The sequence below is a fragment of the Notolabrus celidotus genome, chromosome 1, assembly GCF_009762535.1.
Source record: "Notolabrus celidotus isolate fNotCel1 chromosome 1, fNotCel1.pri, whole genome shotgun sequence".
Taxonomy (NCBI): domain Eukaryota; kingdom Metazoa; phylum Chordata; class Actinopteri; order Labriformes; family Labridae; genus Notolabrus; species Notolabrus celidotus.
In genome coordinates, this window is record NC_048272.1 from 19347568 (window position 1) to 19484415 (window position 136848).

The 136848-nt window shown below is 39.9% G+C and overlaps 3 protein-coding genes and 1 non-coding gene across 5 annotated transcripts; 1 reads left to right on the forward strand and 3 right to left on the reverse strand.

The window, feature by feature from the left end:
* Positions 1 to 11670: 11670 nt before the first annotated feature.
* alpl (alkaline phosphatase, biomineralization associated) lies at positions 11671 to 36699 on the forward strand. Of its 2 annotated transcripts, XM_034685134.1 has the most exons (12): positions 11671 to 11855; positions 19283 to 19432; positions 21009 to 21128; positions 22147 to 22262; positions 24174 to 24348; positions 26714 to 26889; positions 27193 to 27333; positions 27484 to 27553; positions 27691 to 27825; positions 33010 to 33201; positions 33330 to 33449; positions 35775 to 36699. In XM_034685134.1, exons 2-12 carry the CDS (start codon positions 19360 to 19362, stop codon positions 36056 to 36058), a joined length of 1602 nt encoding a protein of 533 aa, XP_034541025.1. In that variant the 5' UTR covers positions 11671 to 11855; positions 19283 to 19359; the 3' UTR covers positions 36059 to 36699. The 2 variants fall into 2 exon arrangements, with proteins under 2 accessions (XP_034541025.1, XP_034541018.1); XM_034685127.1 differs by having other exon boundaries at positions 11674 to 11855; positions 27193 to 27553.
* A 33856-nt stretch (positions 36700 to 70555) lies between these two features.
* On the reverse strand, positions 70556 to 70627 carry trnap-agg. The gene has a single exon. It is a non-coding gene; the product is annotated as a tRNA-Pro (tRNA).
* Positions 70628 to 73771: 3144 nt separating this feature from the next.
* On the reverse strand, positions 73772 to 86158 carry LOC117816184 (guanylin-like). The gene is made up of 3 exons (XM_034688354.1): positions 85982 to 86158; positions 82816 to 83005; positions 73772 to 74090 (listed from the first exon to the last, which is right to left on the reverse strand). The coding sequence occupies exons 1-3, from the start codon at positions 86012 to 86014 to the stop codon at positions 74005 to 74007; spliced, it is 309 nt and encodes a 102-aa protein (XP_034544245.1). The 5' UTR covers positions 86015 to 86158; the 3' UTR covers positions 73772 to 74004.
* Positions 86159 to 96070: 9912 nt separating this feature from the next.
* si:ch211-220m17.5 (guanylin family protein) lies at positions 96071 to 97617 on the reverse strand. The gene is made up of 3 exons (XM_034688343.1): positions 97088 to 97617; positions 96656 to 96848; positions 96071 to 96524 (listed from the first exon to the last, which is right to left on the reverse strand). Exons 1-3 carry the CDS (start codon positions 97160 to 97162, stop codon positions 96466 to 96468), a joined length of 327 nt encoding a protein of 108 aa, XP_034544234.1. The 5' UTR covers positions 97163 to 97617; the 3' UTR covers positions 96071 to 96465.
* Between the last annotated feature and the right edge of the window lie 39231 nt (positions 97618 to 136848).

The following is a 136848-nucleotide window of genomic DNA, read 5'->3' on the forward strand; positions in this document are numbered from 1 at the left end:
AACTGCTGTGGAAACAACAAATAAGAGCGTACAAATGACCTCTCTGTGCTGCTCAGCCCCCAGCACCCAAAGAACAGACAGCTAACATCATGGGCTTAAAAAAAAGGCAGCCGGGACAAAACACGGAGGACAAAAGTGATGAGAGATTAAGAGAGAGAGAGAGAGAGAGAGAGAGAGGGAGGGGAGAGGGTAAGAGGACACCAATTGTTTTTAGGGCACTTTCAATTATATAAATGGCTCCGGTTGACCTATGGCTGAAGGCAGAATGCTCTGAGAGTGACTTCTTACACTCACACACTGCATACAGTCAATAAGATTACAGTTGTTCCAGTTAACAAAGCAAAAAGGAATCACTAACTGAATTTAACTCACAGAGGCTTCATATTTTGTTCAATTTAAACACAAACACAGCCTGTAACTTTACATAGAGAGGCTGAAAAATGTGAACGGTTAGTTTTTATGGCTCAGAATGAGTCCACATTGCTATCTTCGCTTCATGAAGGGGAATAAAGTGCAAACGTTGCTGTTTATTAACAATTAGGGATGAAAAAAGTGATGCAATTATTGTCCTCCTGGTGCCAAATATCAATTTTCTTATTAGAAATAACTATGACTGTACTTCCCGACTCCTCACGGTGACTTTAATCCTTCTTTAGGGGTATTTTGTGTTCTTCAGATACCCTAATGAACCGTTTAAGATTCTACTGCCATTCATCAATTATGAGAGGATCACTGTATCATGATCTGATTATGTCTGGCAGTATATCGGTTAACATATTGCATCCAATCACATTGTATTGTACCATCTGTATCTAACCGTACCCATAATTTTGGATCGTGTGTTACCCTGCGATTCCCACCCCTACTAGTAACATCTCATATGATGATCTGAGCTTCTAAAATGTCTAATAACAACAATCAAACCCTGTTTAGAGCAGGAGATAGTATAGGAACCATTATTTGTCTATTTAGAGGATGCACTGAACCCCAAAACTGACAGTTTTCTACTATTCAGGAGCCACTAATGAAGAATGAGACTTTGGAATTGGCCTCTCAATCATGTCACTAGTTTGCACAACCCTGTCATGTGTTTGTGATCTGAGAAAGTCGATGGTATGTTTGAAGATTTTAACATATTTTATTTATTTACTGCAGTTTCAAATCCAGCAGATGTGGAAATCGCAGGAAGATGTGAAGAATTTGAAATAACATTTTTAGAATTACATACCAGGCGAGCAGAAGTTAAAGTAATTTGCAAAAATGTGTTTGCGGTCTATTTCTCAGCAGATTAAAGAGAGAAAAGGATGCCAATACATTTTAGAATAATCTGCATGCTCAGCATGTTAATCAATCAATCTTATTTATATCGTACCAAATCACAACAAACTTATCTCAAGACTCTTTACAAACAGAACCGGTCTAGACTGTACTCTATGTAATATTATTAAGAAAGACCCAACATCAAGACAGGATAAGATCCAGTCCCATCTTACAGACAGGACTCAGTCTGATCTCATCTTAATCCACCATGAGCAGAGCACTTTGCAGCATTTAGCAAGTTACAGTGGCAAGGACAAACTTCCTTTAACAGGCAGAAAACTCCAACAGGACCAGACTCATGTTAAACACACATCTGCTGAGACCGAGTTGTGTTGCTATGTAAGGGATAATGTAGGGTTAGCAGGTAGTTATAGGAAATAGAATCCCAACAGGGTGGAAAGACCCCAACGTGAATCAGAGGTGGCAAAAAAACTTGATTAAAAGATCATTCAAATTGATTTAAAGTTGCTCCGACTTGCTCCGCTCATTGCTAGGAATGTTGGACAGGATCCAAGATGTAAATATCCGCATTGTTTATCCAACTGCATTAGCAAGCTAACTGAAACGTGCGTTTTAGCCACATTGTTTTGATGCTAAATGGAAGCCAACAGTTTTACCTCATCTTACGGTCTATGGTGTCAACAAGCAGAAGCAAAATGTCCAGGAACTCTTTTCCGCGAATTGATTTGACATGATGTGTGATCAGTTTGCCTCTGGTGTGTTCCTATTAGTGAAAGTTAATAACTGTATTCAAGGGTTTTGACCAATCAAAATCAAGCATCTTACACAGCCAGAAGATGAGTAAAGAAGCTGGGTAATAGTAATATATAATCAGTGAATTTACCCACCGTATGATCAGAAACTCTAAACCATCTGACGTAACTCAAAGGAACTTAATCACAAACAATTTGAAAGAAACAGATTTCACACGACCCTATCTGGTGCAACAAAAAAGGACAATGCTCAAACTGGAAGTTATGTTTAGCCTCTTTAGCATTTACACAAAGTTTACAACAAAAGTAAACAATAAAAAACCCTGTTTGTTTTGATCCTGAGTAATCCGAGAATCCCCCTGAATGAAGCGTGTGGTCTATTTTGGCTCCAGCTCAGACCAACACATTCTGTTTTTGCTGGCACACGCTGTGTTGTCGTCACACACACAAATTCTTCTTTCCCCGTTTTTGAACATTTTCCTGGAACATGGTCTCTCCAGATGTACTCACGCGTTTAATGCCCCACAGATTCAACCACCGGATCCTCATCCAAGCTAAGTGACACAGCTCTGCCTTCCCTTTCCTGTTAATGATATTTGGTGACTAATATCATCCGTTTCTGCCTGTGAGGTTCTGAATGTGATGCAATAAGCCCTGATTTCCGCCTCTGTTGCCTCCGTCACATAACAATGAGCACATGTAAACATTAAGATTTTTAGTCAGCATGGAATAAGTTCCTGCAGATTCAAAGCTGCTGAATAACATCTGTGAAACATGTAACCTACAGAGGAGTTCCTGTTGATGACCTAAAGCTCTCAGAGTCACGCTACACGCGGCCATTGGGACCCATTTGAAATACAAAGTGATGCATAATAATAGTCTGTGGTCAAGGTCAGCTGTGGACACTTTGCAGCAAATTTCCCATTGTGTCCCAGAGTGCATGAAGATGTCTTTCCAAGGCAGAGCGGACAGTGCGAGGGGTCAGAATCCCACGGTTCTTGGAAACCGACCCGAGGCCACGGCCCTCGAGTGAGGCTGTAAAACCACAAACATGCGTCAGTAATTCGTCACTGATCCTGCAAACCAGACAATTATTTGTGGCATGGGGGGCATTCCTCCAAGAATAACTGGAGCATGTTTGTGTTTGGGATTGGATGCAGTGTTGGTTTTTGCATCAGCTTGTGTCTGAGAGTTTGTTTTCTGAGGAGAAGATGAGAGCGGGCAGAGGAAAAGGAGAGGTATTGTGTTGGAGAATGAAGCTGACAGGCCTAAATGGAAGGAAGGAGGTTGCAGGTGATTTACTGGCGTGTTTGACGTAGGCTGGCAGTAAACACATTTTGCATCTGAAGGAAGGCGGCTCTGTAAACCACCATGTGAGGCCACTGAGATGCAGGGTCTAGATGTGGTTTCAGACCGCAGAGGAACAGTAATTAAAGACTACATGCTAAAACCAATCTCAGTGACAATCTAAGCCTCAGTGTCTGTGAAGAGCAACTACTGCTCTGCGTCCCCAACTTCTGCAACTTTATGCTCTAAACCTTTACATCTCATCCAGATAACCCACAAACAGCTACTACAGCAGAACACAACTTCCTCTTCAGAGCGTGTGAATCACAATCGAGAACGCTGAGGTTGGGAAAACATTCCTGAAATGCCACAAGGCCCAAATCAAACATGACTACACTTATTCTTACAACGAGATTAAGCAAGTACAAACAGTTTCTTCTGACGGAACATTGTCTCACCTGAAGATTTCACACATTGCTTCTGTGTTTGTTTTGAACTTCAGTGACACAAGCTGCTGTGTACTGTTACTCCGGATGATCCTTGCTGTGGATGTTCTAGACTCCAGTGGCAACAGCTACATCTCATCACCATCATCTCTCTCTCTTATTCTCCTCTATCCCTCTTTCCAACCCCAACTCAGTCTCTAACATGAGTCTGGTTCTGCTGGAGGTTTCTGCCTGTTAAAGGAAGTTTTTCCTTGCTTAATACTGGGAGTTGCGATGCTCATGGTCGATTAAGATGAGGTCAGAGTGAGTCCTATTTGTAAGATGGGACTGGATCTTATTCTGTCTTGATGTTAGGTCTTTATTAATGATATAACATAGAGTATGGTCTAGACCTGCTATGTTTGTAAAGAGTCTTGAGATAACGTTTGTTGTGATTTGGCGTGTTATAAATAAAGATTGATTGATTGATTGATTGATAGATTGTATGGAGGCTGAGGTAGAGGCCTAGAAACAACAGACTTTATATCTGAGTGTATATTTTAGGAATAGAAACTGTGTTAGGTTCAAAACTGGCAGGAAAAATCCCAAGATACATCACTTACCCTGCAGCTCGACTGAAGAAAATGTTTATAAACTCAAGTGTTTGCAGTCTTGTTTTTGATACTTCCAATTAGATTTTTTTTAAGTGTAAAATTTCATATGAATATTTCACATGCAAACATTTTACTTTAATGGATGTCAGCCCCTTTGCTGGACTGAAATACAGTACTTCATGGATATTAGTTGACATAAGGACTGAGATAAAGAAATCAAATGTTGTAGTCTTTTCTGAAAGCATAAACAAACAATTGATTACGAAATATCTGCAATATATTCCTTTGTTTATAATGATGCAATTTATACCAATATATGAAATTGTTACCCTTATGGGCGTGGATTTAGCCTAGTGGTTAAATTACAGCGGGCGGCCCAGGTTTGATTCCAGCCTGCGGCCCCTTTCCTGCGTGTCATTCTCTCACTCAGGTTCCTGCTCTATCCACTGTCCTATCCTCTCTAAATAAAGGTGTAAAAGCCTTTAACCTTTATCTTGTTACCAATGGCCAGATTTTAGTCAACACATCCCCTCGCTAGTGGTCCAAAACAGAGACATTTGATGTACTCCTCCCAATTTTGCATATTCCCTCCTCTGATTAGCTTCTGTCCTCTTGGGTTAGATTGAAAGCTGAATTTTTCCCAAGCTTGCGTTGTTACTTTTGGTTTTATAACCCCGCACCCGCTATTATTACCTCTGAAAAACAAAACTGAGACCCAGCAGCGTCAGGGGAGACTTTGGCTGTGAAATTACACTCCCAACTCATTTACATGAAGAACATGTTTGACATTCACGACACATTCTGAAGTGCTAAACCAAAAGAAACCTACTGGTTTCTGAAGAGGTGTTTTCAGGCCCAAAGACGGTGGCTGCCACATTACTGAAGCCTGATTTCTACTTCTGCATTTAATCCACACTGTAGCATGTGCTGTAGAATCATGCAGCCTTGTACCCACGCAGAAGCCTTCGTACGTCGCCTTGACAGCTGTGATTAACTGCTGCTCAACATTTATCAGACGGAGTTTGAGCCTCCTGGCCAACAGCTACAGTATTCCCGCAGTCAGTTGTGCCTCTCATTGGAAGACTTGTAATCTCAATATCTTCAAAATTGCTGCGTTAGAAAAAAATTCACCCCCCTCACAGTGCAAGCCGATCGAGAAATGAGCTATCCAGACTACACTCGTCTTTTGTACCAGGCTGTTAACATGTTTATTTCTGCTGTAAAGATCGTCTTTTTCCCATTCATGTGTATGTGACTTCCGGTACTTCCAGACCCAGCCTCAAGCGGATCCTCGATGAACTGCAGCTTTTAAAACTTCCGCATTGGACTCATATTTTTAGACAAGAGGTTGGCTCTTGATGCAGACGTTTGAACCAGGCTTTACTTTCAAGCTACATAAACACAGGCACAGAGGTGGAGTGGCAAACATCTACAACACATCCACCTGTCTGTCTACTCACTGTGTTCCTGATTATGCAAATACATGCATAAATCTAAGCCTTAATTATAATTAAGAAGGGTGAGTTATAAAAGATATCATCTGCCCAGTCTGTTTGATTAGAGAAGAGATTATAAAGTAGAGCCCTGAGTAAAAGCATTTCTCGACTGTTTACATCACTCTATCCTTCACCAGCGTCACAACTCAGAGGCCGTACAGAGTAATACCACAGAGAAACTTCTTCTGTTTCTGAACAGGCAGCTTATTGTGCACAAGGCTTTTAAGTGAGCACTTACACTACAGGTCCTGACCCTGTGCTATGTACACTATGCACCTAAGTGTGTTTGTACGTGAATGCATGTCCTTGGGTCAAATGAACAAACAAACAAATCAGGATAACGACTCAACACGCAGAAATTCATAAATCCAGCCCAAAGCAGCTTCTGCTCCTTAACTTTATCTATCACGTTCAGCCCCCTTTGTTTCTGCCTGAAGGCCACAGATAAGACAAAGTTGTCTCAGGCTGCAGCTCCTGATCCCTGATGTAAGAACAACACTGGAAAACTTCTTTCTTGTTGCAGCCCAGAGACATTTCCTCTGGAGAAAACACCCTGATAATAAAGTTTTAAAAAAAGCCACTTTCCCAGGCAATCGGTTTCCCCCTGCTCTGGAGCCAGATTGTCAAGTAAGCCGAGGGCCGTTCACCAGAATTGTTACACTTTTGGTTTATTTTTAGTTGTGCATGTGCTGGGTTGCAGGCTGCAGCTCTGAAATTCTTCAGATTCCTGGTTGCCAGCAGACTCCAAGTCATTCTACTGCGCACGTTTCAGGTACTCTGACGTATGTGCAATGATCAAATATCAACCAGGAGAGTCTTGCGCCGCCACTGTCATGCTTTACATGCAGCCTTAGTTTTGCAGTTTGCATTCTCAACATTGTAAAACACGCCCTGATAATCTATAATATTTACATAAATGTTTATATTTAATGATATGTTTAAAAACAGCAGCAGATTATGGGATTACAATGTCATTTAAAAGCTCTCACTTTGACTTTTTTCCTATTGAAAGGTCAGGATTAAATGTAAGTCTGAGTCCAAGCACAGACAGATAACACCAGATTACCTGTTCCTACTGTTGTTGTGGCAGCACACTCACCATCACAGCTAGGTAATGAATAACTGTAGAGTAAACGGAGCGCCACGGGGACAACACACACACACACACACATACAGACAGACAGAGACAGACAGAGAGAGACCTCTAACATGATTAAACCAATCAATCACAGGGGCATCAGCTTGTACGACTTGTTACTGAAGTGAAAGCTCACTGAAGAAAGATGTCTGATAAAAACAGACAACATATTTATTAGTTTGAATATATAGCACAAGATTTCAGCATTTAAACTGCTTCATGAGACACACAAGAAAGCAGAACTAGTGCGCAGTTAGAGGAGAGAAAGCAATGACGCACAAAATGTCAGCTTGTGAAACTTCACTGGAAATGTCTCAATGAAGTCAATATCTGGACAATAGTTGCATCATCTAAGTCTGCATGTACATCTTAATTTTTCTATCTAAAAATGAAAACACAAATACAGTTTGCTGGTTATTTAACTGCTGAGTAAGATGATCCCTTTGGGTGTGTTTCTGGTGGAATAAGCATGAGTAAAACAACAGGAGGTGGAATTTCACCCCAGCAGTTGATACTTTGAGGCGGTTTATGTGTTCATTTTCTCTTTCATGTCACAATCCGCCTCACAAAAACCTCACATGATGAATGCACTCATGACAAACCCAAGCTATCATTTAGACACTGAAAGTAAATATGAATTTGATGCCATTACTATGATTACATTAAGCAAAACAAACACGCAGCTGTATTGTGGCTGTGCACTGTCATTTGGGCTACACTGTGGTTTTGGTTGCAGCAGCAAGGAGATTTAAATTGTTATACAAGCCACTTACAGTAATTGAAAGTTGACTTGAACTTGTCAGTATGACTCACTGAAAGTACCCTGAGTGCATGTGGAGCTCTGACGGGGAAACTGTATGTGTCACAGTTCCTGTGAAGTTGAAGGGGAAGTTGTGAAATGAAGATGGAATAAAAAAAAAAGAGTGATGTTAAAACTGGGGTACCAATATCTCAATATATGTCTGCATTATCTTTAATTATTTGTTAGGTATACCAACAAGTGCATGTTGTGGAGAAAGAAGATTAAAACACTTACCCACCAGGATAAGGTTATTAAACTACATGCATGGGTTACATACAGTCAAAGTCATCTATTCTGTATTTGTACGAGTAATATTACAAACAATGCAAGTCCGATGGGGTAGGAGTCTATCAGCAGCCTCTTCAGTGACTAATGGGGTCAGAAAAGGTGGAATTCTGTCACCCCTCCTTTTTAACTTGTACATGGACAATCTTTCTGAACAGCTTAAAGCTTGTAAGACTGGGTGTATGATGGGGAATAGACTTGTTAATCATCTGATGTATGCTCATGACTTAGTGCAGCATGACATCAAGTTCAACAGCAAAAAGAGTGTTATATTGATTATGAAAGCCAAGGATGCTCAGAAGCAAAACTTTCCTTCTGTCTGTATCTCAGATCAAGTGCTTAGTGTAGTGGACAAAGTCAAATATCTGGGGCACATTATCAGAAATGACTTGTGTGATGATGATGATCTGCAGCGACAGTGCTTTAAACTTTATGCACAGGAATATGCTGGCACATAAATTTCCAATGTGCACAGATAATGTTAAAACAGAGCTTTTTAGAGCTTCCTCTTTATACTGCCAATTTGTGGTGCAGTTACAGTAGAGCTAAAATGAAAAAGCTTCATGTAGCATATAATGGTGCATGGAGAATCTTCCTTAAACTACCAAGATGTACCAGTGCAAGTTTTATGTTTGTATTTAAACAATCTCCCTACGTGTCATGCTGTACTGAGAAATGTGATGTATAAATGTGTGTGTCGCTTAGCTGATTAAGAAAATGAAATTTTAAGGGAGCTCACTCAGCCCACATTAAGTGACACAAGGTATTTTTCTTGCTTTTGGAAATAGTGGAACAAATGCCTTTTGATGCTTTAATTCAAAATGAATGTGTAAACTGTAGTTATGTGATCTTTTCATTTCTTGCTGGACATGTATTTTTCTTATTTTTAGTCTTTTATATTACTCTTGGGCTAATATAGACCTATGGGTCTAAAATAAAGTACATCTATCTATAAAATAAAAAGATAGTTTCACAAGGAAAACACTTGCTTCTCGTCAACAACCTCACACACGCCTGGAATAATCAACCCCCGCGTGGAATAAACACGTGTGCTGTTTTGGCACACTGAAGAAACATTAAAACAACTCACTGAAAGTTCACTTGTTTTCACACAAACACAGTTAAAAACTCTCTTACCGTGCAGTCAGATGGTCCGCCTGCGCCGTGACTCCGGGTCCGGGTTCTGCTTCTGACCGGGGACAGTCAGGGAGCCTCAGTTGAATCCACCAAAGAGACGAGAGTGCGCTTCACTGTCAAGATAGTTCACGTCACTCTGAAACGTGACGTGCGACGTTACCCCGGAAATCATCTCGCTTTTCTTTTCTTATAATCCAGCATGTCCATTTTTACTGTAAAAAACCTGCCAAGTGTGAGAGAATGAGCCTCGTTTCAGGACAAACTGAGTCAATTAAATTTACTGGTTGACCTGAGGTGATGGATGAAATGCCTGTTTGCAAAGCTAATGGGCCTAAATGGAGGGAATTTCGGCTTTTTTGAGTGAGTCGGATCAATTGGCTCTGTAACCGACTCTTTCAGCTCCTGGCTTTTTTGTGGTCCTCTGATTTTCACAACAGTGTAATTTGATTGGACAAGAGGCATGCTATTAGTGCTAATGTTTTAAGAACACGATGTATCACTCCACGAGACAGTTGTTTTGAATAAATCTTACTGTATTAATTATCTAGTTCATATACTTTTTAAGTCATGTACTTTCTTATCTAAAATGATTAGAGACATAATATTTATTCGGTTAATTTTTTTCTTTAATTTATTATTTCATTTTTATTTAGGTATTAATTATATCTTATAAATGTATGGTTTTCACAGATTACCTCTCAGCATTTTAATATTTTATTCTGTTTTACTTTGCTGTATTTTTCTTTTAGTTTAGTATCTTAGTTAATTTTACTAGTTTAATCTTTCAGTGTTTCTTTATCTTGGTAATTTATTTTAGTTTGGTGAGTTTTAACATCTTTTTTTTTATCACGATTACTTTTTTGCATATATCATGTTCTTTACCTTACATATGGATTGTCAGATGGGTTTGAGGGTCGGACCGGCGTTGGGATTGGGTTCGGGGATCTTCTTATTTTTTTTGTATTTTAAATGTATTCTATTTTTCTCTTTTTTTATGTCCAGCACTTTGTCTTACAATATCATTGTATGAAAAGCACCTTACAAATAAAGTCTAATAGATTGATTGATTGTTTTCCTGAGTTACATGCAAATAGGCCAACTCTGGAAAAAGATTAGATTAAAAAAATTGATATACAGGTGTGCATGCTATTTGACTATTTGTCCTACAAGCCTGTTAATTCAACAGTTTTTCCACATTCATATTGTGATATGCAGAAACAGGTCCAGCAGTGACATCACCAGGAGGCCAAAAGAACAGCAGGATCATTTTATATCACCATTTAAACAGACTTAAATCACAACTGTACATTTAAAAATAGTTTAACTCTGCAAAATCAAGCCAGACATAATAATTTTCACAGCAATAATATGTATTTAAATTCATTTATTTATTTCAGCTATTCAAATGTATTTAACCAAAAATAAAACTACATTTATCAGCCCAACCCTAGTTTTTTAACTCATAAAAATATATGTTTCATAATTAGAAGCACTTTATTTATCCTGGGAGAAAATACAGTCATTACAGTATGTAAGGAAAGTCGAAATATTAATAGAAAAAATGAATAAAATAATATATAAATATGAAAATAAAATAAAATAATAATAAAGTATATACAGAAGCGCAGAATAGTTTGAATTAGCTATGTACAAAAGCACTGGGAGTGAAGGTGATATAGACAAGAGTTATGCTTATTTGTCAATAATGGAATGTAACATTAACAAGAATGTTTTAAATGAGTTTATGTCCAGTTTGTACACCTTTTTATGATTATTCTTAATTTGTATTGTTATTGTTATGTGTACCCTTACTTGTTGAGTTTTGTATTGTTTTGCACATTTTACATTTAGTCTATCTGTTTTGTATCTATAGTTATGTGTAGTTTCTTTTTAATGTATGATTTCCCCTTGAGTTTTTATGAGTTATTTTCTTGTTTTGTATTCATTTTCTTGTTGAGTGAAGTGTGTTCTAAAAGGCTATATATAGAAAAGGACAGTGCAAGCTACCTTAGGAAATAAATGTTGTGGCATAAGATGTTGGTACGTATGTGTTCCTGATGTAAATATTGAATAAAAAAGATGCAGAAATAAAAACATTACTGAATAAGAAGTGACAAAGAGGATTAGCATCAACTAAATCACAACATTAATTAAGTAATCAGTTTAAATGCATTCAAAACAACAATCCAGTCTTACATTTTGATACAGTTCAACACTTTCAACAAGCCTTTATTGTATTAGTACTCAATAAAGTATATTAATGTAAACACTGCAGTTTTTTTAATGATTGAATACCTGTAAATTTGCTTAAAGTCCCTGACCTCTTCAACCACCTGTCACTTTGATTGATTTCATGCTGCCCTGTCATTGAAGCAGTACCTCGGTCGTCCGACAGGGGGAGCTCTCGGTCCGTCTCCTCCCCCGGCATGGCATCATTATTTCTAAGGGTTTTTGTTTTTTCCTCTCCTCGTGGGATACAGACCGCTATTCTCAGACCCCCAGAGCCGGAGTCGAACAAGTGTGGCCTTATAAAAGGACCGAGAAACAGCGACAAGGACACATATTTCAAGGTGAAGGATTGAATGAGCTGCAGACACAGTTAGATGTGGATCTGTGTCCAGAGGAAACGCCGCTTTCAGTAAGTAAAGCTACACAACTTTTTCTTTTTTGGGGGGGATCGTTTTGCACAGATTGCACGCTGCTTTTTGAGAAATGTTGTTCCATGTCGGAGTCTGAGCTTTAATTCATGGTGACAGGTTGTGCACACTGTTTGCATCTTCCCTCTCAGCATCAGCTCGGATTAATGCCTGTATCCTTAAAGGAGATGATTAATGATCCACTGAGGGGGTAACAGAGTTTGGTCAACTGTTGCACCGACACCAGCCTTGTTAACATCCAGTCACACGGATTACCCATCCTTCATTGGGCTTTAGTATATTTCTAACTCATGCAGTACTAAGTTATACAACATTTTAACTTGAAATACTTTAAAGCTGCATGAAAGTGCCTGAAGCAGGAGGAAATTGTGGAGCAGCTTGCAGTGGTTTCCTGGGTTTCCCTGCACCTACTCCTATTCCCTTACCACTTCAGTGTACAGGAGGTTACAGCAAAATGCAATTTGGTTTCTATTTATAACATTTAGGGGCTTTTTGATAACAGACCTATTATCTGTGGAAGTTTTGTGGACATGAGCAAGTTTTAGAGACTCTTGGATTTACCCATTCTGCGCACATTCCTCCACAGTAGACTGTAGCTTTCTTATTACTGTCTCTATAGATTCAGCTATGGATTAGATCACAAGAAGGCAACTTATTCAAGTCAAACAATGTGAAAAATGTGAATTAATACTTCAAAATTCCAGAGTGAGATCCTTAAACTACATTTATTGTCACAAATGAAAGAGAAGCAGCATATTCCTTCTTTAACCTGCCAAAACCTGCAAATATGAAACAATTCTGCGTAAATAAATGACTGAAAAGATAATGTTATGATTAAAGTGATCCGTAATCAATCAGTTTTGCAGCTCAAGTTTTATTATCTTTTATTCAGCCAAAAGTTCACACACACAAATAGTGCAGAGTTCTCCTCAAACAGGGTAAGTGAGACACATCCCCTGCGGTGAGAAATTCAGTTGAAACCTTAGTTATTCCGTCTGCATCCAAGAGGTTGGAAGAGGCAGCCTGGTGCAAGAAGCAAACCAAGCTGCCTATCTAAAACCTGGCAACTGTGTTTAGAGTCCTAGCCAATCAGAGTGAACTGAGACAGAGAAGATAGCACAATCCCGCTTGTCTTGAAAACCAGGCTGAGAACAATAACTGTAAAGCCTTGAAAGAGTATTCTGAAGCCTTCGTCTATCAGCCCTGCATAATTAAAAGACTAATCCTCAATTCTGAGCTGCTACCTACCTGCTGGATTGACACATTCAGGTGTTAGTGTGACTCGCTTTAGGCTCCAGCAGCAGTTCAGGGAAGAAGAAAAGCTCAGGGGGGTGAAGTGATTTACTGCTGGGAATTTTCACCCCATTTGACACCAGCTGGGTGTTTCAAAACAACCGTGAAACCATGACGGAAGTTGGATCTAACGCTATTCTGACCACGGCCTTAACTGGACTCCTGCTGGTGGCAGCGGTGGTCCTGCTCTGCTACTTTATGTGCAGGCTGGCAGGTCCACTGCCCCTGGGTGGACCTGGCGCCTTTTAAAGGGCCATGACTAACCCTGCCCTGCTGCATCCTGGGAACGGTAAAATAACCTGAATTAATACCTTTTTCATCACAACCATGGACTTGTGCTGTCCTCCAACCGGTCCCTTTTTTTGAGTTCAGTGCAGACTTTCCTGCTTCTTATTACATGATGATGGATACTGATGCAGTTTCCAGTCTGAGAAAGCTTTGGGATGTGTTTACAAGGAGATGTATGCATGCTGTTTGGAGTTTGATTATGCAGAAAAGGTGCATTTCAAAGATGGTGCGTGCATATTAAGTGACATCAGGCCAAGACTTGATAGGAAACATAATTAGCTAAATTGAAAGCGTAGAGCTGCGTAACGCCAGATAAACTCTGTATCAATAACATGTTTTCCCTTTTACACATGAATCCCAAAAGCTAGACTTGTGTGTCTTCCTTTTCCAAGGACCCCAGTGGATACCAGAGCAATACACAATGCCCATGACATAAACACTGGCTGAACACCACTGCCATTTTTGGCTAATGTTACATTTAGCTGACACTTTTGTTTATCTTCGCATGATAAATATAATTGCTCAACACACTCTGGTGTCAGCTGGCAAAGCACAGGAACAAGTCTGTTTTTGACATGCTTTCTGATGCAGAATACTGCTTTTTGGCTCATGTTGCAGGCAGATATTGATTCTCATATCAGTATCAGAATTCTTTATTATGCTGTACTCATCATGCAATATGGTTGGTTTTATGGTTACCTGCACACAACCCGCTCTAAACTCAATGTATTGCACAAGTGCAACAAAGAAGGCCTTCTGTGGTACAAGTATTGGTGTCTTCAGTGTTTTTTTCTTCAAGGGTGGTCACATCCAGCGAGTCATTTAGTGTTAATCGGCTTTATTATGGCCCTTAAACCTCTCAGCACTATGGAGCTCAATCCCATTAAAATGACCTTGACTATAAGCACAGGGAAGAAAGGAAGGAGGGTGTGGATAATTACAGATGAAAGCTTGACTGGCCAGGACCCATAAGGACTCCTATTGTGACTGCTTACATTCACAGCAAGGCCTCCAGCTTAACTTGACCAAGCTCTGCCTTTTGTTTCTGCCGCAGAAGCCTGATTGTTGTGCTGAAAGACTGTTTTTAAACTTTGACACAGGGTTAAACAACACAAAAGAAATGTAATTCATCATCAATAAAGCTCTGATGGCATGGAAACAAAGTGTTGGTTGTGTACTCGGTGCTTTTCGCCTTCCCACATAGCCTCACATTGTTTCTTTATTTGGAGAATGTCAGAGAAGGTAGCAAATATTGTAATCACTGCAGATTACGTTTATATGTGTTGGTATGCACATGTAAACATCATATTATGGTGTCAGAAATCTAGATAAGCTCTTATCAGGAGGTCTGGGTTATAAAGCAGGATGTGTAATTACCAAAGTATCCTGCAGAGTAAGCCCTGGGGTTTCAGTACCTGGCTGTTTTCATTTCTTAGTCACGTCAACTTATTCTACTTTCCAGCAAAAAGTGATAAAGTGGTAAAAATGCATCGCCCACTGATCAATCAGTGTCCATAAACCTGGAGATGTAGCAGCAATGGTGGGAAGAGAGGAGGATTAGTGTTCAGAAACGAGAGCACAATTTGGCCTTTTGTGAATTTTGATACGACTGGTATTTATTGATTTTTCTTTACACTGAAGAGACTGACTAAATCTCTTAACCCCAGCACGTGCAGTTCTGACAAATGCAAGTGGTGTTTTGCTACTGTTTTAAATTATGTTATTAACATTACCTTTTATTTGCACAGAATTCTGTTTGATGCTGCAATACACACATATCTGTGTGACCCTTTCATTTAAAAATACACAGGTGTTGTTAAAGGTGACATATCACGCTCTTTTAATCAATATATATTGGTCTAAGAGTTCCCCAAAACATGTCTTTAAAGTTTATGCTCAAAAAAACACTTTGAAATCAGATTTTGGCATGCCTGAAAAGCCTTCTTCTTCAGCCCTCCTCAGAACAATCTGTTTTCTCTCTAACCATGCCCCCTCAGGAAGTGGATGTGCCCTCGGCTCTCCAGCACGTTGATCTAATGTTTACATGTTGGCTGAATATACACGGCTGCTCACAGACCGTGCTACTTCAACCCTCTGAATCTGTTTCAGAATCTGATCCTGACGGAGAGGCGCCTGCAGCAGGACCTTTCTGAACGATTGGTCACAGATTTTGTGTTTCTTGTTGTTTTATTTGTCAGTAGGTCAACGTGTGTCTTGGTACACAGCTACGAACATGTAGCTATGTGGCTATGCTAACTAGCGCTAGCACTTATCCATGAAAATTAAAAATCATCCACTAGATCTTCAAATCTGCAGATGTGGGGAGTAAACCCGACCTCTGCCAGAAAGGCAGCAGGACCTTTCTGAAGGATTGGTCACAGATTCTGTGTTTCTTTTTGTTTTATTTGTCAGTATGTCGACGTGTGTCTTGGTACACAGCTACAACATGTAGCTATGTGGCTATGCTAACTAGCGCTAGCACTTTTCCATGACAAATAAAAATCATCCACTAGATCTTCAAATCTACAGACGTGGGGAGTAAAACCGACCTTTGTGTTTATTAAGACAACCTACAACTAGCATGCCTCCCTCCTAAGCTCCTTGTTAGCATTCATTTGTGTCGGTAATGAAAAACAGAGGAGGGGTTGAGTTGTATTTTATACAGTCTATAGGCTGAACAAGCTCCGAGCTCTGACTCCGTGACAGACCGGATATTGTTGTAACGTAACAAAAACACGGAAGCCTACAGAAAGGTGTAGAAATGAAAACAGGGGCCGAATGGATTTTTTTCATTCTCAGGGGGTTTGTAGACATGCCAGGGAAACATATTTCAGGTAGAGAACTGTTAAAAAGTCAATTTTGCATATGTCACCTTTAATGCCAGACCTGCTGCTGCCTTAATAAGAGAAAGTGATAAAAACCGAGCTCACACTGCTTACACCATTTATTATTTGTCTTTTATTATAGTGTGCGCTTAGTTAGCTTAACATGCCGCTCTGTTGTCATTACATCTGTTCATTTTGTAGGTGGTCATTTTCTGCAAACAACCCTTTTATGTGAACACAGTCAGGATTTGAAAACCTAGGTTTGACATATGAAGTTGTTAATCACCGTCCTGTCACTGCTTCATCATTCAGGTTTGTTTGTTAGGATACGTGAAGCCAGATAAGTGAAAGATAGTCTTGTCTATGTTAAGTTCCCTTCACACATGCACACACATCCTGGAAAGTTCCCAACATTGTCCGGGTGGGGTTGTCTTGTCAGCCCCCCAAAATGCCTGTAGAAAAACTTGTGGAAACATATCTCTATATGTTTTAGAGATATTAACCAAGAAAGTCACCAACATGGAGGAAGATGACGAATCCATGTGCTACCATCACCCAAACCAAATGGAGTACTTTGAGTTGTGAAAGAGACTTTCAGAAAGTGTCAAGTCCTGAATGTCCCCAAATTATCAAGATAAGAAGACGTGTAGTTAGTAACATGCATTAATGGGACATCGAATACAGACAGACAAAGAAGGGGAGAGAAAAGAGCTTGGCAGCAAAACATGCTGATATAGGCTGAGCTGGTCCAAGCCTGAGTCAGTCCCAACTATGAGTTTTATCAAAAACAGAGTTTTAAGTTTCCTCTTAAAAGTAGAGAGGGGCTCTTGAGTGGCAGTTTAGCTCAGTTGATAGAGCAAGGACTCCACAGATGATTCCAAAGGAGAGGGGCCTGATAACTAAACAAACTACCTCCCATACTACTTTTTTTAGGGTTAGTTTAGTTTGTCAGGGACCAATCCACACAGACAGAGAAAGAAGGGGAGAGAAAAAAGCTTGGTGTGTCATGTTCTCCGTTCCACGACAGTCTAAGCCTATAGCAGGATACGTGCTGCTATAGGCTGAGCTCGTCCAAGCCTGAGCCAGTCCTAACTATGAGTTTTATCAAAACGAAGAGTTTTAAGTTTCCCCTTTTAAGTAGAGAGGGGGTCTTGAGTGGCAGTTTAGCTCAATTGGTTAAGCAAGTGCTTAATGTACAGAGGCTACACTCTTTGTCACGGTGGTTGCTGGATGGTGCAGGTCACCCCCCTCTCTCTAGAGTTGTCCTATCTAATGAAGGCAAAAAGCCCTAAAATAAAAAAAGTTAAGAGGGGTTCTTCCTCCTGTCTCTTGACTCGTAGAGGAGGCTAAAGGAGAGGGGTTGATAATGAAATGCTAGACCTCCCATATTACTTTTGGAGCTTTAAGGTTTATTTCAGTTTGTGTAGGATGTTTTATTACATACATTAATCTCTGTGCATTAATGGGACATCAATCCATACAGACGGAGAAAGAAGGGGAGAGAATTGAGCTTGGTGTGTCATTTTCCTCTTTCTTCGACAGTCTAAGCCTTTAGCAGGATACATGCTGCTATAGGCTGAGCTGGTCCAAGCCTGAGTCAGTCCTAACTATGAGTTTTATCCTAGCGGCAACCCCCGGTCTAAAAATATGAGTCCAATGGGGAAGTGCTAAAAACTGCAGTTCATCAAAGATCTGCTTGAGGCTGGCTCCGGAAGTACCGGAAGTCACATCCACATGAATGGGAAAAAGACGATCTTTACAGCAGAAATAAACATGTTTACAGCCTGGTACAAAAGAGAAGTGTAGTCTGGATAGTTTATTTCTTAATCGGCTCACACTGTGAGGGGGGTGAATTTTTTTCTAACGCGGCAATTTTGAAGATATTGAGATTACTAGTCTTCCAATGAGAGGCACAGCTGACTGCGGGAACTCTGTAGCTGTTGGCTGGGAGGCTCACACTCCGCCTCTTTACGTCACACTGGCTTCACAGCAGCAATATGGCTGCTGCCGCCGCCGATTTGCCTCAAACAGCTCCTCAGAAACAGATGGGTGACGTCACGGATACTACGTCCATGTTTTATACACTCCATGGTTTTATCAAAAACGGAGAGTTTTAAGTTTCCTATTAAAAGTAGGGATCTTGAGTGGCAGTTTAGCTCAGTTGGTAAAGCAAGCGCTTCATGTACAGATGATTCCAAAAGAGAGGGGCCTAATAATGAAATGCTCCCATACTACTTTGGGAAATTTTAGTTCAGTTTGTCAGAGATGTTGTATAACATACATTAATCTTCATGAATGGGAGGAGAAGCATTCCACCAGATTTAGTCTGTGGGCAAGATGACATATAAGCAATACAGAAAACAATATATACAACTGAGCAATACCAACTATGACTAAGAGACCAAGACATAATAAAATCCGACAAGAACCTCATAACTGCAAGCTAATGTGGGAGAGACATGCAAACACATCATTTGAGGTTTCTGGACATCCAGTTGAAAACAAGGATCTGGCTCTAAATAGGGAAACAGGTTTGGTTGGTGGTTAACCGAGTGGCTTAAGAATGTCCCCTACAGAGTCCTTGTTGTGGAGGTCGCTGGTTCGGCTCCTGGCCACGACCCTTGCATGTCATGCCCCGCTCTCTACTCCCAACATTTCCCAGCTGTCTTATCTAGTAAAGGCAAAAAAACAACAGGGAAACAGGTGTTCAAATAAACACACTTTGTAATTTCTGTTAAGGTGACTAAAAGCAAAGAGCCTAAAAAAACTTGAGCTGATTTGCAGATTCATCATGATCAGCCTGGGATTATATCTGTAACCTAAAGATAAAGTTGATATTTAAAGAAGTGACGCACAGTAAATGGTCTAATGTTTACCTTAAACACGTGTGCTTAGTGAAATCATCACGGAGTAAACACATATTAAGCCAGTTTGTCAGTGTGTGACAGAGTAACTTAACGAGCGGCGTGTGTGTGTGTGTTTTCTTGTTTCTTCTCCTGAAGCTGTGAGGCGACTGCAGACAGGCTCTCTCAGCTCCTTTAAGTGGCGTGTTACGAGTCTGCTGAACGGAGACGACAACATGAAGGTGACAGCTCTGCTCATCATCTGCTTCTGTCTGGTCCTGGAGAGTCTGGGGAAGCCGAAATTCCCGGGTGAGTTCATGTGTTTTCAGTCACACACAAGAAACAGAGACAGTGAGGATGTGCTCATCAAACACTGGAGCTTTCTGGCTGAGGGGGGCAATGTTTGGATCTCTGAAGGAAGTTTAATTGACCTGTTTATTGAAAAGCACATTTTTGCTTCTATATCTGGGTTGTTGGCACCAAGGAAAATAACAGGAATTCCTTGTTTTATTTACTTTCCTAAAAAAGAAACCCCCTGCTGCTCTGTGGGTAAGAGACCTGTTTGTTCTTTTGTGTCACATTTAATTACTGAAGGTGAATCCAGTTAACCTCATTGGATGGCTGCCTGCGCAATGTGTACAATTCTTTGCCTGACTTGGTGATAGTTACAGTTGCACTGAATAAATATCAATAATTATATCACATTTAGTGTAATTTTTATGAGCAAGAAAGACACTTTTTGTCATTGATTTCACCTTTCTGACACAAGGATCTGACCCTTTTCTTCTTGTTTAATGATATCAAACCTGGTGGCTCCCTGGAGTTTAATTTACCTCCCACTGGGCCCAGACATCAGGGATTCATTTAAATGCAATGCTATAAGATGGTCCTTTTGAACTACAGTTACTGAACATCAGCTGGAAACATGTTTAGCACATTGTGGTTAGTGAGATCACCAACCACTGAAGGTTTAAACTGGAACACCCCAAAGGAAAACAGCAGGTGTGAGATCAGTGTCGTTTACCATTATCGTGTAGACTGACAACTGACAGCTCTTTTCACATTACCAGTTTAAGCCGCGATATTTATGCCGCTGTGACATTTCACCTTTACATGAATGTCTCAGACGCGCACTGCAGGATAATTAAGAAAGCAAAACGGGGTGATGATCGCGGGACTGTGTTACGGCGCTGCCGCAGATTGCATAAAGGGCTTATGGCCAAATTCCACCAGATTCGTGTCCGGTCCGTCTCCGATCCGTCACGGCACCGGATCTGATAGGTTTCTATTCTAGTCAATCTGTTAACCCCCTCTGGATCCGTTCCGTTGTGTTCTGGCTGCGTCTCTGATCCGGCAGGTTGGAACGCAACGGATCAGATATGCAAGACTTCTATTTTTGCTGGATGCCGGAGCATGACACATCAATCAGAACAGAGCAGATGGAGTGGGACAGGAAGTCAGGCACCAAAATAAAATGAAAACATCTGGTTAATTTTCAGAAAAAAACGTCTGTGCTATCGTTAGATCATTTTTAACTTAACCATGACAACAAAATGCCATTTTGAGCGGAGGCAGGCCTGGAGTCAACAGGTCAGAGGTTTTCAGAGGACCATAAGGACAACATGGATGAGGAGAGGAGCAGGATAATCCTTGACTCATCCATGTTGCCGTGGTCACATGACCCTGGCTGTCTAGCGGTCCTGCTCCGTGCTGAGAGAGAGCATGGAGCTGGACCGGACACAGATCTGGTGGAAGTCCTGTGTTACGCTTGCCTTGAAACTTTGGTTATGAATCGTATTTATGTGCACTGTAAGAACCCTACTTCACAACAACACAGTTATTATTTAAATTACTCAAACCAAGATGTCTTTCTTTCTATTCACAGAACAGGAGAAGGAGCCAAAGTTTTGGAACACATGGGCCCAGAAGACCCTGAAGAACGCTCTGACGTTGCAAACTCTCAATCAAAACCAAGCAAAGAATCTGATCCTCTTCCTCGGTGATGGTATGCAAGGACCCTTTGATATTCTCCTTCTGATGTGTGATAAGACATTTTGAAATTTCCCCAAAGGCTTTGCCAATTCGCTTAAAGGTGGAAGTTAATCTTGCTGCAGAAGGATGTTAATTGCAATAAAACCCTCAGTTTCCCCTTTGTCAATTTTAGACAATCCAGTTATCTTGCAGAAAGTGAATGAGACTCTTTGACATGTTTTCTTACATGCAACATGAACGAATAGTATCAAACAAGAAAGCTGAGCTCCCACCAGATCACTGAGCTTCTGTTTGTGTTGGGTCGCTCATCGGTCGCACAATAACCCTGTCCTCCAGCGGGCCTCTGCACTCTCTGTTTGGACTAACGGCACAACATGACATTCTTGCCCACTGCTGCGTGCACAGTCATGTTAGTGTAGATAGAGAAAACTGGCAGCATCTTCATGGATTTTTAAACAGTATATAAGACACTACAGGTAATGATTGTCTGACTGGAAATGTTTCCCAGACATTGTCTACATTCTGCCAGGAAAATCAGAGGAATAGGTTCAAATAACACGCAGCTGCACAGAGAGCAAACATTCCCTCAGTTTACCTGTAGGAGGGAAACTCTGCTTTAGGGAAACTCTGCGGCTCTACTTTTGAAAGGCAGGTTTGAACATTGCTGTAAATGATCAGCCTGCACCTTGGGCAAATAATTTCCTGTGTTGGCTTTTCTTTTTGTTAACAATGCAAACTGTTAACTATGAGCACACTTTCTCCCATTTCCCTGTATTCACCTTGTTTGTTTCCAGCTTTTACTCTACAAAACAAACCACAAAAAGGAAAGTCAAACAAATTGTTTTTAAATATGTATGTGAGACGGTGTTTCGCCTTGCAGCGGTCGTCTTTGTTCTGAAGTACCAAAGAAAACAAAACGTCTTGTGCAACCTGGGCACAGCATGGATATAAGGAATAAATGTTTGTTAAGTGTGGTCTCTTTTTTCTGCCCCGAGGGAAACTAACACAGAGGATGTGATTTTGGTGTTTAGGGATGGGCGTCCCCACAGTGACGGCTGCTCGCATACTGAAGGGTCAGCTGAACGGGCAGAGCGGAGAAGAGACGCAGCTGGAGATGGACAAGTTCCCTTTTGTCTCTCTGGCTAAGGTCAGACACCATTAATGTATACATTTATATATATAGAGTACACCATGAAATGATGTATAGATATCTCTGTGGCCTTGAATACTGGCTCTCTATGTTACTGAAAGACGGACGGGTATTTTAAAATAGTTAGCGTACTCAGACCTCAAGTGAAGCTTTTACATTGAGATCCTATGTCTACATTTGTCTTACTGACGACAAGTCACATGAAAAGACAGAAATAAAAGTTTACTGATCCTACTAGAGTCTTTTATTCATGTAGCCAAGCCAGATATACAATAGTTCAGTCTGTGCCTAAACTATTAATCAATCCATCTTTCTTTATATAGCACCAAATCACAACAAATGTTATCTGAAGACTCTTTCCAAACAGAGCAGGTCTAGACCGTACTCTATTTTCTATTATTAACAAAGACCCAACATCAAGACAGGATAAGATCCAGTCCCATCTTACAGACAGGACTCAGTCTGATCTCATCTTAATCCACCATGAGCAGAGCACTTTGAAGCATTTAGCAAGTTACATTGACAAGGACAAACTTCCTTTAACAGGCAGAAACCTCCAGCAGGACCAGACTCATGTTAGATAGACATCTGCCTGAGTTGGGGTTGAGGTTTAAAACAAGTTTATCCTTGGCTTTACTCTCAAACTTCATCTTCAGGTCAGAGTGGCAAAGAAAAACAACTTTAACAGGCAGAAAGTTTGAGCAAAACCAGACTCATGGTGGATAGCCATCTGCCAAAACTGGAGAAAGTCAGAAAGAGAGAGATGCAGAGATAAACAAAGAGAACAAATTAACAACAGATAAAGCAGACAGATGGCTCAAATGCAAAAAAAAAAAAAAAAAACGCCCTGCAACCACAATCCACAGGAAGCTCAAAAACATATTTCTCTTTTCTGGTTTTGTCACTTCTTCATTTCTCTGGTTTCACTCTGACTCCAGCTCCCTCTACAACTGTTTCACTATCGCTGCACTTCTCCACCTGCACGTGTAGCCCAGACTGTCTGGTACAAGTTCACCCACATCCTGTTGTTGTTGTCATGTTCTTTCTAGGAAGCAAGGTGACTGATTAAAGCAGACAAGGTGTGACACATTGGGAAAAAAAGTCTCCACACAGACTGATGTTATCTAATAATGTCAGAAAACATAAGGGGGCATTTTTCTTATACCCACTGTAACGCACACACAATGTGACCAGTAGATTATCCTACTGTCTCATTCCACTACTTTTCCTTGTACTTTACTTTTATGAGCAGAGCACTTTGCAGCATTTAGCAAGTTACAGCGGCAAAGACAAACTTTCTTCAATAGGCAGAAACCTTGAGCAGGACCAGACTCATGTTAGACAGACATCTGCTGAGACCGGGTTGGGGTTGGAAAGAAGAATAGAGGAGATGAAAACAGAGAGAGATGATAGTGGTGAGATGGACAGTAGTAGGCAGAGACCTCAAGCAGAACCAGACTCATGTTAGACAGCCATCTGCCTCGACTGAGTTGAGGTTGGAAAGAGGGATAGAGGGAGATGAAGAGAGAGAGATGATAGTGGTGAGATGGATAGTAGTAGTTGTAGAAGCTGGAGTCTATGACAGCAACTCAAAGGAACCTACGAGACAAGGGAGCTCAGGGACTCCAGACTGGTCTTTGGTTAGTCACTTTAATAGGACAGGGAGAGTTACAGTGAAACTAGGAGGGGATTTAGACTGTTCAAAATAGTGACACCACCGTTATGAAGCCCAAAAATGGTCACCAAGCTGACTCCAACTAACTTCAGATTACTCTAGAAACAGGCGAAGAGTTGGAACCTTGCCCCTAAACAAGCAACAGCTACTAAACCAACCTCAGCAAATACCAATCAGAACAACTTCATGCTATCTGTTGCTCTAATTCTGACCATATTTCTGTTCTTCTGCAGACTTACAATACGAACGCACAGGTGCCAGACAGCGCTGGCACAGCTACAGCTTACCTCTGCGGGGTCAAAGCCAACGAGGGCACGGTGGGAGTGAGCGCGGCAGCTGTTCGATCCCAGTGTAACACCACACAGGGCAACGAGGTCACCTCCATCCTCAAATGGGCAAAAGACGCAGGTAAGGTGATATTAATTAAAGGTGACATAACATGAACCTCTTTCGTAGATGTTTTGTTATGTACGGGAGGGCAGAGTTGTCAGCTGTTTCACGTCTGAGGGAACCAAACTGTGGTTGTGGCTGCTGCTGTGTTAATGTGAGCACACCGGATACAAACAGAGAACCTCGCTCGGAGCAATGACTTTGAAGTGTGGTTAAAAAAATTATGTTTTTAATGAAGCCTCTTTCGCTCTGCTCATTCCTGTTTTCAGCTGTTCACACTCTGAACCAGAGTCATCCGTAGAGCAGATAGGTAGTGACTTTGACCTGACCTAAATAGTTATTTCTGGATGTACTTTCACTTCAACACCCATTTTTCACAAACGATCTCTCTGGTGGTTATTGCAGTGAAGTTTTGTCTGCGTTTTAGTTTCACGTGGGTGTGACTGCAGAGTAACAGCTCTGATTAAAAGCCTCAAAAATCCCCTTGTTTCCTGTGACTTTTCCCCCTTCAAGGATACGTCAGTGTTATGCAATCTGTGTGAGCACATGTGTCACAGCCCTTAACTTTAAAGGAAAAAAAGGCTCCTCAAATTAAAAGACAGATGCTTGAAAGGACTGTCCACCTGGGATTTTCCGAGGGAGGAGTTTCGGGTCATGGTGGAGACGTATGTGAGTTCAGGGTTCACAGATGATAAGAAATTCAATCATTCCTTCTGGGACATAGCAGGCAGCCACTGACCTCCAGAACAATGCATACATAAATAGAAACGTTTTTTATCATCAGGTCATTTTAGAGCACCGTCCTCTGCTGGTTTTTGTCTTTAATGTTTTACCTCTTCGATCAAAAAGATTTATAAGTGGAACATTTCTCACTGCTTACATCTTAATTTCCTGATCCTGCAGGACTTTGACTCAGGCCACTTTTAATTCTTTTTTTTCTCTCCATTTGAACATTTCTCTGTCTACACAACAACGGTTGCAAACGCCTGCCTAAGCATGCCAAGCCAGTCTGTCATGTCTAACACTATAGAAGAACATTGTGTGCATGGTGTCTACTTGAACAAGCGGTCATTGTAACCAGCGTTCTTTAAACTGTGCACTGAGTGGCGAATTAAACTATATAGAGAGCCATATAGGCCTATTTATCCACCCACGCACCACAGTATAAGAATGAAGAACAGCAAGGTTTCCTCCAAAGCATACAATTAACATCACATTGTGCAGTATGATGTTTTGTTGGACAGAATTTCTCCATGTTACAACGTCACTAGATCAAGCGCTTTTGAAGTTAACTTTCAACAGTGTTTTTCAGGTTTCTGTACAATGTTGACGTACCCATACACTGAATTAGTTTATCACTTGCAAGCACGTATGGATCTAGCTCAAGTTCTGTGCTCAAGTTATATATTCTTTAATTATAACATACAGTATTTTTGTATTGCTGTTGGAAATAGGACCCAAGGAAATAAGTGACCCTTGAAAGTTAACACAGGAGCCTTAAAAATGTACATTGGACAGCTAAAAGCCCCAAAAATTAACAAAAATTAACAAAGGTGAACATATGACACCATGAAATGGACATAAGGACCCTACAAAGTGAACACAGGACCCTTAGAAGAACACTGGTGAACATGTACCCTAAAAAAACGTGTAAGACCCTAAAAAATAAATATAAAGGACCCTTAGAAGTGAACACAGGAGCCTTAAAATTAACATTGGAAAGTTAAAAGCCCAGAAAATTAACCAAGGACCCTCAAAAGTGGACATATGATACTATGAAATGGACATAGGACGCTAAAAAGTTAACACAACGGTGTTAGAAAGTGAACAAAGGACTCTTAGAAGAACACTGGATCTGTTGAAGTGAGCAAGTACCCCACAAAAAAAAAACGTAGGACCCTAAAAAGGGAACATATGACACTATGAAATGGACATAGGACCCTAAAAAGTTAACACAACACTGTTGACAGTAAACACTGGACCCTTAGAAAAATGCTGGATCTGTTGAAGTGAACAAGTACATTACAAAAAGAAATGTGGGACCCTATGAACATATGACACTATGGAATAGACATAGGACCCTATAAAGTTAACACAACACTGTTGACAGTAAACACTGGACCCTTGGCAGTGAACAAGGACCCAGGAGATAAACTAAGGACTCTTAAAATTGAACTAATGATAATATGAAACAGACATAGGACCCTAAAAGGTCAAGGTAAAAGGACACTGGAAAATAAACTTAGCACCCTGGGAAGTCTGTTATTCTATCCCTCTGTAGAAATCACTGCCAAAGGATACTTAACCTGTTTCAAACACATTATGTAAAAATGACTCACTCTGAGTTTAAAGTATAATCTGTATGTTGGTCCGTCCTCTGCAGGAAAGTCAGTGGGAATAGTGACAACGACTCGTGTCAACCATGCAACTCCCAGTGCTGCCTACGCCCACAGCGTGGACAGAGACTGGTACTCCGACAATGAAATGCCACCTGAAGCACTGCAGGCCGGCTGCAAGGACATCGCCAGACAACTCTTTGAAAACATTCCCAACATTGATGTGAGTCAGAAGTATTTATTCTTTATAAACGTATCAATTATAATAATAACCAAAAAAAACCTGACAAATAAAAGAGTAAACAACCCATGTGATCAAAGAACCATTTTTGAAAAAATAAGTAAGATCCCTTGTTGGTCTGTAAACCATACTGTACCCTCTGAAAAAATGTCCCTAGTAGTGAAGGTAGCAAATCAGAAATGTGACTTCTGGCTTTCTTGAACAGGGTATGATGTCGTTGAGGAAGTCCTGAAAAACTTCAAACTACAATTGTAACTTTTTGAATTCTGCCCTGGGGCGTTGCAGGTGATTATGGGTGGCGGCAGGAAGTACATGTTCCCGAAAAACACGTCAGATGTGGAGTACCCTGGGGTTGCGAAGCACAGCGGCACGCGAAAAGACGGAAGAAACCTGGTGCAGGAGTGGACTGACAGAACGAAGGATAAAGTACATTTCCCCTCCTCTTCCCCTCTCTTTGCTCGTTCTCTGCTCCCTCTTTTATCTTCCCAATTACATTTACATATTTGGGAGTTCAAAGTGAATGCTGTGTTTCACTCTGCAGTACGTTTGTCACTTTTTTTTCCTTTTACCGTGCAGAAAGGCCATTATGTATGGAACAAAAAGCAGCTCTTATCACTGAACCCTAACAACGTGGATTACTTATTGGGTAAGTTTTCGCTCTCGGTGTCATTATAAAACTCATTGAAGTGTAAATGAAGAGCTATATGTGTATGCGTGTGCTGTAGGCTTATTTAGGCGCGTATTATCCTTTTTCTCCTTGAACCATGCCTCGTGTTTTTCCAGGTCTCTTTGAACCTGCGGATCTGACTTATGACTTGGAGAGGAACACCGAGACTGATCCCTCACTGACGGAGATGACGGACGTGGCCATCAAGATCCTAAGGAAGAACCCCAAAGGATTTTACCTGCTTGTAGAAGGTGAGTTTGAAGCCTCATTTTAAAACTTGCTTGTTGGCTTTAGCTTTGCATTTTCATAAAGATCTGTTGGACTGGCCTTCTGCGTAAGCCTGATACAAGCTGTGTTAGTTGGGTCAATTATAGTAATTTACTGTATATGATTTCACCAGCTCCCCAGAAGTGAAGGCCAGTTAGTGTGTACAATTTAGAGAACGAATGATAAGGTGCATAGTTTTTCGTGAGGTAGTTGCTAAACATTGTCATTGAGTCGTGTAATGTCAAGTGTGGTCGGCTCAGTACTGTTGAATCAGTATTTGCTTAAGGTTGGGCATTTCACAACTTCCCCTATAACAGCAGGGCGTCTTTAAACGTCAAGGCTGCAGGGTACAGCTGTCCAAGCATAAGAGTCTGTTTTTTTTAATCACACGGTGAGCACAAATGTCAGACTCGCTGTAGACATCTATAGAGACACAATGGTAATGTGAAGCTGCCTCCAAGCAGTGTGCCTGTTTTATTTGTCATTAGATTAAACAGTCTGAATAAAGCCGTGTCGGTCAGTGACCTTAACTCAAACTCTAATGGATGGTCTAAATCTTCAGGCCCTCAGGCAACACTGCATTATATACAGACATGACTCCGAAGTGGAAATCACTGCATTGGTTCAACACAGTTTGTCGCTGCATCCACAAATGCAGGTTAAAACTGTACCAAGGCCATTTAAGATGGACTGAGTCAGAGTAAAAACAGCCCTGTGCTCTGACAAATAAAAGTTTGATGGTTTTTTGAAATCATGGACGCCGCATCCTCCGCCCTAAAGCGGAGAGGGACCACCTACCTTGTTATCAGCTGACCCCATGATATGTCAATGCATAGGTGCCCATGGTATGGGTCGCTCACACATCTGGGAATTAGGGATGGGCATTTCAAGCCAAAATGCTATTCGATAATCATTGGTATCGATGAGACGATTATTCGAATAATCATCCCCCCCAAACACACACACACACACCTGCCCCGTTTACAGCCCGTTTGTGTGGGCACTGACAGCATCTGTCTCAACCTTTATGTTGGTGTTTCTGTGATGCTCTGTGGCGTGTGTGTTTACTTTTTACAGCCACTCTCAGTCTCTGGAAAGATGTGTGTTGTAGTGTGAGATTCAGAAACCCAAAAAATCGCTACAATTGTCACAAATGTTTTCTCCTTCTTTTGCTAATTAATGCAGTGAGCATCTTCTTCTTTATTCGTTACTTTATGCAGTTAGCAAACATCTTTAAGACACCCTATCGCCACCGTCTGGCGGGAATACCATATTACAACCAGGGACCGGTAAAAATGAAAAATTGTACTTTTGAAACGAGAAAATATTCTAAGTATTCAATTTTTACAAAGTGAATGAATATTAGAATATTCGAAAATCATTGCCCATCCCTACTGGTAATGCACCATAAGTGATGAAAAATATATAGAGGTGTCAGAGCAACATACGCTGCCATACAGAGAATGCCTCTTTCAGGGAAGACCATTCATATATCAGCAAGAAAATGCCAAACCACATTCTGCATGTATTACATCAGCATGGCTCTGTAGTAGAGGAGTCCAGGTGCTTAACAGGCCTGTCTTTAGTCCTGACTTGTCACCTATTAAAAAGATTTGGTACATCATGAAATGAAAAATAAAAGAAAGGAGACTCCAGAAACTCCAGAAACTGGTTTCCTAAGTTCCCACATGTTCACAGAGTTTTGTTATAAGAAGAGAGGATGAATCACTATGGTAAACATCCTCCTGTCCTATCAAGGAATGGGTGTCAATGCAGGGGGGTGGCATAAAGTTAGCAAGTTTGCTCTTCAGCTAGAAGACCTGGCTTTCTCTCATATTGGCAATAAGCCTTATACCTTGTGTTCCCATCGAAAGAAACATCTCTCTATGTTCTAGCCATAAAATGGCTCAAGACCATTTTCACACCAATAAAAAACACAGAAAACACAGTTATGATTCACAGGGTGGCACTTAGTTTCAATAAAACATCAGCTCTTACATTCAGTTCAAAAGAAACTCTTTTCCAAGTCTTCTAACTTTCTGCCAACTTCACGCAATTACCCCTGCAAGAGAAGCAGTTTGCTGTAGCTTATAGAATTTCAACGGCAAACATACAACATTCAGTACAGTGAAGTTGGAAAAACATAAGAAGTATCAAATGTAAAAACTTAAAAAGCTTGGGGTACAAAGGATTGTTTTGTGTTGCTGTTCAGTTTGAATAGTGGTTGAAGAAAAAAGTGACCTATTACAAAAAAAGAATCTTATCATCATCCTTGTCAGTGGAATAAGTACTGAGAGATCCATGAATGGACGATGTCACCACAATCCTGGATACAGCAGACACAGGAAGGGTGGTGTTGATAACTTTGAGTCCTTGGCCAACTCTGTTGAAAGAAGTCTGATAACAGACAACGATAACAGCTGCCGAGGAAAAGCACCTGCAAGTATGATGGCGATTGTTCAGCCAGACTGAGCGAGAATAGAGGAGGCCATGGTGTTTTCAGACAGAGTGTTTGTCGGATCATTGAGCAGCAGAAGGTGAAGGAAGGGCCAATCTCCTTTTTGATGATGACATTGTGTGGGCGGTTGTGACAAGTTTTATAACTTGTCAGATTCTGAGCATGACCACTTCACATGGCGATAGGCCATTTTAGTGGAGGAAAGAAAGTAAGCAGGGTCTAATCTTTTTTCTCCAGCTGTCTCTTTTCCTGTTTTTCACTGAGCTATGCGTCTCTCTTTCTGTGTGTAGAAATGACTGGAGCACAGTTATTGCCCTTGGATAAAGACTGTCTAAAAGTGCCAATTAGAACAATTATAGTGTGTTCCCATTCGTTTTGCCTTGCCTACAAATTTAGTTTGCCTAAGACATGACTGAATGTCATGACATACTACGTAGTTTGTTCAAAGTGTACCCTGACATTAGACCGGTAGTGAAATTGCAGTCAGGGGGTCTTAAAATTCTGTTTTGTCACATGTTTACTAAGGGGTGGGAATTGGGGAACGATTTCAAAGACAGTGAACATTTAATGCCTTTTATTTAACACAGCAAAACGCAGGATCACAGAGTCTGCAGGTTAACAATGTCCAATTAGTTTACTAAGTGTGGCTTAAGTTAGAAGAGTTAGCACCACCAGCTCTCAGTCTTTTCAGGTTTATGTCTATTTGCCTGTGCTAGTTGAGTGGTTTCATGCCAGTTGAACCAGCTCACACACAACTTTATCTCCATTTTTGCCACCTGTATCTGAGTGTGTTTATATCCGGGTCGTAGAGCAGTTTTAATGTCAACAGCGTCACTGTGAGGAGTCATGAGGACATGACACAGTGAGTCAAGCTTGTAGGGCAATCTATCTAGAGAGACGTTTTAGTTTAAAATTTAAATATCAATGCTTATCACAAGCAATATGATAATTATATCGATATTCTGCCCTTGTTTTCCATGTTGAACCCATAGACCGTCTAAAATATGGACGTAGTATCCTTGACGTCACCCATCTGTTTCTGAATAGCTGTTTTGAGGCCAATTGTCAGCGGCAGCCATATTGCTGCTGTGGAGCCAGTGTGACGTAAAGAGGCAGAGTTTGAGCCTCCTAGCCAACAGCTACAGTGTTCCTGTAGTCAGCGGTGCCTCTCATTGGAATACTCGTAATCTGAATATCTTCGAAATTGCCACGTTAGAAAATGAGAAAATCACAGTGTGAGCACATCGAGAAATGAGCTATCCAGACTACACTCGTCTTTTGTACCAGGCTGTAAACATGTTTATTTCTGCTGTAAAGATCGTCTTTTTCCCATTCATGTGGATGTGGTTTCCGGTACTTCCGGAGCCAGCCTCAAGCGGATTCTCGATGAACTGCAGCTTTTAGCACTTCAACATTGGACTCATATTTTTAGACCGTAGGTTGCTGCTTGGTTGAACCATAACATGTTGGCAGGGTTGAGTTATCGGATGCATTTCAATTAAGTTTTTGAAATCTAGCTGTATTTTATTTCATAGTGCTACGAGTTACCGTAAGGTCATAGAGCATATATTTTTTCTGTAGTGTGTCTGGCGGTGCACACGAGAGTTCTATAATAAAATGTTACTCATGGCTTGAGTTCTACATCAATGTCACATTTATTATTTTCTCATTATGTAAACACGGTTAAGCAAACTCAGAACGCTCAATTACACTTGCGCCTTCAGCTGCAAATTGTGTTCAGTGACAGCGGACGTAAATGATGGAATGAGACTATTGGCTCACATGTTGATCACCAATCAGTTAAAAAATGCCTAGATTGGCCCTGATCTGATAGTTGAGATCGGGATCGGGACATCCCTAGTATTTGGGGTATTATTTTATGTTTGGGTATTTTAACTCTTGGTGGGAAATAAAAAGAAAGAGAAATAAATAAGTGGAATTTAGGAGTAAGAAAGCAACTCTGGAAAGCGTTCCTGTTCTCCTCCCAAATATGCAGATTGTAACAATAACATGTTAACAGGAGATCAATTATATGGAAATTAGTGGCAGCTAGGGTAACAGTTCATGTGCTTTGAAGAGGAAGATAATTCTGCTGATTATTTGGTTTCAGTTTAAAAGTTTATAAAAGATAAAAACTGGAGGAATCCAAAACAAGCTGAGTGAATGGAAATATGTTTAAAAGTGGAAAAAAAGGCGATTTTGACAAAAGAAATATGATATTTTATGCATATTTAGGGAGAAATGAGAGATAAATGAACTGTAAACATAAGTTCATTTAACTTCTCCAGAGTGAATGTGGTCATTGTTTTTTGACCATTCGCGGTGGTCTCTTCAAACTCCTCGTTCAGCTTAAACTTGATCTCTGTGGTCTTGAAAGTTGTCTCAGACTTCAATGAAATCACGCCGGAATCTTCCACGCTGATCACCAGGTTCGGCTTTGCCATGTTGCCCATTTGTCGAGTGGCGAAGCCCACACCAATTGCCTTCATGTATTCATCAAAGTTCTCGCTGGAGGCTAGAGTCCAGTTTCCTACAAACTGTTCAACCATGATGAAGAAGAAGAAGAAACTCAGTCCACTACACAAAGTCAAGATATCAAAAGTTATTCACTCTCACTGGCGGAGTGCTGCGAACTTGAATCAGAACTTGAAAATGTCTATATGTAACAATGACTTTAACGCCTAACTGGAGATATTTGTGCTTATCTCAGGAGGACGGATTGATCACGGACACCATGAAGGAAAGGCCAAACAGGCTCTGCATGAAGCTGTGGAGATGGACAGAGCTATCACCCGGGCGGATCTTTTAACCAGCATCCACGACACAATGACAGTAGTGACCGCTGACCATTCTCACATGTTCAACTTCGGAGGCTACACGCACAGAGGAAACACGATATTTGGTGTGTGATAATAATGATGCACATCCATCACTGAATATGCCTTAGTTATATCATCAATGGTGTTGTGTTTAAAGTGTTCAGTCTGATTCTGTTGTTGTAATGGGATTCAATATTGTTTCCCCCCTTAGGTCTGGCCCCATTTATTAGTGATGTGGACCAGAAACCCTTCACCTCCATCTTATACGGAAACGGGCCGGGTTACAAACTTGTTAATGGTGTGAGGGAAAATGTCTCCACTATTGACTTCGGTAAGTCCACTTCAAACCTTTTTGACTTTCCAAAATTGTTTCCATTTTTGTCCAAAATGAGATATTTTCATCATTCTCCAAAAGAGTAGTTATTCAAATTGCACAAGTATTCATCAATGGATTCCAGAAGGTAAGACAACACTAATTTCTCCACCTGAAGTTGCTGTCACACGGGCTCTCTGGAAATAAACAAGGCCAAATTCCACCAGATCCGTGTATGGTCCGTCTCCGGTTCGCCAAAGCACCGGAGTTGATATGTTTCTATTCTAGACAATGTGTTAACTTCCACTGGATCCGCTCCGTTGTGAGAGACACAAGACTTCTATTTTTGCTGGATGCTGTAGCACAAGGCACAAATCTCAACAGAGCAGATGGAGCGGGACAGGAAGTCAGGCACCAAAATAAAATGAAAGCATCCGTTTAATTTTCATAATTAAACAATCTGTGTTATCACCAGATCGTATTTCACTTAACCACAACAACAAACTGTCATGATGAGCGGAGGACCATAAAGACAACATGGATGAGGAGAGGAGTCCTGTATTTATTAATTATGTAGTTACCGCGTGAAAACCTCAGTCACATGACTCCAGCTGTCCGGCAGTCCTGCTCCGCGCTGAGTTCTGGAAACACAACCGGACTGCATCAGCTTGGAGATGGACCGGATACAGATCTGGTGGAAGTCCTGGGTTATAGAGCAATAAAACAAAAAAATTACAGTATTATATAGCAAAATAATTTATACTGGAGTCGCAAGATCATGAGTGGTAACTAATTTGCAGTCATATGCCCATCTAAAAAACAAAAGCAACAAACTTTGGCAGATTGTATCTGAAAAAAAAAGTCAACATTTTCTGCGACTGTGATGTTGCTTCATAAAAAGGGAATGTATTTATGTAAGTGCCAAACATTTCTAAAACAAACCAGGGTAATGGTCTTTCAAACAAGTAACAGGGTTACTGCACACTTTCTAAAATCAAACGTAAGACTTTGTAAGACCTAGGCAAAGAAAAATGAACATCATATTTGCGCAGGAAAGCCAACACCAGTCGAAACAGGTGTGTTTCATATATACTGTATATATATTCATTTTTCACTGTAACCCAGGTTTTTATCAGCTTTTTTTGCTTATCTTGGAAGCTCCCACAGAATCCTTATTTGGCCCTGTCAAAATGTTGAAGTAGAATTTTTTCGCACTAGTGTTTTCTCCTCTTCCTCGTGAATTGTCAGGTCAACAACCAATACTCATAAAAGAATAACAAAAACTCATATAACTCTAACGAGACAGTGTCGATTTGATAGAGTTGCCAGACATGTCTCAGTAAGTGTGCTACCTTAAAATTGAAGACACGTCTCAAGTAAAAACACCCTTTAACACTCTTTTTATGTTCGTTTCTCTGGAACAGCAATAATGTTCCTGGGTCAATTTACAATTACCTAAAAGTGTCAGAACCCCCAAAAAATCCCAATACACATTTTTTTTAAATCTAATTTTTTAACTCCATTGCTAACCATTCAAATCAAGATTTGGTCCATTGGTGTTCTTTAATTCTCACAGATCATGTTTTAATGAGGATAACTCACTTGATTTTCATTAAAATTAATGTTAAAACTTGTTTTAATGTACATTTGAAAGCCCTAAATATATATAAAATAGTTTTACATGACATTGGTTTTTGTTTATTTCATTTTACATTTTGAATTTTTTTTTTTTTTTATTAAGTGATGTTGATAAATTAACACAACACCTCTTCTGTCACATGCTGCCCAGATTTTTATGCTTCATTTAGCTGGTTTGGAAGCCATATATTGCCTAAAATAGACTTTAAAAAAGGTCAATTTGACCCGCAACAGAACAGGAGGGTTAAGACATTTAATTTTACCTTCAGATCAAAAAATCTAATTGAAGACTTGTGAAGATTTTTGGAGAAGCTGCAGGAACCCTGAGTGACACAAAGCTTAGCCTGATCACTGACACGGTGTACAGGGGCTAAAACTGAATACATACACTGTTTAAGTGTTTACATTTCAGCATTGTTAACAGATTTGTGTACTTGCCAGCAGTCTTCTTTGCTGCTTTCGTTGGTGCATTGCTGTATATATTGATGTTTTGCTTCTATGCCATTGGTGGAATATTGTGAGACCTTTGCAGGACTCTTTTATCACATTACCCAGGTGCAAAGAAGAAAAAAACAGGAACCTATTCAGGAAAAAACAGCTCCATGGTGCTACTAAAGTCCAGTAACTCAGCAGTGAACTTTGAACTCTTCTGCATTTCTGAGGACTAAAGAACAATGATATCTTTTCCGTGTTTCTGCCCTTCAGAGGAAAACAACTACCAGGCTCAGGCAGCCATTCCTCTGAGCATGGAGACTCACGGAGGAGAGGATGTAGCTGTGTTCGCCAAAGGTCCACTGGCTCACCTGCTGCACGGGGTCCATGAGCAGAACTACATCCCTCACGTGATGGCGTACGCAGGCTGTATCGGCCAGAACAGGGAACACTGTTTGACTCGCGGTGGGGCTGTTTCACACAGAGGGACCGCTACTTTGGGCACAGTCCTCTCCAGCATTGCAGCCTTTTTTACAGTCACCCAGCTACTGTGCTGACATTACCCCACAACACTTTTTAACCTCTTAAACCCTTGTTTTAACCAGTCACGCATTTTAAATTTTAAATCTGTTGTTATATTTTAAATGTTTGAATTTAACCACAATCATGCCACTTTTGTGTGATAATCAAAGCAGAAGAAGTCAGAATATGTCTATTGGGTAAAATGTCCAAATACAAAATAATAAACCACCCTGGTACACAGAAATGAAGTGTGGTGCAGAAGTCCCCACAAAGTTAGAGATCACTTTGGTTTTTTGTCAGTAGAATAGATGAATGAAGATTTTAACGACCCCTTTGTTAAGTGTAAGCCCTCTAGGTTTGAGTTTATAGATTGGATTCAGAAATGTCTCAATGTTTTCATACCATAAATGTTCAGATAACAGAATCTACCTCATTTGCTGGAAAAATCCATCATGAAACAATGGTGTGTTCAGAAGGTCATGTTTGGATGGATAAAATGTATGCCGAAACCCGAGGCAAATGAATGTACAAAAGCATAAAAAATAAACGTATGTCATGTCACACACCTCATGCATCATTGCGAAAGCACTGAAAAGCCTGCCCCCTGTTGTTGTGTCCAATAATAGAAGCTGTAAGAGCCCTCAAACAATAAAGAAATATGTTTGTTTTCTGATAATCTGTTGTCGTTTTTACCTTATTTTAATTGATTGATTTGTAAAGTCAGTATGCAATGCCTATCCCTGAATGCAGACTTTCCATTTCTGTTTCGAATCAGTCCTTGTTTGATGACCTACTCTCTTAATTTCCCACTTTTGTTGCAACATTAAAGTTGAGTCCACTAATGCAGTCTCTTTAGTGCTGGTAGCGCCTATTTTCTACTCAAAACAAATGCAGTAAAGTGTTTTCAGAGCTCAGGGTCCTCAGCATCAGGATCAGCATCATTAGTTGCTGTGCTCTTAGTTGAAAATAGTTCGATTTCTGGAACACCACTACTCAATCAATCAACCAGTCTTTATTTGTATTGTGCCAAATCACAACAAACGTTTTCTCAAGACGCTTTCCAAACAGAGCAGGTCTAGACCGTACTCTATGTTAGATTATTAACAAAGACCCAACACCAAGACAGGACAAGATCCAGTCCCATCTTACAGACAGGACTCAGTCTGATCTCATCTTAATCCACCATGAGCAGAGCACTTTGCAGTATTTAGCAAGTTACAGTGGCAAGGACAAACTTCCTTTAACAGGCAGAAACCTCCAGCAAGACCAGACTCATGTTAGACACACATCTGCTGAGACCCTGTTAGGGTTGGAGAGAGGGACAGAGGAGATGAAGAGAGAGAGAGAGAGAGAGAGAGAGAGAGAGAGAGAGAGATGAAAGGGGTGAGATGGATAGTAGTAGCTGTTCAGCTAGAGTCCGGCACATCCATAGCAGCTGGCCATCTACAGCAGGGAGTCAGAGGAACCTACGAGACAAGGGAGCTCAGGGACTCCAGAAAGGTCACTCATCAGTGTCACTTGTTGATCATTGACCAATCAGATTCAAGAAGCAGCAGGACTTCTGGTTTCAACCTTGTATACAGCAATGGTAGAGGTCCATACAGGAAAAACTAACAACACTTGGTTTTTCGAGTTACAATTTACAGGTATAGAGCTGCTGCTAATGTTACTACATGATTTCAAATTGAATTAAAGCAAATATAAAGCAGAGCATTTTGAAACTGACTTAATGCTACCAAGGGAAGTGCTGGTGAGGAGCGCTCTGAAATTAACAGCCTTGAATGTAACATTTAACCTCTGCTAAGTGTTGTTTATATCAAATTCTCAACACAAAATTGCCACCTTGAGTTATATTAAAGTGTTTTGGGAGTTCAAAAATGAAAACTAGTGTTAAATTGACTTAGCCATCAAAAGTTGTAATATTTTTATTCATGTGAGTCCAGATTGTGTGTATTGTATTGTATTGTAAGTGCAGCTAAAGCTGACAAGCATCCCAAATGGTATCATATTTCAGTCTGAACTAAAACACAGATGGCATTTGAACATGAGGTCAAAAACAGTTTAGTGGTTTCCACCATTTGAAACAACTTCACGGATCTGCCCAGAAAAACCTTCATCTGTGAACATCCTTTTTTTCCTTAGGATGTCACATACGATTTATGTTGTACTTTTCCATCTGCCTGACTGTGGCTTATATGGAATGTGATGGACTGAAGCCTCTCATTTCCTGGCATCATGTGCTTACTGGAAAAACAGAGGAGGACTCATGTTGGCTGAAGCATGAAAAGGGGAGGTTGGGCTTAAAGGGGGATGAAATGAAGTCCTCACGCTGTCAGTGTAGGGCATTGTGGGCATTAGCGCACACAGCGGCTGCTGGGAGTCTACAGAGGGCCTCGAGGACTACTTCATGCTTTTGTGTAATCTTGCTGTGCTGATTAGGATTTTCCTTCTGTTCCTCTTGGCAGCTTAAAATCAGCCTGTAATCCTGTTTCATCTTTTCTATTCCATATTTAGAGATGCACGACGATGGGTATCTGATTGTATGAAATGAATATTCAAGTGGGCTTTCAACCTCACTTACCCTCGCTTTCACATATATTTTTACACGCTTCAAAAAGTGCTTTTATTTCTTAAAATGGTGATAAAAGAAAAGGACTTGGTGGAGCTGCGTGGTTTTTTTAGTGTTCACCCTGCCAAAGCTTTGCTATTCATCAATCAATGACAAGGCAAGCTTTTAAGATGAAGAACAATAGCCACTGAAGTCCTTTAACGTCACTACCGTCTCGACTAAAAGCAAGTCAGCTCTATAGAAACCCTCAAGGTGGCCTAACCTGACACAGTTATTTCAAACAAGCCATGATACTTGTTGAGCATCACAAAGCCTTTTATAAGGCAGCATGACAGAAACACTGTATTGTCTTAAGCCTCTTCTCATCCAGCTATAAGGTACAATCTTCAATCCTTGTATTCTTAATATTATTCATGTCATTTCCTGGTATTCAAATCGTTTTCTTTCAGCTTTCTTTAAGTGATATAACATTTGTTGTACATATTTTCCCCTTTTACAACCATCCATGTCTTCTTTACATTACAAGGTAACATTTTGCACATCAGGCTGCTGTGTTTTAAAGGGTAGGAGTAGACTAATCCAGGTACTGACTACATCTCTGTTCAGAGCAATGTGGTGTTGTTCGTCCAAATGAGTATGATATTAAACTTTAATGCCATAAAAGGTGGATGTAACATTTAATCCAAAACAGATGAATGGGCACTACTCCCGGGGATGTAATGAACCAAATATGATGGTGTTTACGTCTCAGACATAATCACTGCAAGGAAAAGGAAGCCTTGGCTGAATGCTAACCACTGCATGTGCTGAAAAGCTGAAATCTGCTCTCAGGGTCATACTGTATCGCATGGCGTGATCAGACGATGATAGGCAATGACTGAAATAAAAACATGGATGCAAGCTAACTTCCTCCAGTTTGGCAAAACAGATGTAATAAACATCTGCCTCGAAGGACTCACCAAACGTTCAAACGTGGAATGGTATTCATCAGCAACGTATCAATTGAACAGTTCAGTCACATCACCAGAGCTGACTTCTTCCACCTCAAAAACAAAGTTCGTCTCCACCCATCACGCTGCTGATACTCTGATCCACACACATCACCAGAATTGACTCATCCAAAGTCTTCATTAAACTCCAGTACATCCAGAACTCTACTGCTCGCCTACTCACGCTCGCACTCCTGTCCTCCAGAACCGTTCAAGGTCCATCCCCCCCCCCACACACACACTCCTGTCCGAAGTCTCTTCTATTGTCAACCCCCCTCTTCCCAGCACTGACCTGAGGCTTTTCAGTTCTTACCTCCTCCCCTGTGGAACTCTCTCCCCAAACACTTCAGAGAATTGCTGATGTTGCTGTTTTAACACTTGTTTACATGCTATGTCTCTTTGAATGCGTTTTTTCTCTCTTTCTATTAAGTGATATTTGTAAAGTGTCTTTGGAAAGCACTATATAAAAACCCACGCTATCATTAGCTTTAGCATTAGTTGCAATTTGAGGACCAGCATCTTCTTCCCCAAGGACGTTTCAACATGTGTGGACAGGAAGCACCACGAATAAAACAATCCTGCTTTAAGTGGACAGTTTCTCTATCTCCTGAGCCCCAGCTGCCAATACCTAGAATAGAGAAACAATTTACCAACACAGTGAAGCAGACCTGATAGAAACTCCTGCAAAAGAAATACCAACAGCTCAGATGAGATCCAGCATCCAGCCAGCAGAACAAGTTGTTTTCAGTCCATTTATAGACTATGACAGCACTCAGAGGCCCCGCACACACACTCACTGTTTTCTGTTTGTGTTAGCTGATAAGACGCCTGCTGGTAGGTAGAGTTTCATCTAGAGTATCATAATGTCACCAGGCTTCATTGGAAGAATAACAAAGGTGATATCTCTGCTGTGGGAATTGTCAGTCAGGTGGACAATGCACGGTTGAAACTTATCAGCAACATTAATTAAAATCACCTTTATAAGTGTACCCATGTTTTAAATGCAAGCGGCAACCTCCGGTCTAAAAATATGAGTCCAATGTGGAAGTGCTAAAAACTGCAGTTCATCGAGGATCTGCTTGAGGCTGGCTCCGGAAGTACGGGAAACCACATACACACCAATTGAAAAAAGCCGATCTTTACAGCAGAAATAAACATGTTTACAGCCTGGTACAAAAGACAAGTGTAGTCTGGATAGCTCATTTCTGAGAGGCACACACTGTATGGGGGGTGAATTTTTTTCTAACGCAATTTTGAAGATATTGAGATTACGAGTCTTTCAATGAGAGGCACAGCTGACTTGATTGACAGGCGGGAACACTGTAGCTGTTGGCTAGGAGGCTCAAAGGCTGCCTCTTTATGTCACAATCACTCGACAGCAGCAATATGGCTGCCGCCGATTGGCCTCAAAACAGTGCTTCAGAAAATGTCGATACTACGTCCATATTTTAGAAAGTCTATGGTTAAATAAGACATTTCATTTTAATCCAAGAGAAAAACTGAAAGCATAGCCAGCATGGGTACCACAGCTTGTAGAACCCTTCTGCTGTGAGGCAGGTTAGGACATGAACGAAATGTAGTTATGGATTTTCCTTAACGCCCTGACAGTGGGAATTAAATTCACCGTAAAACAAGCTTGACTTGTGAAATTCATTGGAGTTTACATAAAGTCAGTTCTCAAGTACATAAGTTTGAAAGGTGTAGCTAAACTGAGTGAAAATAAAATATGTTAATGTTCATACAAACAGCATTATTTTAGTGAGTGTCTTGTCATGAGTTGCTTTGTGTTACGATTTTTATTTTGTTCCCTCTGTGTTAAATGTGGTCTTTCTCCCTGTGTTTCATGTCTTCTTTTTTTTATTCCTTGTGTGTGTTTTCTCTTGTGTTTCTTAGTTTGGTCTCCTGTGTTTCCTGTTTTTATTTTGTAGTTAGTGTCTGGTTTAGTTTTACGTCCTGTGTTTTCCCTCCTTTGTGATTGTCTACACCTGTGCCTTGTTGGTCTCCCCTGTGCCTCGTTATCCAGTGTGTGCATAGTCTCTGGCTGTTTTCGCAAACCGCCTACTACATACTACCCACAAACGTATGCAGTACTTAATGCATACTGTGTTTGAAGGTAGTGTGACTGCTCTGTTGGATCTGTTCTGCAGTATGCTGGGTCAGGCGTCGCTGGATTTCCGGTTTCTGGAAGCAGAAGTAAACAACGGCCAAGCTGATCGTGAAACTGCATCCACTTATAATTTAAAAAGTCAAGAAGGGGTTTGAATTGGATTTAATAATTGTCACAGCACCTAAAAATGAGTGCCCCCAGTTAAAATAGAATAAATAAGAAAAGTAGCGCTGTGCATTGTGGGAAACAGTACGCAAGGGACAATTATCCGCTGCATACTGAGAAATGTTCCCGAATCAGCAGATTTTGCTATTGTTCACATACTCCTTACTGAATTTTGGCAAAATCAGTGCGTACTACTAGTGAAGCAGGCGGTTTCGAAAACAGCCTCTGTGTTTCCTCCCTTCTGTGTCAGTTCATTGTGTGATGTGTCGTGGCAAGGTCACGGGTAAACCTCAGTCTGACTCTGATGTGCCGCTCTTTGAGTAAAGGGGTTCTTCTGGGACGATGGTCCTGAGGCCCACTACGATGAAGATCCCTCACAACTGTGTTCCTTCAAACATCAACTCCAGAGGTCAGGTCAGCAATCATCTTGGCAGATGACCTTTGACTACTTTCCTCTCCAAAGTTCTTGAAATGTTGCGTTTTCTACCACGCCCAGGTTTGTTTCTGACAGAGTGTGTCTCCTTGTTCTTTGTAATGATGCAACGTACAGCTGTTCTAGAAACTGTAAAACGCCTGGAAGTGACAGTATAGCCTTCCCCCTTATTATGAGCCTCCATTATCTTCTTTCTGAGCTGAAGACTGATTTCCTTTGTCTTTGGTATGGTAAGAGCAGTCTCTCTCAATAATGTGTTCAAGTGCCCTGTTTGGAGTCCCTTAAGTAAATCTCAATGCTGTTTGAATGCTCAGGTGTTGTTAGGAAACCAGCTGACTGCACAGGTGTGTTTTGAAAGCAAAAATTAACATGAGGGCTAATATTTTTGACCACCCCATTTTTCACTATATTTGATATAAAGCTATCCTAAAAAGGTATTTCACATTCCAAAATGTCCCAAAGCTACTAAAGAACACTGGTGAATGTTTGATCATTCTTCATTTCAAAAACCTCTAGCATGTGCTGAAGATAAGGTCATGGTTGGAGATTTATAATCATCATTACCACCTCTAAATGAACTGCCTGATCTGAGTGAAATTTGCTCTGTTTGCTCTACGTTCAGTAATAAGTATCCCCAAAAAATAATACTCAAGTAAAGTACAGATACTCAAAAAATTTACTTAAGTACTGTGGTGGGTTGAAGATCAAAAAAGCCTTGGAATTACTCGTGTACGTTCACTTGAAGAGGAAAAAACTCCCACAGGACTACAAAGTAAAACTGATAAAACAAATTCCTTTAATCCATAGTTTTGTTAAACAATTTTACTGGATGTTTCAAAGTTTTCCTAAAAAAAAGAATTATAATACGACGATAAAGAAACCATGTGGCTCGGTCCATGATTGATCCTCAACTGTCTGCCCCAGTCTCACCCTATGGACACACCCAAGAGCAACAGTGATATACAGCTCCCTCACAGAGAGAAACATCACCAGGCGCCACGTTTCCTGAGTCCAGATGAGTCCTGATGAGTGTTTAGGTACAGAGTGGAAATTGGACTCAGCGGCTCTGCATTAAGAGTTTTACATAAGACACCAAAGTTCCCTCTAAACTCCTCCTTATGTCTTTATTCTATTTTAAGGTAGCATTATCTGAATACACGATCTGTACATGATCAAATGTCTACACAAGAAGAGTCAAGATAATGTAATAATAACTGCAGGATCAAAAATCTGTTGTCCTGAACGGAGATTTGGGATCGAGTCAGATGAAAGGGATTTTGAAAATGCAGTATAAGCCAGGCAGCAGGGCCGCCCCTCTCCAGAGTAGGGACCTATGCATATTCTGGTATGGCTTGTGCAAACATGACAGAGTTCTACGTGCTGCATGTGTTCTGCATATAGGGGAGGTGCAAAACCTTTGCATATGACCATCAGTTAATAAAACAGCAGGCAAATGAATTATGAAAGTAAAGAAAAGTATGGAGAATGACTCAGGTGGAGTCATGGTCACAAATGCTCTTTATAAAATATGTATAAAGAATATCAGTATATATGTATGTATAAATGAATATTCATAAATAACATCATTATCATACTAAATGTCACCCATGTTCCTTCGCTTTCTCAAACATCAACTCGTCAGATGTACATCAGAGCCTCAGTTTGAGCTTTCACTGAGCCTGGATGTAATGAAAAAACTGCAGCTGCTCAGTAGGTACAGATCTTGATTGACCCTGAAAAGTTCTGACTGTCATCAAATCGTCACTTGCCCCAACACCGCTGAAATCAAACCCATCACCTCAACCTTTTCCAGCAGCATGCTGTGACAGCTCGATGCTTTCCATTTCACACTCAGTCCTCTTATCTCTCCCCCTCCCCCTTTTGATTCGGCCAGTTTTACTTTGAGTGATGATGTTTCATATCAATCAGTCTCTGTCTCCATATCAGCTACCCTCTCTTCAATCTGAGTCATGATTTTCAGCCTTTTGATTCGCAGTGGGTATGGTTGAATAATGGGGGGGGGGGGGGGGGGGGGGTTGAGATTCAGAGCCTCAGATCAAACTAAGAAAGCAGGGCAAGGCTGACAGCTTGGGGCTGCTGTATAAAGGGAGCAGTGAGGCTGCAAGAAGATGCTAATTCTTCCCTTCTCAAAGCAGAGATCCTTCTCTGAGCACAAATGGAGTCAATGACCCTCTCATGGGTAATCTAGTTCAGCTGAGCACTTTTAATAAAGCATATAATGATCCACAACCTGATGCAATATGCAAAAAAACATTGTGGAGAGGACAGTGCACCTAATTGTGATTAATTTGGATCATGTGTTTTGCCAAGGTTGTGACTATTACACTGTCTGCTGTTGTTGTATCCTCTTTGCACATTTCTCGATTGTTTATAATCTCATGGTCTCTTATCATTCCCTGCTGGGAAGAGGTGAACATGTTCTAATCGCCTTTTCTTCTTCACCCCCCGGCTCTCAGCACCCCTCTGAGGGCAGCCAGCATGATTGCTAATCCCTCTGCAGCTAATGAGGGCAGAAAGAATCAGGCCTGGGCCCTGACTTCTGCACACATTTCCATTTGGCTTCTCCAATTCTCAGCCTCACTGTCATGAATGTAATAACCTAAAATGCCCCTGAAGTGCACAGGGACTGAAGGCCAGAGTAAATAAATGGAGTGGAGATTAAGACCAGTCATAGCGGTCAACTTAGCAGAGGGAAAACTTGCAATAAAATCAGGGATGGAGATTTACATACTAATCAGAAGCATGTGAAACCAAGCTTTAACTTAATGCAGAGCGATCAAACATTATTTACATCACAACAAGAAAACCGTCTGAAGCCTTACTGGAATTATCCGTAATGACTACCATTAACAATCAGAGGCATAGTGTTTTGCTTGGTGGCTTGCTTCCTCTGCTGCCTTCAGTGAAACAAAGCTGTCTCTTACTGTACTGTTACAGTGCACACCAAGCCACTCTCCAATGCATGGTCAATAGAGCAGCTTTCAGAGAGAGACGATCAATGGCGTCCACATTTCCTGTCCACAACTCTGAGATGGGTTTCTGTCTACACATAATCACCAGAACTGAAGACAAGTCCATCCTGTTACATCCTCCCTAACATACATGAACAGCTGAGGTTCTCAGGGATAGATGTGTGGATTTTTCTTCTTTCTTTTATGTGGTTAGCTGATTACTAAAACAACATATTGGTCCTTCGGGTCAGGAACTCAGACATCCAGGAGAAGCTCAAAGTAGAGCCAGATGAGGTGGTTCGGGCATCTAGTAAGGATGACTCCCGGGCCTCTCTCTGGGGAGGTGTTTCGGGCATGTTACGTGGGACTTCCACCAGATCCGTGTCCGGTCCGTCTCTGATTCGCTGCAGTCCAGCTCCGTGTGCTCTCATCCATCAACACCCACCGGTTGCGTTTTCGGAACGCAGCTCGAAGCAGGACCGTCGGACAGCTGGAGTCATGTGACCGGGGTTTTCCCACGGCAACCACTAAATCAAGGATTCTCATCCTCCTCTCCTCATCCATGTTGTCTTTATCGTCCTCTGAAAACCTCTTACCTGAAGACTCCAGGCCTGCCTCTGCTCTCAATATTTTTTTTTTGTCATAGTTCAGTTAAAAACGATCTGACGATAACAGAGTGTTTTATTCTGAAAATTAACTGGGTTTTTATTTTGTTTTGGTGCCTGATTTCCTGTCCCACTCCATCTGCTCAGTGCTAAATTGATGTGTGGTGCTCCGGCATCCGGCAAAAATAGATGTCTTGCGTATCTGATCCGTTGCGTTCCGACCTGCCGGATCAGAGACGCAGCCGGAACGCTACGGAGCGGATCCAGTGGGGGTTAACACATTGACTGGAAGAGAAACCTATCAGATCCGGCGCTGTGACGGATTGGAGACGGACCGGACACGGATCTGGTGGAATTTGGCCTTCAGTCTTGGAGGAGGCCACGCGGCAGAACCAGGACACGCTGGTGAGACACTCTCTCTCAGCTGGCCTGGATGCGCCTTGGTATCCTCCCGGAGAAGCTGGTGGAAGTGGACGGGGAGAGGCTGCCCCCGCGCTCCGGACTTGGATAAGCGAAAGAAGATGGATGGATCGATCATATTGGTCATTATATATTTTTACTACTAACACACTAGTTTTTGCACTGTTTTAAACTGTATTTTATTATTTTCATTAGCTAACTTCTTATCTTTTTTTAGCTTTCCTATGTTTATCTGTTGTTGTCGATGCTAGGGTCTGAGAGAGAAACCCAATTTCAAATCCTCATTATGTCTAGTGCATACTGCAGTTTATTTGACAATAAAGAAGACTTTGACTTTTGACTTTGACTAGCCTACGTGGTGGAGATCATTGATACTAACTGGTGTTGGGGTTAATCCAGGGAGCTGGTAGTGTTACAGGACTGATTGAGTGAGAAGAAAATGCCAACAAAGAACCAACGGGGAAGAGGATCTAAAACGGGTGCTGCTGCTACTTTCTGCATCTGTTAAAAATGCTAAGAGAGCGGACCCATCGCTTTATGTGCTACTTGGAAAATACTCATAAGATATTTGGTTGTTTCATGTGTTTTTGCTTGGTTTGCAGTAGTCGCCATTCAGTTGTCAGTTGTAGTAGTGGTCAAAGCACTGGCTCAAACTGCTTGAGGTTCATGCCCTCCGACCAATAAGAACAGAACCTGTAGCTACATTTTGCACTAGCAGAAGTGTGAGATTGCATTTCCTGTCAATCTTGTATACAAGGAATCACAGTAATCTATCCGATGATACACAAGCCAGTGTGACCTTTCCAAGATCATACCGAGCAAACATGATTACAGCTCTTGTCACTTGTCAAAAAAAAGGTCACTGTCAGAAAATAATCAGACGTTTCAGGCTACTGCTTTGATATTCACACCGTCAGAACCGGTCCGTAAATAAGGGATGTACTTCAAGGACAAGATACATATCAGGGCACTTTACCTGTCCATACTTTTCACAGGCTTTAACTGGAAATCTGTGTCTAGAATCTGCAAAACAATAACATCAAACATTTTCAAAGCTGCTGCGAGGATCTTTCTGTTGGTGTTGGTGTTGGTTTTGGCGCCCCCTGTGGTCAAATTTGTTAATTTATTTCTGTTGATTTTGTCCTGTGCACGCCAAGGCAGTATTTTCTTACAAAAGCTCCATCTTACTTTCTTTAAACTGTTAACTGTAAACATATAACTCTTTGGATATATATTTTTTAAATTGTAAAGACATGCCGTTTCTTCAGTGGGCTGTCAATCATAGTGGTCTGATACCTACCCCCTTGTAGAGTTATCAGGTGTCAAAATCTAGGATATGTAGGTCGTAGGGCATCAGTATCAAAACACTCAATCTGTTTCACAACCGGTTATAAACTCTCACAGGGGCTTTTAGAGAACATTTAAAGGAACAAGAGTATCCATGGGTGGAGCCTCTTGGGGAACCACAAGTTGACAGATTTATCAGAAGTATAACAAAACATAAATAAAAAAAAGCTTCAATAATACTGTTCTTCAAGACTTGGGCTGTTTACCTGATGTTAACCGAAGTTCATGTGATGAGTTTTTGGCTAGTTGTGAAACAGACTTAGATTAATGCTGTTTCTTCTAGACCAGGGGATCCCAAACTTTTCAGCCAATGACTCCCAAAATATAGGTGCCAAATACTTGCGACCCCCACTGTCCCTCAAATTGACTTAATGTGCCTTAATTTAGCTAGTCTGCAGAAAATAAGCCTTCCTATATGAGCATGTGGCGGTTATTCCTGTGCTTTTATGAATTGACCGCTGCGACTGATGCCTTTGGTAACTAACTGTTCATGAAGCATAAACTTAGGAGTCATCTACTAAAAAGAAAGGCAGTAAACTCATTACAAACTCAAGCAAATAAGACCATCAGCATGGTGACTATTTCTAAGGTTGTTTTTGAATTGATTATCTGCACACTGCTGAAACATGCCAATTTTAACATTTTCCATCCATGATAAGTGAAGCATTTGTTTGTTTAAAGAAGCAGGATAAGATATTTGATATACACGACTCACACATGTACAGGAAAAAATAAACAGTTACCTCTTTGTCCACAGGGGGCGTCCAAACTGACACAAACTGAACGGTTCTTACTGTTTTTTGTTTTTTTCTTTGTTTGGTTAAATGATTATCCTACCTGGTGATTTAATAAGATTCTATGATGTGGGATCAGTTGTCTCAAAAGATCCCATAAGGGGGTGCTGGTTTAGCTCAGTTGGTAGAGCGGGCACCCATGTACGGAGGCTACAATCCTCATCACACTGGTCTTTTATTTTTTTATCAATTTCAAGTCCCGGGCATTTGATTTGGTGCATGTCATCCCTTCTCTCTTTCCCTAGTTTTCCAGTCTCTCTCAAGTCGTCCTATCAAAATAAAGGCAAATAGGCCAAACAATCATTTAAGAAAGGAGCAGAATAGGAAAAGGGACAATAGGTTATTCTTTGTTCTCTCTAAGACGTTCATATTTTGGCTCTGATTTTTTTCTCATCTGGCATTGAGAAGTATCTCTGTGTCTTTGTCATGACAATCTGTCTGCAGTGAGTCTCTGTGTTTTGGGTTCTGGAAATAGACTCAAGGCCGAGCCCAGAACAATAAGAAAAACATCAAGGGAAACTACTGTTTGCCAAACATGCCGAGTCGTGATTGTAATGGTCAACATAACCCGAAATGGATGAAGTGCAGCAGTTTGAAAGGAAACAGAACTTGACAGTGTATACCGTTTTGTCAACTGGCTCTTTTTCAGAGACTGGCGAGCATCCTGCACAAAAACAAAAGACTTGTACTTCCAACGAATTTCAAAAGACACTTACCTGAGTTTATTCAAAAGCTTCTTATCTACAGGTTACAGCACAGAGGCCAAACTTCAGCATAAGGAACTTAATTTACACCAAAGTGAAACAAGAACAAGAGATTTTTAATTTGGTGCAATCATGCTTAACTAGAAACACATGTTGAAGAAGAAGTCTTGTAGGAGACATTATTCAGCCTGTTTCACATCTGCTATTCCACAGCTTCAAAGAGCGTTGATTAATAAACATGCCATTTTTTTCATTTCAGTTGCATAATTCTGACTTTTTTTGTATCATTTGAAGGCTCCAGTGGATGTTGCAATCTAGAAAATGTAGAAATGTTGTAAGAGGAGGAACTTGTGACAGAAAGGACTGTTGTAACAAATGTTGCCTCACCTGGACAGTTACAAATCTAACTGAAAAGTAAATGTTTTATCCAAAATGAGATTTCAACGACAGCAGGGTTCAAAAAGAACATCCTGCTCCTCAAGCACTCACCCTCGTAAGCACTGACAAACCTTCTGACTCTGTGGAACATGAAAAACATTCGGATGACATTTCTATTTGACATTTTTTCTTCAGATACTGGTCTCCTGCAACATTTTGTTGAAATCAAAGTGTTTGGGTTGCTTGCCTCATTTCTGTGCAACAAATCTTTCCTTTTCACATTTCCTGAGAGCAGAGCTTTGAAAAGAGGCCGAGTTTATCTCTTTTGTAGTCTTCCTGACTCCCACATATTCTGCCCTCTCCTTTTGGCTGTCCCTAACCTCCCCCACCCAGTATCTTGACACTCCTACACAGCTGCATGCGTAAGATGGTCTTGAAAAGTTAGTGAATGTAGCTCCCTTCATGTCTTAAAAACCCAGTGGGTGAGAGGACAGAGTTATCCTTTAATGAGCTCTTTAGGATTAACCAGAACAGATATAAACCTAATGAGACTTTTGAGAGTCTGCACCAAGTATCTGTATCTGAGCTCATGGAACATTTACTATCTCAGATGCAAGGAGAAGGACTGCCTATCTGAGGGAGTTCACATTAATGGACAAAAACGGAAATTTCTTTCAAATTCAACCCGTTTACGATTAGAAATGTGTCGCTGCAACATTAGTATAATGGTACAATGCTATAACATATGGCTAAATGCCAAAAAGCAGCACAAAGATGAAAGCAAAAGACACATGCAGATCTAATAAAAGGCAAATGGTGGAGAGTCGAACCCTGTCTGCTGTATTGGTGGACCACTATTCTCCTCCATGACAGAACAGGCAGCGGTTAAGTCAACGTCTGCTGGCAAACAATACCCCTGTTTCCTTTTCTGGTCTTGTATGACTTAAAACCAATCAAGCAAACATACCCTAGGTTGTGGATTAGAGGTTTTATCTGGTGTGGATGAAGTGACCTCTTGGTCTCATCCAGCTTTACTGTAACAATCCTTTGGGGGTTTCTAGAGAGGATAAAGTAAAACAGGACAACATCTTTCTTTAATCCTGCACATGACATTTTGAAGGCGTTGATCAGATGGAAATCTCTGAATCTGTTTTAAACCAGAGTGTCGAGGTTGCTCCCTAGGGGCCTGGTGATTTTAACAGTTACTTGTTTTACCCATGACTCAACATTGATCTACTTGAAATCCCAAAAAGGCCAACAAAGCTAGAGCAACAATCATCCAGTGCTGTTCAGCGCCTCAGTTTTCGTCTCGAGTAATCACATGCCACAGTATAGATTGCCAGTTTTAACGCTGTTTCCAGCTTGACTTCATTCTGTGGCAAATATCCACAAGCTGCCATGTTCATCTGAAGATAGCTCAAGAGAATTACTTGTCAAGTACAGTTAATATCCAATTAACCTGACTGCTGAACCCAAATCTATTCCCCCAACAGGCTGCTGCTGTTGATAATGCCCCCAATTAAAACACAATATTTGAGGCCTTTGCTTCATTACATGGCAATTAACAGCAGGTCGGGTTACTCTTGGTTAGACAGATATCTCCCATTCACTAATTCAAGATGGCACCATGTGAATGGCCGCTTGTAATTCTGCTGAAACAGAGGACTCTTTCATGTGTGGTAATGAGTGACTGTTGGGGTCTGTTCAATCCTAAACCATCCTCGAAAGTTAATCATTTGATGTACATTCTGGACTTTAACTGGGTGAACCCACCAGTGAAAGCACACATACATTTTCTATACAGAAAACACTTTTCAAGCTGTGGTTGGGGTGTTGTATTTCATGCTGTGGACCACAGAGGTTTAACTTTGAGGACTCTGCGAGTGAATGGGGTTACAAGCTTCGGACTCCAATCTTTCATGAACCACATCTCCTAAAGAAACACAGCAAAAATTAAATCATTGGTTTCACACACACAGTTAGAAATGCTGATTTCATGCTTTTCATTTCCTCACGGCTCGATTACTGTAATTCTCTTTTCACCTGCCTCAATAAATCTTCTCTTGACCAACCACAATTAATCCAAAACACTGCTGCAAGACTGTTCACCAGGTATTGTAAGAAAACCCACATCCCCCCCATTTTATTCTCCTCACATTGGCTTCCAATCAAATTCAGAGTACACTTAAGATCCTCATATCAACATGTAAAGCTCTCCATGATCAAGCACCCTCATATATCTCTGACCTGCTCCATCCTTACATCCCTAGTAGACCCCTCAGATCTTCTTATCAGGGTCTGCTTGCTGTGTCTCGTGTTAGGCTAAAAACAAAAGGTGACCATGCCTCTTTGGAATAATCTTCCGGCCTACATTTGCTGTGCTTTTTCCACTGAAACCATCAAAAAGCAGCCAAAGATGCATTTATTTGTTGTAGCATTAGACCAACTGTTGTCATTTTGTATTTTGGTCTATTTTGTCTATCATTATTATTTCGTTTATTCCACATTTAATTGTCTTGTCCTATATTGATACTCTGTGAAGCACTTTGTGACTATGCTCTGTGACAGGTGCTATACTTAAAGGTGACATATCATGCAAAATCGACTTTTTAATGGTTCTCTACCTGAAATGTTTCCCTGGCATGTCTACAAACCCCCCGAAAATGAAAGAAAAAAAACAATCTCCAAGTTCTGATTTCTCCACATTTCTGTAAATGTGTGCTGAAATGAGCCGTTTCAGTTTTCCGTGTTTTTCATACGTCATAACGCCATCCGGTCTGTAATGGAAGTCAGAGCTCGAAGCTTGTTCAGCCCATAGACTGTATAAAATACAACTCAACCCCTCCTCCGTTTTTCATTACCTGCACACGTGTGTGCTAAAAAGGAGCTTAGGAGGGAGGCATGCTAGTTGTAGGCTGTCTTAATAAACACAAAGGTCGATTTTACTCCCCACGTCTGCAGATTTGTAGATCTAGTGGATGATTTTTATTTTTTATGGAAAAGTGCTAGCGCTAGTTAGCATAGCCACATAGCTACATGTTAGTAGCTGTGTACCAGGACACACGTCGACATACTGACAAATAAAACAACAAGAAACACAAAATCTTTGAAAGGTCCTGCTGCAGGCGCCTCTCTGTCAGGATCAGATTCTGGATCAAATACAGAGGGTTGAAGTAACGCGGGTCTGTGAGCAGCCGTGTATATTCAGCCAACATGTAAACATTTGATCAATGTGCTGGACAGCCGAGGCCAAATCCTCTTCCTGAGGGGGCGTGGTCAGAGAGCTCATTCTCATTTAAAGGCACAGACACAGAAAACAGCCTGTTCTGAGCAGGGCTGAAAAAGAGGGGTTTACAGGCATGCCAAAATCTGATTTCAAAGTGTTTTTTTGAGAAATAAACTTTAAAGACATGTTTTGGGGACCTCTTAGACCAATATACTTTGATGAAAAAGAGCATAATATGTCACCTTTAATAAAGTTTACTTACTTAAAGTGCGTTGTTTCTTTTTCTTTCTCAAGTCTTCTGGGTAGTAAAAGGCCATCACAAAGCATGTTTACCATCGGAAGGTTATCAGAAGTTTATCCCATAATGCTGACGCCAAGATCTCTATCTGTCCATCTGGCTATGAAATGAGATTAAGCATTGATTTTAGCAAAATGAAGTGGGGTGGGAAACAGAACAAAAAACAGAAAGATGATATCAACTACACAGAAAGCAGCCTTGAGAAGAATTGAGTTCTTGTCTTTGGGTTGTTGGTCCTCATTCTGGCATCAAAGCTGTTCTTTTTAAAATCTTAATTTGTGACGAGTGTATGAAAGGGAAAATTACTGGACAGGGCTAAAGCTGTGATCACAGGGGATTAACATCACAGGGAATGGCAGGGAATGAAATATTCACTGTGCTCTGTGATGTAACTCAACATTCCTGCAGGAATTATCACAGATACATGATCATCAGACATGCACAGTTTGTGCATTGTCCATTTGTTCCAAGAATGATTCATTAAGATAAAGAATGATTAGGTGCAATTTGATTTGATGCAAACTGATAACTGAATCCTAAGTTAGTTTTTATTTCATATAACTAAGATAAAAGATTAAAGATAATTTGTCTTTCAAGCTAGCGTGTCTTTAAGGTTATTACTTTCCCATACAAACTCAACGTATGTATACACACATATGCCCAGGTGTCTCACTATGACAGGTAGAAAGTTGGTATAACTAACCCTTAATTTTTTTTGTATTCTACCTTCATCGTCTTTGCAAAGCTCTGCTACCACTTACAGGGAAGTATTTATTTTTCTGCGGGACAAAATTAAAGCTAATCAAACAAAAGTAGACAGAAACACACACTGTATGACAAACTCATTAGTGTAACGCTAGATAGAAGAGCATCAAGGCATCGTTTTTCCCTCCAATTATTTTTTCTCTGATGGTCACATGAATAGCACAACATCTGAGTATTGTTGTTACTGCTTTCTTGTCTTTTAGAGGTTATTTGACTTTGTTCCTCACAGGAGACACATTTCTGTCACTCTTGTTTAATATTGTCTGCTTGGTATCTTGTCACGAGGATTTAACGTGTAAACCGTGTCACAAAGCCATCACAAACTTGAGTAAAAACAGGCTGTTTGTTGTGATAACCAAATACTTTACCACACTGTGGCTGGGTAAAAGGTTTGATATCATGGGCTGCTTGTGCTAATACTTGTTGATGGTAGCATCATCTCACAGGCTCCATCATAGGTTTTCAGGTTCAGGCAATTTTCAGGTGAAATTAGTCCTAATCTCTTTTCTACAATCTTTCTACAAAGTGTGCAGACTGGCAGACTTTTGGAAAGTTTTCTTTCTTCATATTAATTCCACATGACTTGATTTTAAAGTTAGAGACTAGGGATGTTAACAATTAATTGAGTATCGATTATTTGACTGTAAACAACTTACTCAAACACGTTTTTTGTTTTCGATTTTCTATGACATGGAACAAACGTCACGTGGTGATATATTTTGTTCAGCTATCAGGGAGGTGTTTTACGCTTAAAAAATAATAATTAATAATTCATTTTATTTATAGGCGCCTTTTTGGACAACCAAGGTCACCTTACAACATGGCAATAATAAAAGCAACACTCAACAGTAAATAAATACATACATTCGAATAATACTAGAAAACTGAAAGGGGGAGGGGAAGTCATTCCAGTCCCAAAGAGACGGATTAGAGTGAGTATGCTTGGTGGAAAATGTGAGTTTATAGGCGGAATTTGAAGGTGGTGGGAGAGGTGGAATTTTGTACTTCCAAAAGCATGTTTTGATGTGAATCAGCTGACAAAAAATGTTGCGCACAGCGGAGATGCTCAGCTGGGGGCTGTGTCTGTGGGACAGTTCCCGCAGGTGCTTTTTTTCTCTGCCGCTGGACTGGTTATGACCCAGTTGCGCTCCCGGCTGACACCTGACCGCATTCATATGCTTATTTTTCTTAATAAAAACAAGTTAACAGATAACTAGACACTGTGAGTCTGAAATATGTTTCTGTTCAGTTCTCTTGTTGCAGTTAATCCACATGTTGAAGATTGAGCCTTCACTTTTATGACTGTATGTCCACAGAGATTATTTCTATAAGCCTGCTCCACATGATATTCAGCATGTTTAACATTTAGTACACCTCAATATGACCCATAGCAATTCAGTTCCCTCAGTTATGTACATTATGTCGCTACGGAAAATTTGATTTGGGGAAAAAATGCATTTGGCATTGTTTTTGACATGGAAAACGTCTACTTTTCAAAAAACGATTAATAATCAATTGATCTTTAACATTTCCAAAGATCGATCACGGAGAGACTGTAAATCACTTTGCTGATCTTGGGCATTAAGGTTTTCTCACTGTGAGTTAACCTAAGCTAGTGCTACTCTTGTAAAAGGTAAAGGTAAACATCCGGGTCTCGCAAGATTGAAATGCTGAGGACAGTTTCCAGAAATAACACAGCAAACCTAAGTCAACCAAATCACAACTATAAAACTAGGTCACTGACCTTTTCGTATGACATTTTTACCAATCCAGGGTCTTACCAATCGTATGACTGGTACACTCGGATCTTTAATGTTAAGATCAATAACTGATTTGGATTGGTAAATCTTTACACCACTGTCACTTACCAAATTCTACACGCTATCTGAAACATAAGAAGGTCAACAAAGTAAATTCATCCTGATGGAATTATAAATGTCTGAACTCCATTTCAGCAGTCTATGCTATGCTGTTTGCTTAATTTAGTAACCAAAGTTAGCCATACATCAGTTACCAACCAACAGCTAATGTGGCTAAAAAGAAAGAAAAATGCATAAAGCAAGAGGTCAAGGGCAAGAGGACTGACCTCACTTTGCCCCAAAACTAGCGCCTGTTTGTTTTACTGGTGTCAAGCCAGGCTGAACAGAAAGCTCTCTCTTGCTCACTTTTTTGGGGAAGTGTGTGTTCTTATGTCATCTCAGTTTTCTTCCCGGCCACATTGTGTTCTGGGAAAATAGCTCTCAACTCTTCCTGAGAACTCTGCAGGAAAAGCTGTTTGGACAGGGGGAGTTTGGGTGTTCAAGCTCTGGTGTACGCAAATGCTTACGTGTCCCTTTATTGTATTATGGTTGTGATACGTCAAGTGCATGACGTCTCGCTTTGGCAGTCCAATATAAACAAAGGTTGAAAGGTGCCCAAGCATTGCATAACTGACATGGTTACACTTTGCTTGTCGTGCCAGGTACCCTGACACATTGTTTGGTTTAACTGGGTTGCATTTCAATTTACGAGTCAGCTGCTAACATCAGAAATTGTAATTTAGTGGCTCGGAACAATCTGGACCTTTTATGTACCCCCCTCTTTATTTGATCAAAAATACATAATTAAGAGCCGTAAGTTGTTTTGATCCAGTCATCTTAAAAGAATGGGAAACTTTTCCATTCAAAACAGATGGTTCATGTGTAAGATAAACAAATCACTAAAAAGCCTTTTTGTTTACTTTACTTCACAGAATACAACATTGTGTTTGATATTTCTCCTGATGTGATTGAGGTGAAGTAAGGAGGGGGATATTATGCAACAATGATCAGCAAATAAACTTGAAAAGAAACCCAAAATTTTGAAATGACTTTTAAATGCTTTCAGCTTTCCAATGTGTGTTTCATACAGAACTTCATGTTGATCTGAATGTCTTTAACGGTTATGTCATCCAGGTGATGTATTCTCAATATTGGTCCAAAAGGCATCATCTGCCAAGGGGCACTCCTCAAGAACTTCAAGTCCAGTTTCCTTTTGGATAAAGATTCAGATGTTCAGATATAAAGATTTAGATTTCTAGTTTGCCTGTCTGAAAAGAGCTTCTCAAATAAAGTGTTAAAGTATTTTGGTCGAGGCAGCTAGCTGTAACTTGCTAAATGATGCAAAGTTCTCTGCTCATGTTAGTAAGAGCGTGTTGTGATTTTTTGCTATACAAATAAAGATTGACTGATTGATTATTTATTTTTGTCTTTCTGAGGAATTGCTGAAGCTCAGCACAAAGCAACCTCTATGTCACTTAACATTTCCAACACAAAACAATACATATTCTTTTTTTTTTTACTTTATTTTTCAAGTGTGTTACACCAATGTGACATACAGCAAGGTAATCTCTTTGTACACAACAGTTACAAAGTAGACACCTAAACAGAACAAAACAAAAGGAACAACAAACGGAACAACAAAAAACAAACAGACAGACAGAGGCGGAGACCCCTGTCCGGGAGGTCTTCAACTCCCACTTCCGGAAGGATTTCTTGTGCATCCCGGGGGAGGTTGCGGACATGGAATCTGAATGGACCATGTTCAGGGCCTCCATTGTGAAAGCGGCTACTAGGAGTTGTGGCCTGAAGGCCATCTGTGCCTGTCGTGGCGGTAACCCTTGAACCCGGTGGTGGACACCAGCGGTGAGGGAAGCCGTCAGGCTGAAGAAGGAGGCCTTTCGGGTCTGGCTGGCCCAGGGGTCTCTGGAGGCGGCTGACGGGTACCGGGTGGCTAGGAGGGCTGCAGCATTGGTGGTCGTGGAAGCAAAAACCCGGGTTTGGGAGGAGTTCGGGGAGGCTATAGAGAAGGACTTTCGGTTAGCCCCAAGGAGGTTCTGGCAAACCGTCCGGCGGCTCAGGAAGGGAAAGCAGGGCTGGACCCAGGCTGTTTTCAGCAGGGGTGGGGAACTGCGGACGCAGACTGGGGATATCGTTGGGTGGTGGAAGGAACACTTTGAGGATCTCCTAAATCCAGCCATCACGTCCTTCGAGGAGGAGGCAGAGTCTGAAGACCCAGCGGAGGACTCGTCCATTTCCTTGGCAGAGGTCACTGAGGTAGTCAAAAAGCTCCCCAGTGGCAAGGCGCCGGGGGTGGATGAGACACGCCTCTTTAGTGTCACGTGGAGGTCTGGGACGGTGCCTGTGGATGGCAGACCGGGTTGGTGGTTCCCATTTTCAAAAAGGGGGACCGGAGAGTGTGCTCTAATTATCTAATTATATCTAATTTTTATCTACTTATTTTTTTAAATCATTTTACAATAATGAAGAAAAATAGATTTAATAAACAAGCTGAGGTGCGGAATCTTTATATCTTATGTTGTGTCTTTTTACCCCTACACTCTTTATAGCTCTCCCATTTGGTCCACATTGACTGGCTTATTAAAAGAGAGCCCCTGATTTTATATGTTAACTGTTCCATCACTTTCACATTCCCAATTAAGTCCCTCCATTTCTCTACACTTGGACTTATCTTCTGGAGCCAATTTCTAGTGAGGAGTTTAAGAGCCGTTATCCTTAAAATTCTAGCGAGATACTTGTCTTTAGTTGTGACTATTCCCTCTGGCATTCTTCCCAACAAAATAAAGTCACAATTGATTTTAGTGTCTTTTTTTTAGAACGTAAGTCATTTCTGTGCAGATATTCTCCCAGTACTCTTTTAAAACAGGACAAAACCAGAAGATATGGCTGAAGCTGACATGATCTTCTCCACAGTCCCTCCAGCATTTTGGTGTTACTGAGTTTTGAAATTTGGCTTGTTGAATGGGGGTTATGAAAAACCGCATCTGGAGTTGCCATGCAAATTCTCGCCAAAACTGTGATGCTGTTGTCTTATGTGTCGATAGACTTATATGTTCCCAGTCAGTATTTGGTAGGTTCACGTTAAGTTCCTCTTGCCACCTTGTTTTTTCTCTCAGTTCATCTGTGTTTTTATTAATTTCCAGAGTTTTATACAATGCTGAAATTCGATGCTTGACATTCCCACTTTTATAGTTTTTCACCAAATACTGTATCAGTGGATGAAAGTCTGTGATTGTTTTCTTTTGTATATTATTTTTCTCAATGTAACTTCTAACTTGTAGGTATCTGAAAAAATGAGAATGTGGCAAGCCATATTGTTTTTGTAAATATTCAAATTGCACCACTCCTTTGTCTTGTATAAACTGACCAAATATACTCAATCCTCTTTCATGCCACCCTTTAAAAATACCTTCCTCTTTGTTTGGGTTAAATTCAGGGTCGTCCCTTATTTCTCTAAGTGTCAGCAGATCATTATCAAGCTTGAGTTCCCTCCTAACTTTATACCAGACGTATTTTCAAACCATTTATTATCTATTTTTTGTTTGGATTATTCCCTGAGAAAAGGAAAGGATTTCCCCAGGCCTTTAAGTGAAGGCGCCTCAATATTCTTCCATTTTGCCTGTGTGTCATTATTTAGCCATGTTTGCAAGATCTGTATTTGGGCTGCGTAGAAATAACTTTGCAAGTTAGGGAGGGCCAGCCCTCCGTTCCTTTTGGCCATTTTTAAGGTTTTCATTTTTACTCTTGGCTTTTTATTATTCCATACAAATTTAAGTAGCATTCGGTCCCAGTACTTAAATCTCATTGGGCTAATATACAGAGGTAGTGCTTTAAACAGAAATAGGAATCGCGGTAGTATATTCATTCGAATTGAATCAATCCTTCCAAATAGTGACAGAGGGATTAAACTCCATCTATTCAGGTCTTGTCCGATTCTGTTCTCTAAGACATCATAGTTATATTTATACAGCTCTTCCATGTTTCTGGGAATTTCTATGCCCAAGTATTTTACCTTTTCTTTATCCCGCTTCCATTGGTATTCTTTTTTTAGCTCTATAGAAACGGGGTTTCCCAAAGTCATAGCTTCACATTTTTGCATGTTCAGTTTGTATCCTGAGACCAGACTATAGTCTTTAATATTCTCCATTAAAGCTGGAAGAGTGTTTTCTAAATTTGTTAAGTATAGTATGATATCGTCGGCATATAATGCTAATTTATGTTGTGATCCTGAGTTGTCTACTCCTTTAATTCCTACATTTTGCTGTATATGTGCAGCAAGTGGTTCAATACAGTGCAAATATTAATGGTGACAGAGGGTCACCCTGTCTTGTGCCTCTTCTCAGCTCAAAAGGACTGGATAATGTTCCATTGACTCTGACTTGGGCTTTTGAAGATGAGTACATAGTTTGTAGCCATGATATAAAAATATTACAAAAGCCAAAGGTCTGGCAGGTCTCAAAGATGAAAGGCCATGCCACCCTATCGAACGCTTTTTCAGCGTCAAGAGTAAGTATTAAAGCTTGTTCGTTTTTTTTCTTTACATGATGGATTATATTTAATGTCCGTCTAACATTATCTGATAATTGTCTATTTATAATAAAACCTGTTTGATCTAAATCTATAATGTCTGGCATAATTGGAGCTAGTCTTGCTGCTAGTATACTGCTAAGGAGCTTTTGATCAACATTTAGTAAGGTTATAGGCCTGTACCCCTCACATTGTGATGGATCTTTACACTCCTTGTGTATAACTGTTATTATGGAATTGCCCCATGTGTCTGGCCATATTTCATGTTCTAACGCCCAATTAAATACTTTATGTAAAAGAGGAGTGAGTTGTATTTTAAACTCCTTATAGAATTCTCCAGTAAAGCCATCGCTACCTGGGCTCTTGTCTAGTTTTACACTCTGGATCGTTTTTGATATTTCTTCGACCTTGATTGGCGCTGTAAGACTTTGATTTTGGGTCTCGGTCACTTGTGGCAGATTTAGTCTTTGCAAAAAGTTCCTTAGTTGAATTTGAGACTCTTCTTTGTCAGGACTATATAGCTGTTCATAGTAGTCGGCAAACTCTTTAGCGATTTCCTGTTTACTTGTTGACATATTATCGGTGGCCTTATTCTTAATAGAGGCGATATTTGATTTTGTCTGTTGTTTTCTCAGTCTATATGAAAGTATCTTAAGTGATTTTGCCCCTCCATCGTAATATTTTTGTTTAGTGAAAGCCAGTGCTCGTTCTACTCTCTCTGTGAGCAACCCGTCTAAATCCTTTCTTATTTTCTTTAGTTCAGCCAAGACTAAGGGGTCTCCACCTGCTTTATGTACTTCTTCAAAGTTCTTTATCTTATGTTCCATATTTTCAATTTTAGTCTCCCTTTCTTTTTTTTTCTGAGATGAGAAGCATATGATTTCCCCTCGAACAACAGCTTTTAATCCTTCCCAAATAATAATCGGGTTGATCTCTCCTGTATCATTATTAAGTAGATAGTCCTCGATTACGGTTTTTATCTTTGTTTTAAAGTCTTCCATTTGCAGTAATGAGTTGTTGAGTCTCCAAAAAGTTCTATTCTTTTCCCTTCCAATATTTATGGATAATGATATTAAGGCATGATCTGACACAGTAATCTGCTGTATGTTGCAATTTTGTACTCTAAACATTTCATTTTTTAATATAAAGAAGTAGTCTAATCTAGAGTACATGTCATGGGTCTTCGAATAAAAAGCGTAGTCCCTCTTTGTAGGGTTTAAAGTTCTCCAAACGTCTATTATTCCGATTTCTTCAGTAGCTCTTCTCAGTAGTCTAGCCGCTGTTTCTGAGTGGTGTTTTCTTTTACCCTGTGAGTCCAAATTGGCGTCCATGATAAGGTAAGTCTCCTGCCATTATTGTAATTCCTTGACTTTGGGAGGCTATTATGTCCACTATGTCTCTGATGAAATCCGGCCCTTCTTCAGGGGGGTTGTACACATTTATCAAGGAAATCATTATATTATCAAGTTTCCCAGATACCATAACATATCTCCCTTCTGTGTCTGATGACACTTTCTCTACTTGAAATGCGTAATGTGGCCATATTAAAATTGCTACACCTCTCCTTGCTGACTTATGTGATGAGTAAAACACTTGTGCTGATGTCAATTTGCCTAGCTTTTCATGCTCATGTTGATTTAGGTGTGTCTCTTGTAAAAAGGCTATATCCCTTCCTTCTTTTTTAAGTTGGTGTAGTATCTTTTTACGTTTTATAGGGTTTTTAATGCCATTTACATTATATGAGATTATTTTAAGAGGTTTCGTTGATAAATTTAAACAAAGGTTTCTGTTCCATGTTAGCACCATCAGCTTTCTTTAACTCTTTTATCAGTTTCCCAGTCTTTCTTATGACAGGGTGGGTCAACAACCATGTGTCAAAATAGAAAATCATATTCAACATAAAACTCATCGATGACTTCCATGAGTAGCAAGCTATACTTGCTTGCCAGAAAAGTGATTCCATTAAAAAAAATAGGAATCCTGGGCTTACCAGAGGTTTTGCCCTGCTTTGTGTGGAGAGCAGCATGCTGTTTTCTAACTCCATAAATGGTGTACTCTATTTGATCCCCCAACCCCCCCCACACCTTTTTTTAGTAGGGTAATTATTGGTTTTATATTGTGTCAATTTACTTCATACATATGCACATACACATATATATACACACACATATACATACATACAAACGCACACACCTAAATACATATACATTGATAATTTCATCTATATGCTCTTATGGTCAGCTAATCTAGGCAACTATATTTACCATCTCTGGAAAAAAAAAAAAAAAAAAGGTGTCACTAGTCCATTTTCCACTTTTTAATTCTAATCAAGAGTCTTCAGAAAATAAATTCATTCGGGTGTCATATCAGACGTTTATCTTGCCATTAGTTTATTTAAATCCAGAATATCTCCCAACTTCTTAAAGAAAGACTCATTTTTTGTGATTGCTCCTGAGCGCAGGTTCATTACATTCCGGAGAAAATAGTATATTAAGTCCGACACATCTTCCAATTTATCTGTAAAATTTTACAGCTTTCATTTAGGCTTTTTTGTGGGGTTGAGGGAGTCCGAAGTCAGGAGCGTGATTAAGTCGGGCATGCTGCCAACCGGAAAACAATACATATTCATCTGATAGCTGAGTTTGTCAGACTGGTTTGTTTCTTAATCAGGAGACAAACAATTCAGCAAGAGTCAGTGATGACTCTGGTGCAAAACTTTCTTCAAAACTTCCCCTGTGCAATATATTTAGTTTGTTTGAATACATAATGGAGCAAACATGTGTCTAAGTGCTGAGCATATAGACTATATAATAAATGGACATAGTATCTGTGACGTCACCCATGCGACCCTGAGCGCTGTTTTGAAGCCAATCGTTGGCGGGTGCCATATTGGAAATGCTGAACACAACGAAACTTCATCCAAGCTAGTATGAGGTAAAGAAGTGGGACTTTAGCCTTTTTACTAACAGCTACAGGGTGCCCGCCTGTACAGTGTGTGCCATTAGAAAAATGAGCTACTCAGACCTAAACTGTTTTTTGAACACGGCTGTAAACATGTTTATTTCTGCTGTGAAGATTGGTGGTGCAACAGATCATCGTTGATCAGTGATCCGTACGGATGCCTCTCCACGGTTCGGCACGTACGTGGTCCGCGGTTGATGAAAAAAAGAAAAAGTTGTGCGTGTTCACGTGATGACCGCATGTTCAATCCACACTCTCTCGTCAAGCGCAGTGGTAGTCATGGCAAGTGAAGGAGCAGAGGAACTTGAAAACCCTCCTACATCTTGTAAGTCACATATATGGGATCATTTTGGTTTCCCTGTGAAATACAGTGAATGCTGAATGTGCTTGAGCCACGTTATGAAATTCTGTCGCGCACCCACTAGACCAGAGGCCATCAATACGCGGCCCGCATCCGGCCGCCTATTTGTGGCCCCCGAACTGATATCCCTTCACTCTGTGTTTTGGTCGGGTCACCGCGTGTTTACTGGGACTTCTCTCCATGTCAACGATACGTAGACAGGCTGTTACTGGGTCACTTAGAGTCTACTGCAGCATGTACAATTTTTAACTTTCACTTTTGTTTATGGAGCAGTTCGCATATTGGCACTTTGCCAGCAGTAGGACCCTAGAATGCACTAAAACGGTGTGTTCCAAGTTTGCAGCTCAAAGAAAAGTGTAAAATGAAAATCCGCGATTGAAAGAAGAATGGAGCAAAACTTTTGAAGTTCCTCTGCTCCTTCAGTTGCCATGCCATGAAATGCAGTGAATGAGGCAGGACAGGGCCTGCAGAAAGGGTGCTTTGTACATGCAATACATTTTGAGTTGAATGTTGTTTTTATTTAATGGGCAAAGTGTTTTTTTACAAAATAAATGGAGGGACAAAGTTGTATTTGTCTTGTCTTCTTTCCTTTTTTTCTTTTTTTTTGCTGATCCGAAAAATGATCCGATCCGTGACTCAAATCCATGATACGATCCGAACCGTGAGTTTTTTTTATCCGTTGCACCCCTAGTAAAGATCGTATTTTTTGAATGGTGGTGTATGTGGTTTCCGGTGTTTCTGCAGCCAACCTCAAGTGGAACCTTGGTTGAGCATTAAGATGTAAATCTGTCTTAACCTTCAATAAAAAACAACTGCCTTTTGAAGATGTAAAATGAAGGATTATGTAGAAAAGGACATGGCCCCTATTATTCATATCTATAATTCACAAAGAAACTACCTAAATGTCAAATTTCCAGAACAGCCTTTGGGATTTCCAGTTTGGAAATCAGAAACCAAAACCAATGGGAGCACACTAAGCGGAGCAATCCACCAATCAGGTCATGAAATATCTGATTAAAGGAGAGCACTGTCTATCAGCTATTGCACAATCTAATTAAATGACACCTGTCAAGCTAATTCATTCATGACCACAATGAGTGGATAAGACGGGCTGTCAGGGAATGAGGCAGGGGGATAGACAACCAGGTCATTACAGCTTTAATTAGTCAAACTCACAGCCAAGGTGAGAGATGATCTGCAGTGGTTGTTCTCTGAATACAGAATGACCCTGAAAGGCAACAAATGCTTTCATTAAACTAGGTGATGGAAGTCCCTCCTCCGCAAAGGGATCATCCAATCATATCTTAGAAATCTTAGTAACCAGTGCTGACCAGTGATGCAAGGCTGGATTTCTAAATCAGGGTTTCAGACAGTTTAAAAAATAAATTTAGTCAAGATTTGTTCAGACTTAAGTTACAGCTAAGAGCTCACAGGGCGTAATTAAAATGGATCACAATTAGGGGTACAACCTGAGTCGAGTTAAGTCAAGTCCACTTTATTTATATAGCACATTTTTTAAAAAACTAGTGTTGGCCAAAGTGCTTTACATGGTAAAAATTAGCGTTTGGAGCAAGCTGTAGGCGCTGAATAGACGACATGTCTAACCCGGGAAGTCCATAGGATGCATGTGCGCCACGTTATTTGCAGCGGGAGGGCCGAGTGCTCCCATCAAACTGTTGGGGCTGTCCAAACACAATGACCTCAGTCTTTTTCTCATTTAGGTGCAGAAAGTTTAGGCTTAGCCAAAACTTGATGTTGTTCAAACAGATGAACAAGGACTACAGGTGGTGGTTAGGTTTAGGGAAAGATTGTGTGTAAGGCAATCAATTGCAAACATGTCAAAAGGTTAGGTTTAGGTTTAGTCCACTGACTAAGATCAAAGGTTAGGTTGGCCACAAACCCATAGACTGTACAATAAATGGACGTAGTATTCGTCACGTCACCCATTTCTTTCTGGGGTTTGAGGCCTGTGCCTCTCATTGGAAGACTCGTAATCTTAATATCTTCGAAATTGCTGCGTTACAAAAAAATTCACCCCCCTACCGTGTGTGCCAATTGAGAAATGAGCTATCCAGACTCCACTCGTCTTTTGTACCGGCTGTAAACATGTTTATTTCTGCTGTAAAGATCGGCTTTTTTGAATTGGTGTGTATGTGGTTTCCGGTACTTCCGGAGTCAGCCTCAAGCAGACCTTTGATGAACAACAGTTTTTAGCACGTCTGCATTGGACTCATATTTTTAGACCGGAGGTTGCCGGTTGCACAAACCCGGACGGTTAGGGTTAGGCATGATGTCCACTGACAAGGATCTCACAGATTAATCGTGATCACAATAAACATGTATCTCAAAAGTCTGAATGCAATGCAATAAATAGGAACAGTTATTATTTGTTAACATGAAATGCTGTCTTACCCGGTAGGTATACATTTTGCCTTGGGTGGAGGTCTAGCATAATGGCCATGCTTTCTCACCAATGTGATAAGGTTAGATAAAGTTCAGTTATTTGAGATTAATCAGTGGGGGAAAAAAACTGCTTCTTGGATTAGTCTTGCATTCAAGAGGGGCATGTTGCAAACACAGATAAGAGAGAGATAACAGATAATGTGCAGTCTTACAAATATATACATCGCACATCATCTTGTCATTGCAATGCTGAATGAAGTTCTGCACATATCCTGCAGGACTAGAAATCAATACAGGAGCAGAGCAGGTCTAACCTTTAGGGAAGAGATTGCTAACCTACTCAGCTCCTCTGAATCAACAACAGGAGCCCTTCTCAGCAACAACTAACCCCTGTGTCAGGGGTCCACCATAGCATGCTGGGCAGTCGGCCCCTCTCAACCGAGCTTGGAAACCTGAAACTTTTAAAATAGTTTATCTCCTAAACGCTTCAAAAAGTGTGCATCTGGTTATGTTCCTTGTACAGGGGGGTATCTCCATTTTGCCTCTGCCGGTAGCAAGCTGATCATCTGATAACTAAAAGTGTAAGTTTAGACAAATTGGCAACCCCCGGTGTTAAAATATGAAGCCCATGCAGAAGTGTTAAAAACCGCAGTGTATGGAGCAGCCGCTTGAGGCTGGCTGCAGAAACACTGGAAACCACATACACACCCATTCAAAGAAGACGATGTTTACAGCAGAAATAAACATGTTTACAGCCTGGTTCAAAAATGAGTTTAGTTCAGAGTAGCTCATTCTCTATCGGCGCTCTCTGTACAGGGGTGAATGTTTTTTATAACTTGGTAATTTCGAAGGTATTAAACAAAGAGTTTTGCTCAAATAAGGACATGGCTGACTTGATTGACAGGTGGGCTGGTGAGCAGTTTGCGTAAAAGCCCAACTCTTTACCTCACAATAGCCTGGACAAAGTTTAGTTGTTGGATACTACATCCATTTTTTATGCAGTCTATGTTTTAGACACCAAAATCAACAGATGCTGTAGCAGCAGTAAAATAAATGGCAATTCATCAAAATATCATTTATGTTTGGTAGTTTTTAAGTAGAATTTAAGCAGACTGTCCTAAATGTGATTTTGTTGTTTGCCATCTAAGAAACTTCCAATATTTGGACTCTGAGCTGTTCGTAAAACAAATGAAAGAGTCTGAGCATAACCAAGGGTTTCTCAGGAGTGCTGATTAAGATTTTATCACATAGTAGACTAGACTAGACTAAAATCAGTCTTATTTTGTGGAAACTAGAAGGACTTTCTGGAACCATTATCACTGTAGACATCAAACCTAACATGAGAGGGGAAGTGAAAGGTCCAAGTTTGTTGGACAGGTGTAGTAACAGTAAAGGTAACAAATGTGGGAGGGGTTTTGTGAAATAGTTATTGACTCATCTGCCTGGATCAGTTGAAATATCAGAAGATTGCTCTGAAGACTTTCAGGGTTTACAATGCACACTTTGAGTATTCAAGGTTTTTTGTCTGTATAGGGACAAGAATGCAGCAAGTAAACTGATGCCACACACTTAAGCACTTTTAGACTAATGGCCAAAGTCCGGATCCGTGTCCGGTCCACCTCCGATCCGTCACAGCACCGGATCTGATAGGTTTCTATTCTAGTCCATATGTTAACTTCCACTGGACCCACTCTGTTGTATTTTGGCTGCATCCCTGATTTGGCAGGTCGGAGCCCTCCGGATCAGGTACGCAAGACTACTATTTTTGCTGGATGCCGGAGCACGATGCATCAATCTCAACAGAGATCGCAAAACGAAATGAAAACATCCGGTTATTTTTCTGATGAAACTCTGTGTTATCACCAGATCATATTTCACTTCACTACAACAACAAACCGTCATGATGAGTGGAGCTAGGCCTGGAGTCAACAGGTCAGAGGTTTTCAGAGGACCAGAAAAACAACACGGATTAGGAGAATGCTTCGTTCCGTTATTACCACAGGAAAACCTTGGTCACATGACTCAAGCCGTCTGGCGTTCCTGCTTCGTGCTGCGTTCTGAAAACACAACCGGTGGGTGTTTGACGGACGAGAGAGCACAGAGCCGGACTACAGCATATCGGAGACGGACCTGACACGGATCTGGTGGAGGTCCCGGGCAACTTATTTGCAGTGCGTCTTTAGATGGTTCTTTGAAATACGTAAGAATCAACAAATGCACCAGAGACAGGACAAAACAAACTAAATAAAACAGACGGATCCATGTTTGACTTCAGTTTGGAACTACATGCACACGTACAGAAAAACAACTACAAATGGATGTGAGTCCTTCAAAGGAAGTATGGGGATGGGGAGGTGGGGGTTCAGGGTTGTGTAAACCCAACTTCTAAATCAAACATATGTTTTCAGTTGGTTTCCCCACATTGCATTATGACATGAAGTCTGGGTCTGAGCTTTATGTGGCTTCCAGTGTGGTCTTAGCATTTTCTCTCATAGTCCGAAGCATTACTGTTGGATGAGAAAGAAACCAAGTGTAATTGTGCTTTTCTGTCTTTATAATTCTTGGCCCTGGCATGAACCGACAGCATTCTTCCCTCTATTGTAAATGTGTAATGGGGTAAGCTCCAACAGCTCCACCCTGAACAAAAGAAGTAGTAAAGTAGGAACGGTGAAAAGGTCTTTTTTCTTAAAACAAGCTGTGAAAATAAAGCCTCCTCTGGGGAGGACAAGATGAAGTAACTTAAGTAATGTGCGCCAGAAAATCTCCTTCTTTCTCAAGGCTTCCCGGAGTCAGGAGTCACACAGGGTTTATCATGAACTTTGTGAGCATGTCAAGATGTAATCTGTACATTTTGTGCTTCTCAAGTGGTCTGCGAGCGCATTATATATTAAAGGAGAACCAGGATGTTGTAAGAATGATGGTTTACACTGTGGTGTTTCTGAGGAGACTTTGTGTCACTATCAATAAATTTGCTCTTTCCAACACTTTTTTATTGTACCAAGAAGTCCATTTCCTTTTATAGGTAAATAACATCTGAATACCATTATTTAAAAAAAGGTACTGTTTTATTTATATGCCACAAATGAGCTACATGAAGTCTGCAAGGTGTGAAAAATAAAGTTTGGTAAATTGTGCCCTCTAGTGAAAATTGACCAGAACAAGCACTTGACGGAGATACTGCCTCCAAGCTTATGTACTTATTTCAAATAAATAACCACCCTGTTTATGTTGTATCATTAATGTATTATTGCAGTAAATTACATTAACCTGTTGGACTTACTAAGTAGCTAATTGCACTATTTGTACAGTAAGGTACAATACATTTGGAAAAAAATCTACGTAAACTTGTTCATTCATTTGTTTGTATTTCTGTTCACAGCTGACTAAAACCAGAATTTTTTTTTGGCTGTACTTCAAAGTTTGGACTGCCAGCTGAGTATTCTCTAAGTCCTTTACAGTGTTTTCCTGTTTGAGTAAAGAGCTGTGGTTTATTTGTGAAAGTAGCTCTAAATTAAACATTTTATTACTATGCTCCCTGAGCAGAATATTAAGTTTACCTAAGACATCTACAATATTAAAATTAGACGTATTAATGCCACTCTGCAATCTTTCATTTGGTTATTTCACTCACAGTGTAAACATAATGTTTTCAACATAAGGGAATAGAGTACAGACAGAGTACAGAGTATGCATGCCAGTCTTTCATGGCTCAGAGTAGACAAGAGTTTGTTATGCAACCTAGCAAATTTCATCAGGAATATTTGTTGTAGTAAACAACCAAATTGTCTGTACTTATAAATAAGGTATGTGAGAGACCAACACAGTCACACTACCCAGCAGGCTGTTCAGGGTTATTAGTTAAGCGAAGACCCAGAACTGATGCGGTGTGCAGATCTGTAACGTATAGAGCCATCACAATGTGGAATAATTGACCAGTCATCATAATTGAAGCACCCAGTAAGGCCAGTTTTAAAAGGACTCTTAAGGAAAACTTAACACAAGTGATTGATCTTAATTAGATGTGATGTCTCTTGATTTCAATTCATGGGAACGAGTACATTACATCCATTATGTGGATTATGTATTTCATGTTTGTAGAATTTTCTGTTTTGTATTTCATGTTTGTAGAATTTTCTGTTTTTGTATTTCATGTTTGTAGTATTTTATCTATGAAGGTTCTCAGTCATCCAGGTCATGGTAATTGAAAGCTTGATCCGTAAGGCAACTAGACTGGTCTTCAAGAATTTCTACCAGTCCAGTTGCCTTACGGATCAAGCTTTGCATTTGTAGTATTTTCTGTTTTTGTAATTCATGTTTGTGGTATTTTCTGTTTTTGTATTTCATGTATATTTTGTATGTTATGTTTGTTTTATGTAGACCCAGGAAGAGTAGCTACTGCGTTAGTGACAGCTAATGGGGCTCTGAATAAAGGAATATATACAGTCTACTGATGGACTAATGGTTCAGCCTTGCAGAATCAGATCTGGCAAGCTAGCTGTTACTGAATTAAAAGTTAGAAGTATAAGTAGGAAGATGTGTGTGTTATTGGGTTATCACTTAGTATTATGTCTATACTTTAATTCTTACCTTTCTTAATTATATATTGCTGCCGTCTGAAAGCATCCTTTTAGAATGTTATGTAACTTCATTATGCTGACATGTAAAAAAAAAAAAAAAAAAAAGAAAAGGGTGGGCTCGTCCGGGATTTGAACCCGGGACCTCTCGCACCCTAAGCGAGAATCATACCCCTAGACCAACGAGCCACGTGACATTATAAGAAAATCTAATGAAAATAAAGTAAAAACACTTCTCAAGAAAGTTCACTACGCATGTTTTATAAATTGAGCCTGTCATTCTGGCTATTACGACGTATTATGCCTTTATGTGTCCATCTACTGACTATTATTTAGTGAACTCAACAAACTGCCTCGACGCTAAATTTTTGACGAGCTCTGATCACGTGCGTAAAGCTTCATTTAAATTGCATCGCTGCAAAACGTTGGTAACTTGAAAACAAACCGAGCAAAACTAATATAGTCGTAGTTGCTTGTCAGGCTACCTTTCGCTGATTTACCTGAATTGCCTCACACGGTTTTATGCTGTCACTGAAAACCGCCAGAGGTCGACATTAGCCGCCGCTGGGGGAAGAAACAGAGGATCAAAACAAAGCAAGAGGTCCAACTCCGACCTACTTCCGCCTTCGTTTAGATGCTACTTTTTTATTCCCTAAACTAAGAGACTGGAAGATATATTTGTATTTACAGTTTATTGTGTGAATGAAATACTTATTTACATTAAAAAAATACTGCTTATTTTGTCTAATTTATTCTGAGGTATCCAAAGAAACCCATCCGAGGGAGCTGGAGATATGGAGACTTTAAAAGTCAATTAAAGGCCCAACTATTTGGTCTGCTTTTGTTTTATTTTTAATTTATCATTGATTTTATTTTAATATTCTAATATTAATTTATATGTAACTCCATTTTATTATCGTATTACTATTTTTTGTTGCTATTTAGTGCTTTTGTTAATCTGAGGCTTTATTTTTACCTATTTAATGTCTTAACTAGTCGTGTTTTACGTTTTATTTACTATTTCTTAACTATCTCCCTTTGATGTTTATTTTATTGCATTTTTATGCATTAGTCTCTACTTCTAAATCCATTTCTTTTTAAAAATTATTTTTATTGACTAATTTGCAAGAAATTAAGAAAAGAGAAAACACAAAAACAAAACACACAAAACAAAGGCGTTACAGCATGTCAGCATTAGCATGAATGAGTTTGCTTATAATTTGTATAAGACTACCTTCTGTATTCGTTTTAAATGCATCCATGAGTATAGGGTTTGATACCTCATGCAGAGACAAAATTAGGGCCTGGAAATGTTTTTTTTTTTTTTTTTCCCCGTTTACTTTTTTCGCGGTTTTTGTTCCTCACCATCTGTTTCTAGCTCATATCCATTTCTGCTTAAGGTTTAGTCATGATGTATAAGATTTTTACTATCATTTTATCATTTTTATTAACATTATTATTATTTTTCAATCACTGTAAAGCACTTTGAATCGCATTTGATTTGTATGAAAGGGGCAATATAAATAAAGCTTGATTGATTGATGATTGATCAACATCAAGGGTTAGATTCAGGTTCAGGTTACTTTATTTGTAACCATAGTTAAACTTGTTTTGCAGCCATTGAGATATCAGGTCATTACAGAGTTACAAGACAGATGTCAGACAGAAAAAAACTACTTTTATATGCTAAACACACTTAAATATCCTAAAACTACTACAACAATAAATCTGATAAAATCAATAGACATGATAAAATAATAAAAGTGCTAAAAGTTCCACTTAAAAGGCGTATCAGAAAACAATCAGCCAATAAAAACTATAAAATTTGAGTCTGTATTAGTATTTGATTTAATTCTCACTTTACATGACTGTCCCAGACTCTACAGACTTTCACTATTGCAGATTTTACTGATTGAATTATATATATAAAAAAAAACAAAAAAAACTCAATGCAGGCAGTAAGAAGGTACAAATTATTGTATAGATGATTTTCTTTAATAACTGATGGCTGTGAAGCACATGAACAAGTAAAGCAGGTCTGATGTCTTGCATATTCATGTCTCATGTCCTGGTTGTCAGCCCTAAATTAGCTGGCTGTTCTGATGGATAAAATACTATTAAAATTTCAGAGGGTTTGATATTTCCTATGTTATATCAGAGCTGCGATATAGGTCACTGTAAAGATCTGGTGTAGGTGAGTGGATACATATTCCACTTTTATGTAAAATTGTACAATTTATTTTCTATATTAACAAATTCCATGTTGCGTCACTTTGTTACTGTCATTTGATTGCAGTATTTCTCAGTTGCTAAAACACTAAACCCTATTGTCTGAACTAAATTCTTAGTGGCCTGAACCCATGTATTGAATCAGTCACTCTTTTGGCAAAACCAGAAGGACTTTTCACCTGTTACACACAACTTGCAAACACATTCTAACTCACTAAAACACATGTTGTTGCACTGTGATGCACTTGTGTTGCATAATGGTAAGCACAGGTAGCAAAAGTTAAACATATTTGAAGCACAGGTGTCACAGATTAAACACACTGACTCGAACTGATCACACTTGTGGCTAATGTTGTGAGGAAACCAATATTAGCCAGTTCAGAGAACACTGGTTGTTGAAGGTTGTACAATGGACAGAAATAATCTGAGAGGCAGAGGAAGAGTGTGAGTAAGAGGTGGTCGAGGAGGAAGAGAAGGGGAGTGAAATCGAGAAAGACAAAGAACAGTAACTTCTGATGAAATCTGAGCTACTGTGATAGACCATGTTCTTCTCATTTATATTAGTTTTACTGGATACAGGTGCTACAATTCAAGAGGATTTTTGTTATTTTTTTGCCAAATTCATTGAGCTACAGTAAAAATAAACATTATTTCTTCATGTCCTGAGCATTGTGTTTTCATTTTTTTATGTACTGTGTAATGACTGCTCAGTATTGTTTTTAATTTTGACTGACTCGAGGTATGATCTGACAACATGGTTTGATTTTGCAGGAAGAGTCAGAGGTTTGGGTGAATGTAGTTTGAAAATTGGTTTTGTGCTTATAGTGTTGAGAAAAGCGTGTGGATGTCAAGAAATTGTTTTTAGCAATTGAAAAATACTGCAACTCAGCTGTGTGCCCTTTAACTAAATTTTTCACTAATTTAATAGGGCTAAAAGCCACTCTATGTACTGTAAGACCCGAAACAGAGAGCACTACTGTGTATTGAAACTACCAGATGTGTTTTCAAGGATGTTATGAACACATCTTTTGTTATCATGAACATTCATAAACATTTGAAACTGAAGATAATTTCATTCATGCTGCAATATACCTGCCATGAAAGATATTTTATTGAAGACCATGTATACACGAAGAGCATCTATCAAGTGTTTTATGCAATGTGATATGACTGAGTGGTTGTTATGCATCAATAACAATGTTATACCTTGACCACTGAGCCCCATGAGGCTTGGTTTCTCATGATAGTGTTTTGCCAATCCTTCATTCATAGAGATCATGTGGAGGAAGTATAAACGATGAAGCCACCAGAGACTCTTGGATGATGTGTTTGTGTGTTTAGCAGATGGTGGCCTCAGTGCAGACACCCAAAGCAGGAGGGGTTGGCACATATTTCACAGAGATCCAAGGGCGTGATGATTTCACTGTAAAAATGCAAGAAAATGAAAATAAACATAAATATTCATCTGACCTAGAAGATATTTTTCATGCCACCAGGGGCCCTGCGTTTGGTTTTATCAAACACCACTAATACGTATAATGGGGGTTCACATCCGTTTGCAATGAAGGTGTGATCTGTGTCTAATGAGCTTTAATGGTCCCTAAAGAATAGTTGCTCAGCTTTTCACAGGCCTCTCATCTGCATTATCACTTCAGAGCCACTTTATGGAGCAGCGGTAGCAGGATGTGGATAATTAGATGTGTAAACAGAGAGTGTTATCAATTCGAGTGAACAAACTGAGGCTTATTAGGGCCCGAGCACCGATGGTGGCGAAGGCCCTATTGCAACCCTAAGGATTGTTCTTTCCTCCGCCACTTAAAACGCATTTTTGGACCCCTGAACGTGAATGAAAGCGCGGATATTTTTGCACACTCATCGGGTCTGGTGAAAATTGTAAGTTATTATAGGTCTCGCAAAAAAAAATCCGCCACCTAGCTTTGAACATGAAAAACGGGGCCAAATAAGGGTGCATACTTTCGTTATCTTCTCCAAAGCCACTTCTCCGATTGATTCCAAACAAAGGGCAACCTATAGTGGACACATTGACGATTAAAAACTGTTCGAAGAATTCCGTTCAGAAAAAATTGTGGGCGTGGTAGGCGTCGAGGCGGGCATCAAACGCACATACAGCTTGAATGTGAAGAATGACGCCCAAACAAGGGTGAATACTTTTGAGAGCTCCTCCTAGAGTTTTTCTCCGATTCAGTCCAAACAAGGCACATTCTATAGCAGACATATTGACGATTAAATCATTGTTAAAGGAATTCTGTTCAGACAAAAATTGTGGGCGTGGCAGACTTTCAGGTGGTGCATCAAAATGCAAAGGAGAAACAAGCCCTGCAGAACTCATTAAAATATGCAAGAAAGGAGATCCAGCAGCAAAAATCTGTTGTGATGAGTCAAGCTGCACATCTGGAAATAAAGGACAACACCATCCAGAAGTAACAAGAAAAATTACAAAACAAAATGGAGGAAACTAAAATGCTTGTCCAAGCATTTGCCGAAGGAAGTAAGTACTTTCATTATCCTTGATTCAAAAACAATTCATGTAGTTACTAATTAATGCTTAAACAATACATGAACAAACATTGGTATTATCAAACTATCCCTACGACTTGAACTAAGCAGTGTGACAACACAACAGCAACAACACAATTAAACAAACAATGCACACTTTTCCATGCAAAACATCATTACCTAATGTATCTTTCTAAGTTTCAACTCTTCAGTGGATGCAGACTGGATAGATGACAAAGAAGGACAAGCAGGTCCATCTTACAGTGCACATGGTACTTTCCTACAAATTTCATTCATATATCAAATCGTGTTCAAGTGATTCTAGTGTTTCTTATCACACATTATAATATACAATTTATCCTGATAATATGTCTGTTTGCTTTTCCCACAGTCAAGCTCATTCACCATGAGGCCACCTGATCAGATGCCAGCACCTTGCTGATGAACCACTTCCCAGATCAAAATGTACAAATACTGTTGTGTATAAGCTGTTTCATAATTTTTGTTAATATATTATTTCTTGGACATGTAAATTACTGTTATTAATATATTATATTGTTTTTTTGGGCTACATTTTTTTTATATATTTAAAATGCCCCCTATTTGTATTTCCTTTGAGTTCTTCTTAAAATTGTTTATAAATGTCTGTTTTCTAAAAATCTGTCTGTTTCATTTCATCTCTGACTGAAACATATTAATACATAAATATGAACACTATAAGGTTCACATCACTGCTATCCAAAGTAACACTAAGAACAACGCTCATTGTTACATGTTAATGTATTTCACATTGTATGACCAGGACAGTAAAAACAACCTTCCAAACAATAACATCAAACCGCCGAAACACTCCAAATTAATTTGCATCCAAATTAAAGCAAAAGTCTCACATAAACCAAAAAAATGTTGTTTTAAAGACTTTCAAATGCCCAAATCTCCAAAAATCATCAGGCGGTGGCCAGAACAGGCGATGCTGACTTTCAGGCAGTGCATCAACGCACATACAGATTTCAATGTGAAAATGTAAAAATGATTAAAGGAATTCAGTTCACACTAAAATTGTGGGCGTGGCAGACTGTCAGGTTTGGAGGTTTTCTTGGCAATCTGCCAAAAACTTGGAACATTTGCACCACCTAAGGCAGCATATACTCTCAGATCTTGCTTTGACATCATGTGGTGGCAAATATCAGGCGGTGGTTTACATGTGGCGGTGGCTCGCGTAGGCGGTGGCTGCAGGTGTGCGAGGGCCCGTTCATCGCCGCTTGCGGCTTTAATGGTCATTGTCTTTGTCAGTTTTGAGAGAGTGTGAGTCTCTGTAAATGAAGTGTTGATTAGAGTGTTTTTCAAAGAGCCTGTGTGTGTGTGTGTATAATTGTAATCTCCTTGAAAGGTGAAATTTAAGGAATAGTTCGACATTTTTGCAACACTCTACACCTTTGCTTACTTTCTTGAGAGTTAGATAATGAGATTGATCTGACTCTTATGTCTCTTATGTCTGTATAGATTGTTGTAAAGTTAAACAATGAGATATAACTGAATAATGAGCAGACCTTGGATGTGTTGGGAGTTGGATTTTGTCACTACTTTGTCACCTGCATGAAGCCAGTCTTACTGCTTGGCTAAGCTAACAAGTTGCTGTTCTTCGCAGCAGCATTACTGTCTTGAACTGAGTATAATATTCAGGTTTTCTTCCTCTTAAATTCTATCGGGTCTAGACTTCTGAACACCAATATTTGTTCACAACAATGGATGTCATCACTTATCTGTAAATCAAGGGCACTTGTAATGATTGAGCCTAGCTGTAACTCACAACTACAGTACCAGGGGGATGACAGATGGAGAGACCAAGAGGCAACCTCTGGTCTTAAAGTATGAAGCCCATGCGGAATTAGAAACTCCAATTCATTGAGCATCCACTTGAGGCTGGCTGCAGAAACACAGGAAACCACATACACACCCATTCAAAGAAGACAATCTTTACAGCAGAAATAAACATGTTTACAGCTGGTTCAAAAACGGTTTAGGTCTGAGTAGCTCATTTCTCTATCAGCACACACTGTACAGGGGTGAAATCATTATATAACTCTGTATTTTCGACAATATTAAGCTTACAAGTTTTGCCCAAATAAGGAAATGGATGACTTGATTGACAGGTAGGCACCCTGTAGCTGTTAGCGAAAAAGCTAAAGGCCCCGCCTCTTTACCTCACACTAGCTCGACAGAAGTTGTGTTCAGCATTTCCAATATGGCACCCGCTGACGATTGGCTTCAAAACAGCGATCAGGGTCAGATGGGTGACGTAACCGGTACTATGTCCACTTTTTATACAGTCTAAGTGAGAGACATGATGATCATCCCAAACAAAAACATAGACCAAGTTATGAAAATGAGGTGGAGTTATGATACCAATTCTAAACCAATGGTTATTAATGCATCAGAGACATTAACCTATTCCTCTCATCACTATCATCGCTCTCTCTCTCATTATTCTCCTCTATCCCTCTTTCCAACTCGGTCTCAGCAGATGTCTGTCTAACATGAGTCTGGTTTTGCTTGAGGTGCCTGTTAAAAGGATGTTTTTCCTCAATGCTTTTACTAGCTAAATACTGTGAGGTGCAATGCTCATGGATGATTAAGATGAGATTAGACTGAGTCTTATTCTGTCTTGGTGTTGGGTCTCTGTTAATAATTAACTTGTCTAGGTTCCTCTGATCTCTGCCGTAGACGGCCTGCTGCTGTGGATTTGCCAGACTCCAGCTGCCACAACCACTACTACACTATCATCTCTCTCTCTTCTTCATCTCCCTCCCTCTATTTCAGTCTCAGCAGATGTGTGTCTAACATGAGTCTGGTCCTGCTGGAGGTTTCTGCCTGTTAAAGGAAGTTTGTCCTTGCCACTGTAACTTGCTAAATGCTGCAAAGTGCTCTGCTCATGGTGGATTAAGATGAGATAAGACTGAGTGTTATCCTGTTTTGGTGTTGGGTCTCTGTTAATGATTTAACATAGAGTACGGTCTAGACCTGCTCTGTTCGTAAAGGCATATTGAGATATCATTTGTTGCGATTTGGCACTATATAAATAAAGATTGTTTGATTGATTGATAACAATTGTTACTGAACGGAAATAAGGTCCAAGAAAGATGAGTGTTTTGCTGTAGGTAAAATAATTGATGATTAAAAATTGTCAAAAAGAGGATCACACTTATTATGCATCACAGGATCTTCTTGTCTTCGAAGGCCACTGTCGCTACCCTGACTTGTATGGAGAGAATATTGTGTCTTTAAATATGCAATCAAAATAATGGATTTGAGAACAAAAAACAATTTTGCAAACAAAATTATGATTGAAAAATATGAAATAATGCTATGAATAAAGGAAATATATTTGTGATTAAAAATGTATCTTATAAATCCACTCTTTTTTTGTTACAAAAAAAAATTATTATTCTCACGAACCACAGATTCGTTTGCGTTTCCAGTTTTGCGTTTGCGTTTCCAGTTTTTGCGTTTGCGTTTCCAGTTTTTTGCGTTTGCGTTTCCAGTTTTGCGTTGCATTTCCAGTTTTTGCGTTTGCGTTTCTACATAACTGTCATGGGCGGGACCTCCCCTGAGAGATGCAAGAAGCCTCCTGATTGGTCAGTCCTCACTCAGAGAGACGGTGTGACAACTTCCGCCCCAACAAGCTGTTGCCGCGAAGGGAGACATATCAACATCGAGAAACAGGTACGTTTTGCGTAACATACCTGTCTATTTTCTGTCTTATTGGTGCTATTAAGGTTACACTTGTTGTTCGTTCTTCCAGTGTTTTTTTTCCCCTAACCGTTTTAGACGGCGGTATCAGACATTACACCTAACACGCTGTGTGCTTGTCATTAGTGACTGACTTATTACCGCCCGGCTTTAGTGACAGTTATCCCAATTTCATAGTTATCGGCCTGTTTATAATAAATAAACAAACTTTTTCATTAGATATACTATCAGAACAAATCAGGCAGGCGTGTGTGTGGAGTGTTGAGGGGTATTCCTCCTTTAAGTTAAGTAAAAAGACATAAAAGCATAAAAAGGGGGCCATATTTTCACTGATCTTCAACCCTTAGGGTTTGATCATGTTTTATTTATCACTGTCGCTGGTACCAGAAAGCAGCATCAGGAAGCAGTTTACTGAGGTAACTGTTATTATGAGCCGGGCGGTAATAAAGTCAGTCACTTATGACGAGCACACAGCGTGTTAGGTGTTAATGTCTGATACCGCCGTCTAAAACGGTTAGGGGAAAAAAACACTGGAAGAACGAACGACAAGTGTAACCTTAATAGCACCAATAAGACAGAAAATAGACAGATATGTTACGCAAAACGTACCTGTTTCTCGATCCAGCTGTGTTGTATTTACTTACAGACAGGCGCTGTGTTCTGCTTCAGACACAAGATTCGCCACACATTTACAAACATATTAACAGAAGTTCTCGGGTCTCCTCTCACATCTACTGCAGCATCAATGGTCGGATCAGTGAGCAGTGCATCACAGCTACCCACGAAAGTCATTAAATATGTAAAAATAACGTATTTTCAAACTTAAACAGAGTTGGATTCGTTCCGACGAGAGCAATATGTGATGAAGTCAAGAGACCGCTACCTAAGCTCGTGAGCCACGAAGCTCACTTTGATTCAGTGATTCTGACAGGTATCAATCAACTACGTCATCATCCAGGTCACAGCCAGGGAACGTGTTAGTCTGTGTTCGTTCACCTGAAACAACTGGTTTCCTTGAGTTCATATCAGGAAATACTGGACCATGTTTAGCGAAAGTTTCCTCCAAACTACGGCCTCATTAACCTCTGAACTGCAGCACACTACTACACCTTACTCTGTGACAGGTAAATACTTTATAACGGTGACCATCTAACCCACAGAACTCGGTTAAAATACACCTTTAGACGGTTTACGTGGAGCCGTGGGAACACAGTGCAGGAGGAGTTTTCAAGTCGTGTCTCAGTTAGAGTTTACTACAGGAAGAATAACTCAGGTGAAGGAATCACAGGATCACAGACCTCTACAAAAATATAGGCAAAGACGAACAAAAACACAGACTCGATCTTACGCGAACAAAATTCACGAGTCCAAAAGTCTCATTCCACAAACATAACCACTATGCCACGAACTCTACTGATATAGTATAGTTCTGTCACTGAAATATTATACACGCTCACGTGGGGTAACATTTTGGTCTGTGCTCGTCTAAAACAACAGATTACTCTGTGTCTGTGTGAGGAAATACCTCAATATATTTAGTAAGGTGTTTGTAGGTAGTGATGCTTTATTAGCTGCTGCCTTACAGCACACTTCAGACCTACACATATTCACAAAGGCAAAAAGTGACGAACATCAGGTAAAGTGTTACCTGGCGTGGAGTTCAATAATGTTTTAAATAGTGATTATAAAATACATTGCGGAGCAACACTGTCCTTTGTCTTTTCTTAGCTGTATTTTTGTAGATGTCTGTGATCTTGTGATTCCTTCACCCGAGTTATTCTTCCTGCAGTAGACTCTAACTGAGACACGACTTGAAAACTCCTCCTGCACTGTGTTCCCACGGCTCCACGTAAACCGTCTAAAGGTGTATTTTAACCGAGTTCTGTGGGTTAGATGGTCACCGTTATAAAGTATTTACCTGTCACAGAGTGAGGTGTAGTAGTGTGCTGCAGTTCAGAGGTTAATAAGGCTAAACATGGTCCAGTATTTCCTGATATGAACTCAAGGAAACCAGTTGTTTCAGGTGAACACAGACTAACATGTTCCCTGGCTGTGACCTGGATGATGACGTAGTTGATTGATACCTGTCAGAATCACTGAATCAAAGTGAGCTTCGTGGCTCACGAGCTTAGGTAGCGGTCTCTTGACATAATCACATTTTGCTCTCGTGGGAACGAATCCAACTCTGTTTAAGTTTGAAAATACTTTATTTTTTACATATTTAATGACTTCCGTGGGTAGCTGTGATGCACTGCTCACTGATCCGACCATTGTTGCTGCAGTAGATGTGAGATGAGACCCGAGAACTTCTGTTAATATGTTTGTAAATGTGTGGCGAATCTTGTGTCTGAAGCAGAACACAGCGCCTGTCTGTAAGTAAATACAACACAGCTGGATCACGGAAACCAGTTAGCGTAGAAACCAGTAGGGCGATAACAGCGGCAACAACTTGTTGGGGCGGAAGTTGTCACACCGTCTCTCTGAGTGAGACTGACCAATCAGGAGGCTTCTTGCATCTCTCAGGGGAGGTCCCGCCCATGACAGTTATGTAGAAACGCAAATGCAAAAACTGGAAACGCAAACGCAAAAACTGGAAACGCAAACGCAAAAACTGGAAACGCAAACGAATCTGTGGTTCGTGAGAATAATAATTTTGTTTGTAACAAAAAAAGAGTGGATTTATAAAGATACATTTTTAATCACAAATATATTTCCTTTATTCATAGCATTATTTCATATTTTTCAAATCATAATTTTGTTTGCAAAATTGTTTTTTGTTCTCAAATCCATTATTTTTGATTGCATATTAAAGACACAATATTCTCTCCATAGACTTGAGGGGTGAGCAAGGAAGCGTTTCAATTTGACCTGACCACTAGATATCGCTAAATATTCTAAATTCTACACAATGTACCTTTAATTGAAAAGTTTAAAAAACATTTTTAATTCACAGTATTTTTTCTTTTGTTACATAATTCTGATTCTAATTTTTGGCTTTTTGTTACACAACGTTTTTTAAAACACAAAAGAATACACATTGCATGTTGGAGTTGCATTTCAAAGATAGGTGTTCTGCTAATAAAATAAACCTTTAAAAATGTTCTTTGGTTCGTCATTAGTCAGTGGCTAAAAATAGACCAAACAATCATATTTTTATATTATTTCTGAGTACTTTCCAGCAGAGCTACACTGACCATCGTTTGTTTCAATCTATAAATGCCTTTTGAAAAAATGGATTTGTTTCTGATCTCATTATAAAAATGAATTGCATCATTAGTGACAAAAGGCCTCAGGGTCTGTTTAGTGCTGAAGTTATATCACTCACGGTCTGAGTTGCAGAGTCAGGAGTGGTTCATCTTAATTCTCTGCATACCCCATATAAAATGTACTTTAAATGGAAAGCAGCAGGAAGCTCTGCTCAGCTCAGGAAAGAAATAATGCGATTTGTATCACAGAGAAATACTGAGAGTTACTATATCTGTTGGTATTTTCATGAAATCTGTTGACAATAACACCAATCTTCTATATCGCCAAGCTTACCCTGTTATGTGCAATGTATTCTCCAGGGATGTAAAGCCATTCCTCTTTTTTCTTCTTCTGTTGAATCAAGCTTTCACAGAATACTTTGGCAGTGTTGTTTGCTTGTTATGATGTTTTGAATACCCAATATGTCACTGGCATAACTTCTCTCCATGCATTACACTCTGTAGTGTGCTGTTTAGAGATCAATCGTGTTTGTATACAAATCAGAAAATAGAATAGAAGAAGACTTCAGAGAAACACTCGGCCAGATTATTCAATAATGTGTCTGGGCCTGAGCCGTGATATATTTCTCAACTATCATTTGCTTTGACTACCATTGTCCTTTTTTACCATCTCACCTAATGTGGAGAAAACAATCCCTGTCCTCCTCCCTCGACACACCGGCCTGAAGATCCGGGGAAGAAGAGGGTTGGCACAAGCAGCTTCCACACCCGTCTCAGGGAGGGGAAGGTGAATGTTGTCGTCATCCAAATCCATCAGCACCTTCAGCTGCTTCACCGACTCCAAAGGAAAGATTCTGTCTCCAGCCTGATGTGGGAGAGGACAAGACGTACATTAAGGGACTAAATCTGGCACATTTCAAATATTTCAAGAAAGGGTGCTTTAAATTCAGAAACAGGGTGTTCTGTCTGAGTCTGATGGAAATTAAAAGTAGGTGCAAAGGCTGAAATTAGCGTAAGGTATTAACAAACTTGAGCCAGAAGAGACGACTGGATAGCCACTTTAGTTTGCAGGAAAGACGAACATGACTGGACTGAAAAGGTTGGTTTTCGATATGCATGTGTTGTGTTAGAAGAGAAGAAACACTCTCGTAATCATTTTCTACCCTATATTACAGTTGGATGTTATGAAGCAGGAATAATAAGAGGTTATCGATTTATAGTCTGAGTAATGCCTGCATTGGATAGCAGTTAGCATGCTCCTGTTTGGGGAAGTTGGTCAAATACCAAACTTTTTTAGACTGTGAACAGGGGTTTGCAGCAAAACTTATTGAGTCCCAAAGGAAGAAAGAAATCAAGAAAACTATAAGTTAATTTTATTTTTGGAATAACAGCTTTCCTCTTGTTTTCAGACAGCCTTTTCCTTAGGCCAGACATTTTTAATTGCAATAATGTCTGATCAAACTTGACTGGGGCAGCTGTTCGGAATAAAGAGTGAAGAAAACAGTTTTATGAAATGCCTTTGACTGTGAGATGACAGGATACTTTTATCAACCATAACAAACAGAGGAACAACTTGCAGATGGAGACCTAGTCAAAAGATGGAGAGGGAGATTTTGGGGATATTTGGTGTGTTCATTTATTGTTAAATGTAGTCATAACTAACAAAAAGTACTTTGGTTTTCCCTCAGGGTCTACTCTTGGTCCTCAGCTCTATTTACCACGCCCCCTCTTAGCCAGATCATCCTGAATAAACCCTGATGTTTTTGATTTCAATGTTACGCAGATGAAATGTTGTTTTAATGTTCCTTGCCAATGGATATCTTATTAAAAGATATCCAATGGATATCTTATTAAAAAGTGGATGCCTGATGACCTAACAAGGGTAAAGCTGACTTCAGAAGATTTAGTTGAGTATTTTTTCATTTTTTGTGAAACTTGTTGTTTTGAAAACTAATATTACAACGGAAAACCAACTTATTCCCAATTGTACTTATGTCTGGATTGCTGCAACAACTGAATTTCCCCACCGGGGATCAATAAAACAATATCTTATCTTGTCATATTTACTGAGGCGCTGTTTTCAGTTTAACGTTACAGCGGTGGGTTGTTTTGGTGCCCCCTTGTGGCTAAAGCATCACATTTTATCTGTTTTTAAATCTTATTCTGCACATGTAAATAATGTTTCCTTTCTTTTAAGTCTTCCTAACAGTCAAATGTGTCACTCAATGTGAATATTCAGTGAAAAACATCAAAAAGGCTGTTTTTCAGTGATTTTGTCAGTGTGCTGTGTCTCCTCTTGTCTGACGCCTGCATGGCAGTGGTTACAGACATTATAAATTACCATATTTGTAGGGATGTAGGGATCAAGGATGCACTCAACCCGCGATTTGATGGAATCCGATTTTTGGTTCACGATACGATTCACTCACGATTCTCTTAACGATTTTCAAGAAAACTAGATTGTACTCAAAATTAAAATATTATTCTTTTATTTCAATTCTCAGATATGGACGGTTGCAATATATATGTTTTTACTCTTATATTCTTTGTAAACAAAGTAATCCTTTTTCATTTTAAGGTGTGTTGTAACTCAAATAAAACCACTGCACACTTTTTTCAGCACCTTGCAAAAAACTAAAAATGAGCGTACAAAAATACTTTGTTGGAAAATGTCAGAACATTATAAAGAAATGGGAAGTGACGATTCCCAAATGAAAGTATTAAATATTAAACAAATCTCTTTAAATAAACAAATGTGCAGCGGATGCTCCTGTTTTGGAATTGACATGTTTTTCTTCAGGAATATCAGGGAAAGCCAAAATGCTGCCATACTTCAGACTTGAAACACAAAAGGTGCATCCTGAACTGCTCGGGTCTTCACCTGCCGCCGCCATGTCTGTTACGCTCAACTCAGAGAGTGACAAGAGGGCAGCGCAAGAGACTTAATGATGTTGAACAAGAGGAGTGAAATGCAGATAGACCCTTCTACTGTTAAAAAATATTATTGCAATAAAAATTTTGCTGAATCGATTTTCATCCACCCTTGTTTGTACTGATTTCCTGTTTTGCGATATATCCTTACATCCCTACATATTTGTAAAGAAAATCTGGTAATTTATGGTCTTGTTTACTTTTGTAGCTTATAAAGAGGCATCAGAGTTAGTTTCAGTTAAAACTCCTGACAAGGGCTTTAATTATGATGTCCAATTTTGACAAATCTTCAAAATAAGAGCTGATGCACTAATACTTACAAGCTACACTGTGTTCTTAGTTTCACTACATTCTGCCACACACTACTTTCACACTCATTAAGTTAGCGTCTGTCAGAGCTTTCTCCATCCTTAATGATACCGCTCAAATTTTAAAAGGCATCCAAAAATACACATTAGTCCTGTGCCTGCCAGCTTTACTGTCAGCCTGTTTTATTCTGTATTGATTTAAAATTGCTAAAGCTTTGAATGGCCTCGCTTCAAATGGACTAATAGGTGTATTGACTCCCTGTGGGCTGGGAAAGAGGAGCATAGCAGCGGGTCTTAGAAAAACCATTGTACCAAAAGAAAAGGCGACCTGATGGCTGTTAACGCTGTCAAAATATTCTCAACACACCAAACACTTTGAATGATTCCTCTTTTGAACTACTGTGGTGCTAACTGCTTTCAGCTGAAGGTAATACACCCACATCAAAAAGTCCTTAACAAGCCTTAGGACAAACTTTGAATGACTCATTTATTTTTCTAAAACAATTCCTTAGATCCATTAAGACAATAAAACATGCAGAAAAATCAACCAGATTAGCTTGATTAGATAAAAATGTCAACAATAGAATTAAGATAAAGCTCACCTTAACCTGCACACCAACAGCTCCCCTGCACATACACACCGCCAAACTAGGACAAAACTGAGTGAACGCATTCTGCTTCTGAGTTCAGACACTTCTTCTGTGTTCATTGTGTGCTCAGTCTGCCTTTTATAAAGAGTCTGAACAGCTTGGAGTGATTTATTACTAAAGACAGCGAGAGTAAAGGTAGGAACATCCTGACATGTCAAGAACTGACCTGAAGATGCATTAGATCCTCTTTTCTCATTTATGATCACCGCCTCATAATCTGTATATAACATCGCCTCCTCCGTCAGGAACATGCCTCATTATTGACTTTCGGATTTGTTCAAGCGCATCAGAGGCCTCAGTGACACCTATAAATCTCATCACTTGTCCTTTTCCCACAGAAATTCATCACAGAGTTGTCTGATAAGAAAGCAGCCGTTATGCAAAGAGATAAGTACTTGTCACTTGGTAAAGCAACAAATGCAAATGATGTTGAAACCTCTATAGGAGCCTTGAAGGATTTGAGTGTTTATAGTATCTTATTTTGAAGTTTAGGGTAGTTTATTGTTTGTACATTTTTTCTGGTGTTATTTTTGTTGTTTGTTTACACTATGGTTTATTGTGGTTTGTTGTATTTATGGGTCATGTGTTAGGGGCTGGGATATTCTGTTCTCGGCCACCTGTTTTCTTTTATTTGGAGGTAGAGAGAGGGGGTGAGCTGGGTCTCCGTACTTTTTGTTGACTGCTATTTTTGCTATTTTCTTTTGGCCACTTTAATCATCTGTTTATGCACTTGCTTGCATGAGTTGATTATCCTTTTTCGTTAATCAAAGGTTAAACGTACTTTTTTTTGTACATCAGCGATTTTTGCTTTTAGCATCAAATATTTGAACTTCATGTGACTGTGTGACCTCTGAGATCATGTTGCTAAAATTATATCAAAGATGCTAAATCTACCATTCCTGGTCAGGTTTTTCTTCGCTTTGACTTGATTCACAGGAAAATTATGACTTTAACCGTCTTATTTATTTGTGATCTGTGTGAAACAGTCTACAACTCGACTGTTTAAGCCTGAAGGATTTCTGTAAGGAACCATTTAGCACACCAACAACCTATAATTATCTACCCTGGAATGTGCATGAAATGTAGTCACTTAACTTTTTAATACTCCTCTGTTGCTGTGCCTCAATTGATCTGAATAACCAACGGCACAGTCCTTGTTAAATTTAGATCAATACTCTGTCTGTGTCTGTTAATGAAAAACTACAAAGTAACCAGAAGTGAATTGTTTGTAAAATCAATAAGCATTCATTGATGTTCATTGAAAGTGAATGACATAACTCTTAAATAGTTAGAACACAGAGGACTAGGAGGAACATTTCACACATAATCACATATGACCGTATGTCAGGAAAGAATATGATTGAAGACGTGTTGTGACCTGTAATCAGAGCCTTTCACTGCGGTGACATGTTGGATAATTAAAGGAAAACTGCTTCAACTGCTTCCATTTCTAAAAAAGGAGAGTGAGAGAACATTTGAACCACACAAGAGGCAAAAATGGATCTGACTGTTTGTCATTATTGGAAAGGTACAGGCATTAAAATAGAGCAATAACCCCATTTAAGGCAGAAAAATGTCAGCACACTTACAGATTCAGCGGTTGACATTCAAAGTGATTGGAGTTGCCCACAGAGAGCAGGCAAAAGCGAGGGTTAACATTATGCAGGACTACCGAGGACAATAGAGGGCAGCTACTATACGGTTGGAAACAGAGTCATGAACTGTATTCATACTCCTGAAAATCCCCTGGTATTTCCAGAGTCAACAGGAACCAGAGTTTACCTGGGCTAATTCCTGCAACCCCTTTTATTTTCACAAAAGTCAGCAGGTAAAAGTGAAGGAAATTCACTATGAGGGAGTTGGCTGGAGTGAAGACGCTCACATAATGTCACTAAGAAGATGATGGGGAAAAAGTCCAGGTAAAGCTGGGTGCAAATTCGTCCACACACAGCCTGCTCAGGACACTGTTTTGGAGTTTGTGCATGTATGCAAAGGCTTTATTAGTGCAATATGACTTTTAATAACTCACAGACTTGATGAAAAAAATATTCTTTTTGTCTGATGAAACACTGTAAGAAGTGATGTGCACAGCAGGAGATCTTCAGACTGCTTTTGAAAATATAATTGGATATACGTGGAGGCATACGTAGGAGGTAAATATACTGTGCACTATTACTCACCTTCAATGCATCAAACAGGTTGAATATGAGTCGAGTAATTTATGCTTCTGCTGTGAAGCTAAGTACAGCTGATACAGCAATTATCCAACCACAAGTCTGGTTGGTTTCTTTGACACTGTGTCGAGCTTTTCTTTTTCTTTTTTTTTTCAACTTTATTTGTAGAAAATTTTCAACATTTTAGACAGACAGTGTGACATACAACATAGGGTATAAAAAAGTAGAATAGACATCAGTTGGCACATCTGAATGTTAACACCCTTCCCCACCCGCCACCCATTACAAGGCCATTCGACAACAAACAAAACAAAACAAAAACAAGACAAATAAACAAACAAAACAAAAAATGTATATATAGACAATACAAACACACATAGGCAAATAGCAAAATAAAATAATAATGGTACTAAATAAATGTTGCACACATCAGTCCTCCAGCTCAGAGGAGAAATCTAGAGAATGTATATAGTTCAAGAAAGGATCCCAAGTAACATGAAACAATTTTACCGTACCTCTTAGTGTAAACCTAAGCTTTTCAAGCTTCAAATTATACAGCACCTCGCGGATCCAATGTAAATGTGAGGGGGGACGGGGGAGCCTCCAATTGAGGAGAATCAACCGACAGGCCAGCAGGGTGGTGAATGCCAAGGCCTTCTTCGAATTTTTAGGAGCACCTGTTGAAGGGACGATGCCAAAAATTGCAGACAGACTATTCGGAACAAAAGCATGACCGTATGCCTCAGTTAGCGTATCAAAAAATATACAACCAAAACGTCCCCAGTTAGCACAAGACCAAAACATATGTACATGATTTGCAGGAGATGACTTACATCTGCCACAGGAATCGCTAACAGTAGGGTACATTTTCGCAAGTCTTGCGTTTGTGTAGCGAGTTCTAAACAAGACCTTATACTGAATCAACCTGTGTCGAGCACAGATTGATGACAAGTGGACAAGAGAAAGTGCGGATTCACACTGCTTATCAGTTAATTTAATATTGAGACTCTCTTCCCATACGGTCTGTACAGCAGTAAGGGACGATGATGAGGCTGAACAAATAGATTTATATAAAAAGGAAATGCATCCCTTAGCAGTTGGATCTGTGTTCAAAAGAGTATCAACCAGGGTCTCTGGAGGGCGATTTGGAAAGTGGGGAAAAAGTTTTTTGACATAGTCACGGACCTGGAAAAAGCGAAAAAGATCATGGCTTTACTGTTGGCTTTACTCTGTTAGAAGCTGAGTAAAAGAAGAAAAGGTAGTGTTGTGTACGCGTTATACTTTATGTATTAATAATAAGAATGACACGGGAGACTAGAGAGAGTTATACCGGCCGTGTATTGTCTTTCGGCGCCATCTTAACACTGCATACAGGGACGCATCACATAAACACACAGGGGGGGCGTGACCATATTCTGGGAGGGACAAACTTAAGATGTCAATACACAACAGTTAGTATAAAGATCGTTGACTGACCTAATACCATTGCTGTGCCAAACCCGAAATGCTGAGTCGGTTTTAGATGGCTCAAAGGTGCAATTTCTGTAAACAGAGGTCAAAGCAGATGGACCTGGTAAGCCCAAAACTTTTCTAAACTGTCACCAGATCTTTAAGGAGACAGCCACAATAGGACAGTTGCCCACACCGACACTGACAAAGGAAGTTGTGCACATAAAACTGAGCGTAATGAGAACGGAAAGGCTTGATTTTCCAAACATACCCACACAGGCAAGGGTTCCTTATCATCATGCATCCAAAACAAAAATTTCTGCATATTGGCTGCCCAATAATAATGTCTGAAAACAGGGAGGGCGAAACCACCCTTGTCTTTTGGGGACTGCAGAATTGATTTACGAATTCTTGCCGATTTGCCCTTCCATAAGAATGTTGAAATTTTCTTATCCAAATTGTCAAAGAAAGATTTAGTCAGGAAAACAGGGCGGTGCTGGAAGAAATACAAAAACTTAGGAAGAACGACCATCTTGATCAGATTGATCCGACCTACAAGTCATAGGGGTAGGGCCGACCAGTGACCAAAATCCCCTTCCGTCTTTTCAACTAGAGGAGCAATATTATTACGATAAAGATCAGAGAGAGAGGTGGTTATGTGGATACCTAAATATCGGAAGCCGCCACTCGACCATTTAAACGGGACTATGGAATGAGGAAGCGTCTTGGCCAAGTTATTTATCGGTAAGATCTCGCTCTTCTGATAATGTGTCGAGCTTTTCTTGTGTTCTCTGCATGCTCCAAACAATGGTGACTGTAACTGAGCTGTTCACATTGGAGTTGGAGTTAATTATAACTTTACTTTTAAATGAAACCATATGAATAATGCAATATGAATATAAAAAAAGTAAAGTCGGCACAGAAACTGAAAATAACTTTGAATTGAAGCTTTGTGTAGAGGCGAGAACACCTAGTGACAAACTAGCATCAAACATTTTGTCTTGAGAAATTTAGGAGCTTAGGTACCAAGTGGACCAATCACAGTTGTGCTCATGTAGTAATATTAGTAGAGTGATGTAGCCACACAACAAGGGAACAGTGAAAAAAGAGTCAGGTTAAGTTATATTTCAACTTAAAGTAACATTTGGTCACCTATTAGAATAGTAAATGACTGTTAGAGTTAGCATTAAACCATCGCCTACCTTTTAGCTATCGCAATAACAGCTAAAGTAAGCATTCATCCACTGCCTAGCTACTAGCTATCATAAATGACAGATACAGTTAGCATTGAACGAATGCCTACCTTTAAGATATTGTAAATGACAGCTAAATTAATAATTCGACCACTCCCTAGCATAGAGTAGCCACCCGTCCCATTTTTCCCAGAATTGTTCTCTTTTTCCACCAGCCGTTCAGGGAAAATAAAAATCTCTCCCGGGAGACAATTTGTCCCGTTTTTTGAGGAAAATGCAAAAACCTCATTTGATTTCCTTTGTTCTGTAGTCTAGAAAGGTCCCCTGTGCTTCTGCAGGCTATTTAAAGTTGTCTCTGTTTTCTTCTTGTCTATGTGTATGTCACATGCGCATGCCCTAGCGCTCACAGTGGCTCAAGCAGGGAGGGAAACTTGACCAAAGAGAAACAGCAAGCTGAATTGACCTACGTACTCCATGCTGAGGTCGTCGTTTCACCAACTTTTGGCGTCTCCATTTGAAAAGAGAGGAGAGACGAGTGACGAGGAAGGAGATGGAGCAAATACATGCAAGCCAGCAGCACGAACAAAACAATATACTAGTTACAATCCTGACTGGGAGACACTGTCAGAGTTGGGTATGGTCGACCCAGGGAGACAATTTTTCACCACATGCGTTTTGTGCCCGGCGAAAATCTCCGTAAAATATTAAGTGAAAAACGCATTGGAAATCCACGCTGAAACAAAAAAGCACCAAGCTGTGGTATCAAGCAAACAAAAACAGGTAGCCATTGCAACTATGACCAAAAAAGGTTCACCAGAAGAAGACAAGATTGCAGCAGCAGAACTTACCAGTGTCCTATGTCAGAATTGTATGTTAATTTGGTCAGTCTCAACTGGTCATAGTGGCCGAGCCCTCCGCCCCAAACAAATGGTCGAGTGTCCTTTTTCTTTACAAATCCAAGGTGGCAACCCGACCCTAGCAATCAGCTACCGTAAATGGCAGCCAAATTTACATTCAGACATTGCCTAGCTACTAGCTGTCATAAATGACAGATAAAGTTAGCACTGAATGAATGCCGACTAGGGCTGTCAAAATTGCTCCAAAATGATGTTTGTATATTCCCTCTAAAAAAAAACATAGTTTCGAACTATTCTAATTTGTATATTTGCGCATTATGTCAATAACAGGTGGACAAACTAATACAAGGAGATATAACTACTTGTATAGGTATTTTTGTTTCAGATTTAACATGCCTAAAAAATACCTACACATTACAAAACAAGTAAATGACCTAATGGCCTATACTGTAACACTTTTAAGACCGTAGACTGTTGTTGCAGGTAAATCACAGAGTGACTAACTGTAATCACATCAGTGCACAGAGAGAAGTCTGTTTAATTTGACGTTGGTTTGATTACTGCAGGGAAGAAAGACTGAGAAATCTGCACTGAAGATGGTGCATGAAGTAAACACTTACTGGAACAAGGAATGGGATACTTACCAGATGGTTAATGACGTCAACAGACTGACAGTGACGAGGCAGAACAATTTGAATACTCCTCTCAGCTTTAATTAGAAAAGTATAACCAAAGTAATCAGAGCGGAGGCAGCCACAGAAAATATTGAGGCGTGTTTCAACTTGAGCTGACCTCTGCAGACATCAAAGCAAAGTCACTTATTCCTACATCAGTTGTGGTTCAGGGCTCATGAAGCATCAACTGATATTGCTTTAATATGGGTAAATTAGCAGGGATGAGATGAACTGTATGGTAATTTAGCACTGAGCTCTTTGTTGGATGAACAGTACCTGTAGTTATTATGTCACTCTGACAATTTTTAATAGTAAGGCTTATATTGGGAGTTGTAATTATATTCTGCAACGAGCTGGAGTGCTGAGCGGCAAATGGAGTGCTGGATTATCAGAGCAGGGTCAGCAGAATACAGATGTATGAAATCCCTATAATCAAGAGCTGAGAGGCAAACTAATCAAACAATCCTCTTTTGTGCGGCTCATTGAAGCAACTTTTGTTTTACAACCACACAAGATAAGGGTCAGCAGTTTTAGATGACTTTCTTCTTTTTAATCAATTCATCAACTTGTTGAAATACCTTTTGGCAACTTGCTAAGGATGATGCTATTTGCATAAATGCCTACCATTAATGCAAATAGCAGATGCGGGGACATTTAACATGTGTAGCTGTTGTTATGAAATGCCACAGTCCCCTCAGTTATGGTCAGAACTATTAAAAAAAACTAATCAAATCAACACAAAACAACAATTAAAGATTAACAACACAACACAGAGTGACACTTAAAGCTGGGGTTGGTAGCCAGATTTGGCAACGCTTTTTGTTATACTGGTTAAAATGATCTTTATGTCCTGATGGCAATCAATACATAATGTGTTCCTGAAAAATAGGTAAAAAAGCTGCTATCTACAGCCGGAGTAAACCTGGGAAAACACCAACCAATCACCGTTTTTGGGTCCCAAAATTTTAAACCATTCAAATTCCGTCCTGCCGTTCTGCCCGCCCCCTGCAGAGCGTACATTTCCCTGGCGTTCACTCCCCGTCCCCTGCCTCTGCCTCTTTTTCCCCTGACTCTACTGACTGCCCCTCTCGCTCAACCTCAGGCCTGTCCCCTCTGACCCGATGAGGTGCTTTGCTCAGGACTGTAGTCCGGATCAGAGTCTAAAAAGCTCTCACCACGGGGGCTCTGACAAGCAAAAGAATTAATGACATTTAGTAAGTCCTACAGAAAATGTTTATGTATTGTAGCGTCCGTCTGGACGCTGTAGGAATGACGAGACGATTCGTGAACACGTTGATCTTTAATAACCGGTCACTGTCGGCCGTGACCATGCCAACCAACAAAGCAACAACCAATGTTTGAATGAATGAAGAACTTCTCTTGTCTCTCCTCTCTCCCACTCGCACACTCTACACCTCTCCTGATGCCTTCACTGACTGTCAACACTGTAGGAATTAAGAGCATCTACACTGAACAGGTTTAACAAACAGTAGAGCTGTTACAGTATTATATGTGTTATAACTTTTCTCCTGATATCATGTCACCAGTACAACTGGATAATGCTAGCATGAAAGTTGTGAGTACTAACAGCAGCCAAGTTTGTTTGTGTTTTTAACTTTCACTATAATAATGTTTTGGTGAGGACCAGTTTTGAATCAGTCACGATTATATGGTCGCAAGTCAGCGGCGCTCGTGCATGTGAGCGGGGGCGTCGTTTTGGAGGAGCTCCAAGGGGAGGGGGGGAGGGGTTAGACGGAGTCCTGAGGACATGCTACATTCAAATTCATGCTAGTTTTCCGAGACTACCAATTCCAGCTTTAAAGGTTTGAAACATAAACAAAGTTCAACTAAGCAGCTATTCACTTCGATGCAAAGCATAATGTCATGTGAAACCGAGGCAGGATGGCTGCATGGCTTCCCTATGTGTGTCCAGTCCTTTCAGAGTGCTCTATGTATGTCTGGGCCATGTGTTTGTTTATATGGGTGTGTAAGTGGTGTGTCTTCCAGGTTCATGCAGTCCACCTGTGTAGCCGTAGCCAATGGAGAAGCCTGAATATCACTTGATCTACAAAACAGGAGAGAGCACCCGGCCATTCAGCTTAAGAGTCCTTTAAGCCATCCAGTCAGTTCTTTAAGCAATCAAAGTTGTTAAGATAGGGGCCAGATAAATGTAAGTAGTAGGGATTTGCAGACACACAAGGTTAAGGGGTGCAGTTTCTTGTGTTTTTTCAAGTTTTGTTTGTTCATTTGCATTAGTTAGAAAGACCAGATGTGTATTTTACTTTAATAACAACAAGAACTGGTTTACACTGCCTTTCCCCAAGAGCTGGGCTGTAACAATGATTGTACTGTATAGTGATTTTGATCAAAACTAAAACTGTTCTATGCATATTACTTTCTCTTAAAAGCAAGGGGATAATGGATTAATTCAGGGTCACGAATTATTGTCAATCTCTACATAGAGGACACAGAAAACAACTTGTGCAGCATGTGCAGTGAAAGGAAACTTCAGTTGTACACATCCATCTTTATGTTAATCCTTGCCTTCAGGCATCAAGGCTGTGAGTGTGTTGCAGGTGTCAGAGGGGATATATGGAGAGTCCACTGGTGCCATGAATTTACCGCGTATATGTTTAATGAGATACTTAAGCTGACTCAGGTGAAATGCATGGATTAAATAATTTAGGACATTGACCACGGCTGTACTTGTTAAGCCAGAAGGAAGGCCTGGAACAGGTAATGAAACAAGAAGGTTCAGGGCGCAAAAGGTCACATACACATGAAGTTTATTAAAATATGCAGTTAGACGGGGCCTGTAGATGTGTTATTTAACAAGGGCATACACAGTGTTTTTTTTAAATGTGTGAGGAATGAAGACAGCAAAGTTATTGTGAGTAAAAATTACCCATACAAAGGAAATTAACTAAAAACGTGAACCACTGTGTGTCGATTCTGACTGCAGATTTTCTGTGTTGACATTAACTTATTACTAACGGCATAAGGTGGCCATTTATTTTAAACAAGCTCACGTAACCCTGTGTAACCTGACCAGCAACAAATTATTGTGAGAGAAAGTGCCATTAGCTGGTAAAGAAGGTTTTTAATGTAGTAGATCAAGATATTTTTTTCTCAGGTGGAGACCAAAATGGAGCTAAAAGTCCAGAAAATACGGAAGATACAGGTTTCTGCTTGGAATTCTTTACAAAGCACTTTCAAAATGACCAAAATGGAGCTAAAAGTCCAGAAATACTGAAGGGACCAGTTTCCATTTGGAATTCTTTACAAAGCACATTAAAAATGAGCACTTTGGTATCCCTTGATATGTTCTCATCCTCAAGAGTCACACTAGCATTGTTTGCATCTGTTTTACCTGATTGTTTTATATCTTGCCATATGTACATTCTGTATTTTCTGGTGTGTTTTTCTTTGTTTTCTTGCTCGAGATGTTCACAAATGAGAGCCAGCCCCCAATGAGATTAGTAAAGGCGATAATGATAATATGTAATGACATGTTCCTGCAGCTTATCAATGTTTTCTGCCCCCTTCTGGACAAAAAGCATATGAGGCTTATTTAAATGTAATTTCCGAAACTCAAGATCCTTCACAGCGCTGGCAATCCTCTGCAAAACTAGGTAATAGATATTGAAATTTTAGAAGAATCAAGTGTTCAAAAGAAAGAACAATTCACATGATCTCTCAATGAAAGCTTTTTATTCAAAACAATGTTAATAAAAAAGGAAAAAGAAACTTTTTAAATACATATACAAAGCTTGGTAAGACAGAAATGTAACAAAGAATATGAAATCCAAAAATAAAATGTATGATAAAGAACTGTCAAAGTGGTTAGTATTCGACAAAGTAACAGTTTTCAAAAATATACCTCAGTTTGTCTGATTATTTTAATTTGGGGGCTTATTTCTTTTGTCTAGCGGGCCAGAGTCAGAACCTCTGTATTCAGGGAGGACAAAGTCATACACTCATCGTTGCTGGCAAAGGTTGTTGAAGTTCCCTGAAACAGTTTTTAGGGGAAGGAGAAAAAAATCACAAGTCTTAAGCTGGGCAAGATGTTTCTGGCAATGCTGGGTTTCTTTAGCAGCCAGTGCAGGCGGCGAAGGCGCAGATTTCACAGACGTCCATGGGAACTGCAGCTGAAGTCAACAAAACAGAAGGATAGGTGTTAGCTACAGTGTTGAATCATATGTAACTCAATATTCATGACTTGACAGGTTCACTGTAAATCCATCACAAATTCAGGGTGTTTAATACGTAATGTTCCCACCTAGTCTGGCGAGGGATGCAGACGCTCCTCTCTGTCTGCAGAGTGGCAGGAACTCCTGAGGGAGCATGGGGTCGGCACACAGGGACACGGTGCTCGCTCTGAGACGGGGGCTCTGCTGCTCGCTTGCAACATTGCCTCCTGACAGCTCCTGAAGCCTCTTGACGGCTTCCAGGGAGAAAGACAATCCATTCTCCTGGAGGAAAAAGAAGTTATGTGGTGAAGAAATGCAATACAAACAAAGACGCTGTTTATGAATGTTGCATTAGTTTAGAGAAAAGGAAAACACAAAATTACGTGCTTTAGATTTGCAGCTGTTTTGCATGATTAAAATCCAGGTTTGCAATATTCCTATTTCTGCATTTTAACAGCAGTTCTGTGTAATGAGCATAAAATAGTCACAGCATTACAGAAATGTTAACTGATGCAACTTACTTCAACCTGCACGGCTTCAGAGGTCCAGCCAAGAGCCAGGACGAGGACAGCGATGGTTGCGAGTGCGGCCTTCATGGTTACAGTTGACAAGTTTGTCTTGCAGCGTCTTTGTCTCTTACTGTAGTTGTTGTGCTCAGCGAGTGCTCAGCTCAGTGTGTGCTTTCCCTTAGTCCGCCTGCCTCCTTTTAAACAGTTCAGTGGTCATGTGACCACAGGTGCCGCAAATGGGAGCAAAGTTTTTCTCACGGGTTAATGAATAGAGAGGTGTTATACCGGGGTTGAGAAGGAGAATTCATAAATCCTACTTTGACCTCCTTACTTGTCTAATTATGTTTATGGTTCCCCTTGCTCACTTGGCTTCGTTGTGTCATTATTGGTCATACCTCTCATGAGTTAAACAGTTACTATTTGATCTACTGATGACAAAGAAACCACACCAACCCATTGTAGGAAAGTCCTGTTATTCACGCCTAAGCAAATAATCAAACTCTGTTTCATGTGCTGAAGTGCTGATTATACCGTACTTATAACAAACACTCACATTTTTATACAAAATTACATGAACTCTATGAAGTGAATTGCATATTCCAGAAAAATATATGAAGCTTAATTTTACGTCAAGAACCAAACTTGCATTCCTTTACATCCTATGAGCAGAAACACGCCAAACTGCATCTATGGGCGCTTAAACAAACCATCAAATCTATATGCAAATATTATTCTCTCCCCTGAGAGTTTCCTGCAGAGTTCTCATTAGCTCATGCGGTGGAATAATCAGATGGTATTTACTGAATGGCAGTGCTCAAATTGAATGCCTTTTCTGCTTCTGCTGCAAAAAACATAAAGTTCAGTTAATTTCCTGAGCCCATAGGCCTGGTCAGATCTGAATTAATTATGAGTAACAAACAGGAGATGTGATTAAACTCCGAACTCTGCGTAGCTCAACATTTGTAATAGTTATGGGAAATGCGTGTGGGTTGAATCATAACACCAGGAAAGAGAGTTTGTGGCTCATTTAGGTGCTGCAAATAAACATGATCACCGACAAATGCGTTGCCCTTGAGGCTAAATAATTGTCCTTCTAGCAAACAGCTCCGGTAATGAGGTCATAAATGAGGACACACTCTGGCTGCGGCAGGAATCAAACCTATGTCCTTCCAGTAATGGCACAACTATCTCATCGCCACACCTGAAATCAATTCAGCTCACTTCTAAGTGGCATCAAGCGTGCACGCACACGCACACGCACACACATGGCAGCGCAAAGGTGGCAGGCCAGCGACACATCAGTGAGGTTTTTAATGAGCTTATTAAATACAATTCTTTACACGGAGCATGAAGGACCGATCGATCTATTGGTCAGAACTGCGGTGGGACACTGCATTCCCACTGTGAGCAAATTCAATTTCTGCTTCCTTTTATTTTGTAGTAACATCCAGAGATGTGATTTATGAGGTGATTCCAGCCAGTATAGGATTAGCATGGTGCAATTCATCTGTTTCTAATTATCAACAGTTTTCTTGGAAGAACCTAAACTATCTATGAATTCAGTCTGCCAACAAGATCTGACCACAGAGCCAATGTCTCTGTGCCAAAGATCCCTATTAGCATAGCATTCTGTGGCCAAAATGCTGCAGTAATTTAAGACCATATTTAGGGTTGCTTGTGCCAAAACCAGTGTTTGAATTCAGTATAGGCTGAGGCGGCTCTACAGGCACTGAAATATCAAGTAAAATATGGAGGAATGAAGCTGTTGCTAATCAAGTCAGCCTTTCTGTGGTCAATGCTTTGCTACTCCAACCCTCTACGCAACCACTAGCTTTCATTTAGAACTTAAAGGTCAACTGTTGTGTTCAAACTTTACTGAAATAAGTCCACAGACTTATGAGAACAGCTCAGAGGAAGAAGGCCTACAGTTTAAATCCCATTGTCTGCTAACACAGGGGTTCCCAAAGTGTGGGTCGGGACCCCCTGGGGGATCACGAGACACAAATGGGGTTCGTGAGATGTCTTCCAGAATGTTTTTTTTTCTTAATTATCTAAAAATAGTACGTTACCCATTATAGTAAAACATATCGACAGAAATAGAGCTAAACTTGAAATAAAACCTTGAAATTAGAAATGTAATGAGTTGTCTGCCTTTCTTTTTGCCAGATGACTCCTGAGTTTAGGGTTAGTGAACAGTAGCAAAAGCATCGGTAGCAGTAGGTTAATTCATAAAGGCACAGGAAACACAGCCACATACTCATATAGGTAGGCTAATGTTCTGCAGACTAGTTAAATGAAGCCACATTAAATCACTTGTAGGGACAGTGGGGGTCACAAGTCTTTGGCACCAATATTTTGGGGGTCGAGGGCTGAAAGTTTAGGAACCACTATGCTAACAGATAGTCCAGGTTAGAAAAACCCAGCATTATGTCCATTACGTCAATGTGAAGTCAAAAGAAGAACATTTGAAGTTAGGTTTGGAAGTGACAGACAACAAAGCAGAGCAGTCTGGTCTCACCCTGAAGGGATTCTACTCTGCATGACCACCTGTTCACTACACATTATCCTGCTTATTACCCAGTTACCAGCTAAAGACATAAACACGTTGACACAAAATGCTATATTATACAGCTAAAGAAATAGTCCCTGTGATTGTCATTTAAATTCACAGCCAAGTTTGAACATTATCCTGCTTCATTGTTATAAATCACATTAAACTGAACATTTCAACTTAAGGTTATGCTAGACAAGGTGAGCGGGACGTCTCCAGGAATATTTATGTTGACTTTTCTGTCCTCATTCAGCTCTCCTTCCTCTGTGAGCTCTCCAGTCAACACATCTTAAACACAATTGAGGCAAACGGAACAACTTTCAACATTGCTGCTATTATGACTTCTGCTTAATGGTTTGAATTATTTGGTAGCAACCCTGAGATGCTCTCACCAGTACTGCTGTCGTTATCTGGATTGCAGGACAGGATGTGTTTCCTATTACAGATGATTGTCGCCAGTAGCTCCCAAGAGGCAACCTCCGGTCTCAAAATATGAAGCCCATGTGAAAGTGTTATTAACTGCAATTCATGGAGTATCTGCTTGAGGCTGGCTGCAGCCAGAACACACCAATTCAAAAAAGACGATATTTGCAGCATTAAAGGTGACATATCATGCAAAATTGACTTTTTAATGGTTCTTTACCTGAAATATGTGTCCCTGGCATGTTTTGATTTCTACACCTTTCTGTAGATGTGTGTGAAACGAGCCGTTTCAGACTTCCGTGTTTTTGTTACGTAACAACAATATCCGGTCTGTCACGGAGTCAGAGCTCGGAGCTTGTTCAGCCCATAGACTGTATAAAATAATACTGAATCCCTCCCCCGTTTTTCATTACCTGCACAAATGTGTGCTAACAAGGAGCTTAGGAGGGAGGCATGCTAGTTGTAGGCTGTCTTAATAAACACAAAGGTCGGTTTTACTCCCCACGTCTGCAGATTTGAAGATCTAGTGGATGATTTTTGTTTGTCATGGATAAGTGCTAGCGCTAATTAGCATAGCCACATAGCTACATGTTCATAGCTGTAGCTGTAGCTGTAGCTGTAGCTGTAGCTGTAGCTGTAGCTGTAGCTGTGTACCAAGACACACGTCGACATACTGACAAATAAAACAACAAGAATCACTAAATCTGTGACCAGTCCTTCATAAAAGGTCCTTCCACCTTTCTGGCAGAGGTCGGTGTTACTCCCCACGTCTGCAGATTTGAAGATCTAGTGGATGATTTTTATTTATCATGGATAAGTGCTAGCGCTAGTTAGCATAGCTACATGTTCGTAGCTGTGTACCAAGACACACGTCTACATACTGATAAATAAAACAACAAAAAACACTAAATCTATGACCAATCGTTCAGAAAGGTCCTGCTACAGGCGCCTCTCTGTCAGGATCAGATTCAGAGGGTTGAAGTAACACTCTGAGCAGCCGTGTATATTCAGCCAACATGTAAACATTAGATCAACGTGCTGGAGAGCCGAGGCACATCCACTTCCGGAGGGGGCGTGGTCAGAGAGAAAACAGAGTGTTCTGAGGAGGACTGAAGAAAAGGACTTTTCAGGCATGCCAAAATCTGATTTCAAAGTGTTTTTTTGAGCATAAACTTTAAAGACATGTTTTGGGGACCTCTTAGACCAATATATATTGATGAAAAAAGCGTGATATGTCACCTTTAATAAACATGTTTATAGCCTGGTTAAAAAAAATGGCTTGGGTCTTTGTAGCTAAAAGCTTTTTTCCTAACGCGACTGTTCGGTTCAGAAGATACTAAGATTACGAGTTTTGCCCAAATAAGGACATGACTGACTTGACTGACAGGCAGGAACACATAGCTGTTGGCGAGGGGGCTCAAACTCCGCCTCTTTACCTCACACTAAGTTAGGTTGAGTTCAGCCTTACCAATATGGCTCCCGCCGACAATTGGCTTCAAAACAGCGCTCAGGAACAGATGGGTGACGTCACGGATACTACGTCCATTATTTATACAGTCTATGGTAGCTCCTCAGGCTTCTCTTACATCTGTGCCCACTCACTGTCATTATTTCCCCACTCTCAAGAACAGCCTGAGATAGACACTAATGTATGTGTGGGACTCCAGATTGATTTGAAATGATGTGTGTGATCAGGTTGTCCCTGGCGTCGTGCTTGCTGTTGAGTGTTAGTCACTGTTGTTATAGGTTTTGACCAATCAGAATCAAATATTTCATGTAGCTGAGCAACAGGATCACATTCTTCATATTTTGCTGGGACAACACGTTAACAAAGAGGGTGATAGTGGATTGATAACCAATGAAAAACTGAAGTAAAGCCAGTGTTATCCTCTGTTTTCCATATCAGTCATCACAAGTTGCACTGTATGCATCATACAGTCCCTCCAGACATGTGGGAGTAGTAGACGACATGGGTAATGAACTAGTTGTTAATCAATAACCTTCACTCGAGACAGGTTAGGCCCTAATCAGGTGTTTTTAAACCAGGCCAAGAAACTGCCACAAAAGCAGTGAGGCAAGAGGAAATGTGTGGGTGGAACAACGTGACGTTCAGCAGAGAGGAAAGAACAGTCAGGGCGAGGTGATACCTTTAAATAATTCAATTTTATGTAAAAATTCAAAACTCTGCATTTTCCTGCTCTAATGAGATGAGATGAAGTGTTTCATTAAAGGTTAATGCATTCAGTGACCCCAGCTCACCTTTGATAAAACAGTTGTGCTGCTCTTTGGAGCTGATTAGTGATTGATTTTAAGTCAACATTTGTAGCTTGTCCAGGTTTCTCTGTTGAGCCAAGACGTGAAAAATTGTCTGGAAGTCATGAGGTTGATTTTTCAGACAGGTGAGACTGATGGTGACGGTTTAGACTGCAGGGAAGTAAATCATCAGCCTGAGCGTGAAAAGAGTATTTAACTGACCTCTTCTTACCACAGACTTCTTACACTCGAGTCAGTCAGCGAGCAGAGTGCTCACTAAGGACACTTCATCAAGCTTTGCATGTCTAAACATGAACCTGTGACCTTTAAGTGCACAACGTTTTGACCATAGAGCAGAAAAACAAGCAGCAGTCAGACGTATCAGCACCCTGTTAACAAAGCTGGCAACAAGTTCTTAAAAGTTTTTGGGAACTTGTAGAATTTTTACATATTAAAATATCAATTTAAGGAGTCAGTGAAGAAGAAAACCCAACCAAAAGAGCATGAATATTGCATTTATGATTAACAGTGGTCAGAATTTAAAAATGTTGGTGTATAAGACACATTTTTAATACTTTTTCTGTCATCTAAAAAGTAAGCTGTGAAAGAAGCAAGCGACCTCCTCAAAAAAAAGGTAGACCAGTCTGGTGATGTCACTGTTTAACAGCTGCTCTCCCTCATTAGGTTTTAATCATGCATTTAAAGAAAAAGATGGTAAACTATCAAATAAATAAAGCTTATGGAGTCCTGAAGTACCAGTATTTATCAGGATTTCAAACTCCACAAAGTGCAAACTGATGGAGCAAGAAAGAGCTACACAGCTGCACCAAAACTACACATTGTGGACTTTGTTGAGTGCAACAGAAAGCCTCACGCAGGAAGACAGTGTAGACCTTTTTCCCTCTGAGATACCCAAAAACTGATTGGATACCTGTGCCACTGTTACTCAAGATTTTATGCCTTAGTTGCTTCCTGCAACATAGAAATCTGTTTGCTTATAGTCCTGTAAAGATTTCAAGAAGTGTTGTGTTTGTTTCATGTAAATGGAATTGATCTTCTGATGTAAATCTCTATTTTTCTACAGAAAAGTGTTGAATCTGTACACGTGGTCTAGATTTTCAGCATGGGAACTGTTCTGGTTTCTGTTTGTAGTACGTTAAATGTCTGAGTAGCCCTAACCGATCATGAATCAGCAGGCTTTGCTATTTGAAGGAAAAACAGTCAGTGTGGAGAGCAAAAGCAGGCATGCATCACCTCTTGTCATCAAATGGTTATTTGCCAGTGATCGCTGATAGGTTCTGCGATCGCTAAATATCTGACAGAAAGTCATTAAAACTGTCAAACCATGTAGAATCTCAAGGTGCTGGTGACCTAGCGATCTAAGTGCCCCAAATACAGAGGCGATAGTCCTCTTCGCAGAGGTCGCTGGTTCGACTCCCGGCCGCAACCATTTGTTGCATGTCTCCCCCCACTCTCTACTCCCCACATTTCATCTACATCTTCAGCTGTACTATCTATAAAGGCAAATAAGCCTGAAGACTGAATTGAAGCCTAAAGCTTTAAAACGTGTCTATATTTAGAGCTCAGCTACAGAAAGAAAAACCCTGATTCATAAGAACACTGAGTCATACATCCCTCATGATGAAACTGGAAATGACGACTATCCCAGTGCGGTGAAAGTTTACACAGATACTCCTCAAAGTAGGTGTGACTGAAGCAGACACATCACCACTTTTAGATTTAAGAAGAAAGTTAATATTCTTTAAGTTTTTGTCTTTTTTATCCGCATGAGGTCTGTTACTGTTTTCCAGCATGTGTTCATGCTGTTCCATACGAAGGCCAAATGTAATGAAATAACAATGGCCTGCTCTCAGTGAATCAGTAGCTGATAAGATAAAAAATCCAAGACTGAAGTCATTAGTTTCAGTTTCCTCACCAGTGAAGGCTTCTTCTACATGTTTAGATACGCTACCAACAGAGATAAGACTGTTTAAACTTTATGTTAGTATCATTACCCTGAGACTGTGTCTGTCGATCACTGTGGACAAGTGGAAACATTAAGGTTAGGTGTGGTGCAGTTAAAAACGGATAAAATCATAGGAATAACTCAAGAATTACAATAATGATAGCTCAACACCAAGCGGCAACCTCTGGTCTAAAAATATGAGTTCAATGCGGAAGTGCTAAAAACTGCAGTTCATCGAGGATCCGCTTGAGGCTGGCTCCTGAAGTACTGGAAACCACATACACACCAATGTAAAAAAGCCGATATTTACAGCAGAAATAAACATGTTTACAGCCTGGTACAAAAGACGAGTGTAGTCTGGATAGCTCATTTCTTGATCGGCACACACTGTACGGGGGTGAAGTTTTTCATAATGAGCTAATTTTGAAGATATTTAGATTACGAGTTTTCCATTATGAGAGGTAGAGCTGACTTGATTGACAGGCGGGAACACTGTAGCTGTTGGCGAGGAGGCTCAAAGCCCGCCTCTCACTTGCTTGCTGGACAACAGTTATGTTGAGTTCAGCATTTCCAATATAGCTGCCGTAGACGATTGGCCGGAAAACAGCGCTTTAGAAACAGATGGGTGACGTCACATATACTACGTCCATTATTTATACAGTCTATGCTTAACAAATCAGATTAAATTTTTTTGCTGAGTACAAAAACCCTTTATGTTTAAGTGCAGCACACTCTGAAAGCTACATCACAATGTCGTCACACATTGAGGATTTGTATCATATCATGCAGTTTCTATTGCATTAAGGGGTGATTTATTAAAATGGTATTGATTCTATATAAACAACTTCACTCTCTGATGGTCATTCAATCTTAATTTAACAGCTAAAATTAGCCGCAAACAGAAATCCCACTTCCCTTCTCACATTATCAGATGTATTATCTCATGTCCACAGTAATTTCCCCAAAGATGGGTGATCAAATGAAACATCTGTTCCTTGATTAAAGTTATGATTAGATGTAATGTTTAACAAAATCGTGAGACTGGACCTTGCATGTTGTAATTTCTTCACAGCTGAATCAAAAAAACAAAACAAAGCTGTCTTTTTTCCCCAAAATATTAACTTACAACAGCCTAACAAGCCATTTCCTCTTCTTCTCAGGCCTAATGCTATGCTAACCAACCACTTGCAAACATTTTATATTTATGGTGCAGACACAATAGTATTGTTTATCTTCTCACCTGATTTAGGGAACAAGCAAACAAACCAAATTTATTACATAATGTGTAGCTATTCCCTAAAAGTGGAAGCCTATATGTTGTCTTGGGAAATTGACAGTTAGGAGATATAAAAGTCCAACACTGTAATTTTTACAACCCTCAAATCTCAGGTGTTGGATGTGTGAAGTCATGGGGTGTCAGGCACATAAAATGAGTTACATCAAGTTATCCAGGAGTCACAGTTTGGGCGAATGTTGTAACCTCTTCTTATCTGATGCTTCGGTTGTAAAACAGACACCGAGCTATCACGTCTGAGGCTGTAAACTCCGCAAATCATCCTCATCAAACACGTTATGTCACAGCACGGCCAATAAAGAGATAATAAAGAGCTCTTATAAGGTAACTACACACTGAAATGTTAAACAACTTGAAAAACCAAAGCATTTCATTTAATCTGTTGGATTTATTGTAGAAACAGTAAGAGAAATGTCAAATGAGGCAGCGATAGAGTGGTTTCGTGACTTGCCTGAAAGGAAAGACCTCATCAACCATCTTACAAGAAACCGAATAAATTAAATATTAAAGACTCTGAATAATTTTCTTCGCTGGATGGTATATCTATATTAATGACTACTACATGACCCAATGGGCTGCTCCCATACGATCAACTCTGATTATTTTTTAGAGATGCATCCAAACATTTCATTTGAATTCACCTGAGGTATCTCCATTTCACGACAGATCATCATAGCTGGTATTCCTACAATTGGAAAAGCGTGAAACACACAGGAACAGGCTTCACTCAGTGCTTCAGGAGGGCTCCGGTATTAAGTACCACCACTTCTAAATTGAACCCCTTGACGTACTGGGATACTGGGACGTCTTACCAGCTGCTAGCACCCTTTTACTGTCCTCTCCGTACTCCCATCCTTTCACGGTATTACATGATCCCCCCTCGCGCTCACTTGTCTGTTTTCACTAGAGAGTAGCGTCAAAATAACACCAAGTCGCAAGTCTCTTCAGCTTTAGAAAAACAAGGAAAGTCAGAGTAAAAAGAAGACGACAGCGATGTTTGCAAAAACCAAAGCTGACTTGGGTGATGACACAGGACTGAATGAATTTACCTTTTTACTGAATTTATCACCACATTCATAGATAACTCACTTTCTGTCTTTATTTTTTTGTCTCTTACAGCCACTGTCTACTGGAGAGAGATGGAAACAAATTGACTCCACGTCCAGTACTCGACAGAGTCCTCCAGTGAAGGCCTGATGACTTCTTTGCACTACACACCAAAGTTGCTGTATATAGTTTACATAGCTGGGTGAAAAATTGGATAGGAGTGTGATGTTGCAGATATACAGATGTTTTTTGTTTGTGTGACACACTAGAGTAGTTTTTTCAATAAATGTTTGTTGTAAAAACCCGCATTATCTTTAGCGTCTTCAATTAATTATAGAAATGTGGAAGGAATACCAATGTTTTACTGATATTGGCGACACAATGCACACGCCAACAAGTGAATTAAGGGGAGGCTTGCACTTATTTTTTACATTTAAAGCACAGGCTTAACTGGTAAGGAAATAACTGGAGATCTCCTCAAAAACACTGGAAATTGTGCATTTTCTAATGAAAACGGAAGATATGTGTACGAATGCATATCCATAGTGGGCTTCCGTACATGGGGAACACATTTTCAGTAAAAAAAATGTAAATTATGCTTTCTATGTAAACTACTACAACACTTTTTGTCTTACTGTATAAATTATTCTTTACTAATGATCTAATGCTTTTGTATCTTTATCCCAGCTTTACCTCTTTCCTCTAAATACTAAGTTTAGTCACAGCATAAAAATTGATCCTGATATGGAGTCAGCCCCCAGGAGTCTCACGCTTCGAGTTTACACCTTTTGTTAGACAGGAGACCAGCTGTGGCAGCTTTATTTGTGAGTCATAAATTGACACCAAAGGCTCGAGTTCCTCCAGACTAAACATGTGTGGATTTATCAGGAGTGTTTGATTTACGCTGAGCTGTAAAGTAAATCCTCAACAATAAATCAGCCCTGTTTGTTTTACCTGCAGACCACACGTCATGCTGGTTATTGCTTTGCAACTGTTCCCATCAGTGTAATGTTGTCTGACATGTCTCAGGAAACTCAAGGACACATTTAAGTTAATGAAACAGAAGATAGGAAAAAGAGTGAGGAAGGGACTGCAGATACTTTCTGATTGGCAGTTTTCTGAATGTGTTTTGGGGGCAGAAGTCACAGTGCAAGGCAGGAAAGATACGATAGAAACAACATCCAATACATGGCCCACGAGAACGATGATAGCAGGATAGAGCAAGGCTGCAATAATTAATACATTGTGAGGCTACTATATAATAACTTATCATGATATCTGACTAGAGGCAGAATGCAGGATTAATGGCGTGAGCACTACTATAAGAAGTCGTGAAGTGGTGACTTGGTGAGCCAACTTGGAAGGAAAACAGTGTTATCTGCCAATCAAAATACAGACACACAAGTACTTAGTACTAAATATACTCAATACTTAATATATTCCTGTGTTGATATTTTGCCCCACTCTATATTTTTGTGACCCTCCAGACTGAGCTACCACCATCAACAAAAATGTTGTATGCATACCAGAACTTTACCCCTTGCTGCCTGGGTGGAAACCAGGAATCCTCTGGGTATCCCTAGATCAGATGGGAATAATGCTTCCCATTAAGTGCTACTATATAGAAATACTCGCAGCAGATCACCCACAGAAAAAACTGAAGCACAGACTTCTTTTAGGCCCTATTGGTACATTACTGCCGGAAGCCTACAAACAGGTTTCTTCGAGCTGAAGCATGGGGCATTTTAAAATGGGGCTATATAGGGATTGATTCACTTTTGGAACCAACCCCAAGTGGCCATTTGAGGAACTGCTGTTTCAGACACTTTCATTTTGTATTAAGTTTTCTGCAGCTGTTTACTGCTACATTGTGATTTATAAAGAAACAGGGCAGTGACAACTTACAGGTCTGGTTTCTGTTTTAAACGTGTGCAGTTCATGATATCTAATCAGTTATGAGAACTGATAAATAGTTTATCCAGAACACTAATGAAAGTCTTTGCACCAAACAACTGGAGCAGCGTTTATCTGACTAAGTGAAGTAACTTATTATCCAGCTGCAGTGATTAGAAGTGTCCTGCACATGTGAGACAGCATGTGCATCATGATGGGACTGATCCACATGCTGCAGCATGCTTTTAATTAAGCACTTGATTATAAAAGGGTGACCTCATTGTGCATCCTCGATTATGGGTTAATGTGTGATTCTATGATAGTGATGGGCAGGCATGCTTGGGGCCCTGATTCAGAGCAGCGTGGGCCACTCTGCATCACAACACCTGGTCATTCCTATAGGTTTTTATTCTGTTTATAGATAAAATAAGTAAATTACCTGTTAAAAGTGTTTTAATATTCTTCTATTCTGGTTCAAACTAAAATAAGCAATAAGCATTTAATTTAATGCTTGTTTGTTTTAACCAATTTATTGCCCCTAATCATCAGTCAGTCCAAAGATCCGACTTTTGGTTTCACAGCTGGTTAATCTAAACGACTAAAAGAGGCTGTAAAACAAAGAAAAAGAAAGTGTATCGCTGTACTAACATCTAAGTACTTATATTTAAGCCACAGTTACCATCCTAAGTGAGTGGAAGTGAGATTAGAAACACAAGGTTCAGCTTCAGGATGAGACCTTTAACCTCAGTTTACCTTACATGATACAAGTTTATGATAAAGTTTATGATAAAGTTTATAAGGTGGTACTTTTAAGAAGTTAAAAGTATTTAAAGTGTGAAAGAGAGAACACTGTGCACTGTGGTCACATTAGTCAAAAACTGCAGGTGGATAACAGCCAGGACACAGTGTGAGCTGTATTTCAGTTTCAAAATGAGCGAGTTGGCCTCTGAAATAGTGAGACGGTTTAAATCTGCTTTGATTTTCACTGTTACATACTGCCTTCATACAGCATGTACTTAGCCTGCAGTATGCATACAATTTGGACATACTAACACTTCATAACATCTCACTTTGATCTTGCAATTGCATCTGTCACTGCCAATAACACATCCCAGTGTTTTTCATATATCTTCTGCTGCAAATAGGATTAAGGGTCAGAAGCCATAGAACCTGCAGGCTTGCTTTCAGTAAAATGTTATTATATGTAGACCGACATCCTGGTACTTGTTCATAGAAAGAGGAAAAAGCACACATTAATTCAAATTGGGAGGCTTTGGTGTTAGAGCAGCTGGTCAGGTGAAGCATAAAGCACCCAAGGAAAACGTAATTATGCACTCTGTGCAACAGAGGAAAAATTAAGTCAAGAAATTGTCATTGTATATAATGATAAAACGTAAAGCTCCTGTAGTTGTTTTACTTGCGATGTGAAAGGACAGCCTCTGTATGACCTACACAAGCTAACAAGACCCAATTAACAGAATTTATTCATTTAATTAATTATTTTTCACATGTTATTTAATCATTTTCAGAACACTGTATGTAACAAATTATCAGAGCATGCCTCCTTTTTGTCTGAAGGATGTCCGTTTTCTTCAGCTCTCCTTTTTCCCAGTGAGATGAAGAAAAACAAGACGGAAAGGAAGCAGGTTGACAAGGTGGTTCAGGTTTTTGTCTTCATCTCTAAGGCTGACAAATGCAGCCAATAGATACAAACAAACGATCAATGTTATCATCTTAATATGTAGTAGTTATGTGGCGGATGTAGAAACACATTTGTTCTACAGTCAAGTCTTCTGTATCCTCTTTTAAAAACACATTTTTATGGATGTGCTTTTACAGGAGATGTCACCTGAGCATGTTTTAATCGAGGTGTTTTTTAAATTTATTTTTAGGCAGTACCACTGGCAGGATTTTATAAATTTTAAAAATATTTTTGTTGTTTTTATTCTTCCAACATCAATCAATACCTTCTTTTAAATCACTCCTTAAAACTTATTTTTATAGAAAGGCCTTTTAGAGTAAATTTGCTGACTCCCTGTTTTTAATTTTATTATTATTTTAGATTTTAATTGGTTTTATTGTGAATCCAGTTTTACTGTTTTATTGGTTAAATTGTTTTACTTATATTTAATTCCAGCACAACCTGACTGCATTGTATCTTGCTGGTTTAGCATCTCAGGTCCTGCACCTTATGTTTGTCTACGTTTTTGATGTTATTTTAATCTGCCGGTGTGCATTTGTACCCTTGGTGTAAAGCACTTGGTAACTGTGTTTTGAAAGGTGCTATATCAATAAAATGTTTTCTATTATTATATAACATTGTTCCATTTATTTCTATTTGTCTTCCTCACATTTCTGTTTTATTGTCTTTTAGTTTATTTAGTCTTTGTAAAGCACCTTGTAACCCTGTTTTGAAAAGTGTTATATAAATGAAGATTATTATTATTTGCAACATTAACAATGCAGAGTAAAAAAAGTTTTGTTAGAACAAAAATCTGAGCAGCCGTTTTCAGTCTTACAGACACGGTCTGATTGGTTTGTGATTACACAGTTTGAATAAGCTGTAATTATCACCACTGTTTCAAGCTTAAGAACTGCAATAGACTTTCTTAAAAATGAACCAATATGAAGACTGTGGTACTGGGATTGGTTGTTAAATGTTTTTAAATGAGTGGAAGAATTTACACCCCAAGTTGACGACAAATTGTCTGTTTTAAATGTTAAAGTTTGTCTTTATTATTGATTAAAATGTGTTTTTTTTACCCCAGCTTTCTGCATGAATGTTGTCTGTGATTACATAACCACTACTCTTTATTACTCTTTATTATTCATACAGTTTCTGTCTGAGTAATCAGTTCACATTACAAAGCTAGGTTAAGAGTGGTGAATGGATTTCAGATTTTATGTGCTCATTATGTCGTCTTGTAAAAAGCTTTATCAGCATCGGAGCGAGTTCATTAAGACACAGTTAAGCTGTGCTGCCCTAGTAACCGAGCGAACACTACAAAATAAGAGCTGCATGGACTAAAGTTTATTCAGGATTGTCGGCCTTTAAAAACAAAGCAACACTAAAGCAGGTTTAAGCTTTTGATGTCAAGGTCGAGGCAAGATGATGGCTTGGCTGCTCTGCGTCAATCACCCCTCTTTTCCCATGATTCAATCAAAAGCATTGTTTTATTGTGGGAACAAAACATGCCTTATGTCATGTAGATCTGAGCAGCAGAAAGCTTGTTTTATTTCCTGACTGTTTTTTTTCTTTCTCTCCTGTAAATCATCACCTCAAAGCAAAGAGCACAGCGCCTTTGATTTATGTCTGTGCACTGACATTTCACCCTCCTTTCAAGGCCATCAATGGAAACAGTCGTGTAGTGAAAGGCCAAATATGTTTTTATGATAAAGATAAGAGGAACTGCTGCTGTGAAAGATACATTACAGGAGATGGATAGCCCTGCTATGTTTCCACTGCTGTCATGCAAATTACTTCTTTATTTCACTTTCCTACACTTTCTGTCACATGTTGCTTTCTGTTAACTAACGTCAGATCAAGGAGAAGGATATAAAACACTTCTTGCAGAGAAGATAAATGTGAGAATCTCAGGAACAGGGTTTATGGATGGTTAACCAAACGTAATGAATGTTTCTAGGTTGAGTTACCTTCTTGTGTCTTGATGCAGAATCATATTATATCTGTGTGTTCAGATAAGAAGTGACGCAAAAATTCACCCCAGTAGACACAGCAGCAAAAATCTCAGTCATTTCATGATTCATTACTTTCCTTTGAAAATATTTCTCTAATGGCATTCAGTTTCAGCTGAGGAGCATCCTTTCAAGTGTTTCTGTCAGGTCTCAGTTTCGCTGTTAATAGCAACCCTCACAGAGGCTGCACCCGGGCGTACTAAAGCAGTATGAGCTGATTTTCTTTTGATTTATTGCAAATGACAGATCCACACCAGGCAGAAATAAACTTTTGTAAGAAGTAAAAACTTGTTTGTCAGGTCTGTATGCAAGAGGGCAAGAAAAAAAACGTGGCTTCTTTTTTCAGGATGGACATTATAACGATAATTTGTAATGCACTGCAGGAAGTGAAGAAATCCCACTGCTGATTGGCTGTCATGACACAGCATCACATTTTCACCTGTTTTCAAATATTTTTATACCATATAGTTAAACCAAGGCCAGAGCAGGCTGCATATAAAGCATGGCAAATTTGTGAGGATACATTTAGGATCATTAAATATCTAAAACTTGGCCCACACAGATTTTTAAAATCTTAACAGATGGTGAAGATGTAAAAGACCTCACACACGTCAACAAACAATGAAGGCCTCAAACTGTTTGTTGTTACAATGTGTGGAGGGCAAGAACACGGCCAACACATCACACCACACACTGATGACAGATTCCATTCACCTATGGAGTCAACAGTCAAAACCATAAATCTCACAAAATCTCTCGCATCTAATCATGATTTTAGAGTGGAAAAACTTGATGGAGGATTAGATCTTTGGTTCTTTGCAAGCCTTCACAGAGAGGAAATTATGTTGGATAAGAGGAAACTGAGAGGAGAGTGGGAACAACAAGCGTTAGGGCCATGGGTTTGATTTGAATCCAGGCCCCCAGCCTCTGTACATGGGGCGCCCAAATCAACCACAAAACCAAACATTGCAAACTACTTAGCTCCCCTGTACATCATTGCAGAAGTTTCTCCTCCTTGTCAGTTCCATTGTGATATGTTTGACTCGTATTGTGGTCACAAATCAACAGGTTGGTCCAGTTCTGACATCCATCTAACTTTAGGCTCCACATTTACTGTCGTCCTGGCTGCATTTGCAGTGCTTCCTTCCTCAGTCAGCTTTCTTTATGATTTGCTATCGTTTCATTTCACGTCACATTCCACAGAGTGTGCTCGGCTGTTCTTGGGGTTACACTCATACATTTGTAATATCAAAGAAGTTTGGCTTCCAAGCAGATCAGGGGGAGTAACAACCTTATTTACATATCTCTCTCATCACGGGGAAATCCGACATGATAGATAATCTTTACAACCATCCAAAAATCTGAACTTCTGTCAGAAGGGGTAGTCAGGCCCAAAATCGATTATTTTGAAGGTATTACCCCCCCGTTAATCTTAAAACCACACACATTCATTTTCTTCTGTAAAAGCCCGAGCTCTCCCAGGAACACAGGTAACAAGACTTTGGAATTTTTCTGCAGGGATTTGCTTGATTTGCAGCATTAGTGAGGTTGGGCGATAAGACTTAGATTTACTTTAAGCTTAAAATAACCCAATGCACTTAGCTAGACTGTTCTCCACTGTTGTTCCCAGTGGCAGATCATGTCTTCCAGCTACAATTGACTCGCACTGTCCTGCTCTACTCTGGGAATCTGTGTTTAGCTCTTGAGTGACCCAGCACTTGGAACTTTGGTCATTATTGTGGTAATGTTAAAGCTGGGGTTGGTAGTCTCGGAAAACTAGCATGAATTTGAATGTAGCATTTCCTCAGGACTCCGTCTAACCCCTCCCCTCCTCCCTCAGAGCTCCTCCAAAACGAAGCCCCCCCCCTCACATGCACGAGCGCCGCTGACTTGCGGACTTCAAAACTGGTCCTCACCAAAACATTATCATAGTGAAAGTTAAAAACACAAACAAACATGGCTGCTGTTAGTACTTACAACTGTCATGCTAGCATTATCCAGTTGTACCTGTGACACGATATCAGGAGAAAAGTTATAACACATATAAAACTGTAACAGCTCTCCTGTTTGTTAAACGTGTTCAGTGTAGATGTTCTTCATTCCTACAGTGTTGACAGTTAGTGAAGGCATCAGGAGAGATGTAGAGTGTACCAGCTGGAGAGAGGAGAGACAAGAGAAGTTTTTCATTCATTCAAACATTGATTGTTGCTTTGTTGGTTGGCGTGATCACGGCCAACAGTGACCGATTATTAAAACTCAATGTGTTCACGAATCGGCTCGTCATCCCTACATCCCTACAATTCATCTACATTTTCTGTAGGACTTACTAAATGTCATTCATTCTTCTGCTTGTCAGAGCCCCCGTGGTGAGAGCTTTTTAGACTCTGATCCGGACTACAGTCCTGAGCAAAGCACCTCATCGGGTCAGAGGGACAGGCCCGAGGTCGAGCGAGAGGGGCAGTGAGTGGAGTCAGGGGAAGCAGCGGCAGGAGACGGGGACGAGGAGTACACGCCGGGGAAATGTACGCGCAGGAGGCGGGCAGAACGGCAGGACGGGATTTGAATGGTTTAAAATTTTGGCACCCAAAAAACGGTGATTGGTTGGTGTTTTCCCAGGTTTACTCCGGCTGTAGATAGTGTCTTTTTTTCACTCTTTTTTAAGAACACATTATGTATTGATTGCCATCAGGACATAAAGATCATTTTAACCAGTATAACAAAAAGTGTATCTAAATCTGATTACCAACCCCAGCTTTAATTGTTGATGATGATAATGGAAGGTCTTAAATTGTTTGGTTGCTTCATTGTAGATGTTCCTCATTTAGAAAAAAAAAAATTAAAAAAAATCCTTCTTTACTTTTGTGCATTGCCTTTACACTGCTTGGCAGTACCTGCACCCAAATTGACTTAAGGCACTTTGTTACTCTTACTGATCTTGTTTCCTCTTGTCTAGATCTTTGCTTGTGTTGTTGTTATTGTTCTCGTATGTATGTCGCTATGGATAGAAGCGTCTGCTAAATGACATTGTAACATTGTAACATTGTAAAGTTGTTCAGCAGGGTTCGAATCAGAGAACGTCACAAATCACTTCCCAGACCAAAGTGGGAAATACGTTGTGTCATACATCAATGTATCATGTTCTTCAGACATAAACTGGACTTTGAAATAACATGTTTACATGTTAGTCTGATTGAAATCACACCATATTGAATTTCTCAAATTCGCACTAACACTAACACACCTAGATATTGAAGTTGGGGTTCAATTTTCTCTCATGTCTACAGCTCAATCATGAGTCGCCTGGTGTTACTATACACCTACAAGTATTGACGATTGACTTCAGAGGCTAAAGTTTTCAGATGATAATGAATAAGACTCTGTGTTGTATAAAAGGTAACATAAATACCATTTGGGAGTCAGCTTGTGGTGAGCTTTGTGTTTTCTGAAACACGTCAGACAAAATTTGACTCTGCTTGAGCTCTATCTTGCTCTGTACAATTGCTGAGGAAAACACCCAGCACATCAGCTGCTTAATGCTCGAACATGTTCACAGCCTCATGACTAATTGTGATATAAGCTGTGATGCTGTCTGAATATATAGTGAGTTTATCTTTCTTTTTTTTTTGTTGCAGAAAACAGCTGCTGTTGTTTGGAGACAGAAGAAAGAAGTGAGAGGGAACCAAAACAGCAGAATGGTTGGCCTGAAAATCAACCCAATTAGCTGAGAGAGGCTGCTCTCACCTAGAGGGAAGCTGCTGACGGATGATACATACAATTTCTTCTGCACTATTCTGTAATTACGTCCCTTGTAGCGCAGTAGTGTGCAAGAAGTATTTAATTTGTCATCTTTCATGCGCACAGTACGTTAGTGCAATTTATTTTCTTGCTAACATATAAGCCATCTTGGGATTTCATATTGTCTGGCCTGTTCATGGTCATTTTTTGTTTACTCTCCTCTGTCAGTGTCTTTGTCTTGAGCTTAAAGTGGTGAAGGACTGCATTCATGGCTTTCTGCCAGAAATCTGAGCCATCCCTCTCCCAGAAGATTGTACATGCTAAGGCCCAGCTGAGTAATACAGAAAGAGTAATTTAGGATGTGGTATGGATACTAAAGGGGCACCATTCTCCTAAAATCAGAGTTCCATCACAATGACATAAACATTTTTATTTTTTTATTTTATAACATATATAGATGTTGAAACTGAAACATGTTCTTTTTAAATTAAATATATATATGCTCATTTCTAATTTATTGCCAGCAACACATTTAAAAAATTTGGGACAAGGGCATGTTTATCGCTGGGTTCCATCGCCTTTTCTTTAAACACTTTGTAATATTTGGGAACTGAGGACGCCAGTTTCTGCAGCCTTGAAAGATTAATGTTGTCTCACTCTTGCCTGATATAGGTTTTCAGCAGCTCAACAGTTACGGGTCTCTTTTGACGTATTTTTTATTTCATGATGCAATAAATGTTTTCGATGGGTGATAAGTCGGAAAAGCAGGCAGGCCAGTTTAGCACCTGGACTCTTCTACTACAGAGCCATGCTGTTGCAATGTATGCAGGATGTCCGGCTGAAATATGCAAGGTCTTTCCTGAAAACAGCAGTGTCTGGATGGCAGCTGATTGACTGTAAATGGTACACCTAATTTGTTGCATTTTACAATGGGGAACATTATTCTGAATTTGTTGATCTTGTAATGTGAGAATACGATACGATGTCCTTTATTGTCCCTGTAGGGAAATTTGTCTTTGACATCGGTGTTGCACATGTTACCTGCTCTTTAAAAAAATCACCACAATGACACAAGAACACACATAAATAAAAAAGAAAAAATACAATAAATAATACACATTCATACAACACACAGCATACTCTTAAAGAGAGAGCACCATAACACTGTCCCAACCGTAACATGCTATTTACTATTTAAGATTCTAATAGAGATTGGCACAAAGGAGTTTTCAAAACAGTTTAATTTACACTTGGGGACTCTGTACCTTCTTCCAGATGGTAAAAGTTCACACTCAGAGTAAAGGATGTGCAATGGATCTACAAGTATTCTCTGAGCCTGCCAAAGAGCAGACTGCTCATAAATGGCCTGTAGAGAAAGGGTTGCCAGTCTTTCCAATGACCTTAATGGCAGTGCCCCATGTGAGAGAGTTTGGTTTTGAGCTGAAGAGAGAGGTTACCATACCATGCTGTCATCCCAAATCTGATGATATTCTCCAGTACAGCCTGATAAAACAAGTGGTGTGAAAAAAAAATCAAATAGGATTTTCATTTCTCAGCTGGTAAATTTTTCAGTTGAACAGGAAACACACAAAATATAATTTGGTCTTCCTTTGTGGGAAGAAAAAATTATCAGAGCAGGAACTATGGCTCTTCTCACAGCGCACAGTGACAAAACAGACACCCAGATGTTGTTGACTTAAACATTTAAAGCATCTATCTGATTAGTGGTCCAATCAGGCAGAAGCTCTGCAATCAGTGCCATTGCATGGGTTTAATCCCCTCTTACCTGGCACTGCATGAATCTCAATGACTGAATACAATAATAATGTACAAAAATTAAACCTCCTCTGAGGTCAATCAAAACACCCTTTTTTAAAAGTGTATTAAGAAAAAAGCATAGTCAATACTAATATTAACACAATCACTGATTCAAGATCGAGAGGAATGTGCACCTTCCTCTTGATCCAAACTTCAACATTTACCCCATAATGAGTTACAATGTGCCATGATTAATCTTTTCTATCTTTACTGATGAGAGACTCAGCCTCTCTTGGGAGCCCTCTTTCCATTCTGATATTAACATGTTGCAAATTAACCTCTTGATTGAGAGATGTTCCTCCGGGAGTTTGTTTTTGCAAAATTTGATATGTTCTTTGCACTATTTTCGATTAAATACAGGTTTTAAAGGACTTGTACTGAACGTCTAAACGTTTTCAAGATCTGGGTTGTACCTGGTCTTCTATTTGAGTTCAACTTTGTGAGGTAAAACTCTGCTTTCTGCATTCACTGTGAATTCTGGTTGTTGCAACCATACACTTTTACACACTGCCTCATGTATAACAGCACTATAGAATACATTCAGTCATACATAAGTCACAGCATTTACGTCATGCACACACACGTGACTTTGTCTTCAGTCTGGAGGTGCATACTCTTAAATCACAGCCTGAACTTACTGTGCCCTCTGTTGGCGACCTCCGGTGTTCAGGGCAATAACTGCAAAGGACACCTGCCTGTTTAAAAGCCCTGTGTGTGTGTTTGAACTCCACCTTTGGAGACAAAAGAGACACAGCCAAATTCTGTCAAGAGTCAGAGAAGAACATTGGTGGATAGTCTATGAGGAGAACTGGACACTCTCAGACTTCAATTCCTGACATTGGAAATATTGATCCATTTGGTGCATTGTTGACTTCAATTTCTGTCATGAACAAAGAAAATAGGATTTGTTTTTTCTTTTGTTGTGTTGAGTTTAAAAACCGGTCCGTCCCGCTGACTCATTGCCTTATTAAAGCTAAAAATACTCCCTCTGTCTCCTCTGTTGTTATGTCTGGTTCAGCATTCAAATTTAATCTCATTTCAAAGTTTTATTAAAATGTTGTCAAAACCCAAGCTTTCATCAATATCCAAGATATCCTTCCAACTATGCAAGGTCTTTGTGCATAAGGTAATATTCTAACAAGCATAAAAAATGTCCAAATTCCCATTTCATCTCACTCACCTCTACAGTCTTCAGCAACAGGCTGAGCAGCAAAATAAGTTCATTTTTTTATGAACGTCTTTGCTTAGTTTTGAACATTTTTTTTTATATCAAACATTGATTTAATCTTGTTTTTTGTGACAAAATCTTTTTATTTAAATTAAAAAAAACAATAACAAATAGTGTATATTGTAATCATTTTTGCAGTAGCAAGTAGGTGCAATGTCTAAGCAGCCGCACACAAATTTAAGTTTGGAGATTCCTACATAAATGTACACACACATAAAATAAATAAATACATAAATAAATAAAATAAAATACAAATAAATTAAAACCCACCCCAGAACAAATTGAGACCACCAGCTGCATCAGACCACGACACAGATCCTAAGAGAGGCTAGATCTGTTCTCTCAGTTTCAGCCTACATTTGAATATTACACTCCTTAACTGTAATGATGCGAGCAGTGGAAAGCTCTACGTAAACTATATCTAGGAAAGTGAGGATCCGGCTCTTGACAGTCAGCCTATTCAGGTGTTTCCAATACCAAAACAGGTATTGACAAGGACAATATAGTAGGTAACCGAGAGGAGACGCCATTAAAAAAACAAGCGACTGGCGGGCACTCCCAAAACGTATGAATAAAAGTGCCCTGAGCCCCATTAGGGCACAGGTAACATCTGGAGTCAGGCAGGAGGCCCATTGAGTGCAGCCTTCTGGGAGTAAGGTAACTTCTGCATACAAATATAGTTAAGGTGAATTTGTTGATAATCAGGATTTATTTATTCTTTTTAAAGCCACGTTATCAGAGGCTTCAATCTGAGAAATGATAGACTTAGAGCCTGTTAGTATTTTGGGCGTAATAACTGAGGACCCCTTGTTGTCATATTAGGGCCTGTGTCCACTAACAGCATTATCATTGTGCTGGCACAGTGCACAAAACTACTGCAGTTAAGCGTTTTCAGTGCTATGTGCAAAAACGCTTATGTTATTGTCGTTTTTGCACTCTTAGTTCAACTTATGGGACACTGCTGCACCAACCAATGTCAATCTATCACTGACGAATCAAAATCAAGCTCCAATATTGAGGTTGTGGGCGTTGCAATTAGTGGAAACAGGCCCTTAAAGAGTGATTGATGTGGCCTGTTCATGCAGATTCTCTCCATACCACCATGAGTCACCATGGTGTTGGCACAAATTTGATAACTTATGCAATCTTCTCCTGTATGTTTTTATTTATTTATTTATTTTTATTTATTTATTATTTTATTTTATATGCAACAGTGCAAAGACACGAAAGTGCTCGACATCGAACAGAACACAAAAGAGAAACAAACCGTAGAACTTGAGAGCAACAACCAAACAAAGCCATCAAGTATAGACCACAGTACACAGAGGAGAAAAAAAAAAAAAGGTTAGAAAAAGGGTTGGACTATAAATGACGATCACAAAACAAAACACACACAAAAAAACCCCAAAACAAAACAAGGGAATAGACTGTTACGGTAGGGATTGTCAAGAAAGAGAAAAGAGAAAAACACAATAGAAAGAGAAGATAAAGACTAGAAGAGAAAAAATGCTTGCCTTTGAGAAGGAGAAGAGAGGTTTTTGAAGGGGGATTATGAATGTGTGTGTGCAGTTATATGAGTGTTGATGTTTATGTGCATGTTGTAGTTTGATGGGTATTACAGGGTATTTTTAAGTGGACTCTAGCAAGCTTGTAGTGTGCCACTGCGGATGATGAGAGGGCGTGGTGGAGGGAGGAGCTGTAGCTACCAGCAGACCAGCAGACTCTGCAAAGGCAGCCCCCAGACCCTTGGGAGGGGACTTGTGAATTGCAGAGCCCGGCCAGATTCAGGTGCATACATTTTGGGGGGGCCACAAGACCCAAGGGAGGAAGCCCCCCCCCCCCCATGTTGTGCACGCAATGATGATACAATGATTGAGGATGATGAAACAGCTGTTATGTAAGACAGATAGGTGTGGCAGAGGAGGTCCCAGTTTTATGCGGTGATCAGCGAGTCCTTTTATGTTTGTGTATGTATGTGTTTGTGTGTTTGTGTGTTTGTGTGTCTGTGTGTCTGTGCATTTGTGTATTTCTGTTTTAATGATGGAGGTGATGGGGTGCGGTTATGTCCTAAAGATGAAGAGAGGGGATGGAAAGCAGATAGGAGAGCATGAATGTTGTATGTTAGTATGTATGTTTTTTTTTAACCTCCGTCTTTGTGCATCCTGTGGTGCTTTAATACAGAAATATTAAAAGGTACCTTGTATGCAGAGGGTATTTCATAAAAGCACTGACAAACTACTCTCTCACATGCCCTCCTTTGAAAGGGGTTACCTCCTGCGAGTAATCATATGTGATTCTGAAAAATCTTTCTGTTTTGTTGGGTGTACAGCCTCATAATGTAGCACCAGACCTTCATGACTCACTGCAACATTTTCAGCCACAGCAGGCGGCTTTTTGCTGAAAAAAATGTCTCTAAAGACCTGATGTATGCAACCTGCTTAACAACCATAGGCAGGCAAAGTTATCAACATCAGATGTAAACTGGTGTAGATAATGGAGGATTTAGCAACTCAGGATTCAGATATTTTCCACTGGAGATGTTGAAGATGGAAAAAAGAGGTGATACAACAGTGGGCTTGTGTTTGTTAGGTTAGCATACACGAGTCCTAACGAATGATAATGTTGTTAAAGTCTATTTGATGAGTTGAAATACAGCAATTTGCCAATAAATGTGTATTATCGCTCATTGTAGCATCTTAAAAAGCGTATTCAGAGGGCTTGTTTGGGAAGTTACCATCTTACCTTGCACCATTTAAGCTTGAACGTCCCTCAGTACCAAATTAATTTCTGAGAGTATTAATATCAGTAGACAAAAGAAGTGGATGTAACCAATGCTTTTTTTTTTTTAAAACAACAGGCTTTATGGACTCTTTTTGAACCTGGATTTTGATTAAACCATAAATGAGCACTTCAGGGTTGATATGAGAGGCTGTGTTAGCTACTTGTAAATCAAATAGCCACTTCTCAAAACAAACACTGTTTGTCATGTATTTATTCTGAATTGAACCATACTTGAACAAAATGAACATAATGCTGTATTGATGTTTGACGAGTTCAAACCCTTGTGGCCATCAACTTATCAGGTAAATGTTTACTGAGGTTACAAAATCGTGAGAAGTATATTCTAGGGATGTAAATTTTAAGTACACTCTGTGATTGATCTTTGGAAATGTTAACGATCAAATATCGATTAACCATTAAAAGAAATACTTCAACGTTTTGCATGCATTTCTTCCTCTAAATCAAGTTTTCTTTAGCGGCACAATGTATATAACTGACAGTATTGAATAGCTATGGATCATATTTAGACATACTAAATGTTGAACATACGCAATATAAATGTGTGGAGCAGGCTTATAAAAATAATCTCAGCGGACATACAGTCATATAAAGGGAAAGCTCAGACTGCAACATGTGGATTTACTGCAACAAGAGAATTGAACAGAAAATTGTTTTAGACTCACAGTGTCCAGTTTTCTGTCTACTCGTTCTTATTGAAAAAAATGAACATGTGTAGGTGGTCAGGTATCAGTCAGGAGCACAACTGGGTCATAATCAGTCCGGCAGAGACCTGGCGCACAGCTGCATCCCCCAGCTTAGTAACACCTCTAGTGAGGTGATTCCTTTAGTGAGGTGATTCACATCGAAACATGCTTTAATGTAAAACACCTCCCTGATAGCTGAGTGAAATCTAGTATGTTCGATTTGTCATCTCTCATGTTAATCTTCTTTTTGCAATCGGTGAAGTCGCCCCCTGCTGGTCATTAGAAAGAATGCAGGTTTAAGGCACTTCATTATTGATATTGCATTTTAGAACATAAAGCTACACCTTCTCTTAGTTTGTGGCTTTAAACTGTTTACACAGATTGAACTGGTGGATTATTGAAAGGTTTAACATTCTTTTAGTTTCTTTAATGACTCCATACGTTTCAAATGCTTTTTTAAATGGTCACTTTACATCATCATAAATGACCATACCTCTGTGATTTTATTAGTTAAAAAAGGAGATAAATCTAAATGTGATTATACAGCCAGGATTTAAGGTATTGCATGTTTATGGACTTAATGGTTGTTTATGATGTTCTCTCACTCAGTTGTGAGTTTTTCTCTATTCAAAGGTCAAAATTGGGGGGTGCCTGAGTTTATGTAGGAATGGGACAGTTGCCAGCTTTACATACTCTTGCTCTGCTGTCCATGCAGGTCTGACCACTCTGGCCTCATAAAAAGGGTTTCAATTTCTTTATTAAAACGATATATCTTGTAGTTTCAGTGAAGTGTGTTTGCTCATAACTTGAACTTTACTACCTTCTCTTGCATTTTTAAAATAAAGTAACTATTGATCTCCAGACTCTTGTGTCATAAAGTTTGTTGTAAAAGTAAAGTAAAACAGTTTAATTCAGCAAAAAAGTTTGTTCCCTGCTGCCTCCTCTTCATATATGAGCAGCCAGTAACTTAGGGGATCTTATTGCAACCAAATGTCAATTATTAATTGATCTGAAGGTGGTGAGCTCATGAATTTTAAGTAGAAACAGAGACGTGCAGGGATGTTTTTCAACAGGAGCTCAAGAAATCTCTTCTTATCATGCACACAACAACAAAGTGTACAGAGTACTGGAGAAGCAGTGTACAGTAATAACATCTCAGCTCCCATTTATTTTAAATTGCAGACAAAGATCAGCCTGCAAGTGTAGCTAACAATCCTCATAGATCAAAATCTCCAACTTCAAAAAGCTTCACTGTGTCACAAAAGCCAGCCAGACACAAAACTTACTAACTTTCTGGAATGCATTAGCAATAATTGATCAGATCAGATCAGGTATTTTTCTTCTGGTCTTCAGGACAGACCTAACCATGTTTGCGTTTTAAGTTTTACTAATCAGCATTATGATGTTGTTTCAGCAAACTTATGAAGCAGGTAGAGCAAACAATATTGTTATCTCTGGTTTATAGTGCAGAAGTTAGATGCAGTAACACCACTGTGTTGAAAATTACAGTGAAACTGGGACTCAGCATTCATTTTACACTTTTAGTAGTGGCAAATTGAACTTCAATTGTGGTGTGAACACAGTGATATTCAGTTGCTGATTGGAGTGTTAATAATGCAGCACATGAAGGACTTTTTGGCTAAAAGTCAGTCGTAGCCAACTGTATAAAAAATGGACGTGGTATTGTTGGCGGGAACCATATTGGATATGCTGAAGTCAACCTAGCTACTGCCAAGGTAAAGAGGCGGGCTTTGAGCCTCCTAGCCAACAGCTACAGTGTTCCCGCCTGTCAATCAAGTCAGCTGTGCCTCTTATTATGGAAAACTTGTAATCTTAATATCTTCGAAACTGCCACGTTATGAAAAAATTCACCCCCGTACAGTGTGTGCCGATCGAGAAATGAACTATCCAGACTAAACTCTTTTGTACCAGGCGGTAAACATGTTTATTTCTGCTGTAAAGATTGTCTCTTTTGAATGGGTGTGTATGTGGTTTCCAGTACTTCCGGAGCCAGTCTCGAGCGCATCCTCAATGAACTGCAGTCTTTAACACTTCCGCATTGGCTTCAAATCTCGCAGCCGGAGGTTGCCGCCTGGTCATAGCTCACCGCTGGTTTCACTGGAATGCCAGAAAAGTTTGCCATCTTACCCAGAGACATATATGATATAGTTTTGCAGTTCTGCGATTGGTCTAAAGCTTAAAGGTTTCATTTGTGATGTTTTAATTTGAACTATTGCCAAATTTCCTTCCAGATTTTCCACAATTAATCATCTTTTCAGTTGCATTTTAAAAGAGAATAAATAAAATGAGGAGCAGTGAGGAGTACTACATATTAAACCAACTCACAATATGACAGCATGTGGTGTATTCATAATGTATTACAGTATGTCACAATAATTTGTTTAACTATCAGCTTGTTTTGTTGTTTTGCAGTTTCTAATTTAGATTTGTGTTTTTTCATTTTGAATTCCTTTCTTTTTCACACCACACAAAGCAGTTCAGTGAAAACCGCTAGTCTGCTTTGGGTCATTTTTCTCCTGCCTGCACCCAGAGATAGTAACGTTAGAGCCACATTATCATGAAGAAGAACAAAAAGCTCATGCAGGGCTTGTGACAATGACTTATTAAGAAGAACAGCAGGTGGTGTTATGGGTCAGAAAAAGGCATGCTGCAATAAAACAGACTGTTGTGTAGATATTTATAAAAATGTATTCACAGGATGAGGACAGAAAGAGCAGCCTAAATTCCAAGAATTACAACTTCCTGCGTCATACTTTGAAAAAAAGTAACAGTCTTTGAAGAGGGAAAGGATTTGAAGTAAGTGGGTCAGTTGCTTTTGCTGGACAACACAGAGCATGAGCATGAAGAATTACACAAGCAGAAAGGCAGGACTCTGAGATATTTCGATCACTTTGGACACAAAAACACAGAAGGAGCAGGTTAAAATGTCTAATGTGTTTTGGGTGGATGAATACCTCTGAATGCTAGCGACACTTGGGGTTAAAAACAAAGACAAAAGATCGCAGACAGCATCTATTACAGGGCTCAATCTAAGGATGTTTTAACCAGACAGAGACTGGGAAATAAATGCGACAAACACTTAAAGCTACAGTAAAGAACTTTGGGTTTAAATTCATCTTGGGGACCCCTTTTTTCTCTTAGCTGATGTTGTCCTGTATATATATTTATTGTTGTGGTAAACAAAGGCTGCTTTAAAAAGCTCTTAATTGATATTTAGTCTGTCTTTGATTGAACTGGAAGTAGTTATAGACCCCTCCATGCTAAGGAGCATCCCAAAGCTTGAACTGCTGCTCAGAGGAGAAAGGATCAATGAGAGAGGAGGGAAATTTGAAGAGAGCTGAGCAAGGATACTCAAGAGAAGCCTTTTAACTAACAGACATGCCCCCATATCAAATAACACTCACTGATTATACCCTGCAGCAGATTTGCCTCCACTCAAACTATTTAACATCAGTGTAGTTTAAAGATCCAGAAGAGACAGACCAATTAAAAAGTAATTGTGAGTCAATATCAAAAATTAAGTGTATTAGCAGCCCTTTGCTTTAGAAAATGTGTGTATCTTTTTGACCTGTCAAGACAAAATATCAGGAACATAGGAGAACTGTTTAGTTTGTTTCTACTGTGAACACTTCAAAAGAGCTTTTGTGAAAAATGGTTTAATTTGGACAACACTGCCGTCAGCCGAGAGCTGCATGTTGAGGGTTTAACATACATTGGCCTGGACTAAATGTACCATTGAAACTTCTGAACAGCAGGATACTGAGTGCCTGTTGAATCAGGGCTCTCATTCAACATCGCATACTGACATGACTTCCTCAGTCCCAGCTCTCAAACCTTCACGGCACAATTAGAGGCAGACTCCATCTTCAAGGACTCTACCCCACCTCCTTCAACTGTTCTTTAGCTCCGACCAGCAGGTAACCACTCCACCGCACTGCTGCCCAAATAGAAAAAGGTACAAAAACTCCTTTTCCTCCACAATATCCATTTTAAAAGGAGACCATACCGACTGACGCCACTTTTAGTGCAGCTCTGCACACCTTATTTTATTATTGCGTGGGGTTGGTTGTGTGTTAATGCATTTTTTATGAGAGCCTTTTATGCACATATGTTTCTGTTGTTTGTGTACCCTTTATCTAGGGAAATGTTGTCTTGGTTTTATATGATAAACAATAGATATTTATATTTGTACCATCTTTACATCATGAATCTTTGCTGCTCTGTGGCTTATATTCACAAAAAGAGAATACGGATATGTATATCTGTATATCCTAGCTGTTTGAACTGTTTTTAAAATCAGACTGTATAAAATAAGTAGAAGAATGCATACATTATTTATGCCCTCAGGGAAATTCCATTTCTATATCCAGTTATTAAACATGCAGCACACTCATACGAGCCAGAAATACACATACATAAACAAACAAGGTTGTATGACTGTGCACTCAGGAGGTGATGTCAGAGTAAAGGCTGATTTATACTTCTGCGTCTCCCCTACGCAGCAGGGGCTGACGCGGACATGAGCCCCACATACTTGTGCGTCGGTGTGTCTGTGTCGTGCAGCAATACTCCGCCGAAACGCATGAGGGCAGTGTGGTCTCTCTGATGGCCGGCCTCCTGCTTCCGGTCCCACTACGATCTCTGTTTACTTTTCCACAGAGATTCAGAGCGTGTTATGTTAATCTACAGCTGATACATGTTGCTGTTTATCATACAGACATGATTACATGAAGAATAGAGAGGAGGAGATGAAATACACGGCTGATGTGCGGCCGATGTCCAGGATCCCGGAAGTGTAGTAAATGCGGGAAAGACAAAGCCGCCGAGCGGACCAATCACAGGGCTTGCGGTCCGCGTCAGCTCTACGGGGAGTTACATTTTGGAGGAGGTGCACGTCAGCTACGTGCGTAGGCCTCGGCGTAGGTACGGGAGCTACGCGGACCCCCGGCGTAGGGTACGCCGTTGATTCAACGCAGAAGGATAAATCAGCCTTAAGGGGGCTTGGTCCATACCTGGCTTTGCACCAGTGACCCTCCAGTGCAAGCTGAGTCCCTAAAGGCTGATTTATACTTCTGCGTCTCCCCTATGCAGCAGGGGCTGACGCGGACATGAGCACCACATACTTGTGCGTCGGTGTGTCTGTGTCGCACAGCAATTCTCCGCCGAAACGCCTGAGGGCAGTGCGGTCTCTCTGATAGCCGGCCGCCTGCTTCCGGTCCCGCTACGATCTCTGTTTACTTTTCCACAGAGTTTCAGAGCATGTTATGTTAATCTACAGCTGATACATGTTGCTGTTTATCATACAGACATGATTACATGAAGAATAGAGAGGAGGAGATGAAATACACGGCCGATGTGCGGCCGATGTCCGGGATCCCGGAAGTGTTGTAAATGCGGGAAAGACAAAGCCGCTGAGCGGACCAATCGCAGAACTTGCGGTCCGCGTCGGCTCTACGGGGAGTTACATTTTGGAGGAGGTGCACGTCAGCTACGTGCGTAGGCCTCGGCGTAGGTACGGGAGCTAGGCGGACCCCCGGCGTAGGGTACGCCGTTGATTCAACGCAGAAGTATAAATCAGCCTTCAAGACTGAGCTACTGCTGCCCGAATGGGCAAAACTAAAATATTGTATGCTATTGTTTTGTGAATCTAATTTAAAGCCTCAAGTTTTAATTTTAACTATCACCATCTTGGTTTTTGGAATTCACAGAGACCAAGTGCATGGCTACATTTCTATCCTGGTCCCCACAGTATACAGGCCCCAAAGCATACCCTGCATATTGTGTAATTTTATTTTATAAGGGACCATTTCAAAGTTAACAACACACAGTATTAAAGACGACTTCAAACTTTCTATTGAGACCTCAAATGATTTTTTGGAGGCTCCTCCCCGCCATTACAAATAATGCACCTTATGGGCACTTCTGCATTAGTTTAGCTTTTTAAATCAATAGGCTTTGTCCATTTTTTACATTCAGGGCCTCATTCACAAATGATTGCACAGCTTTGTGTCCCGGCTGTCATGAATCAAGTCGGCGATAGATTGTAAGAATTGTGCCTCTTCCATCAGCTCATCATATTGAATTGAGCTTAATCAGGATGAGAGGGCACAACGCAGCTCTGTGCAGCAAAAGGTGGAGATAATGACAGCTCATCTCCACGGTCAGGAAAACAGGAAGGTGCGCCCCATGTGCAGATGCTGTTACCCCTGATGTAGTGCTCTCTTCACTGTCATATTCTATCTGAATAAAGGCATAAATGCCTACAAAATAAAATAAAATTGCACACAGCTGCAAAACTTTATGGGTATTTATGCTCAAGAATATCTTGGCATTACACTTTGTGACTCATACCTTAAGACGGAGCAGACTGTGGGGTTAAATGATGCGCAAATCCCGGTGCTATTAGTGGCTGCGACTCCCCCACAAACAAAAACACTAAATTATCTTTTGGTCTTTTCTGGGTGTCCTCAGTACAAGTTTGTGTCAGGAGTCACATCACAACTTTCTTTAATGGTTTCAAAATGAAGAGCCATTTCTCCTTCTGAGTGAAAATGTAACCATCCAAGTGACAGGATTTCTTTCATCATTAGCTGTCCTGGTTCACTCCCAGTGTTCCCAATCACTTTAACTTTATCTCACATGTTCTTCATTCATTAACTTGCCACTAACAGTGCTGTTATTGCCTACACATGCAGGATGTCATCCTTCTCTGTGCACTGTGTCCCTTCAATTTGTACTGAAACTGTTCAAAATATTAGAAGGCCTGCTCAACTTTGTAAATGTCAAAGCTGTCCAACACGGTTCACTCTGAGGATTACTATACTGCGCTTTGTAAGATCTGCAGGGAGCGTCTGTTCCTTTGCATAGAATTGATAATCATGAGTACAGCTTTGCCACTGTAACACTGCCCTCAAGCGTTTCGGCGGAGAATTGCTGCGCGACACGGACACACCGACGCACAAGTATGTGGTGCTCATGTCTGCGTCAGCCCCTGCTGCATAGGGGAGACACAGAAGTATAAATCAGCCTTTAGATTCTGATTGTTACCTTGAGTTATAATCAAGCGGCAACCTCTGGTCTAAAAATATGAGTCCAATGCGGAAGTGTTAAAAGCTGCAGTTCAGATATTTGGATTACGAGTCTTCCAATGAAAGGCACAGCTGACTTGATTGACAGGTGGGAACACTGTAGCTGTTGGCTAGGAGGCTCAAAGCCCGCCTCTTTACGTCACAATCGCTTGACAGCAGCAATATGGCTGCCGCCGCTGATTGGCCTCAAAACAGCTCTTCAGAAACAGATGGGTGACGTCACGGATACTACGTCCATATTTTATACTGTCTATAGTTATGATGCATTAAAAAATGACTTAATTATTCAAAATGACCTGTCTCTCAACTGAATGAAGAGCTTACTCTATTTAATTGGCATAGAATATTATTGATAAAGTGAATCCCAACAAATTCCAAAATATAAGATACATAAAATGTATGTTTTAAACTTTTACAGCTTTTTTAAGCTCATCTGAAAGACACAAGAAGTGTTTATATGGAAAAGTTCAGTTTGGTAGAATCAAGCAGCAACCAAAAAGCTGCAATTCCACAAATGTCCACTCGAGGCTGGCTCTAAAAGCTATAGAATCCCCATTAAAACCCATGTTAAAAAGCTCATCTTTATAACCAAATTAAACATGTTTACAGCCTTGCAAAAAAAGGGTTGTGATCTGTACACCCAATTTCTTAACTCACCCATTTTGATATGTAGCTAAGAGTTTGCAAAGTTAGACATGATAAAGGGAGTGAGTGACTTGCCTGATAGGTGGTCGTCTTGTAGCTGTTCACCAGGTGGCTGGTATGGCCTCCACCTTCTCTTTGCTGGTTTCTGGAGTTGTAGGAAGTAAGTTGGAGTCAGAATTCCCAATATGGCGGCCATCATCTTTGGACTTCATGGCACCCCTTCAGAAACAAGCGACAACCTCAGGTGATAAATTGAAGATGATGTAAAAGTAAAAAAAAAAACTGCAGTTCCTTGAGTGTCCACTTGAGGCTGGAAACAACCACATTAAAAATCCCACTTTTTAGCAGAATTAAAGACATCACCTAGCTTTTGATCAATCGAGAACCCAGGCTGTGTTTTCAGTATGGTGACCGCCATCTTTAGGTTCACCACAGCTCTTTGGAAAACAGTGGATGCAGTCACTGACACAACTCCCATATTTAATACATTCTCTGTGTACAATTTAAGCAACACTCAAGTTAAGCAGCATAAACCAGGCCTTTGCCAGCCTTCTGCTTTATAAAATGTATGATACCAATGTGGTTACGCTTCATTATGATGCATAAATACAAGCAAATTATTTATCCTTAGAGTGACAACTCTGCTGCTTTAGCCACATAAAAAAGCCTGAGCCACATTTCTTATCATAAACTAGTCTGCAGTCATAGCATCTATGAACAAAAGGTTCACGAAACATTTTAGATTACTGGGCTGGATTAATTGTGAAACATCAGGAGTACTACTAGTTCTAATTATGGTGAGTGGTTTAACTGAAGCTATATCATTGACAAGCCTGTCGTCTCCCTATAATGACTTTGCAAACCAGATGTTTAAATCTGTGTGGTGTTTTGAAGTCCCTTTAAATAAGGCTGCTGTTGTGTAAAAAGTAATACAGGAAGCACAGCTTACGTTGTAAGTGTGGGAATATATTGGCAAAGGAAGTTATTGGCAGACTTTTGTGTTTCTACCAGTGTAAAATCATCTGAAAAGCTTAGTTTGACCTTAAAATGAGCTCTGAATGTGTGAGATCTTCCATAGAGCCTGTCATGTTGCACCACCATGTTTCTACAGAAGCCCAGAATAGACAAACCAAGCTGTTGATCAACGAAGGGCCTGTCTAGAGTGGTGGTTGCAATCTGCTACCTGCCCACTAGAGGCCACTAAATCTCATAGTCTGTATCTGCTTGTAACATTTTTCCAGCTGCAGCTAAAATCAGTACATGATGAACCTTGCATCCCCATTAAAGCACCTCTGAATGTGAAATAAAGCTTTTTAACCAGCCTCAGAGTTAGAGCTATAATTTAGGCCTTTTTGTTGTTAAGAATGTATCATTGTATGTCCTTCCAGAGGGCAATCCAAATTATGTTAAATGGCCGGTGCAACTCTTTGTGTCAATCCAATATAAGTGATGCAAAACAAAATTTGGATCCCCCTCATCCCTGTGTGTCTTTGATAAGCTGCAGCACAAAGACAGTAACTCAAAGAAAGAATTTACCCCACAGGGAAGAGGAGAAAACTGCAGGAAAAACAAAACAGAATCCACTTGTGACAAATGTCCCCTGGCAGCGTGTGGGAACGGCACTTCGGGAACAGAGATTACTCATGTTGACTGTGAATGTGTGATGGATACACAGGCATTGTCCTCTAAGGAACCAAAAAGCCTTGTTCATATGAGCCAAATAAAGCTAAAGATACTTTTCAATTATCAACATTATTTGATAGCTCATATTTGCTCATTAAAACCTGTATTGAATATTACAAAAATAATAATTCTTCAGCATTAAAGCAAATTTAAAAATCATCATGTAATGGTCTGATTGATGTTTGGTGATTCTGAGCTTTACATGTGTCATCTGTGACCATAAAGACTTTTGCTATGGGGTCAAGATCCATGGATGAATGTTTTAATACAACCACTAGAGGTGGGCAATGTAGCTTCAAAATTATATCACTATATTTTAAGAAAATTTACAATAATGACGATATTTTCTATCAATGCTTTAACTTTTTTATCCACCTGTCTCTGCGGCTGGATTCATAATGTAATTAGTATATACTGTAATCAGATTACATTGAGAAGAGTAATCTGATTACATGAAATTTGACTACTTTTTATGAAAATTATATATTCTTTTAATCTTATGCCAGCAATAAGTTTCAAAAAAGTTTTTGACTTGGACAACAAATCATTGAAAAAGTAATTTAATGCTAAAAAAAAGATAATCTCCTAAGTATTTAGGGTGATTTTCAACAGGTTATTAACATGACTGGGTATAAAAAGGCTATTCCAGGGAGCTTAAAGCTGGGGTTGGTAGTCAGATTTAGATAAACTTTTTGTTATACTGGTTAAAATGATCTTTATGTCCCGATGGCAATCAATACATAATGTGCTCTTAAAAAAGAGTGAAGAAAAGCTGCTCTCTACAGCCGGAGTAAACCTGGGAAAACACCAACCAATCACCGTTTTTTGGGTCCCAAAATTTTAAACCTAACAAAATTTCCCGTCCTGTCGTTCTGCCCGCCTCCTGCTCGTACATTTCCCCAGCGTGTACTCCGAGTCCCCGTCCCCTGCCTCTGCTTCCCCTGCCTCTATTTACTGCCCCTCTTGCTCGACCTCGGGCCTGTCCCCTCTGACCCGATGAGGTGCTTTGCTCAGGACTGTAGTCCGGATCAGAGTCTAAAAAGCTCTCACCACGGGGGCTCTGACAAGCAAAAGAATTAATGACATTTAGTAAGTCCTACAGAAATTTACATTGTAGCGTCCGTCCGGACGCTGTAGGGATGATGAGCCGATTCGTGAACACGTTGATCTTTAATAACCGGTCACTGTCGGCCGTGACCACGCCAACCAACAAAGCAACAATCAATGTTTGAATGAATGAAGAACTTCTCCTGTTGTCTCTCCTCTCTCCCGCTCGCACACTCTACATCTCTCCTGATGCCTACACTAACTGTCAACACTGTAGGAATTAAGAACATCTACACTGCACACGTTTAACAAACAGTAGAGTTGTTACAGTATTATAAGTGTTATAACTTTTCTCCTGATATCGTGTCACCAGTACAACTGGATAATGCTAGCATGACAGTTGTGAGTACTAACAGTAGCCATGTTTGTTTGTGTTTTTAACTTTCACTATGATAATGTTTTGGTGAGGGCCAGTTTTGAATCAGTCACGATCATATGGTCATGAATCAGCGGCGCTCGTGCATGTGAGCGGGGGCATTGTTTTGGAGGAGCTCCGAGGAAATGCTACATTCAAATTCAAGCAAGGTATCCAAGACTACGAACCAGCTTTAAGTCTCTCAGAAGTAAAAATGGGGAGAGGTTCACCACTCTGTGAGAGACTGTGTGAGTTAATAGTTCACGGTTGTTGTAATGTTCATGTCAGGTTGGGGGAAAGACAGATGGAGGACCCAAGTGCAGATTTTGAATAAAAAGGTTTTAACCCTAGAACACTATCGCCGGGTGATTTTCACCTGAGCAAACACATTTACATGATTTTCATAATGTCGCGTTTGTCTGAGTGTCATGGGTCCCTGGGTAGATTCAGCATCGTCTTTAAGGCGTGGGTGTTTCCCTATTCCAAAACCTGCTTTTTCGTTTCTCTCTCCTGCAGCTGTTTGTGGGTCAAGGAGACTGTGCCTTCACAAGGGAAGTCTCAAATGTCTCCAGTTTCCAGTTTCATCATTTTTTTTAGGAATACTTGGTCCTGAATTCCAAAATTTACTCGTACTTTTTATTGGGTATATAAGTTTTTCAACAGAAGAACAAAAGTTACAATCAAAACTTTCTAACATGTTCAAAAACTAAATCCTAAAGGAAACGCTGGGAAAACACAGGGACAGAGAAACACACAGAACACAAGAGAGACGAATAAAAAAAAACCACACAAAAAAAACAGGAAACACAAGAAAATACAACAAGAGACATGGATCACTAAACACACAAGGGAGACAATGGATAGCTAATACAGAATAAACACAGAGAGGAACCAAGGCATGTAACAAGGAAAAAACAAAACATCAACTCATGACAGTTCCTCAGAGTAAAAATCCAAAGAATTTTGGGATTTCATCATCTACAGAATCATAACAGGTTCAGACAATCTGGAAGAATCTGTGTGCTCAAGGCACATGGCCGAAAACCAAGGCCCTACTGCAGGCAGTACTGCATTAAAGACAGACATGACTTTGTAGTGGAAATCACTGCATGGGCTTAAAATCACTTCCAAAAACCAATGCCTGTGAAAAGGTTTGTTGCTGCATCCAAAATCAGGTAAAAACTACCATAAAAAGAGGACAACATGTAAAAACATGATCCAGAAATGCTGGCAACCACTTTCTGAGGCTGTTTCTATAATATTTCAGATCTTATTTTATTAAATTGTGTTCTGGTTATTACAATGTTATGCTTTTAATGTTACTAATGAAAAGCTTTAGACAGTATCATAAATTTAAGTTAAGTGGTCCAGGGCACACCGTAGGAGCTTCATATCGACTTGAAACAACTAACTCTCAAACATCTTGGCTATGCACTCGGGGGGCTTCCTAATAACTCTCAGAAGGATGAGGAGGAATGATTACAGTGACGGAGAGCTTTTACACTGTTCATAAAGGCAGCTGACAGACAGATTTACCTTTTTATATCACCGACTCGGGTACCTGCTGCAGACCTCAGAGGCGTTACTTACCATCACGGCCCACAAGTGATTGACTCTATCACTCCAACTTTTCATGACTTTTCCAATCATTTATTCCTAAAGACTTTGCATCAGTTCATTTTTTCTTTTTCCGTTTGGGGACTCAGAGGACCAAAGTCAAAAGCAGCCAATTCCAGCTTTCCTGAGTTTAATAAATGGAACTTTTTATTGAGTTCTAGTTTGCCAAAGGTCCTGATATAAAGTCAGACACTACCTGAGGGGGTGGGGGTTTTATATCCTTCACTTTGAGGGAGACAGATGGAGCTGGCAGACACATCGTACACACCTCTTTGTACAAAATATGCACAGCAAATGCAACTTTCCTAAAGTAATGAATATCTGATTCCTCTTTTTAAGATGACATTTGTTACTTACAATGAATAATCAAAAAGTTACTGAAATAGCTCATTCTCACTTTACTTTGTCCTTTTGGTTGCCAAAACCCTGCCCTTGATGTGTTTATTACTCTGGCTGTAGGCAAAGTTACCTAACTCAAAAATTCAACTCTTTTTTATTTATTCATCACCTTTCATAAATTCAAGCATGCAGCCCAAAGTGCTTCACAAAAGAACAGAGAGACAGAAAACAACAGTAACGGGTAAAAGTGCAAAGGAGATATCAAATACTGAAAAGATAAAAATCATGTCGATCAAATCAAATCAATAAAATCAGAGAAGTAACAGAAAAATAAAATAAAATCATTTTAATAAAACAAAATTAGATAAATGCCAGAAAAAGAAATATAAAATAAAATATAATAAGATAGAATAAAATAAACAAAAATGATGTTCAAACAATGGTCATTATGGTAAAAACCTAAACGTTAGCACCTTCTTGCTAATGTTTGCATGCATGATCTTTGAGCTCATAATGCTAACTTACACTATTAATTGACTCCTTCAAAGACTCCTCTTCATCTGCCTCCTCTTCATAGCTCATATTAACCTCCATCTCTGGCTCTTACTTGCAGTAAATGTACGAGAAACTGTCAGTCTACTTACATGTATGTCTCATCACATATTAAAGGTACAGTATGTAGTATTTTGTGACTTATAGAATAACAGATTTGGTGGAAATTAAATTTTAAATTCACAATTACTGTGTTTAATTACCTGAATTGAAAAAAATCTGTTTGTTTTTGTTACCATAGATTGAGCCTTTATATCACCTTAGGAGTGGGTCCCCTACCATGGAGGCTGCCATCTTGCACCGCCATGTTTCTACAGTAGCACAAAACGGACAAACTAGAACAAACATATTTGTACTGATGGAAGTTTTTGATGTTAAAAGCTTGACAAATGGAGGATCAGAATTTGCATGCAGTCAGGAGCTTCTTCTCGTTGAAAGCCACCGTAAACTCTGGAATTTCACAGGGAGAGTAACAGAGGGTTTAAATCTAGAATCTAACCACTAGATTGCACAAAATATCTCCATTTCTACACAATCTACCTTTAAATCGTTGATTAAACAGTAATCACCATAATCACAAATTTGTAGGTGTTTTAGGAAACTGTAGCACAGTTTAAATGTAGGGACATGCAGTGCTGTATTTGTTTTTTATTAAAAAAGCACTACAAAAAAACTTTTTTACACCAATAACTGTCTGCAGACATTGCATCACTTTGCATGCATGCAGGGTATCAAGTGCATGAAGCGATGTCACAAACAAACAAACAATTAAAAAGCTCTCTATTAAAACTGTAGTAACCAAAGATGGATCTCTCTATGGGCACTTTAAGGCTTGCAGAATATGATTTACTATATGCAGAGGCAGACTCGGGTTGTTTTGGGAACCAGCGTGACAAAAATAACAATGCAAGTGTCTTCAGCTGCATGCAAGTGCTGATGAGTTTCTTTTGAGACAGTTCAAAATAAATGTCTAGAAT

Bases quoted from the DNA above. Each gene is read 5' to 3' on its own strand.
- alpl (XM_034685127.1), top strand. From the start codon at position 19,360: ATGAAGGTGACAGCTCTGCTCATCATCTGCTTCTGTCTGGTCCTGGAG. The intron at 22,263-24,173 runs GTCAGACACCAT...GTTCTTCTGCAG, and splicing joins CTTTTGTCTCTCTGGCTAAG to ACTTACAATACGAACGCACA. The intron at 27,554-27,690 runs GTAAGTTTTCGC...GTGTTTTTCCAG, and splicing joins CAACGTGGATTACTTATTGG to GTCTCTTTGAACCTGCGGAT.
- LOC117816184 (XM_034688354.1), bottom strand. From the start codon at position 86,014: ATGTGCAGGGGAGCTGTTGGTGTGCAGGTTAAG. The intron at 83,006-85,981 runs GTGAGCTTTATC...CTCCCACATCAG, and splicing joins CTGTTGGTGTGCAGGTTAAG to GCTGGAGACAGAATCTTTCC. The intron at 74,091-82,815 runs GTGAGATGGTAA...GCATTTTTACAG, and splicing joins GATTGTTTTCTCCACATTAG to TGAAATCATCACGCCCTTGG.
- si:ch211-220m17.5 (XM_034688343.1), bottom strand. From the start codon at position 97,162: ATGAAGGCCGCACTCGCAACCATCGCTGTCCTCGTCCTGGCTCTTGGC. The intron at 96,849-97,087 runs GTAAGTTGCATC...TTTTTCCTCCAG, and splicing joins CTGAAGCCGTGCAGGTTGAA to GAGAATGGATTGTCTTTCTC. The intron at 96,525-96,655 runs GTGGGAACATTA...TGTTGACTTCAG, and splicing joins TGCATCCCTCGCCAGACTAG to CTGCAGTTCCCATGGACGTC.